This window comes from Hemicordylus capensis, chromosome 5 (assembly GCF_027244095.1).
Source record: "Hemicordylus capensis ecotype Gifberg chromosome 5, rHemCap1.1.pri, whole genome shotgun sequence".
NCBI classification, from domain to species: Eukaryota; Metazoa; Chordata; class Lepidosauria; order Squamata; family Cordylidae; genus Hemicordylus; species Hemicordylus capensis.
Window position 1 is genome coordinate 217,654,169 of NC_069661.1, and position 118,614 is coordinate 217,772,782.

Below are 118,614 nucleotides of genomic sequence, written 5' to 3' on the forward strand. Positions count from 1 at the left end.
ATGAAAATAAAATGCTGTTCTGGAGGATGCAATAGCCTCAACAGATAAATCCCAATCTGGAGCTGCAGAAACCTGTGTTAAAAGTGTCATATGTGTTCTGAAATTAAATATACTGTCTGTTGCTATTTTATTTTGCCATTAATGCATATTATTGTTGCAGATGCCAATTACAGAATCTTCAGGCACTGCTTTTGGACCTTTTCTAAGGTACAAACATTGTAATGTGTATGCACAGATTGGGGTAAACTTATTTATTTAAATGTCTACCCCACCCAATAATCTTTCAAAACAACACACACACACACACACACACACACACACACACACACACACACCTACACCTATGCCTGTTTAATGGCACTATCCTGGTCATTTAATGCCAGACTAAAGAGGAACGTTTTACATCTCTTATGGAAAGCATATAGGCTTGGTCACTGATGAATCACTAGGGAAAGAAAGTCCCATAATTGTGGGGCAGCCTCTCTGCATCTTATCTACATGTTGGTGAGAAGGTGGTCTCATTTGATCTTAACAGTCATGATGGTACGAAGGAGATTTATTGAGCTGTGTAGTGCCCAAACTGTTACGGGTTTATCAAAACCAGCATAAAATTGTGCTTAGAACACACTAGGGATCCAGTCAGTGCTGGAGCAGTAGTGTCAAGCATTGTCTATAACCACCACAGCAACAGGGCTACTCAAATTTGGCCCTCCTGCAGATGTTGGCCTACAATTCCCATAATCCCTGGCCATTGACCACTGTGACTAGGGATTATGGGAGCTGTAGCTCAAAAACAGCTGGGGTGGAGGCTAAGTTGAGCAGACCTGGCACCAACCAGGGCTTTTTTAAAAAGAAAACTCAGAAATGCACAATAGTATGAGAGTATAATTCATGCACATAGCATGCATCACCACAACACACACACAGGTGCATTTTCCTTGTCTGTGTGTACTTAGTTGTTGCCTAGAGTCACATTCCATGACATTTAGAAACCTACACAGAGTGGAAGAAAATCCTCAGAACTGGGAATTTGATAGCACCATTGCAGAAGAGTTTTATATTAATTGGTGAAGAAGACTGTCTTTAGGGAGTACCAGTAGAGTCTGTGGGAAGCATCTTTGGCAAGGTGAGTTAAAATATGTATGCTTGATCAGAGCCTGGGCACTAGAGGAGCCTGGGCGACTCCCTTTCCTATTCTCATTGTTATTAGTCATTTTTAACATCATCTAACACAGTGCAATTGTTGCATGACTTGAATGTTTGAACTGGACAACTGTTCTTTTAGAACAGCACATTTTGGGTGGGTGGGGGGACCCCCCAGCACATTAAAAAATAGTCCTGGCACCAAAAAGCCCTGACACCAACTAAACCTCCCAAAATGGTATTTAAGAAAGCGGAAAGCCCATAGCAGTAGTAGTCTAATCCCACGACTACTAAACCACAGATGAGATAATTTGTTTTCCAAGCATGAGGACTGAGCTGAGACGGAGGGCCTTTCCAGATGACAATAAAGTGTGGGATCTGCAAAGTTTTTGTGCATGTCCCAGACTCAGCCTTATGACTCCCTGTACACAAGCTGCAGAAAGCTTCCGTGCTACTTCCTAGTTCCATGAATGGCCAGTAAGGCTGGGGGAGCAGGGTGGGGTGCAGGCAGGTGCAGAAATGGGAGAGCTGGGCCTCTCTTCTCTCACCTTGGTTTTACATTGAGCCGTGTGTGGGCTGGTTATTCACCAGGTGAACCAATCCAGCTGATGACCAGCCCGCACAGCTCAAGTTAAAGCCGGAACAAGAACAGGGAAAGGAAGAGGCAGCTGCAATCGGGTGGGAAGAGAGAGGGGCACAGATGCAGCCAGTTCTGCACTTGCCTGCCTCACCTGCCCTCCAGGGGCGCATTAACACATAGGCAATATAGGCACTGGCCTATGGCGGCAAATTTTGAGGGGTGGCAAATTTTGGGAGTGGTGTGCAAGTAAAGATCTTGGGCTGGGGAAAAGTTAAATCTTCCTTCTCTACCTTTAAAAAACTGCCACTGTGCATCAGGATAGTGGAAGGATGGTGGCGGCGCAGCGGGGATAGCAGTGAGAGCTCCTCCCACGGGTGCGCCTGCCTCCTGAATGCCAGGTTGGGCTGCTTTCGGCCCATTTCGGGCCTCTCTGCACATGGGGAAAAGATATAACTCCCTCCACCAAGCCCTTTGCTTGTAAAGGGGAATCCTTGCCAGATTCCCCTTTACAAGTATAGTCGTCGAGCCCCTTGAGCCGGGGTGGCAAATCTTTGGTTGCCTCCAGGTAGCAAAAAGCTTGATCCGCCCCTGCTGCCCCCACTGCCTCAGCCATACCGACTTAGCATGATCTTATCTTCTGTACACATACTGAGCAGGGAAAGTGGTAATGAAAATCATTGGTTTCTTCTCAGAAAGAAAGAGCTGACTGGCAAGTTGTGCTACAAAAATCACACAAGGTGGCATATGTACAGAGGATAAGATCATGCTAGCAATAGTGCAGAAGCTTGCTCCAGCAGGTGTACAGGGAATAGGATTGCACTTGCATAAGAACAGCCCTGCTGGATCAGGCCCAAGGCCCATCTAGTCCAGCATCCTGTTTCATACTGTGGCCCACCAGATGCTTCTGGGAAGCCCACAGGCAAGAGATTAAGATGCTCTCTCCTGCTGCTTCTCTCCTGCAACTGGTATTTAGAGGCATCTTGCTGGAGGTGGCCTATAGGCATCAGACTAGTAGCCATTGATAGACCTGTCCTCCATGAATATGTCTAAGCCCTTCTTAAAGCCATGCAGGCTGGCTTGCTCAAAAGCTTTGAGCATCCCACTGTTGATTGCTGTCCAGAAAGGCCCTGAATGCTGAAAAAGATGACTCTGTAAATGAAAAAGGAGGATTGTTAGTCAAGTTTCAATGAGTAGATTTGTGTGTGTTTCCTCCTGGCTTTAAATCCATGGTCCAGAATGTGCCAGAGCTTAAGGATGCTCTCAAGTTACAAGACTACTATGAAGAATTAGATCAGCAAAGTCAGGTTTACCACACAAATGGGTATTTCTTCAAACCACTGTTGTGTATTTTAAAAGGGTTCCCAACATCTCTTCCAGAAAGATTTGTGTAACTCAAAGCATGGCATTTTAAATATCCCTTTAATTTTCCTACATATGTAAACCTTTGAGACTAGAAAAATAGCATATCACTTTCACCAGCCTTCAAACTCAATTTTGAGCCAAATTTTACTTTTGTGCAGGCTGCCGGGCTGAATTAGTGGAGAGTCCCTTCTGGTCTCCCATGCCTGCATCAAACCCGGCATTTTGAAGCTGGACAGTGGTTGGACAGTGGCTATACATTTAGTCTAAAATTTGCACCCAGGTCTACTGCACCTCTGGACAGGCTTAGAGAATTTCTAGTTTGAAACTGGCCTGACTGGTTCTGTTGATTGATATTGTGCCAAGTCATTTGTTTTTTAAAGCTCATTGCCACTCTTACACAATGGAAAAATTTAAATAAACGTGTATTTTCAGATATGAATGCCATGCAAGCGAACACTGTAGAGGAGAGCTGGTCTTGTGGTAGCTAGCATGACTTGTCCCCTTAGCTACACAGGGTCTGCCCTGGTTGCATATGAATGGGAGACTTGATGTGCGAGCACTGCAAGATATTCCCCTTAGGAGATGGAGCCGCTCTGGGAAGTGCAGAAGGTTCCAAGTTCCCTCCCTGGCATTTCCAAGGTAGGGCTGAGAGAGATTGCTGCCTGCTGCAACCTTGGGAGAAGCTGCTGCCAGTCTGTGTAGACAATACTGAGCTAGATGGACCAATGGTCTGACTCAGTATATGGCAGCTTCCTATGTTCTTATGAGTTTATTTGGAGAACAGGGAAGTAGCAGCAAACCTTAGGTACAACAGCTGCAGTCTGACAGAATGGATTATTATGGGCATGCTCTGGAAATGGCTGCCCATAGTAATCAACAGGAAGTGTACCAAGGATAGCCTTTGAGAAAGAGGACATGTGATTACTGCCATCCATGACAATGCATACACATTTTGCTCCCAGACTAACCTCTAGTGACTAACACCACCAATTAAGTGAATTAGAGTTTCTATGACACAATAATGCATCAAATGTGTGTTTGTGAGGAAAAACAAATGACTTTTGTAACCATCTTTAACCAACCAGATTATGGAAGTAAAAAGATGGTTTAAGTATATTAAGGAGTAACTGATCTGTACTAATTAATCTTGAACTCATTTTAACTCTTTTTTCTTCCAGCTGTTTGTAGGTTCTGGTTTTCTTGTGCTTCTATTGATGCTGTTGGTTTATATTGTTTAGATGTTAATACAGATGAGACATGTTTAATACAGATTAGACATGGTGATGCTCTTATTCACTGTTATATTAATCATAGACATTTATTTTGTATTCCTATTTATTTGCTATTGATGATCCATCAGTTGTAAATAGTGCTTAATACTCAGCTGATTAATTTAAATGAGATGAGATTATCAGATTTTAAAAAAAATTTAATGTAACACTATCAGGATTGCAGAAAGGTCAAGGGATGTTAAATGTCAAATGTATTATTTTAAAATGTTATTTCCTACTTATTCTCATATAGCATGTAAAGACAAATTTGCAAATATAAATTGAACTGACCTCCAAACAATTAATTAACCAGAAGAAATTATTAGAATTATCCAATTGTTTGCTAATTTAGCTAACTCTTACACATGTGTATTGCAGTCTCCTTAATTTAACATAAGAAAAACCCTGATGGATTGTGCCAGATGTCCATCCAATCCAGAAATGGTTTGTCCCCAGCCCAGCATCTTACATTCTGTGGTATATTGCTTCTACACACGGAGGCTCCATTTAGTTGTGGCTAAATTGATTCCAGTGGGACTTCAATAAAAGTATATAGGCTGCTGCTTAGCCTGAACCTTGAGATTTTAAGGTATTGCATGGTAAATCTTTTTTTCTTTGGTGTTAGCGGAGTTCTGAATATAAGAACCACCTTCTTCCACTGCTGCAGTGCATAGTGCCTGCGCTTCATGATTTATTGCTGATGAGAGGTAATGCCACACTGATCTCATGCAGATATTTTCTCGAATATATCATGCAACAGGTTAAAAAGTCCCTTCCCCTTTAATTTATGTTCTCTTGGAAATTTTGTTGCCTTTCTTTCCCTTTTGTTTTCTAAGGGCCTCAGCAAAGGGAAAGTTTATTTTAGCCTGTCTCTTTAAAGGCAGGCAGAGGCCAAGAGTGAAAGTGCACGCCACGCTTTCTCCCCTTCGCAGAGATGGCTGCTCCGCGCCATCATCCGCCCAACTCAAATATGGCTGCCCCGGACGTAAGGGCGTGATGGTCGCGGGCACGTCAACACGCTGCCCTTTTACCCAGATCCTTTGATCAGCCAAGCAATGAGGGAGCGGAAGGGAGAAGTCGGTCTGGCAGGTGTGATTGGCCGAGGGGACATCACGTGGTGCTATAAGGATTGTTGGCGGAAGTAGGCGTGGGGAGAGTACTGACTAACTGAGAGGTGAGTGAGCGAAGTCTTTAGAGGCGAGGCAGGGTGGCTCGCTTTCTGCATTTGGCCTTCCTTAAAGTGTGGCTGCTGGTTGTATGATAACGGTTGTGGGGGTTAAGATGACTAGAGTGGGAGGCATCATCCTGTGGTTCCCCCTGTCTTGCATTCCTCTTTCCCATTTTTGTTCATAATTTCCCCCACCGCCCCCGCAAAGTTGACTTACGTGACTTGGTTTTATTGGCCAATTCTGTGACAGATTTGTAATACTGAGGAGGCAACAATATGGGAAGTTTGGGATCACAGCCTTTTATCCACTCATACGTTCGCTCCTTGAATGACTGCTCTCCTTCAAGGCAAGGGAGGGCTTCGTAGAGCTGCTGCTGGTTTATAGCTGCAAGCTAGACAGGCATTCAGCAGGTAAAGCTCTTCCCGACTCTTAGATGTAGTGATGGGATGAGAGGCTGTTGATTGTCTGTATGTCCTGCAACTCTCAAGGGCAAAAGATCTCTGGGGAAGGGGCAAATGGTGGAATGGAGCACACACACACAAAATTGGGAACCCATAACATGTATCCTCAATCTCCATGTGTGCAAAACTCAGTGTTTAGTATCTCCCATGTCGACTCTTGAAATGTTAAATTTTATGATCTGACAGCTGTCTTTGATTGTGATTAATGTCTTGAAACTGATAACCATATTTGCCATATCTGTCTGTCAGGTGCATTTTCATTTTGACTAAGTGAATGCCTCTTTTCTTCATTTGTTGGAAGCTATACAGTTTTGTAGCTCACATTGTAATATAATGCAAGAGACCCTTCCTGCCCCCACACACCATAACTCGTAACAAAGTGCAGGAAACCTGTTAGTTGATTGTACTGTTCTAACTGCCTCTGAAAGGGAATGAATACAAATATGATGAATATTTATATACTGCTTTTCAACAAAGGTTCCCAAAGTGGTATACATAGATATAATTTTTAAAAAATGGCTCCCTGTCCCTAAAGGGCTCACAATCTAAAAAAGAAATGTAAGACAGACACCAGCAACAGCCACTGGAGGGATGCTGTGCTGGGGCTGGACAGGGCCAGTTGCTCTCCCGCTGCTCAATAAAGAGAATCACCAGTTTTAAAAGGTGCCTCTTTGCTCAGATAGCACAATGCCAGTGCTCTCCTGGAAAATTGGGTGTCATACAACAACAACAATTAAATGCTAGAGTTGGAAACATTATATGTAGATCATCAGACTGCTTGCACGAGATGGCATTGAGCTGTATGGTGGCCCACAGAGTGAAAGGTGGGAGAGGTGAGTTTTGAGTCCAGGGACAGGGTTATTTTGTAGAATGAGCAGTGACAAAATTATGTTGCATTAATGAAAACATGGAGATAGCGTAGCACCATGAAGGATATGTAAGAGTAGGACAAATGGGAATTTTAGGGACTTTTTCTGAAAAGAAGGAAAAAGAATAAGAAACAAAACAGAAGGTACTCTAAAAATTCCAACTACAAGCTTCAAATTATGTTTTCCTCTTTGTTGGCAACATACGAAAACATGGGTTTTATTATTGTTGAATTAAGTTACTATTCCCCTTTTCATGCATGCCTGTGTGTATGTATGTGTATATATAGAGACTTCCCCATGTGTCTCCTCATGAACACTCCTCATGAACACGTGCACACATGTGACTGTGCCATATCATAAATCAATACGTGGGTTTCACACTATTTCCTTACATGGAAGTACTTTCCATACAGGAAGTGTATAATATATAATATATGAAGCTGTCTTCAGGTTTGTTGAGCCTATTAGGATTTGAGGTTTCCTTTTGAACTGGATTCATTGTTTAGCTCTTCTGGCCATTGGGTCAAGCACCTGAACGTGTCAGAAATGCTAACTTATCCTTTTGCATGAACGAGTGCCCCAACTTGGTGGTAAAGCACATGATTTCCATGCATAAAGCCCCAGATTCAGTCTCTGGCACCATCAGGGTGCAGGGATAGCTTAGATGGTACAGTGCAGGATCATAGTAAGCTGCCTTATATTGAGTCAGACCATTGGTCTGTCTAGCTCAGTATTGTCTACACTGGCAGCAGCTCTGCAAGGTTTGGGGCAAGAGTCTCTGCCAGCCTTACCTGGCGATAGCAAGAAGTTAACCTGGGACCTTCTCCCTGCAAGCATGTAGATGCTTTTTTACTGAGCTACAGCCCCATTCCCTAAGAGGAAGATCTTATTACAGGCAGCATTCAGATGTAATCAACCATCCAAATACAAACCAAGGCAGACCCTGCTTAGCAAAGGGGGATGATTCATGCTTGCTACTGCAAGACCAGCTAGATGAATGAATAGTTGACTCAGTATAAGGCAGTGTATATATGTAGCTGGGTGAGTGTGAATTTTTTCAGAAAAGCATATTGAATTACCTCTTAGGACTGTACCAACTCCAAATGCACATAGAGGATTTCTTATTCAGGATGAACATTCTCTGTGTCAGTCTGTGGTGCATCAGATTCTTTCAGTCCCCACTTTCAGACTAAGATGATCCTCAGACCAACTATCTATCTGTGCAAAAGACTTTTGGAAAGCCATAAACCCAGCATACGATTGGGTTTTTTGTACATAACACAGTTGCAAACAGCCATTGTCAACAGTTGTTCTACCCAGAGAGATATGGAAATCAGTCTCTGTTCTCCAGAGACTGGAGAACAGGATCAGATGTTCTCAGCATTGTTTTTGGTTAAGCTGGTTAGGTCTGTTAAAACCTTGACTTTGGATCTCAGGCTTAGAGCTGTCCAACAAAATCATTACAGGTGTATTCAACACTGCCCAGGTTTTTTTTGGAAGGGCTTAGCTAATTCATTCGGTGCATGATGTAGGGCTTTCCAAGGGTACCAGACTCTTGGAAGGAAGTGTGCATTAATATCAGCATGATTCTACAAACTGCCTTAGTATTAAGCGCTAAAAGAACAGGCTATATTCTGGCCATTTGGGTCATGGGGGGGGGACCTCAAGCCGATTGGATCAATAGGGCAGTCTTAATTGCCAAGAGACTGATTTCCATATCTCTCTGGGTAGAACAACTGTTGACAATGGCTGTTTGCAACTGTGTTATGTACAAAAAGAGAGACGAAGAAGATACTAGGCAACATGGCCCTCCTACACATCTGTTTGGGTGAGCCCAGCTATTGGGGTAGTATCTGTACCACATAATTATGGAAAGAATATGTGATTTTAGTCTCTGGTACCTATGAGCTTTACTGTGGTCCGGTACTGCTCTACTGCGGTACCTATGAACTGTAGTTTCATGGTACCTATATGGTGGTATCTGTACCACACAATTATGGAAACAGTACGTGATTTTAGTCTCTTGGTATCTATGGACTGTTTTGACCAATATCTTTTATGCATTTAACAGATAACATTAGTCAACATTGGTTAATGCTAGTAAACACTTCATGACAATGCAAAGACATTCCACCAAAGAAAAAATGTTGAGTTCCAGTTGGGTTTCCTCAATGAATGTTCTATGAATGTGATTCTCAAAATACCCAGGGAATGCCTAATTCAGTTTTCTGTCACTTTTTGTCATCCTACTACTGTGTTCCTCTTCCTCCCTCCCTCCCTCTCTCACCCACAGAGAACACCTGCTGCTTTCTTTTAAAAATTGTAATTATGATTTTTTTTGACATTATGTGTTTTACAAACATCTTTCCCACCAGGCTTTCCTCTTTTTATCCCCTAAGCCAACTGCACCGCAGATGGGACAAGCCATTTGTTTCTAAAATCAGGGAAGCTGTTTGTTGCTGCTAAAATATGTGAGTTTTCACCTCAAAGGATTTATGAGCCCCGTGTGGAACTCTGTTTGGGATTCATACATCTTGGACTTGTAAGCCAAGTTAGGCTTTCTTTTCTGCATTCTCCATTAGGTTTTTGTCTCTGTATTAATAACTAGAAAAAATGTATCTCCTCCTGACAAGCAGTGACTGTGGGAAGTGGGGGCATCCACCCATTCTTTATAACTAGCCTCACTACCCTAATAAGGGCCTTCCAGGTGGCTCCAATTGGGCAAAGTAGAAAATAATTGTACAACATGATTTTAAAAATAACTTAAAAACAGAAAATGACTTTTCCAGCTTTGAAAGGAATAATCTAAACCAGGACTTTTCAATGTTAGGTGGGTACTACAGCTGCCAGAGAGAGGGCTGTGCACAAGAGTGTGTGGTCTGCCCCATGCTTCTCCACTACTACTATTTATATACAACTTTTCAACAAAAAGTTCTCAAAGCAGTTTACTATTACTACTAATAATAATAATTTACAACTACAACAACAAAATACAAAGATCTACAAATTGAAACTGAAAGGCTGTGGCAGAAGAAGACCAAAATAATCCCAGTGGTAATTGGCGCCCTGGGTGCAGTTCCAAAAGACCTTGAAGAGCACCTCAACACCATAGGGGCCACAGAAATCACCATCAGCCAATTACAAAAAGCAACTTTACTGGGAACAACCTATAGTCTGCGACGATATCTATAATAACAACAACAACATTGATAATAAAATTCAGTCATCCCAGGTCCTTGGGAAGGACTCGATGTTTGGATAAAACAAACCAGTCAGTAACACCTGTCTGTGTAGATGATGATGATGATAATAATAATAATGAAGAACTAAAGCAAAAAATAACTGAGCACATGAACCAAACAACCACCAGGGTTCGACTTCCAGCTCTAAAAACAGTTGCCAAAAAACAACTTGCTCAGGCATTAAAAGATGTCAATGCTTCACTTGCAGAAATATCAACCAATAACTTGCAAGAAACAAACCAACTAATGTACAGTGCAGCAACAATAACAACACAAGAGCTCGGATATAAGATCAGTGGACCCGTAAAAAAAGAAAGCAGTACATCACCTAAATGAAAGATTAGATTAGAAAATAAAATCTCCAGCCTTAGATCAGATGCTAGTAAATTGAAAGATATGAAAGACAAGAAGCTGAAGAATGAAAACACCAAACAGTATCTGATCCAAAAATACCACCTAGATTCAAGGAAAATTAGAGAAGTCCTGGAAATAATAAAGCAGCAAATAACAGCAGTGTCAAAGAAGATTAGCAGATATGAAGCTAGAATTATACAACACAGGCAGAATCTCCAATTCCAGTCGAATCAGAGACGTTTCTACCAAAGTATAGAAGGAGAAACTGCAAGAAACGTAGAAACACCAAATAAAGAAGAAACAGTGCAATTCTGGGGGAAATTATGGGACAATCCAATTTATAATAAAAAAGCAGGCTAGGTGAAAGAGGTCAAAAAATGTAACCAACAAATGCAAGATCTAATAATAACACCAGAATTAATAAGTGAAAGAGCAAAGAAAATTAAAAATTGGACTGCGCCAGGCGACGATGAACTGCATGGCTTTTGGCTTAAACACCTAACAAGCCTTCATAAACAACTATCAAAACTGTTCAATCACATTTTGCAAGGCGGAGATGTTGAACAATGGCTAACAACTGGGAAAACTCATCTCATAATGAAAGACCCAGCAAAAGGTGCAGTTCCAAGTAATTATAGACTGATAACCTGCCTGCCAACCATGTTCAAATTATTAACTGGAATAATAGCAGATGAAGTGATGCAACACTTATTAACTAACAAACAGCTTCCAGTTGAACAGAAAGGAAATTGCCCGAACACCAGAGGCACAAACGACCAGCTGCTGATTGACAAAATGATTTTAGAAAATTGCAAGAGAAGAAAAACCAATCTAAGTGTTGCATGGATTGACTACGAGAAAGCCTTCGATTCATTGCCTCACACATGGATACTAAAATGTTTAGAAACTGGTGTCAGCAAAAACATCCAGATATTTATAAAAAAAGCAATGAGCATGTGGAGTACACAGTTAACAATCAATGGCGAGACACTTGGACAGGTTAGCATTAGAAGAGGCATTTTCCAAGGGGACTCACTATCCCCTCTGTTGTTTGTAATCGCCATGACCCCACTTTCACAAATACTAAACAAAACAGGCCTCGGATACCAAACATCTAAAACATCAAGTAAAATCAACCATCTGCTGTACATGGACGATCTGAAGTTATATGGAAAGTCCCAGTCAGAAATTGAATCACTGCTAAACACTGTCCGTATATTCAGTAGCGATATAGCAATGGAGTTTGGACTAGACAAGTGTGCTGCATTAATAATGAACAGAGGGAAAATAAGAAAAACAGAAGGAATAGAACTGCCCAATGGAAGCAAGATCAAGAACCTGGAAGAGAAAGAACATTACAAATACTTAGGCATTCTCCAGGCTGATAACATTGCACACACTGGAGTTAAAAGAAAAATTGGAAGTGAATACATCAGGAGAGTTAGAAAAATCCTCAAGTCCAAACTCAATGGCGGGAACACCATACAAGCCATCAACACCTGGGCTATACCTGTTATCAGATACACTGCAGGAATAATAGACTGGACCCAGGCAGAGCTAGAGATGCTGGATCGTAAGACCAGGAAAATAATGGCCATCCATCATGCTCTGCACCCCCGCAGTGATGTCGATAGGCTCTACCTCCCTCGCAGCTCAGGTGGAAGAGGAATGCTGCAAGTCCATCAAACAGCAGAGAAGGCGAAAAGAGGCCTTGAAGAATATATCAAGGACAGTGAAGAAGATGCACTTCAAATGGTCAATAATGAGAAACTATTCAACACCAATGAAACAAAGCAGGCCTACAAGAAAGAACATGTCAAGAACCGAGCAGTAAAATGGAAAAATATTGACCCTGCATGGTCAATATTTGCACAATATAACTGGAAAACCAGACATCACCAAGACCTGGCAATGGCTTAAGAATGGTTACTTGAAGAAAGAAACAGAGGGTTTAATACTGGCTGCGCAAGAACAGGCACTAAGAACAAATGCAATAAGAGCAAAAGTAGAAAAGTCAACAACAAACAGCAAGTGCCGCCTTTGTAAAGAAGCAGATGAAACAGTGGACCACCTAATCAGCTGTTGTAAAAAGATCACACAGACTGACTACAAACAAAGGCATGAAAAGGTAGCAGGGATGATACACTGGAACATCTGCAAAAAGTACAAGCTACCTGTAGCCAAACGTTGGTGGGACCATAAAATTGAAAACATTGAAGAAAATGAAGATGTAAAAATATTATGGGACTTCCGACTACAAACAGACAAACATCTGCCACACAATACACCGGATATAACTGTAGTCGAGATGAAAGAAAAAGAAGTTAAAATAATCGACATAGCAATATCAGGGGATAGCAGAATAGAAGAAAAAGAAATAGAAAAAATCACAAAATACAATGATCTACAAATTGAAATTGAAAGGCTGTGGAAGAAAATGACCAAAATAATGCCGGTGGTAATTGGCGCCCTGGGTGCAGTTCCAAAAGACCTTGAAGAGCACCTCAACACCATAGGGGCCACAGAAATCACCATCAGCCAATTACAAAAAGCAGCTTTACTGGGAACAACCTATATTCTGCGACGATATCTATAACAATTGACAATAAAATTCAGCCATCCCAGGGTCCTTGGGAAGGACTCAATGTCTGGATAAAACAAACCAGTCAATAACACCTGTCTGACTGTGTAAACAAGAAATAATAATAATAAATATAATTAATAATAAATAAGTTGGTTTCCTGTCCCCCAAAGGGCTCATGGTCTAAAAAGAAACACAATGTAAACACCAGCAGTGGCTACTGGAGGGATGCTGTGCTGGGGTTGGATAGGGCTTTAAAAAGGTGCCTCTTGGCTCAGGTAGCCGGGGAATTCCCTCCCTGCAGTGAAAGAGAGGTTTCTCTGGTTCCTGATGCCTCCTGATCTCTCCTTCACTCTACATCCTCATGTGTCTTTCCCAGCCACACCTTGCTGCCAGTGCACTGCCGACCCAGCCACCTCCGCTTCCAGTATGTCTGGGATAGACTCAACAGTGCCATGTGGTCACTACTAATTCAGCTCCCACTGTTTCTTACCTTACCTTACCCTCTCTGTATCCCAGTGCAAATGACAGAAGACGCACTTCTCTCCTAAGGTGTACCGAAACGGATCTAAGAGAAGAGAGAGGGTTGGTGGTGACTTCAGATAATGGCTGGTTAGTGAACTAAGCATAAATTTGGGGTTCCTACCATTGAATTGGAACCAAGGACTGCTTTCCACACTGAGGTATGACCACTGCTATTTATACCACTGGTTGAAAAGCCCTGAACTAAACTAATACTGAGAAATGGTGCAGGAATATACCCCTGAGGAAGGGAACCAGCACCCTAAACTAAATACCTGGCAGAACAAAAAAGCCTTCACCAGGTCCTGAAAGCTCATCAATGGGGGCCAGGCAGACTTCATGGGGCAGAGAGTTCCATAACCTGAATGCCACAACTGAAAATGTACAGTCACATGTCCCTGTCAACCAGATTTCTGACAGCCAGAGGATGTGGAAAAGGCCTCTGATGTTGAAGAAGGTTTGCAGGTAAATCAGTATCACATGAGACAAGGACCACCACTGGTCACCAGTGTTCCTTGTAACGGATTCCTAGATGCTGACTACAACTCCCAGAATCCTCAGCCAAAGGCCATTTCAGCAGGGATTCCTGGGAGTTGTAGTGAACAAGATATGGGATTCCCTGTTAAAAGGAGCACTGCTGGGCACTCTCTCACTGTCAAGGGCAAGTTTGGCTCTCTTCACATCTGTCTTTCCCAGTGCAACATTACTTTTTTCCATAGGTGGGAATGGCAACCAGAAAATCATTGTGATGTGAGCTAAACTTGCTTCTCACACCAATGATATTTTTAAATTAAGCCATTGGCATAGCTTTCTCCCTTCATGTGCAGAACCTGGGTTGTGTTTCTTAGTCACTCTATGGTGTAGCAGTGTTGGGAGAGTATATGTAATCTTAGGGAAGTGGCATTTTTACAGAGAGATTATTGAATTTACCTGCCACTTTTCTGTATTAAGAAAAAATCTGAAAGCAAACCAAACAAACATACAAGACGTAACTACAGTTAAAAACTATAACATTACAAAAGTACAATCTAAAATAAACTTGGTGGTTTGGTTTGGTTTTTGTGCTGCTTCCATCAGTGGGTAGAATGCTTATAATTAAAGGTAGTTTTTCACTTGCTAGTGGAAATCATCATCAAATTATTAATGATTACTCACCTCTACCAACTGAGCTCAGGGAGGTGTACCTGGATCTGGGTCACCCTGTTTTATCCTCAAAACGACCCTGTGAGGTCTGTTATTCTGAGGCAGAGTGATTGGCTCAAGGGCACCTCTATGGCTGAATGGGGCCTTTAACCTGAGTCTTCTCAGTCCAAACCTAACACTCTAACCACTGTCTTTCTGATGTCTTTTGGCAGTCCTCCCAAGAGAGGGCATTTATGAAGTAGGTTCCACTGCATCGTAGGTGTGCCATGAATGTGCTTTTTACCCCCTGCTTGCTCCAAAGATCTGTCATTTATTGAGCAACAGGGAGTTTTGAAGGAGCTTAGTAGATAGGAGTGGGGTGGATACTTCCTCCACAAAATGGACCCTCTAGATAGAATTCTGGATTGAAGGCCTCAGCATACTAATTTGTACTATTGATTACCTTGCATAATGGCCAGTCTGGCCAAGTGCACAACACAACTTCTTAATATAATGACTCACTTAAAAATCTGAATCACAGATACTGACCATCTCATTAGATGCATCACCAAGTCCTGTATTCTGCACAGCAAGCCGGCGTTCCACCCTAGCTCATGTGGGCTGAATTATAAATGCACATTTAATCTAGAGATGAAGAGAGAAGGCAAGCATCTGCTTTACATAAGAATAGCCCTACTGGATCAGGCCCAAGGCCCGTCTAGTCCACCATCCTGTTTCCCATAGTGGCCCACCAGATGCCTCTGGAAAGCCCACAAACAAGAGCTGAGGGCATGCCCTCTTTCCTGCTGTTGCTCCCCTGAAACTGGTATTTAGAGGCATCTTGCCTCTGGGCATCACTATAGCCACCAGACTTGTAGCCATTGATAGACCTGTCCTCCATGCATTTGTCTAAGTCCATAAGAACAGTACAATACTGTTCTTATGGACTTAGACAAATGCATGGAGGACAGGTCTATCAATGGCTACAAGTCTGGTGGCTATAGTGATTTTTGTATATAGTTTTTATAGTCTGGTGGCTATAGTGATTTTTGATATAGTTTTGGAAAGGATGCAACAGGCGATAGCTCATAGGTGCTTTGATGTGCTATTTCCTCAAATTCTATAGACGTGTAGTTAGGAACTAGGATTTTCAGGTCTCGAGCCAGAACATCCTCCTGTAATTCAGCAGCTGTGAAGAGGATGCTGAGGTAGCTTTTTCTGTCTCATTGCATCTCTGGTCCCCTTGTCTCTCCTTGCATAGGCACTCCAACAAGAGGGTTGCTGAGGGGACTAGAAGGAATGGAGCAGGAGAGATTGTAGGGTCTATTTAGAAGAATTATCTGGCTTATGAGCGGACAACACTACTTGGAACCTTCTCAAGATGTATTTAGCTGCTGCTGGTGGTGGTGGTGTGTGTGATTTTGTATGTGGAGGTTGTTCTCATGTAGGAAGACTATACTGTGTGAAACACCCTTCCACCAGCAACTAGTATTAAGTGGCATACTGCTTCTGAACATGGAAGATTTTTCTTGCTATCATGACTGGTTGCTGCTGATGGACTTATTATCCAGGAATTTGACTAATTTCATTGTGCATGGACTTGTCTGGTCTAGTGGTCCAGACTGCCTGATGATCTCAAGACCACCCCTTAGTCCAGCAGTTCCCAACTTTGGGTGTCCAGATGTTGTTGGGCTGCAATTCTCATCACCCCCAGCCACACTCGCCTTTAGCCGTTATGGATGGAGATGCCTCAGTTCACAGTATTATTGTATATTAATAATAAACATTATTGATGTTCTGTGGTCCTGGGAGAAGAATGAACAAACAATTGGTTATGCTGAACAGGTGCATTCTGTAAATGACAGTGGCATACTCAAATATACAAACCTAATAATAAAACAAAACAAATGTATACTTTATTTTTTCTAGAGCATTGGAAGAAAATTGTTTTGGATATATAAATAATTTGGAGACATGCAGTTCTTTGGTCGACTTATGAGCACTTTCAACAATGTCACCCACTTGTTTTCAAACCCTTATCGAGTGAAAGAAGTGCCTCTTGAAGACTATGAGACTCGAAAACCTCTACGGTGGGAAGATAGGATAACTTTATATGGCAGCTGTTCAGCTCACTCTTGGGAATGTCTTCTTGTTAACCCTCAGGATCAAATAGTTGCCTTCCGGTGAGTCACAGGTAGAGACTTTCTCCACTTAAAAATAATCATAATCTGTTCACTTGTTTTCTATCTCAAAAAGTTAACAGAGAACAGTTCTTCAGGTTCTAAAAACCATGGTACAAACGTCCTCTTATTAGGAGAAGTTTATGCTAGTGCTGGGTTTTGAAACTGAATATCCAAGAATATTTCTGGATAGTGTCATAGAAAAATAACTCCTATTAAGCTTGCTTGCTTATTTTATTTTAATTTTAATTTTTAATTTTTATTATTTAATTTTTATTTTTATTTTATACATTTCTATAGCGCCCAAAACGCAAGTTCTATGGACGGTTTACAAAACAATAAAAACAGCCAATAAAAGATTAAAAAGATTTAGTAAGCGGAGGCCACATCGTTCCATCAGATTCAAAGCTTTATTAATCACAACGTGCCTGGCAATCAATTTCCAGCTGGGAGCCCCGATTGTGGACAGATACAGTGTATATTAGCAGAAGCCTTATCAATCATGCAAATAACAGGATCCAAAAGTGCACTAATCCCAATACGCCAACAACTAATCACCGACTGTCAAAAAGATACATTAGAAACATAGGAAGCTGCCATATACTGAGTCAGACCATAGGTCCATCTTGCTCAGTATTGTCTACACAGACTGGCAGCATCTTCTCCCAGGTTGTAGCAGGCAGGATTCTCTCTAAGCTCTATCTTGGAGATGCCAAGTAAGGAACTTGGAGCTTAGATGCTCTTCCCAGAGCAGCTCCATCCCCTGAGGGGAATATCTTACAGTGCTCACACTACTAGTCTCCCTTTCGTATGCAACCAGGCTGGACCCTGCTTAGCTTAAGGGGACAAGTCATGCTTGCTACCACAAGACCCGCATGTCCAACCTTGCATCACAACAATGCCATTGTGTACCATCAGTAACTGTAGCATCCCCCTCCCCTCCCCAAATACCTTGATGGAGTCAGTTTTTCCACAGCAACAGTCAAGTATATCCAGGGATGAGAGAGCCAAAGAGTAATCTCATCTGCTTCAGGAGAAACATATATGGGATGAATAAAGAGAGATGTCTTCCTGGCACACCCAGCTCGTGGAACCTTCTCCATTTACCTGGAGAGGAACTGATCTGCATCCTGTTGCCTCATCTCTTTATCTAGGATTTACTATTTGAATGCACTCTACATGGGGCTGCCCTTGAAGGTAGCTTGGACGTTTCAACTAGTTCAGAATGCCGCTGGTTGCCTCTTGTCAAACATCATGGTCGCTTACTAGAAGACAGACCTATTCTAATAATTAATAATGTTCTACAAGAGGCAAACAGCAGTCTCCTGCACTAGTAGAAGCTTGAAAGGGCAGCTGCATTAGAGTGCATGTGAAGAAGTTGGTGTCTTTGTGGCTTATAATTCAGATTATTAGTAGGATAGTTGGATAGAAATATCAAATGAATGTTGTGTTTATATCTTTATTTTCAAAATGAGTAGTAATGATTCTTGCTAATTTGTTAGGGGGGTTGCATTTGTATTTTATTGGGCTTTTAAAAAGTGTTCTGTGGTTTTATGTTGCAGTCTTTGTTGTAAGCAGCTTTGGAGAGGCAGGATCATCATCTTTGAAATGAATTTCTCCCGCAGGCTCTTCCAGGTAGACAATGAGGCGACTGCAAATCAGCACTTTGACCTATACGTGAAGATGTTGCGCCCCTTCTATGAGAGTTATCGAGATCCCTTGCCACTGGAAACTTTGCAGCAACTAGCAGACTGTTTTCGGAGCCACCCCAGCTGGTCATTGGCTCATGTAGCAGTGGACGTTGGTCTCCTGGAGAGCTTCCGACACAATCGCATCCTGAGGTATGACAGCTGTGGCGGCTACTGATGGGGCTGGCTGGATGTTGCTAACTTACTTGGGTGAGGGAGTTGCCAAGTCCTGAAGTTTTGCCGTACAGTGAAGATTAGGAGCAGAGTGCAGGTGGGAGGTCCCCACGTTCAGTTGTGCAGTGTCTCAAGTGGAGTGATCTTGGGCTGGAAGGCTAGAAAGGACTAGGTATGACCCCCTGAACTCCTTGGTTGAGGGATGCCTTAAACATATAAGTTCCGTTTGCTCATAATCTGGGTAGACAATGCTTCATACCTCTTTGCTGATTATGCAAACCGATATAATCAACAGGTGCCATTGCAGTATGTTGTCACCTTCGTTGACGGGTCCATGAACATAGCAACGTAGGAAGCTGCCTTATATCGAGTCAGACCATTGGTCCATTGAGCTCAGTGGCTGGCAGCAGCTCTCCAAGGTTTCACGCAGGAGTTTTCCCCAGTCCTACCTGGAGATGCTGCCAGAGACTGAACCTGCGGGTCTTGTGATTGAACCAGCTCTGTGGAATACCCTTGATAAGCAGGATGCTTTTATTTATGGGCTGGAATACAGACCCACAGGAGACAATAGAAGGAGAGGGAAGGAGAGGCAGAAGTAAACTGGGAAGAAGATGTGATTCTTTCAGGTACACATCCTTTACTTGATGGAGATGGGGCTGTAGCTCAGTGGAAGAGCATCTGCTATGCATGCAGAAGGCTCCAGGTTCAATACTTGTCATTTCCCAGTAGGGCTATGAAAGACTCCTGCCTAAAACTTTGGAGAAGTGTAGACAGTACTGAGCTAGATGAATCCACTGTCTGACTCGGTATAAGGCAGCTTCCGATATTCCTACTTGGGCTTCATCACAAATGAGTATGGGGACTAGAATATCATTCCTCCATCTTGTGTTTCAGCTGCATCAACAGCAATGATTCTGATGATGGATGCACTCCGCTGCATTTAGCCTGTCTGAGAGGAGACCTGGAATGCCTGCAGGAGCTGATGGAGGAGTGCCACGCCCGGTCAGACATCGCAGACAAAAATGGAGAGACAGTCTTCCATTATGCTGTCCGAGGAAGTAACTCCAAAATCATAGAGGTGAGGGGCTGAGAAGAAAGGTAGTTTCTGTCTGAAAGAAGAGACAAACAAAGGGAGGAATGAAGCACAAGCAGAGCAAATGGGAGAAAAGCTTTCTATGTCTGAGAGGACTGGAGAGAGGCTGTTTCCCACAGATATGTTCGGATTGCATGGGAGAATCCTTGCATGTCATATAAGATAGGGATGTGCGAACAGGCTCAACCTCAAGCTGATCCAACATCGAACTGGCCTAGCTCGAGAGTGAGCCCTCAAGCTGGACTGGGCCCGGTTTGGCTTGAAGTCGAGCCGAACCCGCTGTGCTGGTTCAGAGCCAATTTGGGGTCCCCCCCGCCAGGGAAAGGTGGACTTACTACCATTGCTGTGCTCCGGGGGCAGGGGCGGGGGCGGCTTTCACAGTTGCGGGGGGGGGGATGTCTCTTGATGTCCACCTCCCAGTGTTCTCTAATATTTTTTCATCTGTGTGTGGAATGAGTTTTGTTCTGAGTGGCAGTATCAAGGCAGTGTGTGCGCATGTGCATTCAAAGTGAGTCCTTCCTGGTTCAACCTCAGTGGGATCTAAAATTAACTGAGCGGACATCAAAAATCTTGTGAGCGCATGGACACATGCATGGCTTAAAGGGAACACTGCCCCCTGGTCTTTTTCAGCCCATAAAGGGCATGTCTGCGGTGGCTATTTTGGTGGCCACCGCGCATGCCCAGTGGACATCTTCCTGGTCAGGTCATGACCCAGACCACCCAGATGTCCATTGGGCATGCACAGCGGCCTCCAAAATGGCCACTGCCACCGCAGACAGGCCTGTAAAGGGCCAAAAATGACTGGAGGTGCTGGCAGGGGGAGGGGGAGCATTGGGAGGAAACCCACCCCCAGCGGCCGTGAAAGCTCCCCCTGGAGCACGGCAGTGGTGGTATGTCCACCTCCTCCGCCTCCCCCTTTTAAAAAACCACACTTTTTTTTTCTCCCCTGAACCTGGCCCGAACCCATTCGGACTAGAGCCAGACCAGGCCCAACTCTAGTGCGTACAGGACCAGACCTGGTTCGGTTTGAGTATGGTTTTGCTTGAACCAAACCGGGTTTTCCAGTTTTCTGCACACCCCTAATCTAAGAGCAGAATTACACAATTGAAGAGAGAGCTGATGTGCCTAAGAGACCAAGCTGCAAATCAGAACTGCCCAAGTTAGTATGCCGTGACCTTGAGGCAGCTCAAAACCTCTGTGTACCTGAGGCAGGTTGCTAAATGCCGCTTCAGTGGCCACCTCACCTTGCTAGGCAAGCTACTCCCTCTACACCTCAGCCTTTCCAGCTGCAATATGGGGATAATCATACTTACCTTTACAGGTTTACATCAAAACAATACTTGTAAAGTGCTTTGCTTTTGCACTCAAAAGGTCCTATTCAAGTTCTGTTTTTATTAAGATACATGCAGAGTTGAATTGTTGGAAATTGGATAAGAACAGCCCTGCTGGATCAGGCCCAAGGCCCATCTAGTCCAGCATCCTTTTTCACACAGTGGCCCGCTGGAAGCCACAGGCAGGAGTTGAAGGCATGCCCTCCCTCCTGCTGTTACACCCCTGCAACTGGTACTCAGAGGCATCCTGCCTTTGAGGCTGGAGGTGGCCTATAGCCCTCAGACTAGTAGCCGTTGATAGACCTCTCCTCCATGAAGTTATCCAAACCCCTCTTAAAGCCATCCAGGTACCTCTTCAGAATCGGGGGCGGTGGGGGCGGGGAGAAACTTAATCATTCAGTCTTCCTTCTCCCTTTATTTTCTGTACTGTAAAGATTGCATATTAATTACAGTAATTATATGTTGACGTTTCAAGAGGAGTTTAGAGATGAGAGATGTGCAAGAACGTTCCCTTGTGTAATTGTGACCTGGGAAGCGGCTTTCAGGCTCCTGCAGTGGGAGGAACGAGGCCCAGTGCCATGCGTTGCTGAGAGCCTCTAGACTTGAGTGACATTGTCCAACTGTTCTAGCTCCTGGGCAGGAAGTCAGCTGACGCTTTGGATCATCTGAATGTCTGTGGGCAGAGCCCTCTACACTTAGCCTGCCAGCTGGGCAAAGAAGATGCTGTTGCCTCTCTGCTGAAGGTTGGCGCCAAGTGCAATATCTTGGGAATGAAGGGCTACCCCATCCACACTGCCATGAAATACTCCCAGAAGAGGTGAGTTTGTTCACTCTGCAGGAATTTGAGCACTAGGAGAAAATGTTGGCGAATATGGATACTCTGTATGCTCTCTGCCAACAACAGGATTGGCCAGTGTTGGCCTGTGGAGAGAACACCCCAACCTGGAGATAATCCAGACTTGCTAGATTATTTCCAGGCTGGAACAGATGAGGTTCCCCTGATCTCAATTACACCACATTTTGCCTGTTAAATAATTGTTTTATTTTAAAGAAATTACTTCTACCCTATCATGATTCTTATTTTGATGTGGGGAAACCCACTCTCCATATGAGGTTCCTGGGGGGTGGGGGTAAGTGGCAAAACCCTCCCCAAAAGGGCTGAGCAGTCTTAGGATTTCAAAGGCATGTGATTAAGGCAGACCCAAAATGAAGAGTAACATGCTTCACCAACAAGGGTTTATTATTGCATTAAAAGAAAAACAAGATTATGCAATAAGATCAATTGTCTCTTCATAAAGCAGATTGTAAAAGAGAGAGTGTGTGTCTTAATTAAACCTGGCAACTAGAGATGTGCTTGAATTATTTTGGCACCTCTTTGGAGAGGTGCCAAAAAGATTTGGCCTCCTGTGGCCAAAACCTTTCGGCGCAGGGCGAGGGGTACCTTTTAAACGGAGGCAGGCAGGTCCTACCTGCTCCTCCAGTGAGCTGCTGCCACCCTGTGCCGGCCCATCACAGCACGGTCATTCTTCAAGTCTAATGTGAAAGCAGCCGTTGCTTAGCTGTCCCTTTTAAAGGGCCGTGCCCATGGGATGCTGCTCCCAGCAGCCCTTGCACGGTGTCGGCACACAAATGGCATCGCCACATGTACCAGTGCCATTTGTGTGCTGACGCCGTGCGAGGGCTGCTGGGAGCAGCATCCCATGGGCACGGCACTTTAAAAGGGACAGCTGCTCGGTGGCTGCTTGCATGTTAGATGTAAGGAACGACAGTGCCTCAATGGGGTGGGGTAGCGGCAGCTCACCAGAGGAGCAGGTAGGACCTGCCTGCCTCCTTTTAAAGGTACCCCTCTCCACCCCCTGGGATATGCATGAAGCATTTCGTGCAATCCCTACTGGCAACTCGGATACCAAGCAATACAGAAAAGAAAAATATACGTCCCCTCGTGCGTCCAACTGAGCTGGTCCTAACTTGTTACTCACTGGCTGTGGCCTTCCCATTTCCCCAGCAGCTCTCAACCTGCTACTTCCTCAGGGCCCTCTTGGTACAGAACTAACTAAGAGAACAAAGCTTCAGTAGGAGGCTGTGTGATTAGTTCCCACCCAGTCCTTGGGATTGGTCTTTCTATTTTGAATTTCCTGGGCTTTCCCCCTTGTTAAGACAGGCCTAGCCTGCCAGCAGTTGCTCCGAGTGAGGCCTAGTCTTCTCCTGAAGCCCTACCATCACTACATACCCACTATCCTCCTGCACCCTTGTCAGGGAAGGCTACCTACATGCATGGCCTCCACTAGCTTCTGCCAAAGAGCAGCAATGTGATCTGCCCTTTTGTTTTGGGGATGTGAGCCTTCACTTCCTGATGATGATGATGATGATTACTACTAATATTTATATACCGCTCTTCAACAAAAGTTTCCAAAGTAGTTTACATAGAAAAATAAAACTAAAAAATAAGATGTTTTCCTGTCCCCAAAAGCTCACAATCTAAAAAGAAACATAGTTGACACAACAGCTGCCACTGGAGGGATGCTGTGCTGGGGATGGATAGGGCCAGTTGCTCTTGCCCTGCTAAATATAAGAAAATCACCACTTTAAAAGGTGTCTCTTAGCAGGGGTTCTAACTAATTGTTATAATCTAGCAGTTATCAACCAGGAAGTGCAGTAGTTGGCTTGAGTAGAGTTGCAGAATCTCCCAGACAGGGAAGGCGAAGATGTGGGGTGAAGACCACACTGTATTAATATGCGGCCACTTCAGTGGGGAGCCTTCCCTGCATTTTTCCGTCTAGGAAGCTGCTTGCACAAGCAATGTATTTGCATACATCCCGCATCCCAGGAACTCGGAGCAGGACTGCACAGCTTCCGGCCTCCAGGCTGCAGATGTTGGATCACAGCTCCCCTCAAACCTGACTATATGCCACTGTGACTGGGGATGGTGGGAATTGTAGTCCCAAAGCAGTTGGTGGACCAAAGTTGGGCAGCCCTGACTTGGAGTGAGAGAGATGATCAAGTGCTTCTTGAGGCCCTGGCAGAAGAGGCAGACTGTTGCAGAGTCTGAACAGTGTGCCAAAGCGCTAAGATTACAGTCTGTGAGGTAAGAGGGAGAGGCAGAGCAGGACAATATGAGAAAATGAGGAGGAGAGCTGGTCTTGTGATAGCAAGCATGAATTGTCCTCTTTCTAAGCAGGGTCTGCCCTGGCTTGCATTTGAATGGGAGACTACAGGTGTGAGCACTGTAAGATGTTCCCCTTAGGGGATGGGGCTGTTCTGGGAAGCATGCAGAAGGTCCTAGGTTCCCTCCCTGGTGTCTCCAGAGAGGGCTGAGCGAGACTCCTGCCTGCAGCCTTGGAGAAGCCGGTGCCAGCCTGTGTAGACCATACTGAGCCAGAGGGACCAATGATCTGACTCAGTAGAAGGCAGCTTCTTATGTCTCTATGAGCATGTGCACAGGTACAGGAGGCAACAATGTAGGCAGTGAATAAGACAGATCTACACTTTAACAAAGTACAAAATGACAGGGCTGCTTGAATGAATTGTGGGCTGGGCCAGCCTACATTTGTTGCGCTAGGAGACATCACCTGTCTTGTGCACAGGCTGCTTACAGCAGCCTCTACTGCATGTCCTTAAGTCTTGAAATTATCCCACACCTGTGTACTGGATATTCAGATAGTGTTTCTCACATTCCTTCCTTGTTTCCTGCTTGCTCTTTTTCCCTCCAGGTGTGCTGAGACCCTCCTTAATAAGGATGTCAGCCAGGTTCAGCTTGTGGACCAACGCCACAGAGCCACACCCCTTCACTGGGCCAAAAATGCTGAGGTAAGCACAGAGAATGCTGGGCAGACAGAAAGTTAAGAACAGCGCTGTTAGGTCAGGCCCATGGCCTCTCTAGTCCAGCGTCCTGTTTCCTACAGTGGCCCATCCAATGTATCTGGGAAGCCCCCAAGCAGGAGATGAAGGCAATGCATGCCCCCTCTCCTGCTGTTGTTCCCCTGCAGCTGGTATTCAGAGACATCCTGCCTGTGAACATAAGAACAGCCTTGCTGGATCGGGCCCAAGGCACATCTAGTCCAGCATCCTGTTTCCCACAGTGGCCCTTGTTTAGTTTTTAGTTTTTAGTTTTTAGTTTTTAGTTTTTAGTTTTTAGTTTTTAGTTTTTAGTTTTTTTTAGTTTTTAGTTTTTAGTTTTTTTTAGTTTTTAGTTTTTAGTTTAGTTTGTTTATTCATTCATTCATACATACATACATACATACCCGGTCCCTCCAGTGCAATACTGCTTGGGGCGGCTTACAACAATAACATAGACACAGATACAAGTTAATTAAATTTAAAAAAAATTTAAAAGTCAGATTAAAAACAATTATTAGGTTCAAAATAAAACTGAAAATTATAAAAAGCTAAAGAACCTACCAGATATAACAAAATAATGATATTAAAAAGCAAAAAGGTGTGTTTTAAGCTGTTTTTTAAAAAACACTAAGGGAGGCCCACAGGCCTGAGGAGCTTCTGTGAGCCTATAGGTAGCCTATAGCCATCAGACTAGTACCCATTGATAGACCTGTTCTCCATGAATTTGTCTAAGTTCCTTTTAAAGCCACCCAAGCTCATGGCCATCACCACATCCATAGCTCCATAGATTTTTTTTAAAAAATTACAATTTTATTTGGCGTTTATAAACATTTCCCCCTTCCATTCCCAAACCCACCCCACCCATCCAGAGCCAGCCTTCCCCCCCACCCCATGTGTGCCGGTTGTGGGGAATGAGAAAAGAAAGGGGAGATATAGGGAAAAGAGAAATAGGGAGAAGGAAGACAGAAGAAAGGAGAGAAGAGAAAGAACACATGTCTTTGCATCAATAAATATGGGTAAGTCAAAAAGGTTCTTATCCCAAGGATTGAGGACTGGGTGCACAATCTGCTTGAGTTAGCAGGGCACGAAAAATGGGCCCTTATGAAGGCAAAGAAACCAGTTAAATCATCAGAAGTTTGGGACAACTTCCTTGAACTATCTATATATTTAATCCCCGTAGACGTGCCTCAGCCTCTGTGGGGATGCGTCCCGGCAACCCAGCTGATTGGCTGGGCAGCGGAGTGGAGGGATGCACCTGATTGGCTGAGGCACGTCTGTGGTGGAGGACAGAGGCAGCGGCGGGCCTTGCCGGGCCATGGAGGGCGGCGGCGGCAGGCCCGGCCCGGCCCGGCCCAGCCGGGGAGGTTGGCAGCGGCGGTGGGCCTGGCCCGGCTGGGGAGGCCAGCGGTGGGCCCGGCCAGAGACTGGGGTGGGGGGGAGAGAGGTAGCCGGCCCCCAAAAATGCGCAGATGCTCTGTGCAGGGGTCGGCTTGTACATAGCATTCCATGGATTAATTATGTGCATTTATAAGTTCGCCATCTTGTGTCTTCTCCTTTAGGAATCTTGCTCTCCCTGCTCATGCCTGTAGGTGGAAGTCCTCTAATCTCATTCTACCACCAACCCTTTGAATTGTGTGTGGGATCACCAAATCCTGTGTGTTTAATATTATCTGTATGGAACCAAGATGTCTGTAGATGTTTCTGTGTGCTGCTATTATTGATTGATTTCATTTCATTTCATTTCATTTCATTTTTATAACACCCTTCCAAAATGGCTCAGGGCGGTTTACAGTTAAAACAAACGATTAAAACAGTAAAGAGCTAAAACAAAAATTAAAAAACAATATAACAACAATTAACAATTTTAAAACATTTTTAAAATCAAACAATCGCAGTAATTAAAAACCCTGAAACCGGGTTAAAATATTAAAACCTATTTTAAAACCCTAGAAAGCCAGGCCAAACAGATACGTTTTAAGTGCTGTCCTGAAGGCTAATAGAGAATTCAAATTACGGATTTCCGCAGGGAGCGCATTCCACAGCCCCGGAGCAGCTATAGAGAAGGCTCGCCTCTGAGTTGCCACCAGATGAGCTGGTGGTAACTGGAGACGAACCTCTTCAGATGACCTTAATGTGCGGTGGGGATCATGCAGAAGAAGGCGCTCTCTGAGGTAACTCGGGCCTAAGCCGTTCAGGGCTTTAAAAGTAATAAACAGCACTTTTCACACAGCACATGATTAACCTATGAAATTCTCTGCCACAAGATGTGATGACTTCCACCAGCCTGAATGGCTTTAAGAAGGGTTTAGATAAATTCATGGAGGACAGGTCTATAAATGGCTACTAGTCTGTGGGTTATAGGCCACCTCCAGCCTAAGAGGCAAGATGCCTCTAAATACCAATTGCAGGGGAGCAACAGCAGGAGAGAAAGCATGCCCTCAGCTCTTGCCTGTGGGCTTCCCAGAGGCATCTGGTGGGGAAAGTGTGTGAAACGGGATGGTGGACTAGATAGACCTTGGGCCTGATCCAGCAGGGCTGTTATATAATTGAAAAAATTGCATATTCTTCTTGTTTGTTCCTGCTTCCATTCCATGATCTGTTCTTCAGTTTTGTATACCCTACATTTTAAGACTAGAATCCTCGTGATCTTGCAAGGTGTGTTAAAGTTGCAAAGCAAAAGTGCATATTCAAGAACTATTAATGATTAGCACAGAACTAATTTGTGTAAAATAGGATCCTGAGTATGCCCCCTCCTGCATATGTTAGAGGGTTTGGAGGAAACCTTGGGGTAGCAGAGAACTGTATATGGTTTCTGTTAGGTGGGGGACAATAAGAGTTTTGAGAACTGAGTTGGGGCTGTATATAGAGGAGATAAGGCAGATAGGTATGGGTTATCTATTGGCAGGCAAGACTAGGCAGAGGAAGGGGCAGAGAGTAAAGGATATGGATGAAAGGTAGCCAGATGATAGGAGAGAGGTTCAGAATTGATTACGTATGCAGAATAGTTTTCTGTGGGAAGGGGTATCTTCCTACCCATGGTGTATATGTGGGGGAGAGATGTGGGGAAATGCAGGAAAAATTCGACCTGCACTAGAGATGTGAAGTAAGTTCAAGAGATTTGGGAATGAGAAAAGGGAGATGATGGAGAGGAGATAGAACAAGGAAGGTGGCAAATGGAGTGGTCCTGGAAGACTACTCTAGGACCAAATGGAGTGCGGCAAATGGAGGGAAGAGAGCTGGTCTTGTGGTAGCAAGCATGACTTGTCCCCTTAGCTAAGCAGGGTCTGCCCTGGTTGCATATGAAAGGGAGACTACAGTGTAAGATATTCCCCTTAGGGGATATTCCCCTTAGGGGATGAAGCCGTCCTGGGAAGAGCAGAAGGTTCCAAGTTCCCTCCCTAGTATCTCCAAGATAGAGCTGAGAGAGATTCCTGCCTGCAACCTTGGAGAAGCCACTGCCAATCTGTGTAGACAATACTGAGCTAGATGGACCTACGGTCTGACTCAGTATATAGCAGCTTCCTATGTTCCTATGAGTGGAACAGCAGAGAGGCAGCTATGAGGTCCGGGTAGAACACAGAAAACTATTGCATACAGAATCGGACCATTGGTCCATTTAGCTCAGTATGGTCTACGCTGACTGACAGTGGCTCTCCAAGGCAGGAGACTCTCCCAGCCATACCGGGGACCTTCTGCATGCAAAGCAGATGCTGTACCACTAAGCTATGGCCCCATGATGGGGAGTGTGTCACATGGTCTCCTATTTCTCCTCTCACCCATTTTTTTAAAACCCCAAAACTTGCAATATTCTCTGTTTGACTTAGCATTTGACCTGTCATCCTATCAAGTTTCTTGCAGTGGGGCCCAATCCCTGTAGCTCCCTTCCTGTCATTCTACCCACACTTCCTGGTACCTTCCTCATTATTCCACAGCCTCCATTGCATTCTTCCACAACCACGTAATGCGTTCTGTGAATGACAATAGGATTTGTTTCTGAATTGACATTGCTGTTACATCCAGTGCCAGCCTGGTGCGCAAGTTAAGGCAGAAGCCTTAGTGTATAATTGCTGAGCTTTATACAGCATGGGTGAATTTGTAAGAGCCTTGACTCTTCTTTTAAACCTTATATTTAGGTCTTTTGATCTGAAATATATAGAGTAGCTTCCAGACTAATACTGTTGTCACAATATGCACCAGTGGAAAGAACCTCCCCACCCACCCACCCAAACTTCCTTAAATCTCTGAGGAGCTGTTGCCAAGGGCTGGAAGATTTTCAGCAATGGCATGAGACGCAGGGTGGGGTGGGGTGAATATCTAGAAACCACAAGTGGAACCTGCTAGCAGAGGCACTTCTTTGTCACAGCGGCTGCTGTCCAGAGCAACAAACCACTTGTAGGGTGAATAAATTTGCACTCACGCAAGAAGTAGGCTTGATTGTGCTAAAACCTGGGATTTGCCAAATTGTACTATTGTGCTCTTGTGCAGATGTCCCCATTAAAACAAATGATGGGGACACAGTTACGCAAGCATGTGTGTGGTAGCACAACTTAGCACAACTAGCTTGAGCTAGCACAGCATTCTTGCATAAGTAGTTCATTGTTCTGGATGCCAGCCAGTATCTGGAAATGCCTTCCCCCTCGCCCCTCCACTGTGCCACATCTTATGCTGTTACCAAAGGTCCCACACGACCCTCTGCAACAACTTTTCAGTGGCTTTGGGAAGCTCCAGTAAGGAGGAGGCTAGGGAAGGAGGCACTTTCTGCTGGGCTCTAGATCTCCAGAGCTGGGCTCTAGATCTCCAGAGCTGGGCTCTAGATCTCCAGAGCTGGGCTCTAGATCTCCAGAGCTGGGCTCTAGATCTCCAGAGCTGGGCTCTAGATCTCCAGAGCTGGGCTCTAGATCTCACCCATCACCTTTGGCTCTCAGGAAATGAATCTTGCCTTACCTGCACTAAACAGAAGCACTGCTTGGGAGCAAAACCATGGCATTGCGCTGGGCCTGATTCCACCGTGTCTCCTCTCCCTTTCTGCACCTAGATGACCCGGTTGCTTGTTGACTATGGCTGTGAAGTGAATGCCCTCAGCACAACGGGGGACTCGGCCCTGCACATTGCGGTGCAACGTGGGCGCTTTGACTGCACAATGGTGTTGCTGACCCACGGAGCTGTGACCAACACAAGAGGGAAGGACGGCAACACTCCCCTGCACCTGGCCATGAAGGTGGGCTTCTCTTCAGCCAAGGCTTCCATAGGAGGGGGCCAGGAGAGCTCTGAGAGAGGCATGTTCTTCCTAAAAATGCAGAGAGATTGTGGAGAAGACCCTTATCAGTGGCTGACATGAGAGAGGGAAATGAGTCAAAGTAGTCCCATTCCAATTAAAAGGACAACTTGGGTAATGCCAACTTGGCCTTTTGATTTCAGTGAGATGGCTTTGAGTAATCTTCCTCATCATGCCAGCCAATATTCTTTTGATGTAACTAACTATCGCTATCCTCTATTTCAGTCAGGGCTGCTCAACTTCGGCCCTCCTGCAGATGTTGGCCTACAACTCCCATAATCCCTGGCTATTGGCCACTGTGTCTGGGGATTATGGGAGTTGTCCAGAAACAGCTGGGGGGGGGGCTAAGTTGAGCAGGCCTGGTTTTAAATGCATACATCTTATGGACCATTCATATAATGCTTTTCAGTTTTATATAATGAACCTCCCAAAGTGGGTTACATAAAAGCATTAAAATGAGAAGCATCAATAACAATGCATACAACAAGACTTTAAGAGCTAGATCTTTACATGTTGCATTCTTAAAGAAGGCCATTTGATGTGCCGTGTCCGTGTCCCCTCCTCTCGGGGCACAATGGCCCCTGGCAGTTCTGTGGTGGCAGGTGGGGAAGGAGAGGGCATCTCCACTGGGACCTGAGGAGCTGGATGGTGGCAACTCCCCAGGTTGTGTCTGTCTCATCCCCTCAGAGTATGATGGTCCCTGGTCAGGGCCAGCCCAAGGATTGGTAGCGCACCAGGCAAAGTGGGCACCCTGCACCCTGCTCACCTGTGCAGGCAGGCATTTCCCATTTTGCGGGGGGTGGCCCCTGTTGCTCACCCACCTGCTTGCTCTCCTCACTGCAGCAGACTGCCACTCCTGCTGCCAGCCTGCCAGGGCACATTATAATCACCTCGCCACGTCATGCACTGACATCATTATAACATGGAGGGTCAGTGACGGGTGTGACTGCCTGCCGTGGTGAGGGGAGTAAGTGGCCGAGAGGGATGGGGAGTGCCTGCTCACCTGCCTGTGGGAGTAACTCATGATCCGGGCTGTACAGCCTCCCGCATCCCCCATTTGGCGACTTGAGCAACTGCCTAGTTCACCTAATGGGTGGGCTGGCCCTCTCTCTGGTAGCTCTGTGGAAGTTTATCCAGTTATCATCCTCAACCCACAGAATGCTGTTCTCCCCCTGCCCCCGTCCCAGCTAAGCTGGTTCTCTCACACAATGATGTTGGTAGAAACCTAATGATTTAGTTGGGGGCGAATGTACTGACAGCTTACGCTTTGGCTGCCAGATGGCCAAGGTAGAAGATGGTGGGTAAGTGATCATTCTTATGCTGTAAAGTATGGAAGGATGAAGACGCGAGTTCTGACAACACTTTTTCTTTTACAACCTTTCTCCCTCCCAACAGCAAGACCACTTAGATATGATCAAGGCCCTCATTGTTTTCGGAGCAGATGTGGACACTCCCAATGACTTTGGGGAGACCCCAGGGTTGGTGGCAGCCAGGACCAGCAAAGGTGAGAAGGGAACTGTAGACAGGCGAAGGGGAGTGGGAGTATGAGAACAGGATGTGGACTAGTAGAGAATGAGCCTTGGTCCACTCGATTGGATGCCGCTGACAGTGTGTGGAGAGAATGCATTTGTGGGTCGGCCTTGCAGTCTCCTGCGTGAGCGAGGACACACATTTGTTCTGCCCAATAAGCAGGCCACTGAGAAATGGAGGTATAGGGATTCGAGGAAGACACTGCCATAGAGCAGCGTGTGGCAGCCCTTGGTAAGATCTCGGCAGGCTGCAAAATTGCACTCCGCTGCCTTCCCTTAAAGCAAGCACCTCCAGCCCTGGGTCTTTCAAATGCAAACAGATGGAACTGGGCTGGTTCAGAACTTGCAGGGGTGACCGTCTGCTTTATGTAATGATTTTCTCTCCAACACATGTGATATCTTCGCCATACAAGGTGCCAACCGGAAAGTGCTCTTAGAACTGCTGAGGACGATAGGGGCTGAACGCTGCCACCCCCCTAGCACAGCCTCATCATTATCGTCATCTTCTCCCACCTTCCCAGAAAGAACACCATGCTCACGGAGTGCTAGCCAAACCCTAGGTAACCTGCTACCTAACCCTGTGCTCCTCTCTCTCCCTTTCTCATTCTTTTAGGACCACTTCATCTATTAGGGAAATTTGACATGGAAGGCATTCACTTGTGAAAGTCAGCATCCATCCTGGGTGTATATTATTACATATGGTGATTGCACACAGACTTTTCACTGTGTTGTGAATGTACAGTGAAACCACAGCCAATTCCTAATGGAACGATGTTGATTCTTCTTGCGTTCCATAGTTGTATGTCCTCCTGACACAATCGCTGCTTTTTCCTCTCCTTCCTACGTGTTCAATTTTGGTTTCAAGTGCTGATGTTTCAGAAAGGATAGGCTGAGATGCAGCAAGCAGGGTTGCCAGACTCCATAGGACCAGGCTCCTGGGCGTTTGATTGTTGTACACATGGGAGGTTTTCTGGCAGGTGGAGCTCTTTGTTGTTGTAGAATTGCAGTGGCGTCAGAGGCTGCACCTGCTACCTAGCGTCTTGTCTTCTATACAACAAAGGAATTTTCTCTTTTTTTCTCTTTATTTCAACAAGGACAACAAATAAAGATGATAATCCACATGGATGGTTACATAAAATGAAAAAGAAATAAAAGTGAAAAAGAGAGAGAAAAATAAAAAACTTAATCATTTACCTTTGCTACTGTAAATATAAATTTATAGTATAATACTTATATTTACTACTAATATAAGTAGAAGTAATTGTAATCATGAAAAATATTCTTCCAAGGATATTTCTCTTTAAGCCACGAATGGTTTGTTAAAATTAGAGCAGATTGCTAAAAACTCCTCCTATTTGCCATTCTGTTGAAAAAAGACCAGGCCAAATGCCTTTAACCAGCCCTTATCAAACATTCTCTGAAGTGTCCAGTAGATACAACAGAACCTCTTATTTATTTTTTTTAAATCAACCTCATTGTCAAATCAAACTTAGCATGTTTCACTGCCTTCAAAGCTGCTATAACAATCAAAGGTGCAGGAGCGTGGTCCTCTATTGAATCTGGCCACTGTGACAGCAGAGGACATGATTTCTCGGATCTCAGTTTCCCAGGGTCTCAGGATCCTGGGGTCCTAGGATCCCAGTTTCCCAGTCCTTTGTGCCTGTCTCTTTTCACACCATTAAATGGATATTTTGTTTGTTTTTACCCTGTGCCTCTCTAGAGTTCAGGGAAGTCATCGATTTTTCATCAGCCTTTGGAAGCTTGATAAAAACGCCCAATGTAGTGGACTACTCCACTGAGAAGAAAAGAAAGTGAGTGAAATCCATGAGATGACTTAATCTAGTCTGAACTCCTCTGCCCTGGTATGAACAATAAGAACAGCCTTGCTGGATCAAGCCCAAGGCCCATCCAGTCCAGCATCCTTTTTCACACGCTGGCCCACCAGATGCCTTTGAGAAGCCCACAGGGAAGAGGTGGGGGCACGACCTCTCTCTTGCTGTTGGAGAACAAGGAGAGGGGACCACTGAATTTCCAAAGAGGAAGGATCTCCTCCCAACCTTTTGTCCTCTCTGGCACTACAAATTTACTCCCAAGAATTGAAGGAAAAGCACTTGCTTTTCATTCAGAAGGTGCCAGGTTCAGGTCCTGGCATTTCCAGGTTGGAAAAAAACCCTGTCTGAAACCCTGGAGAGCTGCTGTCAGTCAGTGTCGATATTATTGAGTTACATGGACCAATGATCTGACTCAGTGGAAGGCAGCTCCTAAAGTTCTTGTGAATTGAGTTTATTTAACCTATATGCCATCTTTCTGTATAATGCTGTGTTCAGGATAACTAATAAACACACAACAAATACTACAAAACTCAGTTTAAAACAATATCAGCATGCAGTTTGCAGCAAAACCCACAAAGGAGATGGCAGCATATTCTGTGCATGATCCTTCCCTTCTGTTCCATTTCTCCTTCTCTAGCCAAGACCGCATCTTGAGCCTGGACGGTGGGGGTATCCGGGGCCTGGTGCTCATCCAGCTCCTCATTGCAATAGAGAAAGCGGCAGGGCGTCCCCTCAGGGAGCTCTTTGACTGGATAGCAGGGACTAGCACGGGAGGAATCCTGGCACTCTCTGTTGTCCACGGTAAGTCGTGATTGGAGTTGCAAGTTTCGTAGAAGGAGAAATGCCCCAGCCTCGGGTGGAAATGATGACTTGAAGTGAGGGATAGAGGAGGGTTGTTGGAAATTTTGGGCTTGAGTTTGGCTATAAAGACTGTTCCTGCCAGTTAGGGGAGAAATCTGGCCTCTGCTTAATGGGCAATTTCCAGAAGTCAGGGGTTTGCTCTTCATGAGAAATATTTGGAAGCGGGCTCTAGATTTTTTGCTGAATTGCCACACAACATGGCTGTGTAATCCACATCTATTCAGGTACACAATTTTAGGCTGACTGACAAAATTTTGGATTTCAACATGTTACATTTGTGTAACTTCAGCTAACAGCTCTCAGAGCAGCAAACAATACTGCAGTGAAATGCGATATTAAGAAGAAGCATAAAACAATCCAGCACAAAGCCTTTCTGACTGTTTGGCAAAGAGGAAGAACACAGAGGAGTCATCCTGCCATCCAACGCCTGTTTTTGTTTCTCAGCCTTTGGGCAGCTCACACATGTCCAGCCATTTCACTGCAGATGACGATTAGAAAACTGCTTTTTATTTTTATTTTTTTAATTTAAAAGAAAATCAAGTTTTCCCTTGTGCACAGTTTGGGGTTTCTGGGGCATAGGCATCTCCCAAACTTTAATGCTCACCTTCAGACCATAAACTGTCTGTATAGGCCTTGTGCAGACCAATTCTCCATCCCTCCCCCTTTCCCCAGCTGCTCCCTTCAGTATCCTGTAGCTCTTGGGGGCCACTGAACATGCTCAGTACATATACTGCTGTATATGAGGGAGAACCAGGCCAGTGAAAAAGCCCTTGCCAGCTGGAGAGGGTGAGTGGCTGCACGTTCGTGCCCAGCCCCCTGTGTTGGTGTGCTGACACAGGGTAAGTGGTGTGACCAGTATGGGGTAGCATGTCTGGCCTTGGCACAGAGGTGGGGGGAAATGCAGAAGGGGACTGGGGAGTTGGGGGTCTGCAGCCCCCAGACTGCTCCACAACCCAAGGAAATTTGCCCCCCCCCCCTTGCTCCATTATCCCTATGTGCTTGCTTCCCAGGCATGCAACAGAAATGACTGAAGCCTTCACTGATGTCATTCCGATCTGCGTTCACACAGCCTTCTTGTTCTTCCTCCCAGAGTCTCAGGCCATCTGCCTTTCTGTCATGTCTTCTCCAACAACATTTATTGTGTTGCCTTTACAGTATCGTCACACTACAGCAACACACGAGTCTCTGCATTTCTACTACAAGGTGTCTTCCAGGGCATTTACTGCATGTCTTCAGACACTCAAATGCCCTTCGAACATTACCCCCAAAAGCTGTCTCTTCTGTAATGCAGAAAAACCTAATCTCTTGTTAAAACCTATATTTTCCCTTTAGCTTTGTGTGGTGGTGGTGGTGGTTATTGACTGGTTTGTTTTATCCAGACATCGAGTCCTTCCCGAGGACCTGGGATGGCTGAATATTATTATTAGTATTTATTATTAATAATTCAATTTCTATACCGTCCTTCCAAAAATGGCTCAGGGCGGTTTACACAAAGAAATAAGAATGATCCCTGTCCCCAAAGGGCTCACAATCCTGCAGAAATTTTGATCTGGGTTTTCACTTTATTTTATTTTGCAGTTGCCTGTACTGCTACTTTATTTTTTTGCTTTGATAAGTGTTTTTCAGCCTCTGTTCCCTGTGTCCATCTTCCTTAATCTACCCTCTCCCTTGTTTAACAGTAGCTTTTGAGCAGAGATGTCTTCTGTTTACAAAGTGACAGGTGCAGTCCTGCAGCTTCAGCCGTGTGTAGCTCTCGGTCTTGCTTGTCACATCAGCCGTTCTCTGCTCCTGAGTACTGCTAATGTCTCTCTGCATCCCAGGGAAGCCCATGGACTACATGCGCTGCTTGTATTTCCGCATGAAGGATCAAGTATTTCGAGGGTCACGACCCTATGAGTCAGAGCCCCTGGAGGATTTCCTGAAGAAGGAATTTGGAGAACACACCAAAATGACAGACGTCAAGACACCAAAGTAAGCCACAGATTTTGTGCTGGTCGCACACTGATCACAATGGCTTCCTTGCATCCTGTTCTACCTCTGCTGTCCTTCATGACAACACACACACACACACACACACACACACACACACACACACACACACACACACACCCCTGCCATACTGAGGAGAGCTGGTCTTGTGGTGGCGAGCATGAATTGTCTCTTTTGCTAAGCAGGGTCTGCCTTGGTTTTCATTTGGATGGGAGACCACACGTGAGTGCTGTAAGATCCTTCGGGGCCATAACTCAATGGAAGAGCATCTATATGCTTGCCTGCAGAAGGTCCTAGGTTCATTTCCCGGCATCTCCATTTGGGGCTGGGAGAGACTCCTGCTTGTGACCTTGGAGAGTTGCTGCCAGTTAGTCTAGGCATTACTGAACTCGATGAACCAATGGTCCGACTAAGTATAAGGCAGCTGCCTATGTTCCTATGAGTTGGACCATTGGTCCATTGAGCTCAGCATTGTCTACTTTGATCAGTGGTAGCTTTCCAAAGTCTCAGATGAAGCTCTTTCTCAGTACCTGCTTCCTGAGATCTCTGGACTGGAAGTGCTGGGGATTGAACCTGGGACCTTCTTCATGCAAAACTCATTTATTACCACTGGGCTATGGATTCTTCTCTAAAGTCTTATCTGTCTTGCTCTTATATAGGCTCATGTTGACAGCAACTCTTTGTGACCGGCAGCCTGCTGAGCTCCATCTGTTCCGGAATTATAGCCCACCAGAGTCCAAGCTCAAATCATGCCATTACAAGACAACGCCTTTGTTCCAAGCATTAACTAAGCCAGAAGGTAAATGTTTGCTCATAAAGGAGTTGAAGAGACTCATTGGATGGAAGAAAAAAGAGTTCCATACTTGCCTCCCTTCCCTCTCTCTTGGGGGGTGTCCAGGCCATACAATGTGATACCAAAGCGTATAATATTACTGCTACAAAAATTTGTATATTTCTTTTCAACAGAAGTTCTCAAAGTGATGTACATAGAAAAATAATAAGATGGTCCCTTGTCTTAAAAGGGATCTCAGCCTGAAAAATAACATGATCTCCATGTAGGAAGACGCGTTGACCACTTCCTTAGTGAAGGTGGGGGGCGTCAATCTTTCCAGCTTTGGATGCAAACAAAACCCTTGTACCAGTTGCATGTGGACAGTGCACATGGAGCAGCCCCAAAAGTGGGATAGTGACTGGCATTGCTAGGTACTACTGAAAAGATGTACAAAAAATCATGGACTCTCCATCTTTTTCTATCTCCTGTTGTAGGAAGATAAAACATTTAGATGGAACTGCAGAATATGGGTAATGTCCTTCATCATCTGGGCCAAAAGAAATTGATGAATCTCTTCTCTTAATGATTTTAGGATTTCATTTGCACTATTGAACAGCCTACTGTTCCATGCAACATGTTTCTTGTTTTCGTTTCACCTTGCATGGAAAAGTAGCCAGCTGATACAAATCAGTTCTCCCCTGCATTTTGTGTTGAGAGAGTGTAAATAACAGTTCATCCTGTTCTCTCCCTCATTGTCAATTTGTGCTGGCTTCATTGCATCATACCTCATGAGCTAATCTCTTATGTCGCTTTCTGGAACGGAGTCTGCTCCATTTTCCTGAGAAGTATTTTTGTAGCAGGGGAACTGCTGCCTCCTTTAACACTTGTACTAGGTTGGCCATTGTGGAAATTCTCTGGAGCCTTCCTGGGATGGATCCAGTAGCTCAGCTAGCTGTGTCAGGGCTGCCCCACTGGTTATCCATTATTCCAAGGGTTCTCAAACTTGCATCTCCAGTTGTTATTTCATTCATTCATTCATTCATTCATTCATTCAACATATATTATACCACCCAAAACTTACATCTCTGGGTGGTTTACAACAAGATAAAAACATTAAAACATTATTTAAAAACAAAAACAAGAAATTTAAAACACAACAATTTAATTTTTTAAAAACAATATTCTAAAACAACATTAAAAACAATCAAAACAATATCAATTAAAAGCCTGGGTGAACAGATGTGTCTTTAAAGACTTTTAAAAAATGGTCAGAGATGGGGAGGCTCTTATTTCACTAGGGAGCGCATTCCAAACCCTTGGGGCAGCAACAGAGAAGGCCCGTCCCTGAGTAGCCACCAGACGAGCCGGTGGCAAATGCAGACAGATCTCTCCTGATGATCTCAATGGGCGGTGGGGTTCATAACAAAGAAGACGTTCTCTTAAATACCCAGGGCCCAAGCTGTTTAGGGCTTTATAGGTTATAACTAACACCTTGTATTTTGCCCGGAAACATATTGGCAGCCAGTGTAACTCCTTCAATACAGGAGTAATATGGTCTCAAGATGACCCAGAGACCAACCTGGCTGCCGCATTCTGAACCAACTGTAGTTTCCGGACTACGTACAAGGGCAGCCTCACATAGAGCGCATTACAGTAATCCAGTCTGGAGGTTACCAGCAGATGTACCACTGTTTTGAGGTCATCTATCTCAAGAAACACTTGTTGCTGGATCTTTGGCCATAGTGGCTGGGAATGATGAGAGTTGTAGTCCAGCAACATCTGGCGACCCAAGTTTGATCATCTGTGCATTAGGCACCTGGAACCCCGCAGCTGATGGGCACACCACTGCCTCTCAGCCTCGGCCCCACCATCTGCAACATGGGGATAAAAATATTTACATTACAGACTTGTTCTCAGGATAGCTGAGTGCTGGCCGTCTTGAAATATCGGAAGGGCTGTCATATAGGAGAAGCAGCGGACTTATTCTATCTGCCTCCTGAAGGCCGGTCTAGAATTAGGGGGTTGAAATGTTAAGGAAGCATAGGGACTTAGGAAGCTGCCATATATTGGGTCAGACTGTTGGTTCATCTAGCTCAGCATTGTTTACATGGACTGGCAGTGGCTTCTGCAAGACTGCAGGCAGGAGTCTCTCTCAGCCCTATTTTGGAGAAACCAGGGAGGGAACTTGGAACCTTCTGCATGCAGATGCTTTTCCCAGAGCGGCCCCATCCCCTAAGGGGAATATCCTACAGTGCTGAGTCATGTTGTCTCCCATTCATATGCAACCAGGGCAGACCCTGCTTAGCAAAGGAGACAAGTCATGCTTGCTACCACAAGACCGAATCTCCTCCTCCAGACCAGCCTGAATCCTCTGCAAATTCAGGTTAGGCATCAGGAGGAATTTCCTAACTGTTAAGAGTGGTTAGGGGAGGAGAACTGGTCTTGTGGTAGTGAGCATGAATTGTCCCCTTTGCTAAGCAGGGTCTGCTTTGGTTTGATATGGATAAGACTTGGAGGATGGGGCCATAGTTTAGTGAAGGACCTTCTGCTTTGCACACAGGAGGTCCCAAGTTCACTCCCTGGCACCTCAAGATAGGGCTGGGAGAGACTCCTGCCTGCAACCTTGAAGAGCTACTGCCTGTCTGACTTGGCATAAGGCAGCTTCTTATGTTTCTGTGTTTGACAGTGGAATAGCTTGCCTCATGCAGTGGTGGCCTGTTCTTCACTGGAGGTCTTCAAACAGGAGCCTGAAGACCCTCTCTCAGGGATGTTGAAGCACTTTCTTGCTCTGAGCAGGTTGGACAAGAAGACCTCCAACAATCAAGTTCTATGATGATATGAAGCTCTTTGAACCCCTATAGTGCAGTATCAATGTTTGGTAGATCTTGGGGACTACTCAATTGGCTGCATACACACTGCATAGGATTCCAAGAAAGATATGTTTCTCTTTGTCCACCCCCGCCCCCCCCCCCAGATCAGCTGGTGTGGCAGGCTGCCCGTTCCAGTGGAGCTGCTCCGACATACTTCCGGCCGGTTGGACGGTTTCTGGATGGAGGGCTGCTGGCCAACAACCCCACCTTGGATGCCATGGCAGAGATCAATGAGTACAACAAATCCTTAATCCAGAAGGTGCGAATGCAGGCTGCAGCCAACTTTCCTGCCCTGGCACTTACTCCAACATCACTCTACACTTGTGGGGTTTGCAGGGCAATCCTACTTTAAAATAAGTCCTGCATAGTTCAGAGGGATTTATGTTTTAGCAGCCCCTGCCCCCAGACTCCTATGCTATCTTGCAAGCAAAGACATTTTATTGCAGCATGGCCGAGTAAATTCTGGCCTAGGAAAGCTCATGCCAACAGTAGGCTTGCTAATCTTTCATCTTTAAAACCCGTTGCCAGTTTTTATGATGAAAGCCTAAGATGGGGTAGGCAAGCTGTAGTTGAACTACAACTCCCATCATCCCATCCACAATTTTTTGTGGCTATGGATAATGGGAGTTGTAGTTCAGCAACAGCTGGAGAGCCAAGGTTGCCTAACCCTGGGCTGAGAGCTTGTTCACATGTTAACCTCTTAATTAGCCATTACTACTGTAAAAAATCTCCACCCATCTTTCTTCAAGATCAGGAATGTACCACCACATTGGTGTGCTAAATGCCTATATACCAAGGAGCTCAAAATGACATAAGTAACCGTCGCCCACACACACTAATTTTTATCCTTACAACAATCCTGTGAAGTAGGTTAGATAGTGACTGGGTCAGGGTTACTCAGCGCTTCATTGTGGTTGTTTTTTTTTTTTAATAATTGTTTGTATTGATTTTCTTATTAAGAGCTTTTTGCTCTATTTCCACTCTTTTGAGCAGCAAGAATATCCTTCCACAGGCTAATCTGATCAATAGAAGGGGAACAATTACTGCATGCCCTGCTTGTGTATTGAATGAAAGGTTGCCAGGTCTTGTTTTAACAGACCATTAACCAATCTTCTTTGATTAGTATATTGCTCTGTCTAACCATCTTGATACTGTGAAGTGTTTTTCCATTTCTTTGCTATCTCCATCCTGGTGGCTGCAGCATGAGATCTTGGTCAAGGAGTATTTTTATAATGAGCTTTAAAAAACTGATAGCAACATTAATGCAGGGTCTGATGCTATGATCTGTGTCATTACAACTGAAATCATACCCAAGATAAGCCTCCAACACTTCTTAACTTTTGGGCACTTCCACCATAAATATATAAGAGTCTGACATCCCTTGCAACCATTTGGCGAGAGCGTTGTGTTTACATAATGAAACTTCTCCAGAATTAAGTGTCTGTGTCCTGTGTCCTCTCATGTTCTGGCTGAAATGGGCTAAACTGGGATTTGAACCTACAACTACAACAAATATTTAAATACTGATTTTCAACAAGTTTCCAAAGCAGTTTACATAGAGTAATAATAAATAGGATGGATCCCTGTCCCCCAAAGAGCTCACAATCTAAAAAGAAACATAAGATGGAAACCAGCAACAGTCACTAGAGGAGTACTGTGCTGGGGGTGGATAGGGCCAGTTGCTCTCCCCCTGCTAAATAAAGAGAACCACCACTTTAAAAAGGTGCCTCTTTGCCCAGTTAGCAGGGGTTTCCCAGTTTCCCAGGTTTCCCTGCCCCTAGTCAGATACTCTTAACTGCTTTGCCATCCTGACTCTCATTCCGTTGTACAAAATGCAGTTAGAATGACGCAGAATCCTAATTTAAGTTCTTGAGTGTGATGTATGGTTTCATCATAGTCTGTAAAAAGCTTTGAGCAGTGCTGGAAGGAGTAGGTGTAGCCGCCTGCTCTGTTGCCTTGTCCATGAAATAAGATGCCCTGGACAACCAATTCAGTAAACTAAGACCATTTTCCTGCCCTCCCACCCAAAGGTGTCTTGCTAAACTGTGTCTCTCTGTCCTCCTAGGGTCAGGGCCACATGGTCAAGAAGTTGGGAGTGGTGGTCTCCCTTGGGACAGGGAAGGCTCCAAGGGTTTCTGTGAGCTCCGTGGATGTCTTCCGCCCCACCAACCCATGGGAACTCGCTAAGACTGTCTATGGTGCCAGAGAACTGGGCAAGATGGTGGTGGACTGTGTGAGTATTGGTTGGCAAAGGAATGGGCCATCGAAGTGGAGGCCCTGTGGGGGATATTTGTTAAATGAAATAAACATATTTGTATGCCACCCAAGACTTATGTCTTTGAGTGGTTTACAATATAATAATACAAATTACAACAAAATAAAAAGGTTAAAACATTACAATAATTTAAAACTTAAAACGATGCTTAAAAACTATTAAAACAGTATCTAATTGAAAGCCTAGGTGAACCAATGTGTCTTGACTGCCTTTTAAAAAGTTGTCAGAGATAGGAGGCATTTATTTTAGCAGGGAGTGGATTCCAAAGCCTTGGGGCACCAATGGAGAAGGCCCGTCCCTGGGTAGCCACCAGATGAGCCGGTAGCAATGGCAGATGAACCTCTGCATATCCAGATGTTTAACTGATGAGTTCTCCATTTGAAGGATAAAAGAATATTTCCTTAGCAAAATACTAAGAATTTAAACTCACAGGCAGGGCGGCTTGTAGAACTGGTGTTCTCTTTTACTGGTGTTCTCAACATGTTTCAATAAGTATCCTGGGGAATATTTAAGTCCTTTATGAACCAGTGCAATAAACCAGTATTGCACTGACCTCTATCAAACAGAAGAGCTTGTTTGTTAGAGGTCACGGCAATGTGGTTTTTTGAGCTGGTTCATAAAGCTTCATAAATCTTCCCCTGATAAAAGTAATTGAAATGCATTGGGAATGCCAATAAAAGAAAACGCCAGTCCTAGCAGCTGTCCCATCTCTGTGTTTGTTGTGAGATTCCAGTTGCCCTTGATCCTTTTCTTTGTTTAGTAGATAAAACTCCCAACAAATATGAAGGAGTCATCTTATAGCATTTTGCAACAATTTTAAAAGAATTGCTTTAAAACTGGCTGCGGATATGTTTGGTGGCAAATACACAGTGCTGGTGAGAACATAAGAACAGCTCTGCTGGGTCAGGCCCAAGGCCCATCTAGTCCAGCATCCTTTCACACAGTGGCCCACCAGATGCCGCTGGAAACCTACAGGCAGGAGTTGAAGGAGGCATGCCCGCTCTCTCCAGCTGTTACTCCCCTGCAACTGGTACTCAGAGGCATTCTGCCTTTGAGGCTGGAGGTGGCCCTCCGACTAGTAGCCGTTGATAGACCTCTCCTCCATGAAGTTATCTAAGCCCCTCTTAAAGCCATCCAGGCTGTTGGCTGTCATCACATCTTGTGGCAGAGAATTCCACAAGTTGATTATGAGTTGTGTGGAAAAGTACTTCCATTTGTTGGTCCTAAATTTCCTGGCAATCAATTTCATGGGATGACCCCTGGTTCTAGTGTTATGTGAGAGGGAGAATAATTTCTCTCTATCCACTTTCTCCACACCATGCATGATTTTATAGACCTCTATCATGTCTCCCCGCAGTAATAATCTATAATGCCCTTAACAGGTTGGGTCCAGGGTATTTAAGAAGGTGCCATTTTTGTTATGAACCCTGCTGCCTGTTGAGATCATCTTGAGAAGTTGGTTTACAATTGCTACTAGGGATGTGCAAACAGGTTCGACCATTCGGGGTCGAACTGAACCACCCCCTGTTCGGTCCAACCCTGGACTGAACACCCCATGACTGTTCAGGGGGGGGTTCGCATTCTTTTCTTTTCTTTTTAAGGAAAAAAAATTTTTTAACCTACTCCCCTTCGGGGGAGTTTCTTGGGGCGGTGGGGTGTGTGTGTCTGTGGAGGTTCCATCTCCCCCCGCCAGCCTCCGTAATCACCCCCTACAGACCATTTGACTGGTTTTTCAGCCCGTTTGGGCCTCCATATTTCTGCGCGGTGGCCATTTTGGACACTGCCTTGCATGCGGAAATGGCCTCTGCAAGGCCCTGGGTCATGCCAGGTCTTGCAGAGGCCATTTGCGCATGCATGGTGGCATTCAAAATGGCCACCACACAGAAATATGGAGACCCGAACTGGCTGAAAAACTGCCTAAAAGGGCTGGAGGGGGGTGACTATAGAGGCCGGGAGGGCAGGGGGAACCTCGGTGGACCCCGCCCCCCACCCTAGGAACTCCCCCAAAGGGGAGAAGGTTAACCCCCCCAATAAATAAATAAATAACATTTCGCGACCTCCCCCACCGGACTGAACCGGGGGTGGGGTTTGAGGGTCTGGTCAGGTTTGAGTCTGGTCCAGACCAAACTGGTCTGGTCAGGTTTGAGTCTGGTCCAAACTTGAACCAAACTTGAACCAAACTGGGCCAGCCGGTTCTGTGCACATCACTAATTGCCACCAGCCAATTTGGTGTCAACTCAAAATCAGGTGTTCCCTGTAGCCACCCTGGGACTTTGGAATGCACTCCCTGATAGACAGCCTCTGGCTGTTTGCGCTCTTTCTCGCTTGTGCGCTCTCTCTCCCTAACTCTTTAAAAGCACCTGTTTTGTCAGGCCTTTCATTAACATTTTTTTAAAAAATTGTTTTGTTTTTATTATGTTGTCATTTTAGTTGTTGCTGTATTTTATGTATTTATGCATAGTGCCTAGAGATTTATGTATTGGGAAGTTTACAAATATGAGAAATGAATAAATAGAGCCAGGATCTTCAAAGTGAAAGGTGGGTCTCCCTAAGGTGTCCTCAGCAAATGCCAAGGGAGACCTGGGCGGCCCTTCAGTCTGCCTTGTAAAAAAAAAAAAAAAATTATGGCCATAAGCCAAACAACCTTCAGTCTGCTGTCCTTCATTATTGACTCGAGACTGTTTAAATAGGGAGAAATACTTGAGGGACTTCCTGCTTGGGACTTCCCTTCCTGCCCACCCCCATCTTTATGAAGCCTGCTTCAGTGCTCCCATCCCTTTCCCTGCCCCATAGGTTGCCCTGCACTCCCTCCTGAACACGCCCTGCCATTATTCCAAGCCCCACCTCACCTCCGAGACACCCCGTTGGCATCCGCGCCACTCGTCATCCAGGCATGTCGGAAGCCATGAGGAGGCCACGGCTGTGTCCGAGAGCTCCTCTCGCCCGTAGGCCTCCTCCTGCTCCTGCAGCCATTCTTCTGGCGGGCTGTCTGGGCTCTCTTCCTCACTGCCACCTCTGGTGACCACGCCAGTGGTTTGTGGGGTAGGGGCCAGGCGGAGACACTTATTTATTTCTGCATTTATATCCCGCTCTTCCTCCATGGAGCCCAGAGGGGTGTACATGGTTGTGTTTATCCTTACAACAACCCTGTGAGGTAGGTTAGGCTGAGAGATAAGTGACTGGCTGAGTACCACCCAGTGAGTTTCATGGCTGAACAGGGATTTGAACTCGGGTCTCCCCAGTCTTATTCCAACACTCTAACCACTACACCACACTGGCTCTCATGACATGAGCTGCTCCTTATCCTCTCCCAGCTGGAGTCAGCCTGTTGGCTGTAATGCAGATGGCTCTGTCGTGAGACCTAGGAAGAGAGAAGCACTGCCCTCCAGGCCCCCTGTCTAATTCCACCCTCCCTCCTTAATTGCACTGGCCCAGCCATGGACATTTATTTTATAACACAGAACTCTTCCAGTCTCTGCCCTATTCAGAGACCCCCGTGCTACACATTTAATGGCAGTAACTTAATCACCATCTGTCTTAGCTGATGTTAAGCCTTGCGCGACGGCCTTTTAACGTACTTTAAACTCTGAAGGGTCCAGAGTGTTACAAGGTAACCTTCTGATTCAGTGATACTTCAGTTGTCAGAATGATGGGGCAGCATTTGTTGCTTCTCTCAGACAGAAGCCTGTATGTGGACTAGGAGCCACTTAAAAAGATTTACCACTCAGTGCCTATAGCCATACTGGGCGGTGGGGGAAGGGGAAGCACTGGAATTATGCCAAAGGGTAACCTTCATTACGTCCAAGTAAGTCGGGATGTGCCAAAACGCGGTTTGGTGGCCGAATCACGGGCACATCCCTTTAAAAGAGAGGGCTTACACAGCCCTTTTAAAGTAGAGGAGAGCAGGTCCATATCTGCTCCTCCTCCAATCGCTGCCATTGCTACAATCTTGTCACTCCCCCCAGCTATGCCCACACGCCGGCAGGGCATCTCCCAGCTGCCCCTGTGTGATGCCGGCCCGCACATGGCCTCCGAACATGCGTGGAGGCCATTTGCATGGTCAGCAACCATGCATGTGTGGAGGCCATGTGCGTGTCGGTGTCACACAGGGTGTCTCCCTGCCAGCATAGCTGGGGGAAGCGGCATGATTACGGCAGTGGTGGAGATCAGAGGAGGAGCAGGTATGGACCTAAAATCTTCTGCTTTAAAGGAGCTGTGTAATCCCCCATTTTAAAATGGATGTTCCTGCGATTTGGACACCGAATTGTGTTTCAAGCACATCCCTACTAGTAAATTTTATACTGAATTCTACAAATTGTAGAACTGTTTGTATTTCTACACCATTTTGTTTCTACTAGTTATGAGAAAGGGCAGTTCAGGGCTCTGATGCTCCATCTTCTGACCGTGAGAATTAAAAAAAGTTTTAAATCAGAAACAAAAAATCATACAGAGAACAGAAAACCAAATTGCAACAATAGCTAATAAAAAGATTGATATATGGGGCCATTCCAGTAATAAAATGCCTTTTTAAAAGTCCGATCACTTGCCTTTACATTAAAAAAAATAAAATTAAAGATGAGGTATATAGTGTTTATGAACCTTTCTTCTACTACTTCCGGGTAGTGAAATCCAAAACGGATTGTGAGGAGCTCCAAAAAGATCTCTCCAGACTTAGGGAGTGGGCGACAAAGTGGCAAATGCTGTTCAATGTTACCAAGTGTAAGGTGATGCACATTGGGACGAAAAACCCCAACTTCAAGTATATGCTGATGGGATCTGAACTGTCGGTGACTGACCAGGAGAGGGATATTGGGGTCCTGGTGGACAGCTAGTTGAAAGTGTCGACTCATTGTGCAGCAGCTGTGAAAAAGGCCAATTCCATGCTAGGGATCATTAGGAAGGGGATTGAAAATAAAACAGCTAATATTATAATGCCCTTGTACAAAACTATGGTGTGACCACACTTGGAGTACTGCGTACAATTCTGGTCACCACATCTCAAAAAGGACATTGTAGAACTGGAAAAGGTACAGAAGAGGGCAACCAAGATGATCAGGGGCCTAGAGCACCTTTCTTATGAGGCAAGACTACAACACCTGGGGCTTTTTAGTTTAGGAAAAAGATGACTGTGGGGGATAGAGGTCTATAAAATCATGCATGGTGTGGAGAAATTGGAGAAAGAGAAATTCTTTTCCCTCTCACACAACACTAGAACCAGGTGTCACTCCATGAAATTGATTGCCAGGAGGTCTAGGACCAACAAATGGAAGTACTTTTTCACACAACACGTGATCCACTTGTGGAACCCTCTGCCACAGGATGTGGTGACAGCCAACAGCCTGGATGGCTTTAAGAGGGGTTTTGATGACTTCATGGAGGAGAGGTCTATCAATGGCTACCAGTCGGAGGGCTATAGGCCACCTCCAGCCTCAAAAGCAGGATGCCTTTGAGTACCAGTTGCTGGGGAGTAATGGCAGGAGAGAGGACACGCCCTCAACTCCTGCCTGTGGCTTCCCAGAGGCATCTGGTGGGCCACTGTGCGAAACAGGATGCTGGACTAGTGGGCCTTGGGCCTGATCCAGCAAGGCTGTTCTTATGTAGTTGGTTTTCTGTCTGGTATAAATCCTGTCTGCTAATGACTACCTCATGACCTATTATTGTCTTCAGTCTTGAAGCCAGAATTGTCAAATCTTAAAAACTTGGTTTAGTAAAGCTATTGGATTTTTACCCTCCTTTGGAACTGATAACACTTTTGCTTCTTCCCAAGATATGGGTAGCTTTGCCTTAATCATAACTTCTTGGCTGTAGTTGTTACAGTATCTAATAGCATGTTCATAAAAATTTTATAATCTCTGGAAAGTCCAGGCAACCTAGAAGGCTTAATTATTCTTTAGCTTACTAATTATTTTTTTGCTTCTGCCTAGGTAACTAAAGCCTCCAATTCATTCACAGTTTTGCTGGATTTTTACAACATTTTATCCAATTTCTAGCTTTTCAGATGGAAATAAGTAAGAGATTTATAAAAATGAATAAATCCTTTAGCTATTTCACAGGAAGTTGTCATAAAACCTATCTCAGTTTTTAACAATGGAATCAATTATTTTTTTATTTTGCTAATTTAATTTGTTATTACGCACTTCTGTCAAATCCTCTGTTTTTAAAACATTCAAAGGCCACTAGAAATCTTACAGCCATAAGGACTAGATAATTATATATCTAATGGAAAATTCCCCAGAGGCTGGATTCTGCACCCTGTATCACATATTGTTTCCTTTTCCTTCTTCTTTTTCTTGTCCTTGTGTGGGATTACAAAATATACATAATCCTCTCTGTAACCTCTGACCTTGCAGTTAAGCCCTGTGGTGATTGCTTGGACATTTGGAAAGGTGTGAGGTTCATAAAATTGGGCCCGGTTTCATGGTTGGAGGAAATACATGTGACAGGCACCCTTCCACATGTTACCAGGTGCAAAAGGTTTTTGTTTTGTTTTTTAAGCTTGTTTGAATCTGCCCTCATTGTCAGATGCCAAGGATGGCTGAGGTGAAATAACCAAATCCTAAATGACATTGACAGAAGCCACCTAATGGCGCAGTGGGGAAATGCTTGACTAGCAAGCAGAAGGTTGCCAGTTTGAATCTCCACTGGTACTATATCGGGCAGCAGCAATATAGGAAGATGCTGAAAGGCATCATCTCATATTGCACAGGAGGAGGCAATGGTAAACCGCTCCTTATTCTACCAAAGACAACCACGGGGCTCTGTGGTCGCCAGGACACCGACTGGACTGCTTACTTTACCATTAAATGGCATTGACATGTTCCCTGATGGTCCAAGTAGCTTGTTGCTAACACAGTAGTTCACAAAATATCTTGTTCGCCAAATGTTGAAGTTCTGAGAAATCTGTTAAAAGTCATTGCAGAAGGCACTACATTGTTTTGTATGTGGCAGCTTGGTAAGAAGTGTTGTGCTAAGAGCAAGCTTCTTTCTGAGCCATATTTGACCAAAAGCTGATTTTTTGTTTTTCTTGTGCTCTGTGGTACTGTGAGTGGGATTCATAGGATTAATGCAAATGCTTCATGTAATGATTAATGGTTAGAGTGTTGGGCTAGGACTGGGAAGACCCAAGTTGGAATCCCCATTCAACCATGAAACTCACTAGGTGATTCTGGGCCAGTCATGTATCTCTCAGCCTAACCTACCTCACAGGGTTGTTGTGAGGATAAAAATAAGCACGTACACCGCTCTGAGCTCCTTGGAGGAAGAGTGGGATATAAATGTAAAAATAAAAATAAAAATAAAATAAATAAATATTTCTTTCCAGTGCACTGATCCAGATGGCGCTGTTGTGAACCGTGCAAGAGCTTGGTGTGAGATGATACAAGCCCATTACTTCAGGTATAGGATTTGTCTTAATGTCCTGTGTAGGGTCAGCAAGAGCAGGGCTTGAACCTTCAAATCTCATTTGGAGTCTCTGTGGCCTATATCCAGTTGGGATCATTAGGCTATGGCTCTAGCAATTAGCCACTAGTCAAGGGCAGAGTCTTTAGTATGAGTATTGCAATTTGTGTGGCTGTGTCTATAGAATATTAATCATTTCAAGAGCAGTTTTCTGTTTGAAAACACTTAAAGTTTCCCCCACAGCAGTCCTCTGGGTGAGTTAGGCTGAGGGGATGTGACTTGGCTAAGGTAACCCAAGATCCAGGCAGGCAGGATGAAGGTCCATCAGTGTGTGGGCTGAGAGCTGGCCAGGCTCTCTCCCTCTTGCCATCACAGTGCAACATCTCAGCCTGGAGGAGGAGGAGGAGCAGAAGAGGCAGTGTGGACAGGCAAGTCAGCCAAACCCTTTACAGCCTCAGATGCAGTAGCTGCTGCTGCTACCAGGACTTCTGAGCCTGAGCCACCATTTTCGCCGCCGCCTTGTCCTCTAGCCCAGGGATTCTCAACATTGGGTCCCCAGATGTTATTGGACTTCAACTTCCATAATCCCCAACCAAAGGCCACTGGGGCTGGGCATTATGGGAGTTGAAGTCCGATAACATCTGGAGACCCAACGTTGAGAATCCCTGCGGTCTAGCCCATCTAGCAGAGTGGCCTCCCTTTGCACAGCGAGAGTTGTAAAGTTGAAACGAGGTGGCAACTAACTCAGAACATCTTAAGCCAAGGACTGCCTGTATTTCCTTCTGGCTAGCTGTTTGTTTCAGCAGTGCTCCAAGAGCAGAGGCCAGATCACCAATGGCAGCTGCTTCAGGCAAACCACTGTGGTGGCACAAGGTGCCAAGGTTTTGTCTGCTAGATTGCTCTGCTTGAAATCCCAAGTGCTTTACACTGAGTGAGAATCTGGGCCCAGGTCCCCCAAGCAGTGTTCCCTTTAATGGGGAATCTTAGATGATGTTGACTACAACTCCCAGCATCCCCAGCTGCAATGGCCTCAGTGCTCCTTTTGTGGATTTGGGCTTATCTTCTTTCCCTGCATGCCACTCTTTGCTCTCCGGCTGCTTTTGGCCTGCCATATTTTCCCTGGTTGCCATGTACAGACAAAACTGCTGTTCCTGTTCTCAGTTGGTAATGCCTCTCTGTTGTCCAAAGGTTCAACCCCCAGTTGGGATCAGACGTGATGCTGGATGAAGTGAGCGATACAGTCCTGGTGAACATGCTCTGGGAAACTCAGATCTACATTTATGAACACTGGGAAGAAATCCAGCAGCTGGTAGAGCAGCTCCTAATCCCATGATGCTTTGCAAGATTGTGGCGCCACTGATTTGGGATACCAGCAAGGAGTACTGGATTTCTGCTGGCCTGTGAATTGCCCCGTCTCTTTACATCAGGGAATTGACTGGAAGAATTTGGAGGATTCTTGGGAATTGAAATGTTTCCTGGCTCCAGCACATCAGTAACCTGACAGATAACTAAGGGATTTCCTAAATTTCACTTTGCTTGTGTGATAAGATGGCATTTAACTGATCAGTCAGGCCATCTTCCCTCTTTGCCTGGCTTGTAAGGCCAGGTGTATTGTCCGATACCAGTTTATCAACTGCATCTTCCTGCCCAAAATTACATGTGAACTTTAATTGTTCACGTGTAATTTTGGATACTTTTTAATTACTACCTTATCCATGTTTGCTGGTTGGATTCCAAGTTTCCGCTGTGTTGGAGCTAGAGTTGTTAACCCGTGTGATCTCTGAGGAGAGAAGGCTAGCCTACTGCAATATATTTGCAACCAAAAAATTATGATCCTCCTGTTATCAGCAGGGGTGGGACCCTGTGTTAACTAGTAGCCAGAGGCTCTTCCCCCATACCCTTTCCTATTGTTTCTGATTCCCCTCTCTGCCCTACCTTTGAGGAGGCCACTCATACAGTGCGCTGCTGAGGAGAGAAGAGAGATTAGTAGACAGATATTTTCTGTGGTACATTCTTGAAGTATTTGCCCATTGGCAAAGGTGTGGAAGGTTTCCTACCTCACCTTTTCAAAGCAGTTTTCTAATAGGAATGAACTATGTAAGTTTGGTTGCAGAGCAGAAATGAATCTGAGTTACTGAGGAGACCTACTATTGAGAGTAAATGGTCAAACACACATTTCAATGCCGTTCCTTCCTGGGTTATTGATTTATTTATTGGGTTGATCCCCATCGTGTTAACTGCCTTATTTCTCAAAGGCAAGAATTTTAAGTGCTGCTGTTAATGATATTGTTTCTGCATTTTGACTAATTTAATATATTGGAACTATTGAAAAATGTGCTGATGAATGTGAAATCCAACAGGTGGGGTTTTCTTTAGCTACTTTGTAAACCTCTCCTAATTTACTTTATATGAAAATAACTGACAAGTTGTAGTGATATTACAGACTGGAGTAGCTCCCCAAACTGACTCAGTATTAAATAAATGGAGGGTTATATGAAACCCGATTGCATTCGAGCTTACTAATTCTAAGTGTGACACACCTCTCTAAAAAGGTGCAAATGTTTTCCAGGGATGGTACAAGATGAAATGCTCTCTGAAAATGATCAAACAAGACAATTAAAGGGAGATATGATAGAAGTTTGTAAAATAATGAATGGTGTGGGTAGATTTCTCTCTCTCTCTTTTCCATAATACTAGTCCTCAGAATCATTCAGTGAAATTAATTGGCAGTAAATCTAGACAGACAAAATAAAGTATTTCCCCCCATAAAATGTGTAGTATAAGTAATTTGCTCCCATAGGGTGTGGTGATGGTCACTAATCAAATGACTTTAAAGAGGGGTTAGACACATTCATGGAGGATAAGTGTATTGGTTGGGCTGTTAGTCATAAAGATGACATGGAACCTCCATATTCAAAGGTACTATACCTCTGATTAGCAGTTACTGGTGGAACAAGAGTGGGGAGGCACGTTGTCTTTGTGGAATTCCTGGAGGCATCTAATTGCACTGTGGGAAACAAGAAGTGGGGCTAGGTGGGGCTTTGGTCTGATCAAGCAGGGCTTTTTTCACATTTTTTAAATATAAGAATTGCCACACTGGGTCAGACCAAAGTTCATCTGGTTCAGCCCCATGTCTCCACAACGGTTCGCTACTAGGACATAATGGAGGTCCCAGTTCATTCTCCATAGCTGGCAATCTCAGGAGCTTTCCCTCTTATTTCTAAACCAGCACAAAGTAAACGAGCTTCCTGTTCTTCCTACAGAAGATCTCTCTCTATGTAATGGCCAAACATCCCTGCAAAATACCACGCTGCAGTGACTCTCTCTATAAAGCCTTTGGAAAAAATCATGTAAGAATTTGGGAAAGAATGGGCTAAGATCATGGGGTATGTGGATACATATCTAAATGACTTGGAATGCAGTCCTGAAGCCAAATAGAAATCTGCCCTAGAATGTGCAGTAATGAATTCTAAGGTCAGCTGTTGGGAGTTGGAGTCCAGTTTCCCCACTGAGATTCTGACCGTGCTTTTGTTTACTTTTGAGCTTCAAAAATTGCTTTCAAAGCTTGACCCTTCAGATGAAATACCAGATCTAATATACATGGCCTTTTTGCAAAGCTGTTTATACTGAGAGAAAACTAGTGATTTCTTTTGTTTGTGAAGACTGAGAGCTGGTACAGAGAGGCCAAAATCCAACACAAACTTAGGTACACTAAAACCCACTGAAATCTATGGGCTTCATCATGTTCAGCTGCATGAGATTCCCCCTGCCTGTATGAGGTGAGCAATAATGATTCGTCTTGGGTATGCACTTGTAAGGATAAACATCATTTGTGAATCAGGCAATAATGGATGTTATGACAGCACTTTAACCAGATGTCGCTATCATGGGAATTGCTCACAGGCATACCTATGATCATCCAGTTCATGTGTTACTTTTCTCCATGTAAAATGTGGTGATTGACATTTTGCGTTACAATTGAGTTTCAGCTGTAGAGCCTGGTCATAAAGTGCGGGGAAATGTTACACGGGGACCTTTCATCACCTCTGAAGTTAGCTCATTACTTAGGATCCGTTTTGGTTCAGTTCCAGACACCATCTCAAAGAGGTTGGAGGATATGTGGACAATGGAGCATGAAAAGTGGCTGTTCAAATACATTTGGGACATATATATACGCGCTGTGTGTGACACTCGGCCGTAATTGTGATTGTCTCGACCAAGAGGGCAGCCAACTTAATGATCCTGCAGAGCTACGTAGGGAGCTGAATACAGAAACTAGCAATAAATAATTAAAAGTTAGTCACATGACCCTGGTGGCCGTCACAGGATTCCTCCCTACCTGGTATCTCGTTGCACCTAAGGATCAAGTTCTAACAGCCTGGCTGGTAAATTATTAAACTCCAGTAGCAGTTTCTCCCCTTGAGAGCAGCAGTGCATCTCTGTAAGTGTCCTACAGAACTAGGAAGAACACTCTTGTCTCCACTAGAGTTGTGGAACTGGATTCCGAGGTGTGTCTGAGGACTGCGTAGCTTCTCTTCAACATCTGGGCAAGGGACTCTTGGGTCCTCATAAAAGGCTTGGGGAGATGGAGCAATCCTACAGATCTACAATCTCCATCTACAAGGTGAGGCTTGATTACTTTTTGTGCATATTCTACAACATTGTCTCGTCCAAGGAACTCATGATTGGCTAACGGAAACATGTGGCTTAGAAGGACTTTCCTTAATGGAGGATGCCACAGCAGAAAAGAGGAGCTGATGATGGGAAAGGCAGATCAATGGGACCATATGCTTGGCAGTTAAAATGTATGAGCCGCATCTTGGATGGCGATATATGGCAGGTGGCTTGGATTTTATAGCCAGAATTGGCCCAGTTTTCACCTGTGTCAGCATAAGCCACTTGGCAACTGACTGAAGCTCTTGCCCTATGAATCCTAATTTGGTTGGAAAGCAATCTGGGGGCTGCCCCATACTTTATCTGGCTACCGTGTTTTCTGAGATTAGGCCAGGATTTCCCACAGTGAACATACACAGCATGAACAGCAGGCTGAGTTCCTAAACATAAACACACAGAACGGCTTTCATTAGGCCTCGGGTCCCCATCAGTGTACGTGTGTGTGTGTTTACAAATCTGTTTCCGCCATTCACACTTGACATGTGAATGAGAATGTGCTATGAGAGACACTCCTATACATGATTGCTGTGTAAGGTCTGATCCAGCTCTCCGGGCCCAAGTAGACGATCTGCCCACAGAATGGGGAGTTCCAGTCTGGATCAGACCAAAGCAGGGAGAGGAGGGCTTTAGCCCATGACTTTAACAAATTGGCGCCAGTTGGGGCTTTTCTCTTGGGGCAAATAGCAGTTGTGGGGCTTTACCTTGGAAAAATCAAGCATGCAGGCCCTGATCGTGCAATATGCATGTTATCTAGTTTCTCCCTCATTTTTAAGATGGGAAAGGCAGAGTTTCATGCCTATCTGCCAGCATTTGGCTTGAATCTTTTGCAAGCCTTGAGCCATTACAGAGACCCCCTTCCAGTGAAGACTATCTAGAGGAATTGGATCCAATTTGAGGTAACATTGGGTCTTTCCAATGCTACCTTAAAAAGATACGTGGGACAGAAAACTGGATGCTGGGCTTAATCAACATGTGAAAAGGAAAAGCTTGCTATCCGGCTGAGTTAAGTGGGGGTGTGGCCTGCCACTCACATGTTTGACATTTTAGTGGTCCTCCAAGGCATTGGATAATTCAGTTGAGACAGTCAATTACAGGCAATGTGCTGCTGTCTTCAGTTTAAAAGATGAAAGGGATATTGGCAATAGCCAGCTAAGCACCAATGGGGAAAATGTGTCTGCTAGCCCTCTCAAACTTGTGGGGAGGAGTAAGAAGGGCATCTTCAGTGCTTAACTGCATGAGGCAAACTGCCCCTCAATTAAATATCACTTGAATATCCTATTTCTAAAGTAATCTTTTAAATTCATCCACATGTTGACAGACACTTTGCTTGGCGAGAACCTAAATGAATACTCTCCATGGTGTCAATGGTGGTAAACATAACAATAAATTGACAATTTGCTGCTCTTTCATGGTAGCTCAAAATCTGTCACTTGATACAGGCTGCTTATGGGTGAGGCCAGCTTTGCTGGGGAAAGACTGTCTTTCCTCCTGATAATGGAGCATTCCATTGTTACTGTAATGGGCACATGGAATATAGTTGCATGAGTGTCGTCATGAGCACCTATTGGATATTTCCTATGATGCAGTAAACAACAAGGCAATTCAGTCTTATTACCACTCCTGTTGCTTCCCCCTGCCCATCTTATTGTTTTGTTATGGCTTTCTGAAACTCCCTGCCCTCTGATCTTAGGGCTTCCCCTAACTATACAATTGTTCTGTTTCAACGATTGTCTTTTATCCCTGTGTGTTTATGATTTTGGAGGCTGCTGTTTTTATTCTGCTTGTATTTTGTTTTAAACCTTGTAAGGCTGAATTCACATGTGAAGAATGGTGGCATAGAACATCTCTGAAATTATTTTACTTAAAAAAAACAAAACCCTTCAGTGTCTGTGCACTCGGCTGCAGTGCAACAGAATACTATAGAATCATCTATGCTATAGCACCTATAGAAGTGGAGGAGCAAGCTACACGGTCATGTGGACTCCTCCTGACGAGATTTGCATTGCTGGAGTTTACACACAAATGCACTTAGCCAGCTCCAGCAGTACCAACACAGATTATTTGCTGCCGAATAATCTTCAACCTAACAACTTGCATTGGGTTTTTTAAATGTCTTTAAGCTCAAGATCTTTTTTCCATTTAGCAGATATCCATTAAAAATAAAAACTCTTAATATAAAATCCCTAAAATAATATAAAATCTCTAAAATCCTTTTTGAGCTTTAAAAAAAAAAATCCTGATCATTTGACTATTTGAACACTATTGCCTGACCAACACAATCAGCCTTTAATAACTATGGCTGCTGTGCGTGGCAACTTTAGCAAGCAAATCTTGTCCCGCCACTTTAATTTTCACGAGATGCTTCCCATCCTTAATATGCTAGCTGAACCTTGGTCAGTGCTCAAGAGAATAAAGGAGGGAAGTTAGTGAACAGGACAGCGCACAGGACAGCTCTTAAACTTCTAATGTGGTCTGAAGGTTTGCACATACCTTCTTTCAGAGGTGACGACAAAAAATGCACTGAGGTGACCTGAGTACAACAGACAGTCTCAAGGCAACTGCAAAAGAAAAATAAAGAAAGAAGCAGGAGTCCAGGGGCATCTGTAAACCCAGGCAGGCAACTAAAATCTGTCCATAATCAATGTGTGTATGGGCAACAGGATCATGCCCTTGACCTACACATGTTGCTCATATCTTATGCACAGAACTTCCAAGCCATCTGCACATGGCATCTTGTCACAATGGACAGAACCTATGTGAGTAACTGTTTGTGCAAGAAGAGGCTCTGCGCATATGGAATAATCAACATGTGGAAATTGGGAAGCTGCTGTTATGAGGCCAGTTCATCCCGCCTGTTGCCCACCACTCATACCTTTGATTGTCCACAGAGTTTAGTCATTGGTGCAGACTCCCAGTTCTGTCAGAGGAATTCCACAAGAAGGTTATTGGGTCTGTCAGCAACAGCAGGCATGGTCATCCAGCAGCCCCCCAAGCCCTCAAAAGTCATTTTATCTGTCTCTTGATGGTTGGTCCAACAGTTTGTTTGTTTGTTGGAACATTTCATTTTTTGCTGACTGGGCAAAGAGGCACCTCAAGTGATGGTTCTCTTATATTTAGCAGGGTGAGAGCAACTGTCCCTATTCAGTCCAGCACAGCATCTCTAGAAGCTGTTGCTGGTGTCTCCATTGTGTTTCATAGAAACATAGGAAGCTGCCATATACTGAGTCAGACCACTGGTCCATCTCGCTCAGCAGGGTCTACCCAGACTGGCAGTGGCTTCTCCAAGGTTGCAGGCAGGAATCTCTCTCAGCCCTATCTTGGAGATGCCAGGGAGGGAACTTGGAACCTTCTGCTCGTTCCGTCCCTTAAGGCAGCGGTTCCATCCCTTAAGGCAGGGGTGGGGAACCTTGGCCCTCCAGCTGTTTTTGAACTACAACTCCCATCATCTCCAGCCACAATTATTGGGCTGGGGATGGTGGGAGTTGTAGATCAAAAACAGCTGGAGGGCCAAGGTTCCCCAACCCTGCCTTAAGGGGAATGTCTTACAGTGCTCACACATCAAGTCTCCCATTCATATGCAACTAGGGTGGACCCTGCTTAGCTAAGGGGACAAGTCATGCTTGCTACCACAAGACCAGCTCTCTTCTCCTCAAATTAGCTTTCCTGACCAGGAATTCTTTTTAGATAGTGAGCCTCTTGGGGACAAGGAACTACGTTCTCATTATTTTGTTATGAAAACTGAGAACTTTTTGTTGAAAAGTGATATATAAATCTTCTTAATAATAATATTTAATATCCTGCCTTTCCATTCTTGGAATGCTCAAGGCAGTTAATATATTAATAACAATGGGCAACATCCAGACTAGTTAGTCCCTGACTAAGCATAATTGAAATCAATCAGACAAATTAATTACGACTAACTAAGTTCCATTAATTTCAATGGGCCTTAGTGATGATTAACTTGGTCTGGGTTCTGCCACATATTTATTTATTTTATAAAAATCTAATTCATTAAGTACAATATAACAATCATAAAGAAGAGTCACAGCAGATTAAAATGACCAAAATGACTGCCCCCCCCCCCCCGCAAAAGCCTGCTAAAATCATCTACAAGTTTTAAACATCTGCTGAAAAAGGAAAGTTTTTATGTGGTGGCAAAAAGTCAACGCAGGGCCGGTTCAGGCCACAACTCTGGATCAGGATGGGGCTGAGCACGCTGAGAGTGTGTCCTCCCTGCTGTCACTGAGGACATCCTGATGTGCTGTCGGGGTGTCCCTTAATCATGCAAGGGGGATGTTAATCTGAAAAACCCCTCTCCAGGTTTCAATACACTGTACAAACTAGACCAAAGTGAGGCAAGATTCACCTCCCTGGGAAGAGAATGCCACATTTTGGGCACAACCACAGAGAAGATGCTCTCCCACATCCCCATCAAACACACATCAGGTGTAGGTGGACTGTGGAAGAGGACCTCTCTAGCAAATCTTAATGTGTGAGTAAGTGCAAGTTTTAAGCAAGGGGTGGCAAAAAAGTTGCTTGTAGTTTAAACGATGAGGAAAAGAAAAACCATTGCCAAAAGTTGTGAGTGAATGAGATATTCCACACTTTCAGTGTTACTTTTCTCTTTGAGGTTCTTTGTGTAATGCCTCAGCTGTGCCCATGTACATGTATTCCATAACCAGAAACCCTTATGCTACTGTCAGCAAAATACACTTTAAATGTTGTGTGACAAAATACACTTTCAGCCCCTGCAGTCTTTTCAGACTGCAGGCTTTACTGTGAGTTCGAAGTTGCCCCCCCAAACTGAGTTTTTTTAAAACACTGGATATAAATTGGGCTACATTCTAACGTGCAATGAAAAACCAGAATCGTGTGTGAAGTGTTCCCTGATAGCTTGCAAGAACTTTGCGGTAAATCAGGCTGATGTGAACGCGCGGGCCTCCATTCTGGAAGAGATGTTTGCTAAAAGCCCTATGTGGAAGATGCCCTGGACCACTAACTGGAGAAAACAGAGTGGTCTGCAAGAATACAGAAATTGGCCACTACTACCTTCCAGCATTTTAGTAATGCTAAATATGTCATACTAATATGTTGTGTGCTCTTCTTCTCTTCTCCAATTTGGTTTTTTATCTGGATGGTTGACAGAACATCTTGGAACAGTTTAACCCAGCTCTGGAGAATCTGGTGTACCTGGGTAACAAATATGTGCGAGCTTTTCATGGTGAGTGGCATTGCTTGTTGACTCTCTGTGTCAAGGGCAGAGAGGTGAATATTCCTGTCAGTCAATTAGAGCTCCCAGTCAATTAAAGCACTCCATCTGCAATGTCCCTAGAGCATACTCAGAAGCCCCACCTGTCTGTTGTCCACACTTAGCATTTGCTGACACAAATGTTGTGTGAAGAGATTTTCTGTGATCAGAAGGTTGAAATGCCCCAGGCTTCCAATAACAGAATCTCTTCACGCTTATAGCGTTTGTGTCTGCACACACAATAACTGTGTGCTGCATGGCAGTGTGGCTTTGTCAATACCAGGGCAGGGCTTGTGGGCATGCTCTTGGAACACTGGACTTGAGTCCAGTATCTCCTTCCCCACCCCCACCCACCCTTTTGCGGGGGGGGGGATGTCTGAAGGCAGGGGCGTAGCAAGGTTGGAGTGGGCCCAGAGACAAGATTTTAAAATGCCCCCCCTCACTGAAGCTCAGTAAAGAAATCTTAAATGAAGCTGAATAGTGGTAACAAAAAGCACAGTGTTTTTTTTATTTATAAAAATTTTACTGTGCTTTTTTTTTACTGTGCTTTTTTAAAAACTGTGCTTTTTTTTTTAACACCTATGTGCCACAACAGAACATCATCCTAATTATTTTTTAAAAGGTTTTGTCAATTGTGGATGATGCAAGTCATTTAATGGTACTAGAGAAAGACATGCTGTTCTGGTAGCTCCAGGTCTGGTAGCTCACATCAATTTCGGAGGATGAATACAACTGAAGGAAGCCTGGGCGGGTGAGCATCTGGGGGAAGTCAGTCATGTGACTTGCCTCTGGAGGGCCCCCAAGGCAGTGGGCCCCCAGACAACTGTCTCCCTTTGCCCTATTATAGTTACGCCCCTGTCTGAAGGGGACTATAGTTAGATGCAGTTGTCTGAGGGGAAGATTGTGAGAGGTGCTGCTCACTCAACACAACCAATCAGTATACTGCAAATATAGTGCCAGAACCTGAGGGGTATACTCGTGAGTCAAATGGGCCATAACCCAAAATTTGGCTTTAAAAAAGCCAATCTGGCAACTACCAGCTGTCTTGAGGGGACAGGGTCAGTGGGCATATCTCACCTTAGGCATACATGGGATATCTGCAGAGGTTAGGAGCCCTGAGGTGAATCTTTGAAGGTCTTGGTTGAGGAAAAGGAATTAGTGAGAGGTTATGGCTGCCAAGTCTGAAGCGATGTTTTGGATATCCGCCCCGCCCCCCATGTTTTCCTAATTGTTTTTATAATATCGGGTCATTCACCTCTCCAGCATCGCTTTCAATATCCATCTGGAGAGTGATGCTGGTTCCTGGGAACCCTAAGTGCCAATCCTGAAGAGTTGGCAAAGGGCATTAAAAGCAAAAGGCACTGGAAAAGGGGAAGAGAGAAGTGAAAGTGAGGAAGAGGAAGAATATGGGCAGAGTCAGGCAGGGGAGAAATTCACCTAATCCGTATCTTCTTTAATAATCAAATCAAATCTGCAGCACTATCTGAAGCCGCTGAAGTCTATTTTACAGCAATTCAGAAGATTGGGGAACAAGCCCTGCAGAGCTCCACCTCACAAATACTAGGTAAGATTCCGGCTGCTGTCTTTTCCTCCCACAGGTACGTGCCCCTGACCTTAGTGATGGCACTAGGAGTTGCCATCTTTTTTTCTTGATGGAGTGCCTAACATGTAAACCGCCCTGAGCCTTTTGGAAGGGCGGTATAAAAGTTTTAAAAACAAATAAACAAATAAACAAATAAACAAATAACAGTGGAATGACAAACAGAAATGCTAATAGGTGCAGAATATGAATGACTCTAGATACAATTTTCATTTTATGTCCTCTGACAGATTTGGGGACTTGGGTGGAGTGAGTGTTTTTTTTGTGCATGTCCTCTGCACAGGCTATTTTTCTCCAGCCACCCTACTGCTCGGGAGGCAGGAGCAGGCAGGTGGGGTGGCACGTGTGAGGTGCCTGCACCCGCCACCTGAGGCCACCACCTCAGAGCCACCTCTGGTACTTGAGGAGGTTTTTGAAGACTTCTCTGAAACCCCAACTGGTCCAAGATACAGCTTGTAGGGAACTGACTGGGGCAGGGACATAGGGAGATTGGTGGGGGCTGGGGGACAAAGTCTGACCAGTGGCTCCCCCCCCGATGTCAGATGTAAGGGGGCAGGGCCAGTGCTGAGAATGGGGCTGTAATGGCCCAGCAGAGTTTCATTTCCCCTGTCAGCGGTTGATGGAATCACTGACAGGGTGCTCCTTTCCAGGGAAAGGAGCTCCCTTTCAGCCATTCCATCAACCGCTGACAGGGGAAATGAAACTCTGCCAGGCCTGTCACAACTCTGTTCTCAGCTCTGACCCCACTCCCTTACATCTGACATGAGATACAGGGGAGGGGCCACTGCCCAGGGGGAGAGTCCATCCCTCCCCAGCCAGCGTGAAACACTGGCGGGAGAGGAGAGGGCTGTGCCTCATGCTCCCAGCTGATGAGCACTTTGCTCAATGGCTGGGTGCAGAAAGGGGTGCCCTGGCTGAGCCTTGGGAGCACCCCCACTCTTGGGGCATGAGGACAATTGTCTCCTCTTGCTCAATAGTCACTATGCCCCTGGACTGGGGCCAAAGAAATGGAAAGAAATCGCACAGGTTTCTGCCCTTTTCTGAGTACAATTCAAAGTGCTGGTTTTAACCTTCTAAAGATTTATATAGTGTGGGGGCAGGGTAACTAAAGGATTATCTCCTACCACATGAACCTGCCCAATTATTAAGGTAATTGCAGGTGCCCCACTTTCTGAGGCAAGGTGGGAGGTGACTGAGGGGACAGGGCCTATCCAGTCATGATACTCCCATCTTGCATAGGTATGTAGGAAGCTGCCTTATACCGAGTCAGACCATTGGTCCACCGAGCTCTGTGTGGTCTACTCTGACTAGCAATGGCTTTCCAGGGTTTCAAATGGGTCTTTCCTAGCCCTCCCTAGAAATGCCAAGGATTGAACCTGGGACCTTCTACATGCAAAGCAGATGCTCTTCCACTGAGCTATGATCCCGCTCCCTAGGACACTTGCCTGAAGCTAAATCTTAATGTAGTTTTGGTGCTAGGTGAAGACCTTTTTATTTGCCTAGGCCTTTTAGATCTTCTAAACTTTGAGTTCTAGTGTTAGTGCTATAATAAAGTTGCTGCTCTACTGTTCTTATATTATTATATTGTTCTTATTTTTATTCTTTTGTTTTGTCTCTGTTGTCTATTTCAAACTGCTCTGGGAGTTTCTCCGTAGGGGCGGCACAAGAGACCGCCCAGTCCAAGAGGTGCACCCCTACAATGCACACTCTGAAGATGACTGTGTGTGATCTGGTGGTCACACCCCAGCATCCTTTCTGACACTGCAAGGAATTCTGGGGTGCATCTCTCAGATTGCACTTTGCTTTATTAGTGCCCCTAAAAATATTGCTTCTTCAATTAGACTGGCTAATTTTCACATGTGACACTAAAAGCCCCTTTGAGCCTCTCTCCATATGCATGTGTGAATATTGTTAATGTGAGATAGAAATCAGAAGCAAGCCATTTTTAGAATGTGCAGCCTATATTTATGTTGAATGCTGCCTAGAGCCTTGGGAGTCAGGAGGTATACAAATAATTTTTTTTTTTTTAAATGCAAACTGTGCTTTTAGTGTCTGGTGTGAAAATGCCCTAAAAACCAAAAAGACAATTTTGTAGAGTTTTAGCCCTTTCTACCTTCACTCTTTTTAAATCTTTGGTTAAAATTCTGAAGTTTGTAGACTTTAAATAAATAAATAAATAAATAGATAAATAAATAAATAAATAACAGCTGGTCTTCTAATATCATGTCATACTATCATAACAGTTGGACTTTTGCCCCTAGAAGATAAATAACACTTTGCAGGGAGTTGTTTTATAGCTGCTTCCCTCATACACACAAAGAAATCTTATGTGGAATTAATTCAAAGTTTATTCAGCAACAACTCAATTTCCTCCTCCTCCTTTCCCTCCCTTTTCCTTTCTGATTCCTCCCCCACCCACTCCCTACAGGATCCCCACTGGGACAAACGTCCAAATAACTAAATACAAAAGATTACTGGATAGAATATAACAGGAGTTATAGATATCATTGGCACTTAATGATAATTGCTCCTATATTATGTCCTGTAGCATGTTTATTTATCACTTCTGAATAATTTGCAGAGTACAAAGTGCTTTTTGTGAATTTTTATCTGCCCAATCAGCTATCATCGCAACTCACCCATTAAGTTTGTTAAAAACAGGGGACTTGTCTCAGAGGGCCCACGAAACAGCCCTGAAATAGAATCTGAACTCCAATCTCTCAAACCCAACACTGTAGCCACTCTATCATACTGGTTCTCATACTACCTGGTCTATGGAACTTGGAACCCACCAAGACAAACACAGTCCATGATGTGCCATTTATTGTGGCAAGTATTTCTTCAGTAAACAGCAAAGACAGGAGGTTTGTTGAGTCTCTGATGAGCCACGTGCACTTTGGTGGATCACAGGTTGTGTACAGGCTAGCCATCCATGATGCCTTGTGAGCTGGTCAAGCACAAATGTTGTCCATGTCTCTCTCTTTCTTTTTCTTTCTCCCATTGAAGGTGAAATCTTGATCCAGATGTCTGACACCCATATGCACTTGAACCGCAACTTGGAAGTAGTAGTGAGTATCTTGGAGGGATATACAGGATGTGAAACAAGAAGAGATTGTAGAGAAAGCCTTTGTGGCAAGAAGAGCTCTGTCTCAGTACTGTGCAACTCCAACATATTTGGTTTGGTATATTTCACAAGCAGGGAAGAGGATTTATTTTCCAGTGAGAATAGTCTGTTAGGAGCATAGGAAGCTGCCTTATACTGAGTCAGACTATTGGATCAACTAGATCAGTATTCTCTACACTGTCTGGCAGTGGTTCTCCAACGTTTCAAGCAGGAATCTTTTCCCCAGCCCTACTAGAAGATGCCAGGATTGGACCTGAGACCTTCTGTCTGCAAAGCAGATGCTGCTCTACCACTTAGCTATACCCCATTCCCACCAAAGCAGGGATCATAGGAACATAGGATACCGAGTCAGACCATCGGTCCATTTTGTACAAGTGGGAAATGGTTTACTTACATATGGTGAAACATTATATATGTATGTGTGTATATGTGCATGCAAACATACACTAGCAAGTACATGCATCATGAACTGGCCACAGCGCTGTACCATGTATATACAGCAAACAAGCTGCAAACGAGGTACTGAAAGGTGAGCTACCTGGCAACTATCTTGTTTAAAATCTCTGTCATCTAAACACTATAGGCCTGAGTCTGATAGGTTTACTTGGTGTGCTTCCTAAGGAAAATCTGGAAGTCAAGGTCATGTGTAGCCATCCATGACTTCGTTGGGTTATTTATATCACATTCGCATCTGGATAAGAGATCCAGAACATCATGGATTTATTAATAACGGTGTTTTTGTTTTCTTAAAGGGAAAATGGTACCAGTTACAATACATTCAGCCTTAAGTGCAGGGAGACACCTTTTTAAGGTGGTGATTCTCTTGTGTTTGGCAGGGGGAGAACAGCTGGCCCTGTCCATCCCCAGCACAGCGTCCCTCCAGTGGCTGTTGCTGGTATCTGCCTTATGTTTATTTTTAGATTGTGAGCCCTTTGGGGGACAGGGGACCATTTTATTTATGTATTATTTATTTTCTGTGTAAACTGCTTTGAGAACTTTGGTTGAAGAGTGGTCTATAAATATTCATAGTAGTAGTAAGCGTGTGCTAATAATAGTGGGTTTTCCTTCCCGTGTTTTCTAAAACCCTATTCAGATATTATGTTCTACAAGTGTACAGATGCCTGTACACTCACACCTGCTTTAGTTTGTGTGAATGACTGCAATCCTCTTGGGCTCTTGTTTTCTAATGACTTCCTCTCTTTGAGTAGGCACAGACCTTCCATGTGGACCTGCTGCAGCACATGGAGAAAAACACCAAACTGGACATGCAGTTTATCAATGTGAGTGCCAGGCCAGATCTAGTTTTACTGAGTCTTACCACAGGTCCTGATGTCCCCTGCGAAGTCCTTGCCTTCTGCGTGCAGGGCTGGTCAGGCCCATTTCTGCCCTGTGTTGACCAGGCAGTGTTGAACCACCCCTTCCGCGAGTCAGTGACACTGGTTGGGTAGGTAGTGGTGGAAATAGCAACATGCAATAATAAGAACAAGTGCAGCTAGTTGGGCTATTTATTCTGTGCAGAGCTGGATGACTAGTGGAGCACAGTGGTGCTGCCAGCTTTCAGGCCTTTCTAGCCCAGAGGTGCTTTTTTCAGATTTAAGTAACGGTTGGCTTCTGTGGGAGGGAGCTGCACACGGCTCCTATGTGAGAGCACCGGCACATGGCTCCTTCTTGCAAAGTTTGCAAAGATGAGATGGGTCCCAAAGAGCTGCTCTGATGGCAACAGAGCAGGACATTTTGCTGTCCTGCTGGTGCCCCAATAATCTGCTCTCTGAGGCGACTGCCTCACCTTGCCTCATGGAAGGACCGCCCCTGTGCTGGTTATTCCCCCCTACCCCCATTTTATCTCCATTGTCTCCCAGCAGGCACATCAATTGCAGTTGCTGGTGCTGTTTGGGTTGTACATGACTGTCATGGGCACGTATTAGGTGCCAATGACATCACTTGTGACATGCATCACTCACCTCCCTGGCTTCCGTTCTGACCTGTCTTTTGATCCACAAAGATCCCCAGGGTGGCCTACCTAAAATAAGAAAATACAGCTTTATTGCAGCTGCTTCTACCCTACCTTCCTTCTGCCTCCACCGTTTTAAATACTTTTGAAAAACCAAACAATCTTTATTCATGTTTTTTTCTGTTCCGAAGAACACTTGCAGCCCAGTTCCAGAACTGACCAATAGAGGAATCAGTGCTTCTTCTGTCATTTTACTGTATTGTTTCCAACTCCTAGTATTGCTTTTATGTATTCAGACTTCTTTTGGCAAATGTTGATATGGGGAAATGGATTTTTTCCTCCTCCTCAGCCAGGAGTTCACAATTTACTCTTTTCACCCAGGAAAGCCGCCAGCGATATGAAAAGGAATACCGGCGAAGGGCTGCCAACATAGATAAATGCATGTCGGACTTATGGAGAATGGAGAGAACTCGAGACAAGAATGCCCGAGAGATGAAGGTAGGGAACACTGCAAAGTCTAAAGAAAATTCAAATAAAGGATATGGCTAGGAAGTCTGGCTGTTCTGGTCTAGGTTGAGCTGGGGTCTCCACTGAGGTAAGGATCCAGAAGTGCCTCTTCTGTTGGGACAGCTCCAAGGTTGGTTGGTTGGTTGACTGAATTTATATACCACCTAATATAGAAATTTCTATCTTTTATCAACGTTGCCCAGGACCACAGGAGCTGGGCATGGCAACGTTAACATAATGTTGCTTCAGCATTGCTTAGACAGATAGTCAAGTTTTAAGGCAGGTGCCTAGGCAGGGTGGCTTGGCCCTTCCCCTTCCCTAGGGAAGGATCTATTTCTAAAAGGGGCCTTAGCCAAATGTTAGAATCTGACTGTGGTGAGGTGACTTGGAGGGGTGCGGCTGGTAGGTCCTCAAGGGACTTCTCCAAATTGGGGGGTGAAGGCAGCGCTAGATCCTCAAATTGTGGTGGAGGTACTGGCTCAGGTTTCCTGGTTCTCTTGGTGTAGGGTGGTTCCAGTGGCATGGGGGTCTGAGTCATTGGTTCTTTCCATCCTGCCTCATCCCTTGAACTGTCCATCTCTTTCTGCAATGGGGTGGGGGCTCGGGTCTGGGGTCATGACACTGGCAGAGGCAAACTGAATGTTTAGGATAGCAAGTGTGGCATAGAGAACTGGGCACTGATTAGAGAGCCCTGGATTCAAAGCCATAAAGTTTACTAGATTACCATGGGCCAGGCTGAAAATGGAATGACTGTAGCTCCATGTTGGACAACTGTTTTGCCATGCAGCCAGCTCAAAAGAGCATTGCACTTGCCACGTACCTGGGACTTGGAAACCCTTGCAGCAGAAGGTGGGATGATCTCATGGCAATTCCCTGTGCAGGGTGTTGGCTGACACATATCCTTTCTTCCTTCCACCGCCCAACTTCAGGAGAACATGATGCACTTGCACACAGAGATGCAAGCCTTTGTCAACGAGAGTGAGTGGGCTGCCGAGCTGGAGGAGAAACGCCGCTATCGCTTCCTCGCTGAGAAGCACCAGCTGCTTTCCAATACAGTTCTCCAGTTCTACACCAGGGTGAGGAGGAGCAGAGGCATATATAACACAGGGAGCTATGGCGAGAAAAGTGTGCATTAGCAAATCTAAGTTTGGTGATGGTTTCATTTGACATCAGAGAGAAAATGAGCAAGAGTTTGTGTATCTTCCAATATAGCCAGGGGTTCCCTGACAATGCCCAAAGGCTTAACACATGCATGGCTACATAATGTGATCACTTCTTCCAAACGCTGAACACCAAAACCTTCAGGCTTAAAAGACAAAGCGCTTCTAGCCCTCACAAAAGCTTTAAAAAGAAGAAATGTATAGCCCCCTTTTTTATTTCTTTCCTTCCTCCCTCCAGCCCCTGGTGCAACCTGATTTTTATAGCCGCCATCGCAGCAGCAATGGTACAGACCTGGAGGGGGTGAGGCAGAGGCAAACACACAGCCAGAGCCCTGTCCAAGCTGACTCGCTTCCTTCCTTTTCCCCCGTCCTCCCTCCTCAGTGGCAATAGGGGCACAGTTGCCCATGACAACACTTGATTAGTATGATAACAATCCAACTAAGAAGCAAGGAGATCTCAAGCCAGTTAGGAACCAGTGCTAGAAAACCAATCAGCAAAGGAAAATCAAGCCTCCAAAATGGCGCCTGAAATGTTGAAACATGGTTGTTCTGTTCCAAGCTCGAAACAAACCCTTTATTTAGAGAGTGTTTTATTTTGAGCTTGAAATGGCCTGTTTCAAATTGAAATGTTTCTATGTCGAAACGTTCTGCACATCCCTAGATTGTACCTCTTTAAGGCAGTCCCTTTGCTATGGTCGCAATGCAGTATTTTAGGGATTGCTTAAACAGAAACCAGTAGAGGTTTGGGTTCTAGTGTCCAGGTAGTAAGACTTCTATACACCATGCAGCTCTCTTAATCCCTTGAATCCTTTCCCATGATGGCCGTTAAGGTCTTCGTTTCCTTACTTTACATGCTTGTCTATCACCAGTACTTTGAGTTCCAGCTGTCATGGCTGGATCGGGGACAGCTAGTCTGGAGCAGGGATTCTCAATGTTGGGTCCCCAGATGTTATTGGACTTCAACTCACATAATCCCCAGCCCCAGTGGCCTTTAGTTGGGGATTATGGGAGCTGAAGTCCAATAACATCTGGGGACCCAACGTTGAGAATCCCTGGTCTGGAGGATGCAGGACTGGGGGGCGGGGCCAAGAGAGTGAGGTCAACAAACCAAACATCAAGCTGGGTAGCCAGCAAGGAGTCAGAGAACAAACCTATAGCCAAAGGCCAATTACACACCAGAGGTCAAGCTGAGCCAGGCAGTCAGGAAGCAAGCCAGACCCAAAGCAAGGAGACCTTGATACTGAGGCAAGGTTGGTTTCAGGCAGGAAGTCCTTAAACTCTTCCTGTTTAGGAAGCAAGCCAATGGCGTTGGCGTGTCTCATGGATTTGGCTAGTACAGCAACTTGCCACAAGGGACAGTATATGGAGCTGATGCAGAATGTGACATCAGTCTTCTTGCCCAAAGCCTTGAGCTGATTCCTGGCCAAAAAAACCCTCCCCAAACTTGGAAGCAGAATTCCAGTTTTGCAAAACAAAACAAAAATGCCTACAAATAAAATAACCAACATTGTCAAACCATACATTGTAAGCACCCAGATGCTGACACATCCAATTTATTGTATACATTTTAAAGATTTTTTAAAATGTATTTTAAAGATATATATATTTTAAAGATTTATATCCTCTTATGTATTTTTTTAAAGCAACCCAAAGGGGCTAACAATAAAATGCATTAAATACTAAACAAAACAATTTGAAATACAGAAGTACAAATACAGCAGCATAATCTGTATTTTTATAACAAGACATAAGTTTTGGGTGGTATAGAAATATGTTAAATAAATAAATAAAAAATAATCTTACAGAAAAAGCAGTCTGGACGTACAAAACCCTATCTAGCTATTGAAAGCCTTATGAAATGATTGTGCAAACTATCTGCTTGTTTGTGTTAGAGAGCTTGGAGGGGAGATTTCTTGATCTACCCCAGCTGCAGCGGAAGTGCATGAGGAGGGAGAATACTGCTAATTAATATTGTCTGGAGACATGGAGATAGAGTTCTAAATAGCAGTTTATTTAGGAAATCCATCAGGGAAATCGAGAAGGCCTACATGCCTTGCTACATACAGGAAGAGAATAGGGAGAAGAAGGAAGTCTCTCTCTCTCTCTCTCTCTCTCTCTCTCTCTGAGAGAATGAAACCTGAGACTATCAGTCTAACAAAGAGGAATTAGAATAGATTCTAGGTCAGAGGGGGAATGCCTTTACTGTCTATCTCTACCACTAATGCTCCTAATGGTCAGTAGGTTTGCTGGTGCTAAGAGTTGATGCCATCAAGTTCTGCATCTCCAACACCCCCTTCTCATCATCTCGTGCTCCAATCTAGGACTCCCATCCAGTGTTCTCCCTAATTTTTTTCATCTGTGTGCAGAATGAGTTTTGTTCTGGGTGGCAGTATCAAGGCAGTGTGTGCACACATGCATTCAGAGTGGGGCCTTACTGATTCAACCTGAGCGGGATCTAAAATTAACTGAGCAGACATCAAAACACTTGTGAGCATGTGCATATGCGCAAGCCTTAGAGGGAACACTGCTCCCATCTTCTCTCAAAGAATCTGGAACTGGTATCTTTGTAGTGGCTTGGTCAGCCCGTCTGCTATCATGTATTGAGTTGGGCAGTACTTCAGCTTAACTAGCCCACTCTCTTGTGCCTCTTGAACATAGTGGTGCTTTGCATCGATGTGCTTTGTTTGAGACATAGTCCTTTCCATCGGAGAGAGTTGGATGCACCCTTGGTTGTCCTCATTTGGCTTTGGCTCATCAATTCCAAAGTCTAACAATAACTTATGTAGCCATGTGGCTTCTTGACATACTTGGCCAGCTGATATGTACTCTGCTTTGGGGATGAAAGCACAATTACGGTAACTGCTTCCGGCTAGTCCAGCTGATGGATCTGCCTCCAAAGAAAAACAGGTGTCCTCTTGTGGACTTGTGATCAGTTATGTGTTCAGCCCAATCCGCGTCCATGTTTCACACTAGTCTGGGGTCACTGCTTGCTGGTATCAAGAATTTGAAGTACGCAGTATCTTTCAGGTATCTTCCCAGGCTTTTTACTATGGTCCAATCATTCTTGGTTGTTGGTGCACTTACTCTTCTGTTCAGAATTCCCACTGCTGCAGCTATGTCTGGCCTTGTGACTGTTGCTATGTTCTGTGTAGACTGTTGTCTGGCAATGGTTCACAGTCCTGAGCTTGCTTCAGGAAGTTTGTCTCCATTGGTGTACTGACCTCATTGGCATCTGTCAGTTTCAGACATTCAGTTTCAGACATCATCCCTTTCTCTTTTGTTTCTGATTGAGAAGGTAACTTCCATCCTCTTCTATTTCTATTTGAATGCCGAGATAATAGGAAATGCTTCCTAGTTCTTTCACTTCTACTTCTTTGTTTAGGTGCTCCACAAACTCAGGACTGTCTTGTTTCTTTTCATAGCAAATATTCAAATCATCAACATAAGTCAAAATGTAAGTCCATCTGTCATTTTTGAATTCAAAAGGGGTCTCAAAAGGCAGAGGTCAGTTTTTCCTTGCGTGAACCCCTTCTTGAGTAACATCTGGTTCAGCTTCTCATCCCCTGCTCTAGCAGCTTGCTTCAAGCCATAGATGCTTTTCTGGAGCTTGCATACAAGCATCTCTTTTCCAGGTTCTTCAAATCCTTCCTAGTGACTGCTCCATGTAGTCCTCTGTTTCTCTTCCTCTGTTTCTCCATGCAGAAATCCAGTTTTCACATCTAGGTGATCAACTTGCTTCTTTTTTGCTGCTGTTATGCTTAGAAATGTTCTTATTGAAATATGTCTCATGACAGGTGCAAATATCTCATGAATCCAACAATTGCTTCAGCTGGGTCTTACAGTTTCTTGTGCAAACCTGCTTGCAATATCGAGGATTTGATTAACATTCTCAGTTAAATTCTATCCTTCTCTGAGTTTCATATTACACAGTCTGACAATCAGATCAACACTAGTATATTAATTGTCTTTCTAGCATATAAGTGTGTTAAAGTCTCCCAAGCTTCCTTAGCTATCCCGGACTTTCTCAAATGCACAATGATTGATTCACTCTCATGCAAGTAGATGAGTCCATAGAGTTTTCTGTTTCCAGCATCCCATGCTCCTTGTTTTCCAGCTGCTTCAGGTCTGTTCTCTTCCAGGAGGCTTTCCAGTCCCTGAGTCATGGGAAAGGACTCTATCCTGAATGGCCACGTTCCATAATTAAATCCATCCAGTCTCAGGATCCCTGGCTGCCCCTGTGCTGTAGTCTCCATGGCGAAATATCTCCCTGCCTTTTCCCCTCTGCAACTCTTTTCCAATCAAGCAGGATTCCCCTTACTTACTGTGCCTTTTTGTCTGCTATCCCTGGGCTTTGTTTGCCTTTGGGTGCTTTCTCTGGGTTCACTGGGCCCATACTCCTGTTAAAGAGCTTGGAAGGGAGATTTCTTGATCTACCCCAGCTGTAGCAGAAGTGCACAGATAAGGGGAGCACTGCTAATTAATATTGTCTGGAGATATGGAATTAAAGTTCTACATAAAGTAGTTTATTTAGGAAATCCATCAGGGAGATAGATAGTGCCTACATGCCTTGTTGCTGGCTACATACAGGAAGAGAAGGAGGAGGAGGAGGAAGTCTCTCTCTCCAGGTGAGAAAATGAAACCTGGGACTATCAGTCCAATAAAGGGGAAGTACAAAAGCCACTTAATGGCGCAGCGGGGAAATGACTAGACTAGCAAGTCAGACCTTGCCGGTTTGAATCCCTGCTGATATGTTTCCCAGACTATGGGAAACACCTATATCGGCCAGCAGCTATATAGGAAGATGCTGAAAGGCATCATCTCATACTGTGCGAGAGATGGCAATGGCAAACCCCTCCTGTATTCTGCCAAAGGAAAGCCACATGGCTCTGTGGTTGCCAGGAGTCAACACCAACTCAATGGCACTACTTCACCGTAGAGAAAGCATAGTCAGAGAGGGGATTCCCTTGCTCACTATCTCTACCCCAATGCCCCTACTGATCAATAGGGTTGCTGGTGCTAAGAGTCGATGCCATCAGGAGCTTCCAACAGTTTATTTGTTTAAATCTATACCAAATGCATAATTTGGGCTTGAGCTTGGATTTTTTTTTAAATTCAGTTTTCCTAAATGTCTTGGCTATAGTACCAAGAGGCAGATAGCTGCAGGCAGGGGCACGTAGCTAGGGGAGAGAGGCCCCGTGATTGCCACTCTCCCTGGAGTGAGGGAGATAATGAAGAAAACAGAGAGGAGTGAAGCTGGGGGCTCTCAGGAGCTGGGGGCCCCTGGGTTCTTTGAACCCATCCACTCAATTATAGCTGCACCCCTGGCTGCAGGACCTCTCCCATTAGAAACATTTTCTAATATGCCAGGCTGGAGAGGTGCTTCTGCTTAGTACCCTGTGCAATCTTGGAGGCTGCTATGTTGTATAAGTTGTGGCTCAGCCCCCCCCGCCCCCCACTTTTCCTCCGATGTTACTCTATACCTCCAAGTCCCTACTAATGCTCCCTTTTCTCTTACCAAGGCCCGGGGCATCATCCAGAACAAGGCACCGCTATGGAAAGAGCAGTTGGATGCCTCCCGCAATCCTACGCAGAACTTGCTCAGCGCACCGCCCAGCCAGGGCCACCCATCGGGACATGTGACTCCTACCCATCTCGAGATGGTAAGGAAAATATAAAGCAACTAATTACATGCAGTGGGTGTAGAATTCTGAAAATGAGCAACAAGGTAGGCTTGTCAAAGGAAGGAAACAATACCTTTGGGAAACTGTGTGCAGTGCCGGTTGCCCTATCTCAAAAGGAAGTCTTAGAGCTGGGAAAGGTGTAGAAAAGCCAACCAAAGTAATCAGGGGGTTGGAGCACTTCCCATAGAAGAAAAGTCCAAAGCAGGCTTCTCCAACCTGCAGCCCTCCAGATGTTGCTGAACTACAACTCGCAGCATCTCTAGCCACAATTTATTGTGGTTGGGTATGCTGGGAGTTGTAGTTCAGCAACATCTGGAGGGACGCAGGTTGGGGACGCCTGGTCTAAAGCATCTAGGGCAGGGGTGGGCAAGCTTGGCCTCCAATTGTTGCTGAACTGCAACTCTCATCATTAGGGGTGTAGCTATAATTGAGCGGATGGGTTCAAAGAACCCGGGCCTCCAGCTCCTGAGGGCCGCCCAACTCCATCCCTCCCTATTTTCTTCATTATCTCCCTCACTCCAAGGAGCCTCTGGGGAGAGGGGCCAACATGGGTCCCCTCTCTCTTAGCTGCACCTCCACCCATCATCCCTAGCCACAATTTGGCTGGAGGGCCAGGTTTGTTCACCCCTGATCTAGGGCTTCTCATTTTAGAAGAAAGGCCATTAACGTCAGCAGGGAAACACTATTATTGTATTCATTTTATAAAGTTCCATTGCAAGTGTGGAGGAAGAGCTCTGTTCCTCTTATCCTTTTTACCACTGCTGCCAAGTGGACTTTTGGTAAGGCTGGGTCTACTGCAACAGCTTTTCACCTTTTTCAGAAATCACAAAAACAAAAAAACAAAAACCTCAGTAGAGTGGATTGGCTTATAGGGGTGGGGTGGAGACAAATCAACAAGCTTCTGATCTTTATATAATAAGAATGTTTACTTTAAAAAAATCAGTTCAATTAAAACAATACTTCTACAGCAAAAATGCAATTTCAAAACGGTTGCTAGCAGAGCAGGTTAGGGAAAATAAAAAGCTGGGGAAATGTAATCACTACAGTCATTCCTTGCCAACCACGGTTTTACTAACTGTGGTTTTGAGTATATACAAATGGGAAATTGTGACAGGTCTTGCCAGCTGCGATCCGAGTATCTATGGTTGGCAAGGCTTTTTAGTGATGCTGGGTGGGGGGTGGGTTCAGCAATTTTGGGGGGTTCAGGGGTTCGATCTGCTCATTCCTCTTGGTGACCCTTGCTGTCCCTTACCAATTTAAAATGCCTTTGAGTGATTTTTGATGGATCAAAAAATTTCCAGAAGTTCAGTCTGCTCATTCTTCCTGCTGACTTTTGATGATATTGTAGGATTATTGTTATTTTATTTTTAAAGCATTTTATTTGTATTTTACCCTTTATTTTTAGGTCTTTTTGTGGCCGGGGTTCCCCACACCCCCTGTTTCCCATAGACTTTAATGCTTTGCCAACTGCAAATATGCCAATGACGAGGTTTTGCCAGAACAGAACCCTAGTGTTTGGCGAGGGATGGCTGTACCTGGCTCTATACTGGTTCCTACTCAGAGTCCTCTGTATGTTTCTTCTTCTTCTCAGCTTCTGGCTTGCTGGGGCAGTCTCTTGTTCTGGTTACAGGACAGGTCTGGGGCTCAATCCAGCCTGGCTTTTTCTTTTCTTCTAGTGATTTCAGCTATTTCCCCCCTGCAAATGGGACCAACTCCACTGCAGACAGATTCTATTTTAGGCTTTTTCTAGCTGCTCATTCTTGGCTCTCTTGGCTCCTCTGTGCTCTCCTGGTCTCACTCTAGTAGGCTTCCAGACTGACTTCCTTCTTCTGCAAACTTCAGCTCTGACTTGACTAAACCCTCCCAAACTCTCTCACTATATACAGTTTCTCTGACCCAACAGTTCCTCAAGTCAGTCAATCAGAACAAACAAGAATTCCCTTCATTTTTCAAAATCTTTCCCCTGCCAATCAACTGTCAAACTACTAAACCAAATGTGAAACTACAGAAAAACAAGAATGAACTTTTAACTCCACACAGGGACCAGCCAACATTCTAAATATATTTACAATGGCGAAGAAGTTTGGGCCTCATTCCTTCACATTCCAAGCAAAAGAGTTCAGTTTACATTGCATGAAGGACATCTAAACCAGTTTAAACCCAGTTCAAGATATCTGAATCAGTTACTGAATGGCTTTTTACAGTTAGCATTTGAACCAGAACTGATTTTTTAAAAAATACTGATGAACCTGAATTTGGATGTGTAATGGTTTGACTCCATTATACACTGCTGAACCCCTATGGTTACTTAAAGGAAAGGCACTTTTCAAACACGTAGAGTGCTTTCCTTTATCATTATCAGTGTATAAATAAAGCAGTTCCCCATGGTTTTGTCCCATTTGTCGGTGACAGAACAAAAATGGGGAAGAGAACTTTGGAGCTGAAAGGTAGCCAATAGCCTCCCTTCCATAAATCTCATCAATCACCTGAAATGCACTTTGCCCTTTCTGTGCCTTTCCCTGTATCTCCCCCCCCCCGGTGCTGCCAGTGTGCCTAGTCAGAAGCAGAACGACAATGTCACCAGGCCACTGCACTGTCTGTATTTTGTGCAGTGTGCCATTACAAGTACATACATTTCTATCAAGCACAGTGTTCAGGATGGGATTGCCAGCTCCAGATGGTGGAAAATGTCAATATCCATCACCAAAAAAGTGGAAGTAAAGGATGTTTTCTACCAAAAAGATCTCCATATATATAATAATTGGAGAATAAATACAGCTCACCGCTGTGAAGCAGATGACCAGGTGAGCTGTATTCCTGCTCAGTCTGCTGTCTTGGTGCTGAGTTCTCAAGGCTTCGTAACTGTAAACTCCTTGTCTGGTTAGGTTTACCACAGACACAGCCCTCTGACGACGTCCTCCCCACCATGGGTCACCCAGCGGCTGCTCTCCCCAGCCAGGCCAGCAGCTTCACCCCTTGGCTCGGGGCAGGGCAGCCAGCTAGCTACCAAGCCTGCCTCTTGGCCTGCTGGCCCAGCAGGGTGTGCACCGTCTCCCACTCGCTTGCTCAGGCGCGTAACAATGATAGGGCAAGGGGAGACAGTTGTCTGGGGGCCCCACTGCCTGGAGGGGCACCCCAGAGGCACCTCATGTGACTCCCCATTGCCCCCTGCCCAGCCCCAAGGCCCTTCAGCCACTTGCCCTCTTCGCCGTCTCTCCTGCTTGTTCTGCTGGCCCGCAATCGAAGCAGCAGGCAAGCAAAGAGCTCCTTTTCTCCCGCCTCTCAGCTGATCAGCGGGTGGGCGGGGCTTCCACGGAGGCCTCCCTGTAGGCCGCAGTGAAGCCTGAACTCGAGTGAGGGCCCAAGCAAGCCAGGAAGGAGGAGGCAGCCAGAGTGTTCTCTGAAGCAGAAGACTCCTTGCTGCCCTGCTTAACCCAGACCAGCATTTGCCAGGTAGAGTGTGAACTCCTTTTTGTGGTTACCTTTCCCGCCCGCCCCCCATATATAGGGATCTGCTTGCCATTGGGCTTGGATGGGGGGGGGGAGGGACCGAGAAGTCTCTGAATATTTATTTTGAAACAGCTTGGAAAATTTGCTGACTTAAAAAAAACTATCTAAAAAGTCCTATAAGTGGCTTGTTTCATGGCAGAAAATTGCAAAAACTTCTGGAACAGTATTTTATTAATTTTATTTATTCATTCATTCATTTATAAATGCACTTATGTTCAAGTTGTTTTGCAACCCAGAAGGTCTGAGTGAGAACTATGAAGCATGTGTGGTGCTTTTATTTTATTTTTCTTGTGTGTGAACTGCTCCCCAATAACTTGCAGGGACTTCAGGGTAAATCTGGCCAACATGTGAATGCAGCACCTCCATTCCAGAGGAGATGTGTCTTAAAGGGCTTTTAAAGCCTCCTGTGAAAAACCTCCTGCAATCAAACTTGACTGAATTTGTTCAGAATTCTGAGAAAACAAACATAGGTTCACCCTGCATGGTTGAAAGTCTCCTTTACTAATCTGCAGCGAGGGGCCCATTTTAATAATTCATCTTTCTAGTGTGTTCTAGGCATTAAAAGTAATACAAATGTATAGTACTCAATGTATATCACTATATACATTGTAAATCATTGTAAACCGCTTAGAGAGCTTCGGCTATAAAGCGGTATATAAATGTAAGTGCTATTGCTATTGCTATATATTGTGACGTGTGTGTGTGTGTGTATTCAGTGAAATGTATTTGCAGGCAGCATACTTATTTTGGAATATCAGACTTAAATCCTTGGGGGCCTGGGGTGTGCGGAGGCCCTGGACTTTGGGGGGGGGCATTTTAAAATCTTGTCTCTGGGCCCACTCCAACCTTGCTACGCCCCTGCGCTTGCTGTTCTTTATGCCTACAAATATTTATATACTGCTTTTCAACAGAAGGTTTTCACAATGGTTTTCAAAGAAAAATAAATAATAAGGTGTCCCCCTGTCCCCAAAGGGCTCGCAGTCTAAAAAGAAATGCAAGGTAACACCAGCATCAGCCACTGAAGGAATGCTGTGCTGGGGTTGGATAGGGCCGGTTGCTCTCCCCATGATGCATAGAAGAGAGTCACCACTTTAAAAGGTTAGCCTTTTTATTCGGTTAGCAGGGGTAGCTGCTAAATGAGTAAAGTTCGTTAGCTAACGGCTAACTTCTCACTGCTGCCACCACTGCCACCGCATGAAGGAAGCCGGCTGCACCTGTCTGGCCCATCTATCCGTGCTCCTGCATCACGTGGCTCTGCAGCCTGCCACTGAAACAGAACCTCCCCTCTGGTTTCCCCATTGGATGGATGGTCAGTAGGAAGGAGAAGGAGACGGAGGAAGAGAAGCTGCTCATGAGAGCAAAGTGTTGTGAGTGGAAAAATGCTCCAGCCGCTCCCCAGAACTTCGGATACCACAACACATGCCAAAAAAAAAGTTGTTTTATCTCCAAAATAATTTCTCTTCCTCCTAATGGGAAAAAAAAGTGTCATTTGGTCCCCAAAATAGTTGCATGTCCTTTATAAAAGTCTCTAGTTGGCAACCCTAGCTGAGAATCTAATTTTTAAAATGAAAGAGCAAGTTCCTAGAATGTGCTGTTGTAAAGATAGTCTTGAAGGTGTGTGGGAACAAATGGAAAGAGAGCTGCAACAATTCGCAAGTCAAGCAATGTAGTGGAAAGCCGTAGTAAGTTCAGCAGTGCATCAAAGGCTTTATCTCGGCAGTAGCTTATTCTAACATAAATTCTGACAGGAGATTCTACAGGGCATCTACATGTCATTTAAAAATGTCATGTGTCTTCAGTGCTGTCTGCTGACAATCTGTGAAAGGCACAAAATCATGTGATGTATTTAAATGTTGTGCAGATGCTCTATAAAATCTCCTTTCAGAATCTGTGTTTGTGTTGGAATAAATTGCCATCTAGATAAACCTAGATTGTCCCAGCATATTCTGAGTGTGAAATGCTTTTCACCACAGGGAAATAGTTTTATAGTTTTCTTTGGTAGGCTGTGGTGCAGAATGTTTGCTGACAGCTCAAAGGGCACTGTCACTTATCAGTTATAAACCACTTATAAATTATTTCTCCTGAGGAAGAGATTGTCATGCTTGAAACACATTGGAACAGTCCAATGCATTGTTGCATGGAATGGAGGCTTTTGCACGGGTCATGGGTTACTTTTCCAGGCTTTATTTAGCTTGAGAGTGTGTGGAAAGTGACCAACATGATGCGCAGCAGCACATCTGCTGAAGAAAGGGCTGTGGGTCTGCAGGGAGCCTCTAGCATCTCTATGGTGACAGATCACTGTGCAGCCCCGGGGGAGGGGGAAGTGATTTTCAATTCTCCCCTCTTCCTCCAAAAGCCCTTTCCACTTGCATAAAAAGTTCCTGAAGGCCAGGGATGTGTGTGTGTGTGTGTGTGTGTGTGTGTGTGTGTGTGTGAGCGCGCGCATGCTAATGGAAATAGCAGCTATGTAAGGCCCCTATCTGGATTGGGACTGCAGGAGGAGAAAGGGAGACTTTAACCATTTGCCTCTGTAATGGTCCTGATCTGGATCAGCCCCCTGCAGCTGCTTTTTGTCTGGATAAAAAATGCCAGTGATGCTCCTCCTGGGATAAACAGCCACAGGGAGACCAATCTGGTTTGGGACCACTGTGGAGGCAGAGAGTTTAAAGCTGCCTCCTCCCCTGCCAGCAGATCCAGTTCCCTATTGGCTTCCATGCAGCTGCTATTTACAATTAAAAAACCAAATATGCAGACCCCAATCATGCAAGTGCTCTCTCATCAAAGCTGACCCTTATTCTGGGGCTCTAAGGAAACTCTTCTAGCCTAGACTATGACAGGATTGATGACAAAATGTCTTCAGGAGGCATATATATTGCTTCAGATGCTCTGGTTTTTTTTCTCCATAGTGTGCACTCTTTCCTTCATTTCCTCATTCCAGCCCCAGAGACCTCTGAGTGAGTTCAGTTCAGTGATGACGGGACGAAGCCCCAGCCCCTTCCCCCAGGAACCAGGAGAAATTATGCCTTCCCCTCAGCCAGAGCCAAGAAGGAGAAACCTGCCAAGAACCCCCTCTGTTGGTAAGATAACTCAGGGGAGGGGAACATAGTAGGTGTGTCCTATGCAATGTTAGATGATGAGTTTCCCAAGATGCTTTGGGACAATTGATCCTAGCCAAAGAGAGAAAAGGAAGGGCAGGTCTTGGGTCTGTTGGGTGTTGGGGTTTGTGATTATTTAGCAAAGCACTAAGGAAGCTGCTACTCCATTTACAGAGTGCAGAGTTTAGTTGTTGCAGCTTCCTCAAGAACACGCATGGAGATCACTATAAAATCTAAATTACTTTATTGGTGAAATACATTTGAGATAGGAAAGACCTATCCTTTCTATCAGCTGCGTAATGAATAGGTAGCGGGAGAGAGAGATGTTTCCATCTTCTCTCTAGGAGGAAAGGAAGAGGACTGACTCACTACAGGAAGTACCTGAAGAGTTAAAGCAGGGGTCATAGAGAACAGGCAAGCAGGGACAGGTAAGGAGACCCTCACTAGCTACCTTTCCTCCCAGTGATGGTCGTTAGGATAGTTGGTGCAAAAGGTCGATGCACTGGAACTCCATATCCAACACCTGTCGTACTGGCTCATGACTCCTATTTTCTCTCCTAGCAACTTGAATCTTTCTCTGAGCAGTGACTTAATCAATCCATCTGCCACCATCTCTTCTGTTGGACAGTACTCCAACTGGACTACTCCTTTTTCTTGCATGTCTTGAACATAGTAATACTTCATGGGAATGTGCTTAGTTTGAGACTTCATCTTCTCCATCTGGGAGGTCTGGATACAACTTTGGTTATCCTCAAACATTGCCGTGGGCTTTGATTCCTCAATCCCAAAGTCTGATAGTAGCTGGTGTATCCACACTGCTTCCTTGCACGCTTCAGCTGCGGGCATTTTTCCCATATCTTGCCATGTGATGAGTTCTTGTCTCTCTCCTCCTTTGGTTATGAGTGAGAATCTTTTTGGGTTGAACCCCTTTGTTGGGCCTCTGTGAGCATCTCAGTTCCGGCTCAGGCTGTGTAGCCTCTTCTGAATCCAGCATAGATTCTTTGAGCTCACTGTCTGGCTCTAGCTTCATGAGGGTCCACTCACGGCTCCTCTTTCACCTGGATCTCTGGCACAAGTTCTGGTACATCACCTCTAGTTGGCCCTTGTCTCACATCAAAATACACCACATTGTGAATTCTGACCTCTCTACTCGCAGGATCAAGGATTCTGTATCTCTTTTGGCCAGGCACATATCCAACCAACACTCCCAGTTTACATCTGCAATTGAGTTTGGTTCTCTTGGCCCTTGGGATATATGCATAAGCCTTTCATCCAAATACTCAGATATGGTTTAGAGAGGGTTTATGCTAGGGATGTGCATGGAACTGGCGTGGGCCAGTTTGATGGCAGGAGGGGTAACTTTAAGGGCAGGGGAGGGTGCACTCCCCCCCGCCACATTTCCCCCTTTGCTGTTTGGTTTCCTAAAAGTCCATCGGGGCAGCAGCATACCTCCCTGCCACTCTGTTGCCCTCTTTACTCGATGTGCCTGTGCACATTGGGCACATGCATGCAATGTGAGTGGGCACGCGCCAGTGCATGCAGGTGCATTGAGTACTTCTGGTTACTTCCAGTAAAGGGGGCAATGGGGCAGCAGGGAGGTACACTGGTGCCCCAATGGACTTTTAGGAAACTGAGCACCGGTGGAGAAATGTGTGTGGGGGGGGAGTGCACCCTGCCCCACCCTTAAAAGGCAGACACACACACACCCGCCGTCAAACCTTCAAATTGGCCATTGTTCAAACCTGTTTGGAGGCCCGTAAAAGGGCCTCCAAAAAGGTTTGTGCACATCCCTAGTTTTCTCCCATGCCATAGTTCAAATGGTGTCTTGTCTATTGCTTTGGTTGGCAATCTGTTTTGCAAGTAATTTGCAGTCAACACTGCTTCTCCTCAGAATTTATTTGCCAAGCCAGCATCATGTAACATGCATATGGTCATTTCTAGCAGAGACAGATTTTTCCTCTCTGCCACACCATTCAGTTATGGTGTGTATGTGGGAGCAGGTTCATGTGAAATCCCATGCTCCTATAGGAATCTTTTCATGCCATTTGACATGTATTCGCCTCCACTGTCTGATCTTAGTCTCTGAGGCTTCCTTCAGAATTTGTTATTGACCAGTGCAACATATTCTTTAATTTTTTCAAACACTTGACTTTTCTCTCTGAGAGCATATGCATAAGTAAATCTTGAAAAATCAACGATAAATGTGAATATGTATCGATTGCCACCCATACTATTTTCAAATGGACCACAGACATCAGAATGTATAAGTTCCAGAGGATATTGTGACTCCCTCTGTGTCTGTCCAGAAAAGCTGGGTCTCACCCTTTTATTAAGTAAGCAACATTGACATCTAGTGGCAGCTTCTTTGCATGATTCCACTTTAAAGTCCTTAATTTGTGCATTTCCCTCAAGCTCATTTATCACATTTATTTGCCTATGCGCTAGTCTTTTATGCCACATGGTAGAACAATTTGTGTGTTTACATTGGGCTGCTCAGTCACACAGTCCAATTGGAAAAGCCCATCTTCACGCATATAGGCTGTCATAATTAAATCATCATTTTTGGTGATGTAGCAAACATTGTCCTCAAAAGTCACTTTGCAACCTTTATTAACTCCATGTCCCACAGAGATCAAGTTGCTCTCCATATTGGGGACTAAGAGAGCATCCTCGATCAAAATCCTCTCAATCTGTCGACCAGACTGCCTGCAATTTATTTATTTAACTAACACATTTTTATACCGCCCCAAACGCAAGTTCTCTGGGCGGTTTACAAGACAATAAAAAGATTAACATATTTCAACAATTAAAATTAAAAACATTAAAACTGTTAAAACACAATTAAAACAACGCAGCTCAGCTGATCCTCTCCTTGTCGAATAAATTATGTTGCCATTACCAATAAGAATAGGAACTTTGTAATTTTCTAAACCAATAAACAGTTCAGGGGAATTCAGAATGTTTTGGGTAGCTCCAGAATCGATGATAAAACCATTCCTTTTATCCCTGGTTGTTATATTGAAAGTCTTGGCTCTTTGACTGCCTCTGTCTGTGTCCTGTTCCTCAAAGGCAGACTGCTGTCTGCTTCTCTGTTAGAAAAGCTTACCCTCCTTCCTGCATTCACAGACTTTGTCATAATTGTAGTCATGGTAACCAGGTTTCCCTCCTCTGGAGTTATCTCTACTTTTCCTGCCTTTGGGCTCCAGACAATTAGCATGCAAATGCCCTGCTTTTTTACAGTTAAAGCAATGTCTGTTTGCTGAAAAATGCTGTGGTATTGTTCCCATGCTTTGCAAAATCTGTTCTTCCCTATTTAAGGCTGAAATCTTGCAAGCATGCATTTACAGTTTCCAATTCAAGTTTATCATGTGAAACTTACAATGCCATCTTCACATGGTAATAACTCTGTGGCAAAGATCTCAGAATCAAGCCAATTAACACTTGATCATCCAAAGTATATCCATGTTGTTTAAGTAATCTGTGAGTCTCCTCCATTCCACTTATATGGGTTGGAAGTTCCCCTCCTCCTTCCAGCTGCGTTTTGCAAATCCTTTGAATTTAAAAGGACAGCAGCGTTGGGGGAGACTCTGCCATACAGCTTTTTGAGCTTTTTCAACACCTCTGGGGCAATTTTAGTCTCTTTGAAATGCATTAGTAAGTCATCACTTACATTTAGGATGATCAAGCCATATGCTGTCGTTCTGTGAATCCCACTCCTTTTGGGCAGCTGCCCCATCGGTTGGTCATGGTTCTGTGAGAGCTCCATTAAGTCCTTTTGCCATCAGGAGGGCTTTTATAGGAAGCTACCATATACTGAGCCAGACCATAGGTTCATCTTGCTCTGTATTGTCTACACAGACTGGCAGCGGCTTCTCTGAGGTTGCCGGCAGGGATCTCTCTCAGTCCTATCTTGGAGATGCCAGGAAGGGAACTTGGAACCTGGATGCTCTTCCCAGAGTGGCTCCATCCCCTGAGGGGAATATCTTACAGTGCTCACACATCAAGTATCCCATTCATATGCAACTAGGATGCACTGTGCTTAGCTAAGGGGAGAAGTCATGCTTGCTACCACAAGACCAGCTCTCCTCCCTAAGACCAGCTTCCATTTTCGTAACCAATTGATTGTAATTCCTTCTAGTCAGCTTGGAGAAGGCAACATTGTTCATCTCTGTATCCACAGTCTTTCTAATTAACTCAGCTGCACTTTAAAGGAAAAACTGTGCTGCAGATTTTTGGGCTGCTGGGCCCATAACCCTGTTGAGGGTTGTAATTATTTTGCAAAGCACAAAGGAAGCTACCACTCCAGTTACAGAGTGCAGAGTTTAGTTGTTGCAGCTTCTTCAAGAACACACATGGAGATCACTATAGAGTCTAGGTTACTCAACTAGTTTATTGGTGAAATACATTTGTGATAGGAAAGACCTATCCTATGTATCAGCTACATAATGGAGGGAGAGGGAGAGAGATCTTTCCATCTTCTCTCTTGAGGAAAGGAAGAGGACTGACTCACTACAGGAAGTACTTGAGGAATCAAAGCAGGGGTCATAGAGCAGAGGCAGGCAGGGACAGGTAAAGAGACCCTCACTAGCTACCTCTGCTCCCAATGCCCCTAGTTGTCATTAGGATAGTTGGTGCAAAAGGTCGATGCACTAAAACTCCATCTCCAACATTTAGAAGTAGCTAATAGGGATATGTATGGACAAATCTTTGTGGCATTCCCACTAGTTAACAAAGCCTGGATTCTTCACCAGTGCAATGACTTTGCTAAGAGATTCTGTCTCTCTTAATGTCTTACAGGCTCACTCTCCACTGGCCAACGTTCTCGATCTAGTTCCTTTGGAGACCAGGTGGCAGGGGGAGCAGAAGCAGGCAGTAAAGAGGGAAGCAACAACAACGTGCTGAAAGTCCAAGCAATAGCTCCTCACTCGGCTGGTTCCAACCGGACTCTTTTGCAATTCAGCCTGGGAGACATAGTCACCGTGCTGATACCAGAAGCGCAGAATGGCTGGCTGTATGGCAAGCTGGAAGGTACATCCACGTAAGTCTGCTCCAGTATGTATCTGTGGAACTGTGATAAGTTGAGAAGGTTCTTGATTAGATGCATAGGTGTCTGGTGGGTGTGGGGAGGGGAGAGGGGACAGTTGGCCCCCTGGATTGAACCAGGTCTCATTGAAATCAATGTTGCATACTCCCAGGGAGGGGGCTATAGGATTGCTGGCTTTGATACCCACCCTGGAAAAAGCCCTGCGTACGTCCATGATTACAGGCTTCAGATCAGTCAATGAGGTTTATTTAAATGGGTTCTTTGGTTCCTTGAAATCATCCTTCTGAACTAATGCTGACCAAATCAATGTTTCTTCCACTGGGGACTTTATTTTTATTTTATTCAATTTTTATACTGCCCTTCCTAAAGTGGCACAGGGCGGTTTACACTAAAATAAAAAATACATACCAATTAATATCAAAAACCATTTAAAAGATTAAAACTAACATCTATATATTTAATTCTCCTGGGTGAGCCTTGGAATGTGCGTCCTGGTGCCCAGCTAACTGGCTGAGTGGCGGAGATGCCTGATTGGCTGAGGCGCACCCAGGAGAATTGGTGGCTGCGGAGGCGAGGTGGTGAGGCAGCGGGCCCGGCCATGGAGGCGAGGTGGAGGTGGGCCGTGGAGGCGAGGTGGTGGCGGGCCCAGCCACGGCGGCGTCACTCAGCCCAGCCACAGCAGCAGCAGCACTCAGCCTAACAGCCTGGGCCCTGCACAGGCTGGCCGGAGACTGGGGCAGAAGGTGGGAAGGAAGAAGTAGCCAGCCCCAAAGAGCACACAGATGCTCTGTGTGGGGTCGGCTAGTTAAAACTAAATATAATTAAAAAGATGGGTCTTTAAGGTTCTCCTGAAGGCTTCCAAGGAAGATAATCCCCTCATATCTGCGGGGAGCGCGTTCCACAACCTAGGGACTACAACTGTGAAGGCCCTATCCCAGGTCACCACCAGATGAACTGGTGGCACAGGAAGACTCCTGATGATCTCAGTGAGCGGTGGGAATCTTGTAGAGAAAGGCGTTCTCACAGGTAACCCGGACCTAAGTTATTAAGGGCTTTAAAGATAATATCCAAGACTTTGTACTTTGCCTGCAAACATATCAGCTGCCAGTGCAACTGTTTAAGAACAGGCATAATGTGATATCTCCGGGATGCCCCAGAGACCAATCTAGCTGCCTCGTTTTGAACTAATTGAAGTTTCTGAACTTCATTCATAGGCAGCCCCTACATAGAGCTCATTGCAGTAGTCCAGCCTGGAGGTTACCACTATCCAGCTGGTGTACTACTGTTTTCAGGTTACTATTGTTGGGGGTTGTTAATTTTTACCCCCAGTAGGTAAAACAGCAGAGCACTAAGGAATGAGCACATACTCCAGTTACAGATTAGGTAGCACAGGATGGTTTAGTTGTTGCAGCTGTTTAGAGGAAAACCGTGGAGTTCCTTGTAGAACTAAATACTAAGTATTTATTGTTTAAATACACTTGGAGAAGAAAGACCTAAATCTAATCTAAAGGACTACATAAGGAATAGGTAAGGAGGGAGAGAGATGTTTCCATCTTCTCTCTAGGAGAAAAGGAAGGATTGTTGCTCAGCACAGGAAGTGCAGAAGAGTCAGATCAGGGATCATAGAGTAGAGACAGGTAGAACAGCTAGGGAGACCCTCACTCACTATCTCTAGCCCAGTGCCCCTAGTGGTCATTAGGATAGTTGGTACAAAAAGTCGATGCACTGGAACTCCATCTCCAACAACTATTAAGAACATTATATTGGCCAATGTGATCCGTGGACCTCCAGAGACAGAAGGAGAGTTGTGGAGGGCTGTGGGTCTGCAAGGAATCTTCAGTGTCTCTGTGCTAAATGTTTCTTTGTGCAGTGGGACCAGGTGCAGAGTGGTAGCGGTTTTCACTTCTTTCCTCTCCCTTCAAAAGCCCTATCCACTTGTATACATCTGTTCTTGAGGGCTGTGCAGCCCTCAAGAACAGTTTTATACAAGTGAACAGAGATTCTGGAGGGAAGGGAGAGAGAGGGGAGATCACTCCCCACTGCCCCCCATGCCTGCTCTGCTGTGCAAAGAAGCCTTCAGCACAGGGATGGAAGGCTTTTTGTGGACCCTCAGCCCTCCGCAGCCTTTTTTCTGTCTCTGGAGGTCTGAAAATCAAGTTGGCCATTGCTTTTTAACAAGAAAAAAGTGTACGAAGTGGTTTATATATCAAAAGAATGAAAGATGATTCCCTCTCACAATGTGGGGATCACACTAAAGAGAAACATAATGTAGACACGAGAAATAGCCACTGGAAGGGAGCGACACTATCTGGGTGGAACAGGGACATTTGTTCTCCCCCTTGGTTATTATAAGAGAGAAACCATTTGGAAAATGTCTTTTTGTCCAGTTAGCAGGGGCTCTAATTCGTTATCTAGAGGATACATGGTAGTCACAGCACATTACCCTTTCAAAGAAGGGTCAATTTATTTGTAGTTCTTCCCTTTTGCTGGGCCAGGGCATATTTATAAGAACATAACATAATTACAGAGTTTTCTTTTCTCAGCATGCGATTTTCACTCTCTGATTGTCAAACCACTTAGTTAAACTAGCTTCACTGAATCCTAATGCTTAAAGTATTCCAAATCCTTCTGACTCTCAAGTAAGGCATTTGACTATCCTGGGTGAACTGTAAGGTTCATTATTTTAAAAATGCATATTTTACGGGGCTCCAAAAGGCAACTAAGAGAGAGCGTTTGTTCTGTACATGTTGCTGAGTATAACTTGTTTGCCACCATCTCACACTAGACTGAATGATCTGCCCACCTCTCCAAAATGGACCAAGTTCATTTGGAAATTTAGAGGGAATGTTCCAGGAACTGAACCAACAGAATCCAAATAGCTGATATGAAAAATTTAAGTGGGCCAATATGGATACAAGCATCCCTGATCATATTCATCCCACTTCCAGTCTAGGTTCACCTCTGTGGGTGTGAACCTTTGTTGTTTTTTAGGCTACCACCTTTATTTATATCCACTACAAATTACTTTCCCACTTTAACTCATGCTTGGTTACAAATTTTGTGTAACTCAAAAGCTTGCTTCCTTGCCCTAGCCCACTAATCCAGTTGGTTCAATAAAAGCTATCATCTGAACCGTCTTGGTGTTGGAGTTTGTAACTCTTTAGCAAAGCGCCAAGAGGAAGCTGCCCACTCCAGTTATGCAGTAGTGCAGAGCTTTGTTGTTACAGCTATTTAAGAATACCGCATGGAGACTGTAGTGTGGTTTAAACTAAATAAGGTTTATTGGTTAAGTACATTTGAGATAGGAAAGACCTATCCTAACTATGAGCTACATAATGAATAGGGGGGGGGGGAGAGATGCTCCCATCTGTATTCCAAGAGGAAAGGAAGGAGGACCGACTTGCTACAGAAGGAGTCAGAATCAAGGCAGGCTCTAAGCATGAGGAGGAGTTGGGGTCAAGGTTCTGAGGAGTCAAGACAGGGGTCATAGAGTAGAGGTAAAGCGGGGACCCTTACTAACTACTTCTGCTCCCAATCCCAAACTACTCTATACTTGGACAGGAAAGACCTAAGCCTAATCTAAAGAACTACACAATGAATAGGTAAGGAAAGAGAGAGATGTTTCCATCTACTCTCTAAGAGGAAAGGAAGGATTGTGACTCAGCACAGGAAGTGCTGAAGAGTCAGATCAGGGGTCATAGAGTAGGGATAGATAGAGGAGACCCTTACTCACTGTCTCTACTTCCAGTTACCCTAGTGGTAATTAGGATAGTTGGTGCAGAAGGTCCATGCACTGGAACTCCGTCTCCAACAGTTGGATCTTATAAATCCAATGAATTCTGACTCAGGAGTCTGCTGGAAGCACCACAAACTACTACTGCTACTTAAATATACTGCTTTTCAACAAACGGGTCCTCAAAGCGGTTTACATAGTAGAATAACAACAGCAGTAAAAACAACAACAACAAGATGGTTCCCTGTCCCCAAAGGGCTCACAGTCTAAGAAGAAAGGAAACATAAGTGACAGCCACTGCAGGGATGCTGTGCTGGGGTTGAATTGGCCAGTGGCTCTCCCTCTGCTGAATGTAAGAAAACCATCACTTTGGGTGCCTCTTTGCCTAATTTGTAGGGGCTAAACAGATGGCCTCATCATGTGGCAGGCAAATCCACACTGTCCTTTCTGTAAGGAGATGTGAAACCAAAGTGTCTCTTGACAGTGCGGGGCCCTATGTTCAATGGAACATCTCATGATGGCCTCTCCCCAGGATGGGCAGTTCCATTCACAAGCTCAGTCATTTGTCGTCTATGCATCTCTCTTTGTGTGTAGGCATAAGGCTCTTTGACACTTATAGTGGGGACCCAACACATTAAGCAAAGATGTAGGTATATGGAATTTGAGGATGATGAGGACTGCAGCATTAAGAAAGGGCTTGGGTGATGGAAACGTTGCTCTGTGTCTTTGTTTTAGGAGTGGTTGGTTTCCGGAAGCATTTGTGAAGCCACTGGAAGAGGCAAAAGACCCTGAAGATACATCCCCAAGGTAACCTGAACTTTAGTTGCTCCAGTGGTGAAGTTCCTATGTGGTGCCATTTGTTCATATCTGGAGCCTTATCAATGAAGGGTCAGTCCATCTTTGGGGCCAACAGGATACTTCTCCTGAGCATTAACCTTGCAGTACATGGCAAGTTATGTACTTGCCATGCTACTGCAACAGATATAAGCATGTCTAGAGGGCCAAACAACAAGACATTATTTATTGATTTATTTGTATTTATTCTATTTTTATACCACCCTTCCAAAATGGCTCAGGAACTGCAGCTCCCCCTAAACATATTCTTGTTCTGTACACCTATAAGGTGGGGGTAAGGGGTATCTACTCTAAAAGGAGTGTGTAGGGGAGAGGAGGGAAACCTCTGCTCTTCCCCAGCCTTACCTCGCTGACATTACCCAGCCTCATCTCTGCTGCTTTTAAGAGGTATTTCCAGTATTTGAATTACAGTGGGGAGGTACGGTGGCTGTTCAATGAACTCCACAAGCCCCAGTCCTGGTTTTCTCCCAATTTTAGCCAAACCAGCCCCCTCCCTAGTCAAGGGGGCTTCCCTTCTGCTTTCCCTGTAATTTGAGTATTGAGATTTTGAGCAGGGCTAATGGCGCAGTGGGAAATGACTTGCCTAGCAAGCATGAAGTTGCCGGTTCAAATCCCCGCTGGTATGTTTCCCAGACTATGGGAAGCACCTATATCAGGCAGCAGCGATATAGGAAGATGCTGAAAGGCATCCTCTCATACTGCACGGAAGATGGCAATGGTAGACCCCTCCTGTATTCTACAAAAGAAAAACACATAGCTCTGTGGTCACCAGGAGTAGGGATTGACTCAAGGACACACTTTACCTTTAAAAGCAGCTGAATACAGTAAGGTAAGGTGAGAGATGGGCCAGGTTTCACTTCCTTATCCAGTGTGCTCCTTTTGTAACAAAAAGTAGACACCCTCCTCCTTTATAGGGCAAGGATGTGTTGTTAAACACATGGTTGCCCTGAACATCTAACTTGTCCTTCAGGCTGGGGCTTTAGTGAGAGCAAGGAAGAGGAAGGGCAGGAGGACAAAGCAGGAAGAGGGCCAGGAGTGTGCAATATTGGAAGGGTAGAGTTGAAGGTCTGGATACAGCTACAGGGACTGGAAAGGGGAAGAAAACTGAGCCAGGCCTCAGTAACAAGGGTATGTAGCTCAGTGATAGAGTATCTGCCTTGCATGCAGAAGGTTCCAGGTTCAATCCCTGCCATCTCCAGGTAGGACCGGAAAAGACTCCTGCATTGAAACCTTGGTGAGCTGCTGCCAGTCATGTAGACAGGACTGACCAAGAAGGACCAATAGTCCGATTCAGTGTAAGGCAGCTTCCTGTGTACTCTTGGATTTCAAAGTTCAGTCCTGCTGATAATTGTTAAAGAGAATAGATCTTGGGATCTTAGAACAGAATAACATAATAGACTCATATATGTAAAAAATGCCTGAGGGCTATTTCCCCCCCTAATGAAAACATCTATTTTGAGGCAATTTTGAGTGGAGAGAAAATGTGCGTGGGAGAAGGTTTAACTCCTCCTCTGTCCATTGCTTCCCTGCTCCAAATTGCACCTCCACCCACTCCCCGCCCCCATAGACTTTCAGATGCAGGTTTCTGAGATTTAGAACACTGCAAGGTGAGAAGTGGCTTGTGTGTGCTGTGAAGTGGCAAAGCAATGGGTGTGGGAAGGGTTAAGCACCTCCCCAGCCACCCTTGTCATTTGGAACTGTTGGGGGTTGTTAATTTTACCCCCAGTAAGTAAACAGCAGAGCACTAAGGAAGAGAGCACATACTCCAGTAGAGTAAGTAGCAGAGGATGGTTTAGTTGTTGCAGCTATTTAAAGAAAACACATGGAGATTCTTGTAGAACTAAATGCTAAGTATTTATTGGTTAAGTTCACTTGGATAGGAAAGACCTAAGCTTAACCTAAAGGACTACATAATGAATAGGTAAGAAGAGAGAAAGATGTTTCCATCTACTCTAAGAGGAAAGGAAGGATTGTGACTTAGAACAGGAAATGCTGAAGAGTCAGATCAGGGGTCATAGAGTAGGGAGACCCTTACTCACTGTCTCTACTCCCAATGCCCCTCGTGGTCATTAGGATAGTTGGTGCAAAAGGTCAATGCACTGGAACTCCATCTCCAACAGGAACCAAGTAATGATGGACAAAGAAAGAGTTAAGCATCCTTTCTGTGCTGTGTCTGCACTTCCAGTGGCCCCCTCCGAAGCAGTTTAACCACTTTTTAAAAGGTCATTGGGCTATCATTAAATGTGTTTGCATGTTACTATAGTTTGACCCTGAGGTGAAATCTGAACCGAGAATTCCCAGCTCAGGGTCTTAGCCAAAACTCTGCACCAGGAACTCTAGAATCATTTCTGGCTTTTATATTTATGCTTTGCCCCATCCCTACCCTGTGATCATTCTTTCCTTTTTCCTTCTTGCTTAGAACGTTCCCTCTGAGAGGCAGCCACAGTGTGGATGACCTCCTGGATAGGCCCAGTGCCCCATCTGTGGGCAATTACTGGCCCAATCCTAGCAGACCCCAGTCACCAAGTCCTTCTCCTGCTTTGCTGGGGGCAGGTAGTCGCCGAAGTAGCGTAGCTAATGCTGCAGCTACCTCAGACTCCAAGGTAAGAATTTGTGATGGCATGTTAAGTGTTGGAGAATCACCTGGAGGTTTTTCACACATTGCATTTAGCCTGCATCCCCTCCTGAATGGAGGCTGCGAGTCCACATATCAGCTGGATTAACCCCGAAGTCCCTGTGAGCTATCAGGGACCAATACACAACTGACTCTGCTTTTCTCCGAATTATTGTTAAAAATTATTGCGCATTCTAGCTTGGCCCGAATTATGTCCAGGTTGTGGGGTGGGAATCCTCTATTTGCAACAGCTTTTCTTTGAAAACCCAAGCTTTCTTGAATGCCACGGGACTTCTTCTTTGGTGTATAGTTTGGCCATTGGCAGTAATTCACGTTATGGTTTGCTCTGAGTGATTTGCAATTGCAAGCGCTTGTGGCAGATTGGTGGAACTCTGTTCTTCTGTAACCAGCTGTCAAGCTCACTCACCTCCTCGGTCTCTGATGTGATTGGAGCATCTGCTGATACTCCTCACAGCCTCCCTCTGCCTTGGAAGGTCAGCAAGTTGCTTGCCCGCATCTCTGGTTTGCTGTGGGGAGCAGAGCCAGCCCCTTCTCTGCTGTGTGACCCTTTTCCCTGCTCACCCTTGTGGGGGGGGGGTGCTGCCTTTGGAACAAAACGCCTCTGGGCTGTGAAGACCTCCCTGTGTCCCGCCCGCCTGCCTGCCTGCCTTCCCTTCCTAACTCTTGCCTGTAGCGTGTGCCTGTTTTGTTTTTATGGCTGCCTGCTGTGTTGGGGAGTGGCGGCAGCAGCGGCAATGAAAATCACCGATGGGGCATGCTGACCAGGAGGATGCTGGGGATCGACTCCCCGTGCCAAGCAAGAAGCACAGGGATGCAACTACAGTAGCAGTGGCCGGGCGGGGGGGGGGGGAGTGCCAAGTTGAAGCAGAGAAGCTTCTGCAGCTGTCCTCCCTCACTGCTGGGGGTACCAGGCACACCCTCCCAGCCAGGCAACCCCCTTCTCGTCCATGCCCTCACCCCCCACCAACACCCCCGCCTCACCTGCCTGGCCAGAGACTGCAGGAGTGCCACCGGCTTCTCCAAACATCACCCACCCCTAGCCCAGTCATGCGAGAAATGGGAAAAAGAACCCCAGAGCAATCAGTGAGAATGCACAAAGGAGAAAGACTGCAGGGAGTGAATTGGGGAGCCAATGGCTATGTGAACTGTCCATCTATTTCCCCAGATTAAAGTGCCTCAAAGCAGCTGCGAAGTAGATTTCGCTCCTCAGATACCCCGAGGCATAAAGCCATGTGTGAAAAACTTCCTGGAGGTGCAGATTTGAGCTTAAAATGGTAGATATTCTATATGACTATTTCATAGACTGAGAATGGTCTTAAAAGAGCTTTCTGACAGCTCTTGGCAAGGAAGCTGGCTCAGACCCAGTTCATACATTCTCTGGTAGGTGCCGGTAAACCACTGCTGTGTGATTTGACTCCACGCAAAGGTCAGTCATGTGGATACTCAAATCATGTGGTTCCTGCCCTCTGTTAGGGTCTCTGGCATTGATGTATGATTTGAGGAAGGGGCCATAATTCAGTAAAAAAGCACATGCTTTGCATGCAGAATGTTCCAGGCTGAATTACTGGCATTTCCTGCTAGAATTCTGAGAGCCATTGCTAGTCAGAATGGACATTATTGACCTAGATCAGGGGTTTCCAATCTGTGGTACTCCAGATGTTGCTGAACTACAACTCCTATTATCTAAATTGTAGCTGGGGATGATGGGAGTTGTGGTTCAGACGCATCTGGAGTACAACAGGTTTTGAACCCCTGACCTAGATGGACCAATGGTCTAACTCTGAGGTTCCCATCTCAAGATGATGTCAGACTACAACTCCCACCATCCACAAAGCCCAATGGAGCTGGGGATGATGGGAGTTGTAGTTCAATAACATCTGGCAACCCCTGGTCTAACTCTCCATAAGACAGAGCTTATGTGTAGGAAGTAAATGCAAAATCCAGACATTGGCATATTTGGCCTTTGCATTCAATAGCACTGTGATATGGAATTGAACCAAATTGGAAGTGGGCTTTTGGGGGGCAGTTATCATGTATAAATGTTGGGAGGAAAAACATAACCATGTACACTGCTCTGGGTTCTGCAGAGGAGGGGTGGGATACAAATGCATGAATAAATAAATATTTTTAAAATCCATTATCAGCTTCCCGCTATACAGTGGGAAACTTGATATTCTCCTTTCTCTAGTAGCAAACAGAGATCCATCTTGGGTTTTCGGCTGAGGCCTGCTGCTGGAAACAAGAAGGTTCTCTCACACTAGGGCCATGCTGCTTAGCTCCTGCTGTCAAAAGCTCCTCCTGTGGACGGGCAAGGTGATTGAGAGGGTGGTGGCCTCCCAGTTCCAGGCAATCTTGGAGGAAACTGATCAGCTAGATCCATTTCAAACTGGCTTTTGGGCAGGCTATGGGGTGGAGACTGCCTTGGTCAGCCTGATGGATGATCTCCAACAACTGGGAATTGATAGAGGGAATGTGACTCTGTTAGTCCTTTTGGATCTCTTGGTGGCCTTCAATACTGTTGACCATAGTATCCTTTGGGAATGTCTGAGGGGATTGGGGGTGGGAGGTACTGCTTTGCAGTGGTTCTCCTCCTACCTCACGGACAGATTCCAGATGGTGTCTCTTGGAGACTGTTGTTCTTCAAAATCTAAACTTTCATATGGTGTCCCTCAGGGCTCCATATTGTCTCTGATCTCTCATGAAGCCACTGGGAGAGATCATCAGGAGATTTGGTGTAGGGTGTTATCAGTATGCTGATGACACATCTATTTCTCCATGTCAGCCTCATTGGGAGAATGCATAACCTCCCTAAATGTCTTCCTGGAGGCGGTGACGGGCTGGATGAGGGATAACAAACGGAGACTGAATCCAGATAAGATCGAGGTACTTATTGTGCGGGGTCAGAACTCCAGAGACAATTTTGATCTGCCAGTTCTGGATGGGGTTACACTCCCCCGGAAGGAACAGGTATGTAGTCTGTGGTTGCTTCTGGATCCAAACCTCTCCCTGGTGTCCCAGGCTGAGGCAGTGGCCAGAGGTGCTTTCTATCAGCTTCAGCTGATAGGTGCATCCATTTCTTGAGATGAAAGACTTCAGAACAGTGGTACATATGCTGATAACCTCCAGACTGGACTACAGCAATGTGCTCTATGTGGGTCTGCCTTTGTATGTAGTCCAAAAACTGCAGTTGGTACAAAATGCAGCAGCCACGTTGGTCTCTGGGTCATCTTGGAGAGGCCATATTACTCCTGTGTTGAAAGAGCTACACTGGCTGCTGATAAGTTTCTGGGCAAAATACAAGGTGCTGATGATAACCTATAAAGCCCTAAACAGCTTAGGCCCTGGGTTTTTAAGATAACGTTTTCTTCACCATAAACCCCATCGCCCATTCTTCACCATAAACCCCATCGAGATCAAAAATCTTCTGGAGAAGTTCGTCTATGGTTGCCACTGTATTGTCTGGTGGCTACTTGGGGATGGGCCTTCTCCGTTGCTGCCTCCGGGCTTTGGAATGTGCTCCCTGTTGAGATAAGAACCTCCCCATCTCTGACAAATTCTAAAAAGGCACTGAAGACATATTTGTTCACCCAGGCTTTTAATTAGATTTATAGTTTTAGTACTTTTAATGTTGGGTTTTAAATGATTTTAATGTTAATGAGTTTAATGTTTAAATGATTTTAATTGTAAACTGCCCAGAGATGCAAGTTTTGGGCGGTATAGGAATATGCTAAATAAATAAATGGTGCTTTAAAAAAAGAAAGAAAAAAGGGGGGGAAAGCACAGCTACTCCCCTGCCTTTGCATACAGGAAGAGGCTGTTTGATACGCTGAGCCAATATCAGCAACTGGGTTTGTATTTCTGCCCATGAGCAGCAGAATCGGCCCCAGAAGGTGGGTTGCTGGGAGCATGTGATGAAAGGGACACGCATGACACACTTCACTGGGTAATAAATCTCAAAAGTAGAAAAGAGTGGGGACATAAGAACATAAGTACAGCCCTGCTGGATCAGGCCCAAGGCCCATCTAGTCCAGCATCCTGTTTCGCACAGTGGCCCACCAGATGCCACTGGAAGCCACAGGCAGGAGTTGAAGGCATGCCCTCTCTCCTTCTGTTACTCCCCTGCAACTGGTACTCAGAGGCATCCTGCCTTTGAGGCTGGAGGTGGCCCACAGCCCTCCAACTACTAGCCGTTGATAGACCTCTCCTTCATGAACTGGAGGAGAGGATGATTGCCCTAGACGCAGGCTTCCTCAACCTGTGGCCCTTCAGATGTTGCTGAACTACAACTCCCAGCATCCCTAGCCATCATGTATTGTGGCTGGGTATGCTGGGAGATGTAGTTCAGCAACATCTGGAGGACCACAGGTTGGAGAAGCCTGCCCTAGAGTATCACTTTTAGAGGAGCCCTCTCTTGCACCAGCTATGCCACTGAGACTCAGTGTGGAGTAGCACTTAGAGTCTTGGACTGAGACTGGGCCAGTCAGCCTAACCTACCTCAGAGGGTTGTTGTGGCTTTAAATGTAACTATGTGCAATGCTGTGGGCTCCTTGGAGGAAGAGCAGGATATAAAAATAATAAATAAATTAAATGAACGAGAGCTTCACTAAAATTAGGGCAAGGACATTCACTCTCCTTCTCTTGACGTCCTTCATTTGGTGCTCAGATAGCCAAGGCCTCTTAATGTTTCTCCCTGTTACACCACCCGTAGCTTTCCCTCAGACTTTAGAACTGGCCTCCTCATAGCTGTTCTTCTCTTTCAGCCTCAGACATTGAGGGAGTCCCTTTCAAGCCGGTCTCTGGTCTCCTCACTCATTGGGTGCTTTCCTGTCCCAGCAGGAGAGTCTCAGTCACTTCTCTTTCACTCCCCAGGGTCCCTTCAGTTCACTCCTCTTCTCCATGACATCCCAGCCTGATTTCTGGTGGCTTCGGGGCGGCAGCTCTTTCTGCTAACAGTAGGACCTTGAGGGTTTAAAATGGGCACGGGTGGGGCCTGGCCAGGTGAAGGAGATGCCCTCTTTTTCTTCCTCCCTCAGTTGAGCACTTTGAGGTGCCTCTCCCAAAGGGGCTTGAGTAAAAAGCCCTCAAAGTGGAATGCAGTCTGAGGGGAAACTGGGGCTCATAGTCTTGAGGAATGGAAAACAGAGTTTTACTGCCTGCTGTGGATTGCGACGTAGGCCATGTTCACACGAACAGTTACTTCTGTTTTAACAAATGCAGTCAACACTTTTGAACTCCTGTGTTGTTGTTCACATCCAGATAGGAGCTGATGTGAGAGTGGCACAGGATCGTCTCTAAAGAGGAGTAATGACTAAACTCCTGCATTGTGACAGGAGCAGGGCTTGCTCTTCCTTTCTCAGGATGTCTCTGTCTGTCACTGAGTATATGGTTGCCTGCACAGCAGACCAAGAATTCTGGGCAATCTTCACATTACTTCACTAAATGTGATCTTCCACAGGGTGGGGGAAGAGGGGAACCAGAGTTTTGTATCGCATTCTTAAAATATGTGTGAACAGTGTAGAAGCAGGTCCTAAAACAAAAGAGTATATCTGTTATCTATTTCCAGCACAAGTGTTGCCATATTCCAGCTTTCCAAATCTAGGTGCCTAATTTGCATATTGTGTCAATTGGCTTGAAATTTTTTTTTTTGAGCAGAATAGTGACTGCAGGTTTTGCTCCATAACTCTGCTTCTATAAGTGCTAGAGCTTAGCTTTCTTTTATTTGTTTTTTAATGAAAGCTGAAATCCAGGCAAATCTGGGATGGCTAAGCAATCTGGGTGAGATGCTTAAAATCTGGGTGAAACCCAGAATTCCTGGGGGCATGGCAACTCTAAGCACAACCCATCAGATCACTTGTCATAGGATAAAACAGTGTGGGATCTGAACAGAAGTTACACACTCAGCAGGCTGATTAACACAATCCTCATTTGGGCAGGAGAGCTGGGCATGCTCCCAGTCAGTGGTTGTGTGAACTCAAAAAGCAAGGTGGAGGGGAAGGAGAGAGTGGTTGTGCGGGGGACGGTAGGCGGAGCACCCTACCCACATTCTGTTCCCAGCATTTTACCATGGGTGACAGCCTTCCTACCCAGCTCCCGCCTCCCACATGAATTTTGATATTTATCATCCCACTTCTCCAGCTTGGCTTTTAATAATATATAAGTGGTTTTAATGGTTTTTACATGAGTTTTATGTTGATATTTTAAATGGCTTTATTGTTTATTGTGAACCACCTTGCCCCATTTTTGGATGGGCTGTACGTAAATGAAGCAAATCACCCCCCGCCCCACCATCACTCTCTCCTCCTCCCCGTCTTGCATTTGAGTTCACACAACCAGTGATTGGGAGCATGCCCAGTTCTCCTACCCTGGCTGGGCACTCCTCCTACCCAGATGAGGATCATGTGAACAAACCTATTATTATATTGTATTGTATTGTATTGTATTGTATTGTATTGTCATTCCACTTGTCAACCAAAGATTGACTCCCAAAGTAGCTCACAGCAATTACAATAGAATTGCTTCTGTGGGAAGGGGTTCTCAACTGGATCTCTGGGCCCAATTTTCTGTAGACAAGTACTGGGAAACACAATGATGAATGGAGATGGGGATATAGCTTAGTGGTAGAACATGTACTTTGCATGCAAAAGGTCCCAGATTCAATCCCAGATGATGCCTCCATCTATAGCATTTGAGGTAGAAGGTCTGGGAAAGATCTTTGCACGAGATCTTCATATTTTAAAAAAATGGAAACAAGGATGACAAATATACAAACAAAACTTGCATAATACAGGAGCAAAGCAAAGAAAACCAGCTCACCCTGGGGAAGAACCATCCTGGAGTACCTAATGCTATTTGTTGATGTTCATGTGAACACAGCCTTGGATGTGGTGGATGTTACTGAAGTGTGTCAGAATCTCCAGAGACTGAACAAAGTTGTTTGAAAATACATCCAGGTCAAAATCTCCCTACATAGAAAGCTTGGGCTTTTCTCTGATACGTAAGCTTTTCATGTACAGGAAGAATTACATGGCTGTGTTTTCAAGTAAGCAGTCTTCCATTAGGGCTGCCATCTCTGTAAGTATGGAATCTTGGACAATACTCAACAACAACAAAAGGAACACACATTCAGAGGGTAGTTTCTTTCTGCTTAGGATGAAAGAAGGCATCCTGAGATGGAGGACTCCAGGCAGGACTTTGTGGTTTTTCTTCCTATTTTGAGAGGAGCCCTCTCCAGTTTAGGAATGTACACTACCAGGATGGAGCTATAGCTCAGTGGACAAGCAAGTGGTTTGCAAGCAAAAGGTCTCGGGTTCAATACTGAGCTTGATGGATCAAGCAGTCTGACTCAGTAAAAGGCAGCTACATGTATGTTTAACATCATTTCTTGGCACATGGAACATAAGGGGCCTCTACAAAGATGAGCAGAGAAGCAACATTAATCCTAAAACCGCACGTTCATTGTCTGACTATTGCACCACTTATTTTGAACTGGCTACCATTTCTTGTGTTGAGGGATTCAAAAGATTTTGGATTTGGGTTTCTGGTTCACTGGGGGTCAGGGGGGACTTCTCTGAACCTTCTTTTATTTTTAGGTTTGTGTGCAAGTTTGGCTCAACTCACTGGATTAAACTTGACTGCAGTGCTGATGTGGGCAGGGTTGGATGTATATTGATGCTGGCAACCCAGTGTTGCAGACACCACCTAACTGTGTGTGCGTGTGTGTGTGTGTGTGTGTGTTTGGTGTGTCTCTTCCTTTTTCCATTTTGTGTCTGTTGAAAAGGGTATTATCTCTCAGCCTTCTCCATGTGTTTGCTTTATTGCAGAAGTCAGCAGGGTGGGAACATCCTCCTGAATTGTTTCCAAAGTAAGTTTTGGCTCTGAGTGGGATTATTCTTTTGCTCCTGAACAAATAACACATATTAAAGTCAGCATATGGTATGGCTGTTTCCCCAAGGGAGACAAACCCTGTTCAGCATCTGGGTGGAATGGTAAGGTTAATGTGAGTGTGGCTAAGCTTGCCAACTCCTCAGCTAAAGGATGTGTCATTTATTCATTCATTAAAATATTTATATCTCTGGTCCATCAGAGGAACATTAGTGGGTGTTGTGTGCCATTGTTGGATTTATTACTACTACAACAAATATTTATATACCAAATTTCAACACAAATGCTCAACATGGTTTACATAGAAAAATAAATAAGATGTTACCTTGTTCCAAAAGGGTCACAGTCTAAAAGGAAGTATAAGGTACACACCAGCAACAACCACTGGAGGGATGCTATGCTGGGGTTAGATAGAGACAGTTGCTCTCCCCCTGCTAAATACAAAAGAATCAGCACTTTAAAAGGTGCCTCTTCGCTCAGTTATCAGGGGCTGGTATCAACATCATTATGGGCCTTCAATCTTTGGGCTTTATGGCTATGTACTGCTGGAGGGCTGTAGATCAGTGATGCTAGCTAGAGCACCTGTTTGATGTGCAGAAGACCTCTGGTTCAGTCACTGGCATCTTTAGATAAGGCTGGGAAAGACCCTTATTTGAAACCCTACAGAGCTGCTGCCAGTCAATACAGAGAACGCTGAGCTTGATGAGTCAGTGGCCTGATTCTGTATAAAGGCAGTGTCAAATGTTCAGGTGCAATTTCTTCTCTTTAAATACACTTAGAGCCCTTTCTCATGACTAGTGAGAAAGGGCTAACCTGTCTGCAGGGAGGAAGCCCAGAAAAGCTTACTTCCCCCCAGATAATCCTCCAGTCTTCCCTGGGTGGGCAGATCACCCACCCAGACAAGCACCAGTGGCTGCCGGTGGCTCCAGGGGCCGGGGTGACATGTTGCCCGGCCCCTCCCCAAAATACCACAATGCACTACGTGAGTGTGTGGTGCATTATAAGGATCTTCCCTCCCCTCCCTGGACTCTCTGCAGTCTGTCAGCTGCAGCTGATAGATGATTTTAAAAACCGAGCTTAGGAGAGCGCTCACTCTCCTAACTCTACTTTAGAGGGAGGCTTCACAGGTGGTTTGGCAGTTGGGGTCAGCTTGATCCCAGTGGTTCACACATACGTGCAAAACTGGGCTCCCTAAGCCCGGTTTTGCACATGCGTGTGAATAGCCTCTTAGAATAAAGGAAGCATATCATCATAGCCAGTAGGCTCTTTAAGCCACAGGAGCCTCCACAATGTTAAAGCCAAACACTGTTGACACAATGTTAGCTCTTGTGGCATCCATGATGTGTGTGTAGAGTGAGCATATATTATGTTATCATGCTACTCATTTAATGGTGTTTTCAGATATTTAATTTCTTCTTTTCCGTTCCTCCCTTCTAGAGGTACCAACCCTTTTGCCACTGTCAAACTACGCCCAACCGTGACCAATGACCGTTCAGCACCCATCATCCGGTGAAAGCTGGCCACAGATTTGGGTGGGTGGGTGGCACAGAAAGTTGTACAGTATGATATTTCCCATTCCTGAGACAGGCCAGCATTGTCTTAGAGCTGTTTCTCACAAAGTGGCTTACCTGGATGCAGCTATCTTGTTCTTTTCTCTTCTTTATTTTCTGTACCTTCTATGTTGTAATTGTCAGTAGGTCCCCAGCTGATTCTGGTTTTTTTCCCTTGAAGGCCTTTACGCATGATCATTTACCTTGGTGTAAACTATACATTTCTTTCCTATTTGTAGTACACAGCTGGGCAAACATTGTCCCCAGGTTGTGCTTCTTGTTCTTGGGACATCACATTTTTCTGAACAATCAAAGGATACATTAAGCCACATAGTGTATTAATAACCTTTGTTAACCAAGTGTGAGTTGTGATAATGAGAGTCTGCTGGGTATCCTTTGTGAAATAGTTTCAGGGCCAAACCACATGCATTTATCTAATTTAAAACTTAGCCACAGAGGGGAGGGGTTTCAGAGGCAGCTCCAAAATTGGACTGGAGAAACGGCACTGAGGAGTTGGTGCTTAACCTTCCAGTTTTCCTGATCTAAATTGCCTGAATCTTCTTATAGTTTCCACAGCATCATACAACAGCTTTGAGGACCAATTGAGATTGGGGAAACAGAACTGGAGTGGGGAAGGGCTGAACACCCCCAGTGCCACTGATGTGATCAAATTTCAAAGACCCCTGTAATTGCTTTTAAGTAAAGATGAAGACATTGGGGGAATCTGATCATGAATCTCCTGGATAATATGCAGTATAACCCTTGGACGGACAGCTACACAACTCTGCCCTTTCTTGTCATATTTTATAAGTTGCTGCATGCTTTTTTGTTTTGTTTTAGAGAGGGGTTTTTTTTGGGGGGGGGTAAGCAGTTGTGCTATCCAGCTCATGAAGAGCAATACACTTCAACCCCACCTCCCTCCACACCTTTTCTTTTCTTTTAAGTTTTAGGACTTTAAAAATATGTATATATTTGGAGGCTATGCATTCCACTACTGCCTAACTTGTGGAATTATTTTTTTTAAGTGCAGTGACCAGTAACAAGACTATTCCCTGTCCCCAACCCACCTTTTATGCTTAATACTATGCATGAAAGAGAGTCCTCACTGCTGTTGCTGAAACATTACTTGTGTTTTGAAGAAAAGATTAAAATACAGCCAGGCCTCTTTACCAATTTTGTTTTTAAGTGTACATTATTTTTTTCCTGAAAATATAAAGTGTGGGTGTGATACAGGTTTGTTTAAACAAATAAACAGGTGCATAAAGTGTAAATGTACTTGTCAGAGAGCTGAAATCAACTGTAGCTCCCTACTGAAGTTCACCCGTGGTGGCAATTTCACACATTATGCCATTTGTGTGAAAAAGTGCTCAGAACATGCTGTAATCCTGCACAAAATCCCTTAGAATTCTCATGGGAGATGCATGCTTGTTCTCTTGCCCAGCAGACAGCTCTAGAAAGGCTCTGAGATTGTGTGGGGATAAGTATAGGTCAGCATTCAGGGTATTTTGAAGAGAGCAATGTCAGTTATTGTCCTGCAGGGGGTGGGGGCAGAAAAAACAGACTGAAAAGAATCCAAGCCAGTCCTGACAGTAGATGAAAGAAATCATTCAAAGCATTTTCTTCAAAAAAGCACTGAGAGGTACCACATTTGCTCACTGAAGAGGGAGAAAGGTCTAGACTGCCAGGTACTATGGCTGTTGGACACCTGACTCATGCTGAGATGCACCTAGGTAATTTTGGAGCCTGAACCTAAAGGCCTTTGGAGGGCTTCCCCTCCCCTGCAAATTAAGCATCCTCATGCTTGGCCAGGTGACCATGCCACCTAGAACAAACTAAAGGGGATGCCCCAGGGACTGTGGAGGCCCTGGACTTTAGACCAGAAGTCTAGGGGTAAAAGTGCCTCTGGGCTCATGTGACTTGCATTCCAGAAGAATAGTCCATCACTTTAGGATTTACAGGACCTCCTTCTTGAGGATGCTTGGTTATTCTCTATCACACTTGGCCACCCACACTTGCCCACCGTGCCACCCACTTCAATCAGCAGAACCGGGAATGGTGGTAGAATTGCTGCAAAGTTGTGCTGTGCTGCCTTGATGTTTCAGTTTGGTTCTGTAAATAGCAGTAATAATATGGTGGGGGGTTTTCTGTTTTTTTAAGTAAGAATAAAGTAAAAAATCACATTAGTTCCTGGTTACTGAGTTCCTATTTCAGGTGTGCCTTCTGAGTAGGGGAGGGGGAGATTAAAGCGAAGCAGACCCATTTATCTATCTATTTATTTATTTTTATTAGATCTTTATACCTCCTCACCCAGATGCTTCTAGATGGTTCACAAATATAAAAACAGGTTAAAAACAAACTACTAATTAAAACAAAATTAAAACCATTTCAGTAATCACTAAAGGCCAAGCTAGAAAGATATGATTTTAGGGCTATTTTAAAGGCTGCGAAAACTCTTAAAGCCTCTAATATCCATAGGGAGCACATTCCAGAGCCCAGGAACTGCTACAGAGAAGGCCCAATCCCAAGTCAGCGCCAGATAAGCTGGCAGCAGCTAGAGATTGACCTCTCCTGGGCATTTTCCAGATGACACACTGTCCAGCAGTAAAATGCTTTGGCTTGGCAGGATCGTTTTGAAAATGTAAATAGCTTGTGTAACCCTCCCACAACAGGAAAATACAATTTTTTTTTGCGATTCACACACAACGTAGGACTAAAACACAAGGATAAACTCCAAAAGAAGGCATCAGGAATGTGAACGGCACTTTGCTGACAGTGCAGGGACTGTGATGTTGAAACACAGACAGTATGGAAGCACACTTAATGGACATGTAGTGACATTGTTGTAGGGTGTAGTCTGGAAAGCACCCTGATGACCTTAAAGTGCACCCTGATGACCTTAACCTGGTCCTAAGCTGTTTAGGACTTTAAAGGTAATTACCAGCACTTTGTATTTGGCCTGGAAACATATTGGCAGCCAGTGCAGCTGTTTTAAAACAGGCATAATATGGTTTCTCCAAGAAACCCTGGAGACTAGTCTGGCTGCTGCATTTTGAACTAACTGAAGTTTCTGAATGACATACAAAGGCAGCCCCATGTAGAGCACATTGCAGTAGTCAAGCCTAGAAGTTACCAGTGAGTACACTACAGTTTTGATATCATTATCTTCAAGGAATGGATGTACCTGTTATATCCACCAAAGTTGATATAAAGTGCTCCTGGCCATAGCCTCCACCTGAAACACTAGGGTGAGGCCTGGGTCCAGAAACACTCCCAAGCTATGTACCTGTTCTTTTAGGGAGAGTGCAGCCCTGTCCAGAACAGGATGTTTTACCACATTGTTCAAATTATGACCCCTTCACCATTAATAGCTCGATCTTGTTTGGATTCAGCTTCTATTTCATCCATCCCATTACTGCCTGAAGGCTGGCATTTAGGAGGGCTATGACGTTTCCTGATGATGATATTGTGGAGAAATAAATTTTGGTGTCATCTGCATATTGGTAACACTCTGCTCCAAATCCCCTGATGGTCTCACCCAGTGGTTTCATGTAGATGTTAAAAAGCTTCAGGGCGAGGATAGAGCCCTGATGGACTCTATACAATAGCTCTTGTTTCACACAGCAGCTATCCCCAAGTGACACCATCTGAAATCTACCCAAGATATAGGAACAGAACCACTGCAAAGCAGTACCCCCTAGTCCCAAATCCCTCAGACGATTCAGAAAGATACCATGGTCAATGGTATTGAAAGCTGCAGAGAGATCTAAAAGAACCAGCAGAGTCACACTCTCTCTGTAAATTCCTTGGTATAGAATAGATAGATCATCTATCAGGCCAACCAAGTCTGTCTCATAGCCCACACTAAGGCCAGTTTGAAATGGGTTTGGTTCGCCACCACCCTCTCAATCACTTTGACCAACCAAGGGAGGTTGGATATAATTATCCTATAATTATCCATCACAGAGGGCTCTAGGGCACACTTCTTAAGTAAAGGTCTCACAATTGCCTCATTCAAACATGGAGGCATCCTGCCCTCCCCCAATGAGGCATTTATGATGTCAGCTAGGTCATCTCTAACAGCTTCCTTACTAGATGACATAAACCATGTTGGGCACGGATGCAGAGGACAGGTGGTAAGCGGAACACCTCTAAGAAACTTGTCCACATCCTCTGGAGTCACAAATTGAAACCGATCCATTCTAATCAAACAAGAGGAGTTACTGGACACTCCTACCATTGACTCTGCAGTAACAGTAGAGACCAAGTCAGCCTGAATCCAAGATATTTTATCTGCAAAAAAGTTATTTAAAGCATCACAGTGGGATGATGAAGACTCCAAGTTCAAGTTCAGAGAGGAGGGAACCTGAGTTAATCTCCTCACAATTCTGAACAACTTTATTGGACGTGAACTTGTGGATGCAATATGTGTTGCCACAATATAAGCCTTTAAATGGGCTTTGTGTCGTATCATGTTGGATATGAGTAAAGTTCTGCTCCACTTGCATTCCAATCTTCTCTTGCCACTTCTGCTTTCTGCATACCATAGGGCTGGTTTAGATGCGGAATGGAAAGGACACTTGGGGTGATTGTGTCTACTGCCCTGGTAAGTTCCTTATTCCAGGTCTCCACTAGAACATCAACAGAATCACCAGTAAAATCAACTCTGAAACTTTCCAAGGCCTCGTGGAATCCTATGGGATACAATTATCCTTCTCAGGTGGATCATCCTAATAGGTCCTGCAGCCCTGCAGAGGCGGGTTGTGGCCATTAAACCAACCTTATCTGGGGGGTGGGGTCCATCTATGACAATGGAGACACTCTAGGAATCCCCACCCATGGAACTTCATCCTGACCTGATCATTTATGTCAGGGTACCCTCTGGAAAGCAAAAGGTAAGAACAAACAGCAGTTTCAGAAGAACTTTCTTCCCCCACCCCCATTATTTTACTCTACAAGAGAATATTTTCCCATAATAAATGTATCAGAGTTCATAAAGCTAGGAAACTAGGGCGAGATGAGGGATTGTCTCTGAATCCCAATATAATCCTTTCCTTCACTGTGAGTTTTATTATTTATTTTAATTAATTAATTAATTAATTAATTAATTAATTAAGGTTCTTCTCATCTTTTAATTAAAGCACAATATGAGGATGATTTTGAAGGTGCTTCAGGTAGCATTAAATCTATACTTGCATTTCCATCTTACTGTTTTGTTCTTTAAATAGCAACTACCAGAAGCCAAATCCAGATTGGGACCAGGATACCAAGGCGGTTTAATCCTCCCCTCTGCCCTCTATACCCCAATGCTATTTCTATGGAAAAAATCCATAGCAGCTTCCCTTCCAGGGCAAATTGCAGTTTTGGATCCATGTGTGGTTTTCAACAGGAAAACAGTGCAGAGGGAAAGGGTTAAACCCTCCTCCCCTACATTGAAGTCCTAAGCCAGCTCCAGTTCCTTTTGCAGCTGCTATTTAAAAGGAAACAACAAAGCTGGGCAGAATGCAAGCACACAGTTAATGCCATGAGCACTGAGCAGTCTGACCCACAGATGTACAACCAGTCCGCATATCCAAGGTGCCTCCGTCTTGCACTTGTCCTTGCCCAATTCACTGTATTGAACACAGCAAGCACAGAACCACTGCATAGGCCATGTAGCTGTGGTAATGCTACAGCACAACCAATGTTCTTGCACGTTCTGGTTTTGATGACTGCCCACCTTGAGCACATGAGTGTCAAACTGAGCATACCAGAGGCTGCCCTCTGGAGGGGAGGCAGCCTTATTCAAGAGTTCAAGGTGGTTTTTCTTACTGATTATTCTTGAGCTCTGAATTGACAGCAAAGGGAACTCTTGTAATGATCCAAAACCCCAAGTTATTTCTGTATAATTAAAAAATAGTGCAGGTCTACACCAGTGTGTCTTCATAGGACAATTGTTGGACCAAACCTGAGACAATCCGATTCCATAGGAGGATCGAGTTGAAAAAAATCTACCAGCGACAAGAAAATGCCACAAGAAAACGTTTCACTATCATGAGGAAATCAGTTATGCTGTCATAGTTATAAAAGCCACAGCAGGGGGATACCTCTTATCAGGACCAACTAATGCAATTTATTGTGACTGGGGATGATGCGATTTGAAGTTCAACAACAGCTGGAGAGCCAAGGTTGCCTAGCCCTGTACGGTCACAAAGTAGTTAGCAAGCTTTTGAGCTCTTCTTTAGGACCACTGTGGAGCCAAACGGGGGTGGGGGGAAGAAAGCTGGATCTGATGTTGAAGCCTAAACATCTGCAACTTGTAATAAGATGGAGTGCAGGAGACATTGAGGTGATTCTCACAAACGCAGAGAGCACGCAGGGAGGGCATGGGGAGGAAGGCTGCTTTTAACTCACCTTCCTCCAGACAACTGAGTTCTTCGGTTGGGAGTGTGAACCATGCTCCCAGACGAGCAGCGCTGAGTGCCTGCAGCACTAAGCTATGGAGGCCAGGATGAACCGTCTTGGTCGCCAGAGATTCCACAATGTGCCGCATGAGTGGGAGGTGCATTATGGAGATTCCCCAGCGATGGGCAAGAGCCTGTCAGTGCTTCAGCACTGCCTGAAAGCAGCTGGTGCTGGCAAGTAAACAGGTGTTAAGGGAGCGCTCCCACCCTTAACCTCGTTTAAGAGGCGGGTTCCCTAGGCAGGTTTGCCACTGAGGTGCTGCCGGGAGCTGTGTGCCTCCCGGCGGTTCTTACGGGCAGCCTAGCCCCAGCTTGGCTGCCTTAGCCCGGGCTTGGCTGCTCATGAGAACAGCCTCATTATGATTAGATTAGACCATGCTAAGTGCAGAACATATTTCAATGGCTGGGTGGTTCTCATGATCACATGATCCCCAAGTGGGTGTGGAGGGAAGGCTGCTTTTAACTCACCTCCCCACCAGATGACTGAGTTCTTCTGTTGGGTGTATGAACTGCGTTCCCAGATGAGCAGCACTGCGTGCTTGCAGCACTGAGCGCCGAAGGCCGGGATAACATGTCCTGGCCCCAAGAGATCCCATAGTGCACCCCACAAGTGAGAGTTGCATTGTGGGGATTCTTCCAGTGATGGGCAGTCACTGGCTGAAAGCAGTCAGCGCTGGCCCACAATCAAGTAAATGGAGTTAAGGGGACGCTCGCTCCCTTAACCTTGTTTAAGAGGTGGGCTCCCTAGGCGGGGTGCAGTGACAGAGGAAGCCAGCCGGCAGCCTGTGTTCCTCCTGCTGGTGCTGCCCCCCGCCATGCTCCCTGCGTCTGATGTCAGGGGGTGCAGCAGCTTCGCTTGTAAACAGGGTCGCGTTCCCATTTGAGATCAAATACTGGCCAGGGCTGCTTTCGCAGCGTGGCCTTTAAAGGGCTCATTAAAGGCAGGAAGAACATTCTGTGAAGGCGGCACTGGCCGGTATTTGCTCTCAAATGGGAGATGTGGCCCCGTTTGCGAGCGAAGCCATGCCCCCCTACGTCCATCTGACATGGGGGAGCAGCTTCTCTCACAAATGGGGCCGTGCCCTGTTGGAGAGCAAGTACCAGCCCACGCCATGTTCAGAAGTGTGGCTATAATTGAAAAGAACCCGGGGGCCCCAGCTCCCGAGAGTCCCCCAGCTCCACCCCTCCCTATTATCTCCATTATCTCCCTTACTCGGGGGATCCACCGGGGAGAGGGGTGAATACAGACCCCCTCTCCCCTAGCTATGCCCCTGGCCACATTCACAGCGTGGCCAGAAACACTCTCCTTGCCTTTAAAGCAGGGTTTCTCAACGTGTGGGTCCCCAGATGTTATTGGACTTCAACTCCCATAATCCCTAGCCCCAGTGGCCTTTGGTTGGGAATTATGGGAGTTGAAGTCCAATTACATCTGGGGACCCACACGTTGAGAATCCCTGCTTTAAATGCATCCATCCTTTAAAGGCAGGGAGAGCAGCTCCTGGCTATGCTGCGAAAGCTGCGCTGGCCAGTATTTGTTCTCAAGTAGGAAATGCGGCCCCATTTGCAAGCGAAGCCGCACTCCCTGCATCTGATGTCAGATGCAGGGTGTGTGGCTGGGGCGCCAGGCGCGGCCCCTGATTGGCAGCAACCTGGGTTCTTTGAACCCATTTGCTAATGGTGACTCCACCCCTGGGCGGGTGACTCAGGGGCGTAGCTAGGGGAGAGGGGGCCCGTGTTCATCCCTCTCTCTGGCGGCCCCCCAGAGTGAGGGAGATATTGAAGAAAATAGGGAGGGGTGGAGCTGGAGGGCCCTCAGGAGCTGGGGGCCCGTGTTCTTTGAACCCTTCCGCTCAATGATAGCTATGCTCCTGGCGGGTGTGCTGCTGGAAGCTGCGTGCCTCCCAGTGGTTCTTACAGGGAAGGGTGCCTCAGCCGGTCTTGATGGCCATAGCCTGGACTTGGCTGCTCATGAGAATAGCCTCATTATGTAGACTTGATTAGATTAGACCATGCTAAATGCAGAATATATTTCAATGGCTACAGCAGCAAAGGGACAACGATGGCAGTCCCCCCACTACTTAAATATCGTCAGTTACTTGGATCAAGATTTATTCTAAGCTTTAGGAAGAAAGGAAAAAATAAGTCAGAGAGGAAGCAAGAAAAATAGATGTGCCTTGCTAGAAATGGGAGATAAGGGAAAGCTCTAGTATATTTTAGTATAAGGTTATGAAGATGAACACTTCATTTTATTTTTATCCTCTATTTTAAAGTAACAGCCTGCTTCCTTATTAAAGGAACAGCACAAAAACTTAAACCTTGACTTGGATCTGTTTCCAGCACTAAGCAGAACGCACAGGTCCCTTATGGGTCAGAGAGCAAAAGTAAAGCAAAATCGGGGGAGTTTTGTGGTTGTGTTTTCCTGCCGGCTCACAAGGATCTTTCCCTGAAGTCTGCTTGTTGGATCTGTTGTGTGTTATTCTTACAGAAAGAGGTGCTGATTTCCTAATCTTGACTCTCTCTCCTTCCTAGTCTTTTATACCTGAAAAACTTGCCCGTGTGTCTGCCCCCTGTCCCGAGCCATTGCCTTTGGGTGTTCAGTTTCATGGCCACCTGGGGGCGGCAGAATCTAGCAGTCCTTCTCACATTCCACTAAGTTTCCTGCTGCTGTCCTTTGCTAAGGAAGGCCTAAGATGTTATGCTATCCCTTCTTTAACGTTTGTCTGCAGACATGTTGATCTCTTCTGAACTTGCCCATAGCCTCCAACCTTGTTCCACACAGGTTGCCTCATGGAAGGTGAGGGAAGGGTCAGGGATGGCACTAGGAAAAAACCAGGGAAGGGGCACAGAAGGGACAACAAGCATTTCTGGGTGGGTGAGCTATGTCTCACAGGTTAGATATTTGAAGCAGATATGGGAGGCAGGAACTGGTGGGAAGGCACTTGCCCCCTTAACCCACTCTTGGGATGGGGGAGTGTGAAGTGGGGTACACATCTTTACACTCCCTATCACAGGAGGCAGGAATGAAGAGAGGGGTGGTCCAAGGGCAGAGCCACCTTTGTGCGAACTGGTTCAAAGAACCCAGGCTACCAATGGAAAGGGCCGCCAAAGCCCACAGGAGTGTGTGGCTCGGGCTCCCGAAGAGCCCTGAGTGAACTCTCCCCACCCATGCCCGGGCTCCGGAGAGCCTCGAGCGAGCTCTCCCCTGACCTCTTCAGGTATCGTTTGCTGCCTGATAGCCTATATTTCCCTTTCTCTCCCTCCAGTGAGGGAGAGAAAGGGAAATAGATGCTTTCAGGATCACTCGGGGCTGTCTGGAGCCCAGGCATGTGTGTGGGGAGTTCTCTCGGGGCTCTTCCAGTACCTGAGCCATGTCACCATGAGCATGATGTCACACACACAGGACATCACTAGAGGGACTGCCAGGTAGGACCAGACCCAGGCCACCATTCTGCTGCCTCTGCACCTGGGATGGCCCCAGACATTTTGCTGCCCGAGGTGAATGACAATATGACACACAGACACCCCTCATCTGCTGTTGGGTGCTCAGCATTCTCAGATCATGTTGCCAAGACAGTAACAGCAGCAAGTGAGCATTCTCAGATGATGGCATCCAGTACTGACCTGTCCACTGGGCAGACCCTAGTGGTCCTCTATGGCACCAATTCTTGGGTGTGTGTGTGTGCATAAACAGTGTCAGAATATAGTCCTGCCAATGATTCTCTCCCCCGCCTTTGTCTCACACCCCTGAATACTGCACAGTGGTGTAAGAATGTAATATGTAATGCTGCATCCCCCTCTCCAAAAGGGCCTGCACATTCTGCCCCTCAAAATAACAGTCTTCTTTGCTCATTGCACCTCACCCCCAATAAGCAGCTGGCCTCATAAGCTGCACTCCCTCTCTTGAATATGAATTGCCTGCCTCAGCATTCACTTCAAAAAAGAAATGGCCTCAGACTGGATTTCCAAATTAACAGCAGCATCTTTTCATCTCTGAAGTGTGAGAGTTTGGCCCGCAGAATAAACTGGGAGCTCCCCCCCACCTCCAGCCCCTGTATCTTCAAACCAGCACAGGCTAGTCATTCACTGGTCAACCACACGGGCTGGTTATTTGACCTTGCAATTGAGCAGCCTGCGCAGCTCAAGTTAAAGCTGGCGCTCTGCGCTTCTTGGTTGGGAGTGTGTGTGTGCACCAAAATAAAACTTTGCCCAGGGCACCAAAAACCCTAGGGCCAGATCTGATGCCAGCAAGCCAGGCAGTGGCAGCAGGGCCATTCCTAGCTCACATTGTGGGTGGAGGAAGAAGAAGTGAACAGCATGCTCCAGTGGGATGAGGAAGGATTGTGGCAGTGGGCAGCAGCAGGGGTGGAGCCACCATTGTGCCGGGGGTGGGTGGGATTCAAAGAACCTGGACCCTGGTTCAGGGGCCGCACCTGGTGCCCCAACCACACCCCCTGCATCTGACATCAGATGCAGGAGGCGTGGCCGCATTGGCCTACGGGGGCGCACACCCCGTTTGCAAGTAAGCTTTGGCTGGCGCCACATTTGCAGCGTGGCTGGTAGTGCCTCTCCTTGCTTGCAAAAGCAGAGAGATGTATTCCCTGCCAGGGTGAGAGTCCAGCACTGGATGAAGCCTTTCAAAAACGGAGCCACACAGTTTTTTCAAAAACGTCAGAAACAAGTGCATCTGATGCCAGACATGAGGTGTGTGTGGCAGGGGCCACCGGCAGTGGGATAGATGGGGCTGCCAGCATCCTCACTCCACCACCAGGTAGCAGAGAGGCCTGTGAGGTGGCACCTGTGGTCACAGAGGGCCAATGCTTGCTGCACCCTACATCTCTCATCAGGACTGTGGCGGGGTGAGGGACCCAGGGCAAATCAGCCCGTGCGAGGCCCAGTTAATTTTAATGGGGGTTAAAAGAGTGGGGTCCGGGGCAATTGCCCTGTTTGCCATGCCCTAAGGACAGCCCTGTCCCTCCTCACACCCACACCTGAGGCGACCACCTCACTCTAACTCACTGAAGGGCCACCTGTGAACCAAGAGATGTGCTGCCCTTCACAACATCCCCAAGGCCTTGCTTGTGCTTGGCAGGAAATGGGAGGGCTATAGGCTTACCACTGGCTTCAAAGGGGAACAGCAAATCCCTGTACCTTGGATAGTGGCACAGAAGAGGTAATTTTGGCAGATACAGCTTGTCATGCAGACATTAGAGAAGATCAGTGTGAGGGAAGGTAGTAGCGGTAACTTCATGTCACTGGCCTGGCTCTGCTGTCTTTATACCATTGACCTTCCCTCAGTCCCCCACCCTGCCAACAATACTGTGCTAAAGAGAAGCAAATAGGGTCACAGGGGCCTGGGCTGTATGGGTGATTTACTGTCTTATATAGTACTAGCAGGTGAGACCCATCGTTGATCGGACAATGTAATTTTGCATAGATGACTTATAGGAAAGTTCAAGAACTTAGATATCTGTCATAGAATTTTTGTGCATAGTACATTTGAATCACAGTAAATTTGAATCTGAGAAACGGCTTCTTCTTCTTTGGGGCATGATGTGGTTTTTGAATTATTAATCTGAGTATTGAGTGTTAATCTATTGAGAACAATACCAATTAAAATATTATCATTATATTCAGCATTTCATACACACACACACTCCTACCTTTCACCCAGCATATTCTGGTGTAAAGAGTAGTGCATTCAGCTAATTTAAGTGGCAGGATTGTTTATGCAAAGTATCTGTATATTTTGTAGGTAATCTGTATATCTACAAAATATCTGTAGATAATCATGAAATATGACTTTATTTTGCACAAACACATTCTTCAAAATATCTATATAATTAATTCTCTTAGCTGGCATGTGTGTCCAGGATTTGGTGGCGGAACTCTTGCGACACGCTGCGAGAGTTCTGGTGAGAGGCCGGCGAAGCGGAGGAGATGGGGAAGAAAGTGCTGGTGCTGGCTGGCTGGCGGGCAGGCGGAGCGAAAAGCAGCGGTGGCAGGCAGGCTGGCGGGTGAGAAAAGTGGCAGACACAGTGGTGGGCGGACGGGAGAGAAAGGCAGTGGCGGGCGGGAGAGAAAAGTGGCGGCAGCGGGCGAGCGAGAGAAAATCAGCAGCGGCAGGAGGGCAAGGGGGAGAAAAAGTGGTGATGGGAGAGTGGGGGGAGAAAAAAGCAGTGGCGGGGGCCCTTCTTGGCCGCCCGACCAGTGAGACTCTGTGTGGGGAGGGAACGGGAGGGGGGAGGGCTAGAGAGCATGGGGCTGGAGGGAAGGGGAAGAGAGGAGAGAGAAGCAGGAGAAGGGGGGGAACTGCCGGCCCCAAAGTGCTGCACAGATGCTCTGTGCAGGGTCGGCTAGTATAATATATTACACATTTTGAAGCTAACTTGTAACAAACAGCTTTAATTGGTCAAGTTAACAATGATTCATTAGAACTCTAGGTAGACACTAAAAATGACATCTCACCAGATTCAGGCCATGCCACCAAGGCTGCATTTCACATTTTTTGCACAAAATTTATTATTTGCCTTGGCTGTGGAATGTCAGGCATCAAGTCTGAAACCAGCCCGACTTCTTATTAACATGTGTCTGTCTGTTTGTTTTTTAAATCAGGAAATTTAGAATTTTCAGTACCTTTACAAGTTCAGGAGGGGTGGGGAGTATGGACACACATGAGAAGCTGTACCTGGCTGCTACAATTTGTTTTTTTTACACAACTATTAATGGTACAGAAACTCTGTCATCCTTTGTACTGTAGGGAGGACATGATGGGGGAAATTTCTCTGTGCTTTTCCCTGCCCCAAATATTGGGAGACACTAAGGACGTTCAGACGTAACAGGAAACCAGACATCCCGTCACCTCCAGTTTCCTAACCCAATAATCCAAATTTGAGGAAATGGAGTCTGTGGGAGAAAGTAGCCCACAGTTTCCCTTGTGAAACCCCATTTCTGCGATGCCAGTGTGATATCCGAATGCTGGCTCTGCAGTTTTGGCCCCACATAATTGGAGTTGAAGGAGGAAGCTCCTCCCTCCCTCTGGCCTGATTGGCTGTGCGGGCTGTCCTTCAGGAAATAAGGAAGCCCTGCTAATCAAGAGTATCTGGAGACATGTAATTAAAAGTACAGAGGCTTATTTAGGAAGTAAATGCTGGATAGAGAAAGAGAGCCTAGCTGCTAGCTACATGAGGTACAGGGGAAGGAAGACAGAAGTCTTTCTCAGGTGAGATTTTAAACCGGAGCGTATCAGTCTAACAAAGGGGAATCAGGTCAGAGACCTGAGAGGCCAAGTTCAGATGAAATATGAAACTTGGAGGTCTCTTCACCTCCGGTTTCCTAACCCAAATGTCTGACCTTGGGGAAATGGAGTATATGGAGGAAAGTGACCCACAGTTTCCCTTGCTAAATGATGCTTCTCTGAACCTTCGGTCAGAGAGGAGTTTTGCCACCACAAACTCCATTTCTGCGGTGCCAGTGCTATGTTCAAACACTGGCACCACAGTTTGGGCCTGATGGGACCAGAGTGGAAGGAGGAAGCTCCTCCCTCCCTCTGGCCTGATTGGCTGTGCGGGTTGTCCTTCTGTCAAGAAGGAAGCCTGCACAGCCAATTCCCCCCGCCTCTCTGCAGTCTCACTGACTGAAGAGAGGCTCCTCTCCCCAACATCCCAATGTGGACAGGAGAGCAGGGGGTGGGGTGCGTGGAACCATGGGTCCATTGGACCCGCAGTTCCATGCTATGTCTGAACCCGGCCAGTGTGGGCAGAGAGGATTCCCTTACAGACTATCTCTAAATAGGGTTGCTGATGCAAAGAGCCGATGCTTCTGGAATGTCTTCCAACACTATCACCCAGCCCTGCCCCCCAGGGCCCAGAGACATTTGTCCTTCCCTGCTGTTCAATTATAGGTATGCCCCTAAATGTAAACCCCACCCCTTGACTTCCATTAATTTTGGTCATATCATGTCCTCCTATAGCTTTCTAAAAACAGTGACTCATATATTGCGCAATGCAAAGTGGGCAATAAGGAGCACCTCTTGCACTGCTGTGCACATGCAATTGCCCTCAGTGCTATTGCATACCAGGGAGCTCCGCTCTGGTGGAAGATTGCACCAATGCAGTTGTGCAATGGGACATCCAGTGGAATTAAGGGGTCTTCTGTTGCGCAACTGCATTGGCACAACTTTCTGCCAGAGGGAAGCAACAGCATTGATGGTGTTCACAGGTGCACAACAGCATGGGCGGTGCTCCTACTGCCTGAGTTACATTGTGCAACTTTATGAGAGCCAGTGTGGTGTAGTGGTTAGAGTGCTGGACTAGGACCGGGGAGACCCGAGTTCAAATCTCCATTCAGCCAAGATACTTGCTGGGTGACTCTGGGCCAGTTACTTCTCTTTCAGCCTAACCTACTTCACAGGGGTGTTGTGAGGAGAAACTTAAGTATGTAGTACACCGCTCTGGGCTCTTTGGAGGAAGAGCGGGATATAAAAAAATGTAAATAATAAAGATAAGGATGCTGGATGGGAGTAGCTTCAGGTTTTAGGAGACCTCAGCAGGCCCCCTTCTACCTGGGGCTTCCCATGACAGATGGGATGGAAGAGAGGATGCACATTTTAAAAGGTATGTTAAATTGGATCACATTTTAAAATGTATGTTAAAAGCAAATAGCATTTGAGGACTTTGTAGTAGCAAATGGAAGAAAATTGTTATGTGGTTGCTATTGTTTGTGAAGTCCAGTAAGCTCACCTGACCTGTCTGTGCAACTGAGGAGCTGAGCTCTTGCAATGAGCTTTACTATATCATACAGCAGCTCCTGTCTTGCAAGGTTTATGTTGCTTATTCTGTAAACACTGTTCAGAAAATATATTTTAAAAGATACAAGCTTCGCAACACTTTGGATGAAAAAACCACAACAAACACCATAAACACCATAAACAGAAACAAAGTGCATATGTGGTTGATAAGATCCTGCAACTGAAATAAAGTAGCTCATGCCTTCATTATTGTGCAGCCGTCTATTACCAAAAGAGATTGGACAGGAGGTCTGTTAGTATTCTAACAAAATAATCCCTTTATTTACTTTACACTTTATTTATTATTTAGTATTCTAATGAAATGATTCCTGGACTATATTTTGTCATTGGTTTAGCCGTCAAGTCGGTGCCGACTCCTGGCGACCACAGAGCCCTGTGGTTGTCTCTGGTAGAATACAGGAGGGGTTTACCATTGCCTTCTCCGGCACAGTAGGATATAATGTCTTTCAGCATCTTCCTATATCGCTGCTGCCCGATATGTTTTCCATAGTCTGGGCAAGTTACTTCCCTGCTGCACCATTAGGTTCCTTCATTCCCCTCATAGCAAACAGATATTGCTCTGGCACATAGCTGATCTTGTAGAAGCAGGCATAACTTGTCCCCTTAAGCTAAGCAGGATCCGCCCTGGTTGCATACGAAAGGGAGACTAGAAGTGTGAGCACTGCAAGATATTCCCCTTAGGGGATGGAGCTGCTCTGGGAAGGGCATCTAGGCTCCAAGTTCCCTCCCTGGCTTCTCCAAGATAGGGCTGAGAGAGATTCCTGCCTGCAACCCTGGAGAAGCCGCTGCCAGTCTGTGAAGACAATACTGAGCTAGATGGACCAATGGTCTGACTTGGTATATGGCAGCTTCCTATGTTCCTATGATCCTATGATCACACCTTCTTTCTTGCCACACAAGCCTGCCCCTGCTTGGAGTTTGGTTTCTCCATTGGTGGCGCCAGGTGTAGTGCCTTTCAGTCACCTTTTAAACCTGGTTTAATGAAAATATTCTTGGCCTTGGTGGTTTGGGCTGGAGTTGCTGCTGTAGAGGGGGAAGGAGCGAGAAGAGAGCTTGTTTTCCTCCCCGGCAGCCCCTGGTTCTCAAGGCTTCACATGGCCTCCACACAAACATCCCATTGTTGCTGGAGCCCTCACAGGCGGGAGAGGAAGGGGGGAGGGCAGGGAGAGACCTGCTGTGGCTCCTTTAGCCGATTAGCCTTATTAATAGAAATTAAACCCCGGCTGCAAGCTCCGGGAGCCACTCTACACTCCCGTCCCCTACCTGTTCTCTTACCCCTTTCCCCCTGACAGGAATTTATAGATAAGGCAAAGGGGGTTGAGAGAGGGAGGGAAAGAAGT

General features: G+C 45.4%; 2 protein-coding genes across 7 annotated transcripts; both read left to right on the top strand.

Moving 5' to 3' along the window:
• Positions 1-1,105: 1,105 nt before the first annotated feature.
• Positions 1,106-52,279, top strand: PLA2G6 (phospholipase A2 group VI). Of its 6 annotated transcripts, none has more exons than XM_053254822.1 (17): positions 1,106-1,126; positions 16,606-16,859; positions 18,482-18,697; positions 19,613-19,796; positions 21,772-21,959; positions 24,853-24,949; positions 30,015-30,197; positions 31,650-31,758; positions 32,197-32,343; positions 33,504-33,594; positions 34,253-34,416; positions 36,297-36,447; positions 37,125-37,264; positions 40,212-40,366; positions 42,173-42,340; positions 49,704-49,777; positions 50,969-52,279. In XM_053254822.1, exons 2-17 carry the CDS (start codon positions 16,651-16,653, stop codon positions 51,111-51,113), a joined length of 2,421 nt encoding a protein of 806 aa, XP_053110797.1. In that variant the 5' UTR covers positions 1,106-1,126; positions 16,606-16,650; the 3' UTR covers positions 51,114-52,279. The 6 variants fall into 6 exon arrangements, with proteins under 6 accessions (XP_053110797.1, XP_053110796.1, XP_053110799.1 ...); XM_053254821.1 differs by lacking the exon at positions 1,106-1,126 and adding an exon at positions 5,395-5,530; XM_053254824.1 differs by lacking the exons at positions 1,106-1,126; positions 50,969-52,279 and adding exons at positions 5,573-5,935; positions 48,307-48,390 and having other exon boundaries at positions 49,704-49,758.
• Positions 52,280-54,365: 2,086 nt separating this feature from the next.
• BAIAP2L2 (BAR/IMD domain containing adaptor protein 2 like 2) lies at positions 54,366-104,205 on the top strand. Its single transcript, XM_053251422.1, has 14 exons — positions 54,366-54,404; positions 59,600-59,675; positions 61,180-61,266; positions 64,309-64,370; positions 65,635-65,706; positions 66,759-66,875; positions 67,814-67,960; positions 73,564-73,704; positions 80,174-80,312; positions 85,128-85,368; positions 89,843-89,914; positions 92,382-92,565; positions 100,418-100,458; positions 101,916-104,205. Exons 1-14 carry the CDS (start codon positions 54,366-54,368, stop codon positions 101,989-101,991), a joined length of 1,494 nt encoding a protein of 497 aa, XP_053107397.1. The 3' UTR covers positions 101,992-104,205.
• Positions 104,206-118,614: the final 14,409 nt, after the last annotated feature.

Excerpts from the sequence above, each read along its gene's own strand:
- PLA2G6 (XM_053254822.1), top strand. The coding sequence starts at position 16,651 with ATGCAGTTCTTTGGTCGACTTATGAGCACTTTCAACAATGTCACCCAC. Across the intron at positions 16,860-18,481 it reads GATCAAATAGTTGCCTTCCG|GCTCTTCCAGGTAGACAATG; the intron begins GTGAGTCACAGG and ends TTTCTCCCGCAG. Across the intron at positions 31,759-32,196 it reads GGCAGCCAGGACCAGCAAAG|GTGCCAACCGGAAAGTGCTC; the intron begins GTGAGAAGGGAA and ends TCGCCATACAAG.
- BAIAP2L2 (XM_053251422.1), top strand. The coding sequence starts at position 54,366 with ATGGAGCAATCCTACAGATCTACAATCTCCATCTACAAG. Across the intron at positions 61,267-64,308 it reads CTCCACCTCACAAATACTAG|GTGAAATCTTGATCCAGATG; the intron begins GTAAGATTCCGG and ends CTCCCATTGAAG. Across the intron at positions 66,876-67,813 it reads AGAATGCCCGAGAGATGAAG|GAGAACATGATGCACTTGCA; the intron begins GTAGGGAACACT and ends GCCCAACTTCAG.